Raw genomic sequence first — 144,179 nt, forward strand, 5'->3', positions numbered from 1 at the left:
AATTGATAAATAGGGGCAAATTTCCTACTTTAGCAAATACTCCAATTGTGTAATATAACCCCGTTCATCTAAATATAAAACAGTTGATAGAGAAAAGTAAAACAAACAATATATTCTTAAAATCGAATATTGTCTGACTCTTCAAATAATAGTAATAATATCATATAAAATGAGATGAAAGAGATAAAAAAAAAAAATTCTCTAGAAATGCAGTCGAAGATAGCAGCTACCTGTTTAGTGCATTGATAATTTTAACCTAGGTAAACACGCAAGCAAAATGTGTACTAATATTTCTATGGATTGGAATCTCTCACTCTATTTATTTCACGTCAAGTTTAGGTAAAATCTGCCGCCATTATATGACAAACGAAGAGAGAGGAGGAAAAAAGAGATCAAGAAAAAGTCCAAAGGGAGAGTTAAGAGGTGAAGTTTTTTTTTCTTTTGCAGTGTGCCAAGCATTCAATAGGGAAGAAGGAAATGCAATATCCAAATCACACGCTTTCCTTCTCAGTTTCTTACATGCACGCCTGTATTACACTGACTTCTAGTTACGTCATTCATTAATTTCCCTCCCTATACTCTTTCTGCAATTTTCAGAGAGAAAAGACTATAGATTTGTATCGACTGCGAATGGTTCTATGAAATGATTGAAATCTCTTTTTTCTTCTTTCTTAACTAAAGATTTCAGAAATTAAAAGTAGAGAACTTTTCAATAGCGAACACTGCCGTTTGACAGGATTCTTGCGATAAAATTATTTTCTGAAATCTATAGAGTTAGTTAACTAAATATCCCACTTTCTGAAATTATGACCTGTAGATTATGAATTCGAACTATAGAGTTAGTTACTAACTAATATTTGCGTTATGGTAGATCCTGTATCAAATTCCTTGGGTGCAGCTCTTCTATGATAATACAGAATATTTAATGCACTTGGTTGTCCCGAGTAGACCGGCCTATTAGATACAAATTCAAAAGAATCGGATCAATAATTACGAATAAGAATAAAAATTAAAATAAAAATAAAATAAACATGCATGATTTATGAAGAAGAGCTATCTATCGATCTATGGAGTAGCAGCTACAGGTATTAATGTGTTATAGGAACTGATAGATTCATTTCAATCTTTCTTCCTATTTGAATGCTATCCAATCTTTATTTCTTTCTTTCTTATTTTCGTTTCACTTAATTCCTACCACAAACTCCAATGTCTGTGCCTTTTCAAACTATCAACTTGCTAACATTGTACTATTGGCCACCATTTATTAACTCTATGACGTTCATCTAGATTTTCTCCGTATCTTTCAGCAGCGTCCATATCATAGACATAGTAAAACCACATTCTCTATATTTCAAATTATTAATTAATATTCCACCTCTTTTCAAAAAGATAAGATATACTTTATTACGATATTATATAAGACAGTCAAAAATCTTTGCCAAGGATTATATTGGTGTGAGTGTGACCCCCCCCTTTTTTTTTTGAAGGTGACTTTAAATAACTGAAATAGAACTACTAACTATTTTTGGACATGAAAAGGTATACGCTATCTGATATTTTCTTCACTGATAAATCCAAAAAGGAGCTTCCCCTCCCCCCCACTGCACGTAATTTCCCATATTTTTCTTTTTGTATAGAGATTAGAGAGTAGCGACTAGGGAGTCACTCTTCAAATGGCTTGGAAACTTTGAAAATGACTTTACATTTACTCTGCCAAATCAATAATATGACTGGTTTCTAAGATCCTTTCGTCCTTTTTTTTTAATTTAATAATAGTAGTCCGAACTAGTTTGAGTGCGATTAATTCAATGAATATTTATTAATCTCATTAGCATAGATATCGAGTAACAACACTGCCCTCCAAGAATTTGGCAGATGCTCACCAAATGTTTTCTAAGATCTTTTCATTCTTTTCCTCTTATTATAACTACGTTGTATTTTTTTCAAATTGCAATATGTACAATATCCTTTTCTTATGATAATTTAAATTTTGCTTGCTCAAAAGGACACTAATTAGTGAAACTTTAAGCGTTTTATTTAATTTTCATACCAGAGGAACTCATGAGTTAAAGAAGTGATTATATAACTAAATATCCCACTTTTTATGCACAATCAAACTACCAGATAAGCATTTTATGGTTGAAACGCTTGGATTAAGTAAAGATAAAAACCTGTTATGGCAAATGAATTGAAATGAGTTTGACTCTGATCATATCATGATAAAGAAGTAAATTTGCTCCTAATTTAACCCGAAAAATTAGGTTATAAGGTGAGAATGTGGAACTCAACGTACTGGTCTACATTTAGGTTTTTCCTTTTTTCTTAATCTCTATATATGGACAAGGTCTATATCTAATATTTAAAAGAAGTAAGTAAAAAAATAGTTGCTAGCAAATATATTATTGTCAACTCAATATAAATTATACTACTAATAATTAATACGTTTCAAGATTTCATTCACACCCAAGTACCCAAAAAGATGTTTGGTTCAACTAAACAAAAACTCAACACTGTCGAAGATTACAAATGACAAATTGAAGTCACATGAAATTAATGTATCTTCGATAAGAGACAAACAAGGTGGGACTAAATTGTTAGTAGGACTGAGATTGCTCTCTCGACCTCAAAAGTAGACTGCAAATAGCATTTGGAATTTCAAGTATAGATTGGCATGACTTTACATGCATGCAAACATTACTGTCAAATACTGTTCATTCAATTCATTGCTGCCATGCAACCAAATCGCGGCATGCACTTCTATACATTCACATGATATATATAAGCACATGAGTGGATTGCTCAACGAGTTTCCCATCGAACTTTTAATCTTAAGAGTTCTAAACAAAATATATTACCGTTTTTAATATATATGCACAGATATATCTAGAATTTCTGCCTAGGTTAACCGGTCCGCCTCTGTATATAAGGGTTCTAGAATTTCTATGTACATAAGTCCGCCTCTGTATATAAGTGTGTGTATGTGTGTGCATATTTTGTTGCACGAGACAAATCAGCATTTCATTTGTTTGTAATTTTCGATACTACGAATGTATATATCAATTGTTTTAGAATAAAATAATTTGTGGTCCTTGGTTTTTAGGAATATTGTTCGTTTTTCCTGGTGGCTAAGAAAATGATAGTTCAATAAATAGAAACGTCCCCAGCTATTAGATAAGCTAGAACACTGCAACGGCCATAACAAAGATTAATAAGGGAGAAATTCTCTTCTATCTTCTTCTCTTCTGTTTTTCTGTGGAATCTTTTTCTGTTCTGAAATTTTAATCAGGGTATTTTTTTTGGATCTCTGATAATTTTGGGACCACTTTAATTTGTTCTTTTGTTTCAGTGGAATGTAGCTTTTGAAGCTGCAATTTTCACTGACTTAACAGTACATGTACATCAGTTCGTGGGAAAGAGAGACACCTTTCTCAATGGCTACCCTCTTCACCAACATTCCATCTATGATAAATATAAATTCTCCACTATGGTATATCACCATTGTGGTTTTCTTTCTTGAAGCTAGAGAGAATATTAGCATATCGGCACGTGTTGTGATTGTGCAATCAGAAGGTTACGAGTTTAAGTCGCACAAATAATTTCTAAATCAAATGTATAGATTGTGTACGCTAGATTGAATGGTCCAATTACCATTTTAGAACCCCGCATTAAAAGTACGACGCACTACCCTTTCGCAAGTAAATTTGACGCTAACATTAAGTTGTTTTGGTATGCTTACGAGTTCGAGCCGTGAAAGCAGCTCTAATACTTGAATTATGGTAAGTTATTTACGTCACATTCATATTGGGGTGCAGTCCTTCTTCGAATCCTGCGTGAATGAGGATACTTTGTCGACCGGGTTGTCCCTTTTTTTTACGCCAACATTAAGTTACTAACACTACTCTTCCATTCCAAAGTGAAAATTTTTGTTCCATGTAAGGAGGGTAATGATTAATTTTTTGTAAGTGCAAATATGTCGTAAGTTGATTTTTGTCTTTTCTTTATTAAAAGAGTGGGATTTGGAAAATAATTTTAATTGAAGATAACAACAATATACTATAGAAAATTTCGTGAACCTAAAGATCGTCTTATTAATTAATGCTTGAAAATACATAATTCAATCGTTTTATGAAGGATTGGACGTAATTAATTTTCTTTCGAAATGATATATGATACAATACTGTGTATTCGGTCGTTTTGAGTATTACAACCTTGTTTCCCTATTTACTGCTCAATTTGTACTTTACAGCTGTTATATGACTTGCCGAGGTAATTGGTTCGGGTCCGGTGAGGTCTTGGAATGAATGGGAACACTTAGTTCCAAAGTTTAAAACTTAAGTTGAAAAGGTTGGCTGGATGTCGACCTATGTGTAAACGACTCCGGAATAGAATTTTGATGATTCCAATAGCTCCGTATGGTAATTTTGGACTTAGGAATGTATCCGAAAAATTATTTGGACGCCCGTAGCTAAATTAGGTTTGAAATGGCTAAAATAGAAATTTGAGTTTGAAAGTTTGACCGGGGAGTTGACCTTTTGATATCAGAGTCAGAATCCAGTTATGAAATTTTTTATAACTCCGTTATGTCATTTATGACTTGTGTGCAAAATTTGAGGTCAATCGGAATTGAATTGATAGGTTTCGGCATCGAATGTAGAAGTTGGAATTCGTTAATTTTCGTTAAGTTTGAATTGGGGTGTGATTTATGATTTTAGCGTTGTTTGATGTGATTTGAGGTTTCGACTAAGTTCGTAAGATGTTTTAGGACCTGTTGGTGTATTTGGTTGAGGTCCTGGGGCCTCGGGTGAGTTTTGGATGGTTAACGGATCGAAATTTGGACTTAAATAGCTGCTGGAATTTTTTTGATTCTTGTATCCGGTTTCCTTCATCACGTTCGCGAGGGGAGTCTCGCGTTCGCGAAGAAAAAATTGGGCCTTGCCCATTTTGTGCTTCGCGTTCGCGACCGAGGGCACACGTTCGCGAAGGGTCGAGGGGCAAAGCTACGCGTTCGCGATCAAGGCCTCGCATTCGCGGAAGGGAAAGCCGGCCTGGGGGAAATTGGTCTTCGCGTTCGCGAAGGAGGAATCCGGGCAGCACAATTTTGTGTTTCGCAAACGCGAGGAAGCTTCCGCGTTCGCGAATAAGAAACGCCTAGACAGAAACTCTAAGTTCTGAAAATGGGATTTTTGACAAATTGGAGCTCGGAAAGAGGCAATTTTCGGGAGATTTTCAAGGAAAACAACGTGGTAAGTGTTCTTAACTCAATATAGGTTAAATTACCCAAATCCATGGTTATTTTTAATATTTAATTGGTGAATTAAGTTGAAAATTTTTGAAAACCCTCTTGGTTTAATTTGAAGATTTCAGGGTCGGGTTGATGTCGGAATTTGATAAAATTCGTATGGTTGGACTCGTATCATATTAGTATTTTTATCGGGTTCCGAGACGTGGGCCACACGGGCGATTTTTGAGTTAAATTTCAGATTTTGTTGGAAAATTAATATTTTCATATGGAATTAATTCCAATAATAATTTGTATTGACTGAATCGAATTAATTGTGACTAGATTCGAGGCGTTCAGAGGCCAATTCACGAGGCAAAGGCATAGCGGAGTAAAAAATTACACGGTTTGTGGTAAGTAACAGTCCTAAACTTTTTTCTAAGGGTATGAATCCCCGAATTTGGTGTTATATATATTGTTTGGAGGTGAGGCACACAATAGGTGACGAGCGTGTGGACGTGCACCATAGAAATTGTGACTTGAATAAAACCTGTGAAGTTGTAAAATTATACTACTAGAAATTCGGCAAAAATCGACCACGGTCGACCGATCAATTTTAGTCGGTCAAAAAATAGACCAACTTTGGTCGATTTTTCAAAATATTTTATTTTTTAATTTTTTTTACGACCCGACCAACTTTGATCGATTTTCTTTGGCGCAAAAATGCGGGAAACTATTTTTGAGTCCCGCGAAAATTATTTTTCAAGAAACTGACCAACTTTGATCGATTTTTCATTTAAAATAAATTAAAATTAATATTAAAAAAATCGATTGTAATCGGTTGGTTAATTCGGCTGGTCATTTTAAAAAACTTACCGAATTCGGTCGGTAATTTTATTTTTTAATAAAACCGACCAACTTTGGTCAGTTATTTTCGTGCGAAAATATAATTAAAGAGTATAAATGAAATAAAAAACAGTCTTAAAATAAAATGCAACAATGGTCTAGTAGTATAATAGTATCCTGCCACAGTACAGACCCCGGTTCGATTCCCAGATGGTACATTCTTTAATTACATAATTAAAATATCGATCAACTTTGGTCGATTTTTCTGGAAATTATTTTTTAATTTAATTGACCGACCAAAGTTTGTGGTTAATTTCCGACCAACTTTGGTCGGTATGCCCTTCCGACCTTCAAAATATCGTCCGCACGTAAATGGTCACGTTTTGGACGGTTATTGGCCATTACCGACCCACTTTGGTCGATTTGTTTTGACGGTTTTGCCCGAATTTTTAGTCGTGTTAAAGAATCATGTTATTATTCTCATATTTTTCACGTGTTAGGAAATTAAGTTGAGAGTCGTAATATAGAGCATATTTTGGGACCGACATGGTCGTGTTGCTGTTAAATTTAATTGTTTTAAAAATGTATATTTCATACTCAGTCATGTTCATCCATTGTGAGGATATTTATGGGATCGGGGCTGCCCGCGTACAGCAAGCCATATATATATATATATATGTAACGGGGCTGCCCGCCTGCAGCAGGCTATATCGGCTTTATATCACGCTTGGGCTGAAGGAACTCTTCTGGAGTCTGCACCCTCCACAGTGAGCGTAGATAATTTATATACGGGATGGACTTCCCAAGGCATGGACTTGCCTTACTGATTTATATTTGTGATGAATTTTCCTGGATATGGATCTTGTCCGAACCATTTACATTTGGGGATAAATTACCCCAGGGCTGGATTGGCCTTATACGGTACTGAGTGACTGTTTGTCAGTCAATGTATATAAATACGTGATGGAATATCCCTGGGCTGGCTTGGCCATAAACAGTACCGAGTGACCGAATGATTTGTGATCGTGAGTACACGAGGTTTCCCACTGAGATGTTATATTCCTCATATCATGCAGTATTGATCTATCTTATTTGTATTGAACTTAACTGTTGAACTTGAAAGCATGCCTATATTTCTGTACCGTTATTTCTATATTGGACTGTACCAGCAGAGCTCGTCACTACTTTCAGCCCAGAGGTTAGTCTTGTTACTTATTGTGTTGGTTGTACTGATACTACACTGTGCACCTCGTGTACAGATCCAGGTGCTTTCGGACACATCGACTGTTAGATTTCAGAGTGTTATCAATCGGAGATTATTAAGGTAGCTATCTGTCGTCCTCTGACCTTGACTCTCTTTCTTTCAGTTATTGTATTGTTCTATATTTTCAGACAGTGTTTTCATCAGTCAGACTTTGTATTCATTTAGATGCTCATGTACTTAGTGACATCGGGTTTTGGGAGTGTTTTGTATCTGTAATTGTGAGGTTTTCTATTGAATTCAACTATTATTTTTTTTTTCAAACTTAAAAGATATTGTGTTTTATTGAGGTTGTCGGCTTGCCTACTATTGTGATAGGCGCCATCACGACACGTGAGATTTTGGGTCGTGACAAGTTTCAACAGTCAACACATATGAACAAGTGGACAAGATATTAATTTTGGGTGAGATAAAAACATTCTATTCAATTTCAGTTGGATCTATAAAGCATACTACTACGAGTAGTATTTTATTCATTTTGTAATAAGTCGTGAAACTAAATCCTCATAGGACCACCAAATCTTTAGTAACAAAATAAGAGAAGAAACAACTAACTAGGTTTCAGGTGGAAATTAAGACTGAGAGGGACTTGAGCTAACCAGCCGAAAGAGACCCTAAATATAGATTGAAACATTGTGCCATCTAAGTGAAAATAAGTAGAGAGCTAATGGCGTTGTTCTTTGCCTAAATTTTTATCTAAAAAGACGTAATGAAACTTCGAATAAGGTGGGTTATAAATAAATAAATACATACATAAGAGAAAAAGGACATTCGTTAGTGCTAAAAATCCGTCCCACGGTCATTCTACTGATCGGAACATCGGAACACTTATAGGAGCTCAGGTGTTAATTAGTTATATTCCCCCCGAAATATGAGTATGCAGAATTGTTTGGGAGAAATTGTCCTAGTTTCTCATCAAGGATAAATTCCCAATCAACTCATATTGTTTAATTTTGTCAGATTATTTTTCCAAATGAAATCACGAACGAATATATACAAAAGTCACTACTCTTTTCTCTAGGTAATTAAAATATAAAAGTGTCCGGGTAATACATATTTTAACTCTAAAAATCTTATGCGACTCTCGTAATAATTTAATAGGCTTAATAAAATGGATTAAATGTAATAAACCTTCTTAATACCTACAATAAACAGTTCGTGACCCCTTTTGTTTTGCTATAAAATAAAATCCCATATATTGGTAGCATAACAAATGCCTATAACTTGTATATTAGTATTAGTACCGGCGTGATACGCGGATAATTAAAAAGTACGATCTACACCGTAAAGTTTAATTTATTTGTGCTAATTACATCTTATAAACCAAACATTAAAAATATTTTGAGACTCCAGTAAAACTTTTATTCTATCGCACTAATAAATTGTCACGACCCAAAATTTCACCACAGGCGTCGTGATGGCACCTAGTCTCTAAGACTAGGTAAACCGATTTCTATTATATTTTGAAGCTATTTTTTTTTTTGAATTAAAATTTAACAGCGGAAATAATTACAATACACAACCTCCTAAGACTGGTAGTATTGAGTCACGAACTCTAACTGAATACATAGAATGATCACGAGGACCGAATATACAATACTGTTTGATTACAAATTAACAGTACAATGAAATGAAAAGACTCCAAGGGACTGCGACGGCCAAACAGCTCTACCTTGAATCCTTATGATCGCGCTTTAACTCTGCTCAAGTCCGATATCTTCAATGTGGCTCTGCACAAAAATGTGCAGAAGTGTAGAGTGAGCACACCATAGCAGTGCCCAGTAAGTATCAAGATTAACCTCAATAGAGTAGAGACGAGGTACAGTCAAGACACTCACTAGTCTAATAACCCGTGCAATATGATATACAAAATAATAGGAAACAAATAATAATAAAGGCAGGATAAAACAACCAGTGATATGCACAACAGACAACAAGAATACCATTAATATCACTCAACAATTAAAAACACAATTACACCCAATTAAATCAAGCCCTTCAAATAAATGTCTTTCACATAGTTCTTCCAGATAACTTTCTTTCAAATATAATTAACTCAAATAATTATTTTTCAAATATAATTCTTTCAATAAATCTTTTCAAATACAATTTCCTCAAATAAATATCTTTCAAATACAATTCTTTTATATAATACTTTCTAAGTAAAAATCCTTCCAAATAAATATTTTGAATATAATTCTTTCAATTAAAAAGTCACCATGTGACACCTCATTTCAAAATCATCAAAATACGGGTCTCAACCCATTTTCATATTTTCATAGCACCTCGTGCCCATAATTAAATTATCATATTTGTCCGGCACCTTGTGCCCTCATTTCATATCACAACTGAACGGACAATTCACGTGCCTAATATCATTATCATTTCATCACAGCACCTCGTGACCACATTTTATATCACAACTGCACGGACAATTCACGTGCCAATATCCCCATTTCATATCACAATTTACGGCACCTTGTACCCACATTTTATTTTATAAACCGCCTCCACAGGCTCCCAATTTCAACATATATCAGATTATTATCAATTTACTAACAACAAGACAAGTTGCACAAGGTATAAAAAAATAAACATAAGAAAAATCACAACATCACATGAAAATTGTCAACACCACAACCTCACATCATCACATATCGTCCCTGACAATAGCCACCCTTATCGCTCCTATTGCCACCCTTATCGCTCCTATAGCCACCCTTATCGCTCCGCCCAGACAATATCAATAGCCACCCTTATCGCTCCTATTGCCACCCTTATCGCTCCTTTAGCCACCCTTATCACTCCGCCCAGACAATATCAATAGCCAACAAACACAACAGTGAAATGCCACCCTTATAACCACATAATATCAATGGTGAAATGCCACCCTTATCTCCCCAAAATAATAACTCACACAACACAACATTTTACATGGAAAATTATCACAACAACATAACAAAAATCAATTCATATCATAATTTACCAAATGGCGACAACCAAATTTCAAAGCTACAACCAAGTCAATTAATTTCACAACAAATAGTCAAATACTCCACACAATGTGTACAACACCCATAAACAATCAATAGAGATAGAAATTACTCAACATAAAGCAAAGTCTTCATAAAAGATCAAATTTTCAATAATTATATAAACACCTCTTTTTAAGCTTATTTAATTAATTATTTACGGAGGAAAAAATCCAAAATGAAATTAAATTCCAATAATTATCAAACTAGCAAATTCACGAAATTTCATAAATAATCAAATAACAATCACATCACTTTGTCATATAACAACAGAGTCAACAATAAGGGTTTAGGCACGGTAAGTAGATGATTAAATACATGCCAATAATTATCCAATTTACTCCACAATATGCTCAAGACTTTTAATTCAATAAAATTTGTACATATAAATCAAGTACGTACTCGTCACCTCGCGTACATGATTTTAAATTACCCAAGTTGCACATAAGACTCAATGCCTAAGGGGAATTTCCCCCACTCGAGGTTAAGCAAGACACTTACCTCTTTGAAGTCATGCCGATGTTTCAAAATCGCCTTCTTGCTTGAATTGACCTCCTGACAGCTCAAATCTATCCAAATTAATTGTATAACTTCATTAAAACTCATCGGAAATAATTCCGGATAATAATATGCCGACTTAAAAATTTATTCCAAAAAGTCAACAAAAGTCAACGCGGGACCCGTCTCTCGGAACCCGACATAATTTTTATGAAATTCGAATACCCATTCTGATACGAGTTCAACCATACCAATTTTATCGAATTCCAATAACAACTCGACTTCCAAATCTTAAATTTTTATTTTTGGAAGATTTTACAAAAATCTTGATTTTTCCTCCATTTAATCCGAATTAAACGATGGATTCAAAGACATAATCATGAAAATTAATCAAAACTGGATAAGAATCACTTACCCCAAATACCCATGCAAGAATCTCTCCAAAAATCGCCTTCTAGCGAGCTCCAACTTTGATTTTGAGTTATGAACTCAAACCCCCATTTTTGGGACTTTTAATTCTTCCCATATAGGCCTTCTTCACGTTCGCGACCATTGCCTCGCGTTCGCGAAGGCCAAAACCCAACTGCCTCAAATCCTTCATCGCGTTCGCGACCTCCTCGTCGCGTTCGCGAAGGCCAATTGTTTCTGCCCCATCATTTCCTCTTTGCATTCATGAACCTCTCGTCGCGTTCGCGATTACCAGCTGACCAACTCCTTCGCGTTCGCGTTCGCGAAGGCCAAACGACCCAGGCCCCTATCTTTCTTTCTTCTTCGCGTTCGCGTTGCCTGGGCCGTGTTCGCGAAGGCTTGCCCTGCTCCTTCTTCGCGTTCGCGTTCATAGCTTTGCGTTCGCGAAGGACTAATCATCAGCCCCTCAAATTCCTCTTCGTGTTCGCGGGACTCCCTTCGCGTTCGCGAAGAAGGAAACCAGAATTCAGCAACAACAGTCCAAACAACTCTAATTTGGTTTGAAATCACCCCGAAACACACCCGAGCCCCTCGGGACCCCGTCCAATCATACCAACCAATCCCATAACATATCACGAACTCGCTCGAGGTTTCAAATCACATCAAATTACACCGAAAATATAAATCGCACCACAAATCGAACTTATGAACTTCAAAAACTTCCAACTTCTAAAACTCGTGCCAAAACCTATCAAACCAACCTGGAATGACGTCAAATTTTACAGACAAGTCCCAAATAACATAACGGAGCTGTTCCAACTCTCGGAATCGTATTCTGACCCCGATATCAAAAAGTCCACTTCCGGTCCAATTTTCCAAAAATTTGACTTTCGCCATTTCAAGCCTAAATTGGCTACAGATATCAGATTCACAGTCCGGACATGCTCCTAAGTCCAAAATCACCCAACGGAACTAACTGAACCGTCGGAACTCCATTTCAGAGTCGTTTTCACACAGTTCCGACTACGGTCAAAATCCTAAGACTTAAGCTTCCGTCTTAGTGACTAAGTATCCCAAATCACTCTGAATCATCCGTAAATCAAACTCGACCACACACGTGGGTCATAATACATATTGCGAGGCTGCTCGAAACCTTAAGTCACTAAACGGGACGTAAATTCTTAAAACGACAAGTCAGGTCGTTACATAAATGTTCCATGAAAAATAATGATACTATACAATTTGGTTGATATGAATATTTCACAAAAAATAATGATACTGTACAATTTGCTTGATATGAAGCTTGTGCTTAAGGGAACATTATCCTTTAATTTCCTTATGTAAAGTCAGTTTAAAAACATGAGAAATCTCTTTGATTATCCACCACCTTCTACGTGGCCTTGATTACTTTTCTTAACTATGCTAGAATATTCTTTAGCACATCTGGACCTAATGATGTTGGAGCATGTATGGTTCATAGAGAAATAGAACGTACGTCAAAAAATATTAATGTTAAGGAACATACCAATCTTTAACTCACACCAATGACAACAGCTTGTGACGATATATAGAATAATCGTTATTTACCCTGCAAATTGCAGAGATATCCAATCTTGAAAACTTGACATATTTTTTCATATTTTTTCTTCACTGTATGAGAATTTTACCTGGGTAAAAAGGCCAAATTCATCCAATACAAAGATAATACTTTAATGTACCAACCCGCACTCCCTAATGAGATACAATAGAATGAGCCCATTCACCGGGAGAAGAACAAATGAGTACATATTGTTTTTGAAGATTATCTAATTTGAACATTCATTTTCAAAAGGAAAAGAATCTAATTTCAACATTCTAAGGCACTTTAAAATTAAAAACCAGAGCAATGGTTTTTCCTTTGAATTTGGCAGTTTTAGTTAGAATATACATTTCACAACTCCGTTGCCACCCCAAAATGTATTATTTGCACCCAAGGGAGAAGAAGTAGTGATGTGAATTCCCTTTGCCTTGCAAAATTTCCTTAGTTCCTTTTGCTGCCACATTGGGTTCATCTCCACCTTTCCGAAAAGCAAGAAAACAAAGGCATCTATGAAACAATTTTTGCAGTATTATATTTCTAACAATTGAAAAAAAAAACTGATACATAATAGTTAAATTATACATAAGCCCAAGGAATAGAAGACAATAATAATTAAATAAAAATCCATTTAATAACGTATTAAATCAAATTACGAAAAACTTATTTGTACTCTAAATTTCTCGCTTCATTTGTTATTTGTCCGTCATCATCATAAACTAAAATCTTTAACCATTTTCTACTTGTCACTCGTGAAAGTGCGACATATAATTGTCCATGTGCAAACACTGTTTTCTTCAAAAATAACACCACATGAGACACTGACTGGCCTTGACTTTTATTAATTGTCATGGTAAAAGACACCACAATTGGAAATTGTTGTCGCTAGAACTTAAAAGGTATTATCGCATCAGATGGAGTCAACATCATTCTTGGAAAAAATACGTCAATAACCCTATTTTCAAGTCTTGTGGTGATCAACCTTGTACCATTGCATGATCCCGATGACTGATCAATATTTTCTAGTAACATCACAGGAACACCAACATTTAGAGTAATAGAGTGATTTGGAACTCCAGAACATAGTTGCATGAATTTGATCTCTCCCTAAAACAAAAATTTAAAAAGAAATTTAAGTTAGTAAGAGTTCATGGTTATACAAAGATTATGTATTGTTTTGTTGGTAAACAAAACCACAACATAGTAATGTATCAACAAATATGAGTAGACTATACCAATAATTCCAGTTTCTTAGTTCATTTCGTATAAGAGATGAGAAAATAAAAGATATACACCAAAAGTTTAAGCAAGCCAACTACACCTGCTACGTAGCAAAAATTTAGAAGCTGAAAATATTGTGTATTCTCTGTTGAAGCACTTTTCTATATACAATCAAATATGCATGTCATATAATCATAATGAAAACAGATTTATCATGAAAAATATGTGTCAACATGAAAAAATTTAAAAATTAAAATCATTACAAAAAGCTAAAATTAATTTCGAATTAATTAGGCGCATAACTTGAAGAAAATACATCACAGCTCGAAAGACCGGAAAAAATAATAGTAGGTAAAAGAGTATGCACCTTTTTATCTTGAATAATTAATTCAATTGAGTTACGATTTTATGATTTCTCGTGGTGTCACGACCCGAAATTCTCACCTTCGGGCCGTGATGGCGTCTAACATTTCACTTGTTAGGCAAGCCAACGTTAGAATAATATTAACTATTTCTAAATAATTTTTAAATTTATTAATAACAAAGAAATAAATGCAGAAGTAAGGTCTGAAATATAGTGAATAATCCATAAAAATAACGGTGTCTAAATACTATCCCAAAATTGGTGTCACAAGTACACGAGCTTCTAGAGTAATACAAATAAAGGTCTGAATAAAATAAAGTTGTCTGAAAACAAACACACAGCTAAAGTAAAGTAGACAGGGGACTTTAGAACTGCGAACGCCGTGCAGTTATACTTCAAGTCTCTTATGAGTAGCTGAAATCCGAGCAAGTCTATGGTGCGCCGCTGGGACCAACTCCGAAATCTGCACAAGAAGTGCAGAGTGTAGTATCAGTACAACCGACACCATGTACTGGTAAGTGCTGAGCCTAACCTCGACGAAGTAGTGACAAGGCTAAGGCGGGTCACTTACATTAACCTGTACGCAATATTGGTAACAACAACAAATAATAGAAATAAATCGGGTAACTCATTTATAATAATTGAAACCAACTCAGCAGTCATAACCAATTATCATTTCTATCAATTCTGTTGCAGCGTGCAACCCGCTCTCACAATATATTCACATTCAATTCTGTTGCAGCGTGTAACCTGCTCTCACAATATATTCACATTCAGTTCTGTTACGGCGTGCAATCAAGTATATATAGTAAATCGAATATAGCTTATATATCTTAAGATGTATATATAGTAAATCGAATTATATTATATATATAAGCTGTAACGACCCGGCCGGTCGTTTCGAGAGTTGTAACCCTGTTTTCCCCATTCCTACTTCTTTTGGTGTTATTCAACAATATTATATTATATCGGGTTAGTTGGTTCGAGTCCGGAAGGAACTCGGAGTGAAACGAGACACTTAGTCTCATAATTAAAAATTTTAAGTTAGAAAAGTGGACCGGATATGGACCTATATGTAAATTACCTCAGATTTGAATTTTTATGATTTTAATAGTTCCATATAGTGATTTTGGGCTTAGGAGCGTATCCGCAAAATTATTTGGGAGTCCGTAGAGGAATTAGGCTTGAATTGGGATGAAATTCATGGTTTTAGCGTTGTTTGAGGTGATTTGAGGATGCAACTAAGTTTGTATGATATTTTAGGACTTGTTGGTATATTTGGTTAAGGTCCCGAGGGGCTCGGGACGATTTCGGATGGTTAATGAGAAGTTTGGAAGTTAAAAATTTCATAAGACTAAAGTTTCAAGTGAGTTCGCATAAGACCTAAATTCCATTGAGCATAACTCTCATTATACGAAGTGTTATATGGTTTATTACCTATAAAATGAAATATCTTTGAGTCTAGTTTCTAACGCTTCAAACCGTTCATCATTTGGACATTCCTATAAGAAGTTATGACCATATTACCAAAGGCTGGCGGAGGAGCCTGCGGATGCGAAGCATCCGAGGCCGCGTCCGAAAGAGAGGCTGGCAGTGAAGTGCTGCCATAGCGTCCAGGTCCGCATCCGAACTTCAAAGAGGAGTGAAGTGGGGATGCGAAGCATCCAGGGCCGCATCCGAAACCCAGAAATCTGGGCCTATAAATACAAGGTCGGGGAAGGGGGATATTTTGAGTATTTAAGGGTTAGGGTTCTTGAGGTGAAGGGATGATTTTGAGCTCAAATCAAGTCCAATCAACCAAGGTAAGCTGTTAATAATGTTTTGGGTTGATTATTACTCAATATACATGATTTCTAACATCATTCTTACATCCAAATACAAGATTTCATCATCAAATCCTCAAGAACACAAAAATCACCAAAGTTGTGATTTTTCAAGATTGATCTACTAGAGGTAATTCCAATGCTTCAAACTCGTTTATTATGAGTAGTTAGAAGTATTTGAAGCATTTGTTACAAGTTTTAATGGCTGAAAGATTGGATTATAAAACTCTAGTTCATGGCATGAATAGTACTTTTGAGAAAATAAGAGAGAAGGTGAATGGTAATCTTGGCGATGAAATTTATGAAACTATGGAATGGGTTACTAATGTTGGTCACAATGGATGTTGATATTGTAGATTGAAGTTGCTTAGTATAGTAGATCGTTGTATTATCATTAAGGGATGAATTTCAGTTTCGGATCATTGGCATTGAATTGAGGAGACAAGAAAGCATTCAAAGGTGGATACGCACGGAGTGGAAATTTCCTGAGTATTGATTAGCTTGCTCGACGTTGGGTTCATCTTGTTGAGGTAAGTAACGATTGTAAATCTAGTACTGAGGGTATGAAACCCCGAATTTTGTATCATTCTATTATTTTGAAGTGACGCACATGCTAGGTGACGGGCGTGTGGGCGTGCACTATTGGGGATTTGTGACTTGGTCCGTCCCGTGGCAACTGTAAAGTTGCATACTTTATTGAAACCATTTGATACTTATATGTTTTAGAAAGAATTTCTGTAAATTGGGCTGAATGCCATGTTTGGGCCTTGCACCAATACTGTATGGACCCTTAGGGGTTGTTTCTTACCATCCTCTCATTATTTTCGATTGAAAATTTATACTCAGTCATGTTTATACTTGTTTACCGCATAACTCAGTTTTATGATTCTATTTTGATGCATATAAATATTTTGGGCCGAATGCCCTGTTTTACTGAAATGCCCGAGTGGCTTGAGATATTTATGACTGAGTGAGGCCGGGGGCCTGATTTGTGAGGATGAGTGTGGATCGGGGCTGCCCGCCTGCAGCATACTTATGACTGAGTGAGGCCGTGGGCCTGATTTGTGAGGATGAGTGTGGATCGGGGCTGCCCGCCTGCAGCATACTTTATTATTATCGCACGTGAGTTGTCCGTGCAGCTTATAGTGCTTGGGCTGAAGGAGTCCCTCCGGAGTCTGTACACACCCCTAGTGAGCGCAGGTACCTACTGAGTGCGAGTGCCGAGTGCTGAGTGACTGGGAGGCAAGAGTAATTGTGAGGTATGCCCGAGTGGCAAGAGTGATTGTGAGGTATGCCCGAGTGGCACGAGTGACTGTGAGGTCTGCCCGAGCGGCTGTTTATGATTTCATCATTTTTACTCACATTTGCTGAGCCTTTGTTTGAAAAACTGTTGGAAAAATATCTTTAAATGATTTTTACTAGAACCCGGTTTAAACGAGACGATTTGATTCAAACACTGATTTTCAAAGCATGTTGTACTTTAATGAGATTTCATGATATGAACGTTATATGTTTTATTGCTCGTCACTACTGCTTAGTATTTATTTATCGTTGTTACTTACTGAGTTGGCGTGCTCACGTTACTCCCTGCACCTTGTGTGTAGATTCAGGTATAGCTGGATACGGTAGCGGTTATTGAGTGTTCTGGTTACAGGTTTTCTTGGAGATAGTAAGGTAGCTGTTTGGCGATCGCAGCCCCTGCTCTTCTCCCTCTTATCTTCCTCTAGTTGTATTTAGCTATTTTCCAAGCTAAGTTAGCCTTGATATTGTTAGACAGATTATAGTAGATGCTCATGACTAGTGACACCCCGATGTCGGGCTTTTCTTTTCCGCACTTCTATTTTTATTTGATTTGAACTCTTTAAATGGAGGTTTTTACCTTGAAATTATCTTTGAAATGAAAATATCATTTTGTTTTGGAAATGAGTCGGCTTGCCTAGTTCCACGATAGGCGCCATCACGACAGGGTTAGTTTTGGGTCGTGATAAGTTGGTATCAAGGCTTTAGGTTACATAGGTCTCACGAGTCATGAGCGGGTTTAGTAGAGTCTTACGGATCGGTACGGAGACGTCTGTACTTATCTTCGAGAGGCTGCAGAACCTTTTAGAAAATCTTCACATTCTTGAATTCTTTTCGTGCGTTATTGATTCAGCTTGAAGTGTAACTATTTGAATTCCTTCCACGCATTTGTATGCGAATATGAGCGCTCGGTATCAGTTGTGCATCGCCGGCTTGTGATTCTATGAACGAGGTTCGAGGTGTGTATTATATGTTTTGGTGATGGGCTAGTCTGGAGGACTTGAGGCCAGGTTTAAACCGTAGTTTTGGCTCGGTAGCTTCAGTTGTAACCTATACATTTGGACTCATATGTCCGATAATGTCCCTACGAGTGTAATTCGTGGCTCAATGAGCGGTGGAATGGCTTTGTGTTGAGTATGATGTAACTGCGGGATATGTTAAGGCGATTTGAATGTGACGAGAAGTGTTTCCTTGAAATGTAAAGGAAGGCCATTGGGTGCTTGATTTTCGTTTTGATGTGACGTACGGTCTCGTGTGTGAATGTTTGAAGGATCTTTCACGTTGTTAAATGTTGGGGCAAATTAAATTCTCACATCTTGTCAATGAGTTTGGACTCAAGAAGAGTAAGTGATTGTGTATTGTGGTTGCGAATGGGTATTTTTGATGTTGATGGCTCGAGAAAGATGATCTTCGAAGAGACTTAGAGTCGATAACATTTTATTGGTTAAGGTGTGACAGAGATACATTTCGATTTGATGTAGCAGTTGGGTAGAAAATTATGAGGGAAGACATGACGGGAAGTATTTCACGGTGGTTGAAGTACTAACAGGTCAAGTAGGAGAAGTAGAGGTTGAGAAGTTTCTTAAAAGAGATGATTTAACCAAAGTAAGAGTGGCAAATTAGCATATGAATTCACTAGTAGGGTAGTCGTGCGCCTTGAGGAAGTGTAGGATGGCTTGGAATCGTGTTAGTATGTGAATAGGCATGCAGACTCTATTTGGAGTGATGGTTAGTGTACAAAGGTAAATTGAATATGGCAGAAAGGAGTGTGTTTGAAATGAATAGAGGCGTGGAGATCTGATTATCGTGTCATGTGCAATATGACTTGAGTTCGGAAGGTATTGTTGATGTACAGTTGATGTCAATAGGGAAAGTACAGACTTATACAGATGGTGGGCGAGCATGAACTCAGGAGAATTTACGGATTTAGTGGTCGTTGCACTCAGTGCAGTGTCATTAGAAGATGTCGGTAAGGAATTCCACATATGGGTTATCTCCTGTGTGCAGCTAGCGGTGGTTTGATGTTGATGAAACTTTTGTGAGGAATATTACTTGCTACCCGGTAGGAGGTCGCGTGTGTGATTTTGGCTGGAGATTCAGAATATTCATGATAGGCTTAATAAAAGACTTCGAGAAGTCTGGCAGGTTAATGGTGCGAGACCTTGGTAATTGAGAAGGAGAAATCCTTATGGATTCTAATTTTATATAATTGCAGCTTAAGGCTAAGTGGGGGAGTCTGCTACCGAGGAGTTGATTGCACGGTTATGGGTCATATTAGTTTCGGTTCGGGGTATGATCGGTTATTTGTGTACTTATGACGTGGCTAGAATTTATAGGTGCTTCGTGGCAATGCTCCCGGATTTTGCAACTTGTGTGGCTTGGTGAAGTTAGAGGAATTCGGTTCAGAGAGCTTGATTATGTGCAAATGGATTTTAAAGTGTTCATGATGGGTTCTACCGTGGTTTAAACCGGATAATTTCTACCGATGTACGGAGCGGGCTATGTGTTATGATTTTCTCCTAGAAAGAAGCAAGAAAAAGGTTTCTGACTAATAAGGTATGTAATTGCTAGTGACTCAGAGTTGATAATGGAATTCTTATGCTTGTCACATGATGGCATAATAGATGTGGTGTGTTGTGCGGGAATAGGATTTACATGTACCAGGTCACAGTTCAATTTTGAAGGAAAGGACATAAATTCTTAGGCAGCATGAACGGTTTCCGATGACTAGGTAAATGATATTACAATCTGGTATAGCTTGATGAGAGTGTACATTTCAGAAGGAGCAGATTGTTTCAGGGTTGTGGATTGTGAAGTTGTGGACGGAGCTAGCTAGATGATAGAAGGTATTATGATTCCGTCATTGTGGACTTTCGGAGGTTGTTTATCTATTGGTGGCTGACCATAGTTGATTTGGGGCCTATTGGTAGGCCCAATTAGGATGTGTATTCTACACCGAACCGGATTTATTGGCTCCATACTGCTATTATTGAAGGATGTGCCATTCGGTTGATGTGAGGCTTATTCGTGCTCTGAAATGATCGGTGAGTTACTCTTCTAGGCTACGAGGAGTTGGGATTCGTGGTTATATGCACATATGGTGCGGTTCTATTGTGGCCTTATAGCGGAATTTGAGCGAGAATAGCATTGGATATTGCTTAGTTGATAACGTATTGGTCGTGTTCTTTCGGGTTTTATGTGGCATGGTGTCGTTTGCTTATCTGTGGTTATGGTAATGCACTTTGGGTACTTGATGTCGAATTGCGCATGGTTATTGATTTTTAACAAGGTGACTTGAGGTGTTTCATATGGACTAGTATTTGGATAGGGTCGCGTATTGCAGTAGAGTTATGTGAAAATATGATCCCTCGTGTAAGATTCGTGTGTTATGGTTCTGCGGTGTGTGATGGGTTCTTAGCATTGCGTCGGGGTGGTACTCGTCGAGCTTGTAGAATGGTTCTCCTGTTTGGGTCATTGTTATGATTGGGTACATTTAGAATGTTGCTATCTGGTGCACGGATTGCACGAGTTGTGGCTTTAGATTGTATTGATGTGTCATGTCATTAGAGTGGTCGTGTTGGATGAGACGAGGTCATTGGGCCTAGAATGGATGCTATCAGATTTGATTGTGGTATAATTGGGAGGAGGTGTAGATCTCCGGTTGGATGGTTTGAGCCAGGTGAGGCTAGGCTCTTAGGTACAGACTTGGTCCAGGACGCATTAGATAAGGTGAAATTAATTCAGGAGCGGCTTCGCACGGCGCAATCTAGGCAGAAGAGCTACATGGATAGGAAGGTCCGTGATGTGTCTTTTATGGTTGGGGAGAAGGTTTTGCTGAAGGTATCACACATGAAGGGTGTTACGAGGTTTGGGAAGAGGGCCAAGTTGAGCCCCCGGTTCATTGGGCCTTTTGAGGTGCTTCAGAGGATAGGAGAGGTGGCTTATAAGCTTGCCTTGCCACCCAGCTTGTCGAGTGTGCATCCAGTGTTTCATGTTTCCATGCTCCGGAAGTATATTGGAGATCCGTCCCATGTTTTGGATTTCAGCACGGTTCAGTTAGAGGGTGATATGACTTATGATGTGGAGCCGATGGCTATTTTGGATCGGCAGGTTCGAAGGTTGAGGTTAAAGGATATAGCTTCAGTGAAGGTACAATGGAGAGGTCAGCTTGTGGAGGAGGCCACTTGGGAGACCGAGCGGGAGATGCGGAGCAGATATCTACGCCTATTCGAGACTCCAGGTATGTTTCTAGACCCGTTCGAGGACGAACAGATGTTTAAGAGTGGGAGGATGTAACGACCCAGCCGGTCGTTTCGAGAGTTGTAACCCTGTTTTCCCCATTCCTACTTCTTTTTGTGTTATTCAACTATATTATGTTATATCGGGTTAGTTGTTTCGAGTCCGGAAGGAACTCGGAGTGAAACGAGACACTTAGTCTCATAATTAAAAATTTTAAGTTAGAAAAGTGGACCGGATATGGACCTATATGTAAATTACCTCAGATTTGAATTTTTATGATTTTAATAGTTCCATATAGTGATTTTGGGCTTACGAGCGTATCCGCAAAATTATTTGGGAGTCCGTAGAGGAATTAGGCTTGAATTGGGATGAAATTCATGGTTTTAGCGTTGTTTGAGGTGATTTGAGGATGCAACTAAGTTTGTATGATATTTTAGGACTTGTTGGTATATTTGGTTAAGGTCCCGAGGGGCTCGGGACGATTTCGGATGGTTAATGAGAAGTTTGGAAGTTGAAAATTTCATAAGACTAAAGTTTCAAGTGAGTTCGCATAAGACCTAAATTCCATTGAGCATAACTCTCATTATACGAAGTGTTATATGGTTTATTACCTATAAAATGAAAGATCTTTGAGTCTAGTTTCTAACGCTTCAAACCGTTCGTTATTTGGACATTCCTATAAGAAGTTATGACCAAATTACCAAAGGCTGGCGGAGGAGCCTGCGGATGCGAAGCATCCGAGGCCGCGTCCGAAAGAGAGGCTGGCAATGAAGTGCTGCCACAGCATCCAGGTCCGCATCCGAACTTCAAAGAGGAGTGAAGTGGGGATGCGAAGCATCTAGGGCCGCATCCGAAACCCAGAAATCTGGGCCTATAAATACAAGGTCAGGGAAGGGGGATATTTTGAGTATTTGGGGGTTAGGGTTCTTGAGGTGAAGGGACGATTTTGAGCTCAAATCAAGTCCAATCAACCAAGGTAAGCTGTTAATGATGTTTTGGGTTGATTATTACTCAATATACATGATTTCTAACATCATTCTTACATCCAAATACAAGATTTCATCATCAAATCCTCAAGAACACAAAAATCACCAAAGTTGTGATTTTTCAAGATTGATCTACTAGAGGTAATTCCAATGCTTCAAACTCGTTTATTATGAGTAGTTAGAAGTATTTATTACAAGTTTTAATGGTTGAAAGATTGGATTATAAAACTCTAGTTCATGGCATGAATAGTACTTTTGAGAAAATAAGAGAGAAGGTGAATGGTAATCTTGGCGATGAAATTTATGAAACTATGGAATGGGTTACTAATGTTGGTCCCAATGGATGTTGATATTGTAGATTGAAGTTGCTTAGTATAGTAGATCGTTGTATTATCATTAAGGGATGAATTTCATTTTCGGATCGTTGGCATTGAATTGAGGAGACAAGAAAGCATTCAGAGGTGGATACGCACGGAGTGGAAATTTCCTGAGTATTGATTAGCTTGCTCGACGTTGGTTTCATCTTGTTGAGGTAAGTAACGATTGTAAATCTAGTCCTGAGGGTATGAAACCCCAGATTTTGTATCATTCCATTATTTTGAAGTGACACACATGCTATGTGACGGGCGTGTGGGCGTGCACTGTTGGGGATTTGTGACTTGGTCCGTCCCGTAGCAACTGTAAAGTTGCATACTTTGTTGAAACCATTTGATACTTATATGTTTTAGAAAGAATTTCTGTAAATTGGGTTGAATGCCATGTTTGGGCCTTGCGCCAATGCTGTATGGACCCTTAGGGGCCATTTCTTACCATCCTCTCATTGTTTTCGATTGAAAATCTATACTCAGTCATGTTTATACTTGTTTACCGCATAACTCAGTTTTATGACTCTTTTTTGATGCATATAAATGTTTTGGGCTGAATGCCCTGTTTTACTGAAATGCCCGAGTGGCTTGAGATATTTATGGCTGAGTGAGGCCGAGGGCCTGATTTGTGAGGATGAGTGTGGATCGGGGCTGCCCGCCTGCAACATACTTATGACTGAGTGTGGCCGAGGGCCTGATTTATGAGGATGAGTGTGGATCGGGGCTGCCCGCCTGGAGCATACTTTATTATTATCGCACGTAAGTTGTCCGTGTAGATTATAGAGCTTTGGCTAAAGGAGCCCCTCCGGAGTCTGTACACACCCCTAGTGAGCGCAGGTACCTACTGAGTGCGAGTGCCGAGTGCTGAGTGACTGGGAGGCAAGAGTGATTGTGAGGTATGCCCGAGTGGCAAGAGTGATTGTGAGGTATGCCCAAGTGGCAGGAGTGATTGTGAGGTATGCCCAAGTGGCACGAGTGACTGTGAGGTCTGCCCGAGCGGCTGTTTATGATTTCATCATTTTTACTCACATTTGCTGAGCCTTTATTTGAAAAAACTGTTGGAAAAATATCTTTAAATGATTTTTACTGGAACCTGGTTTAAACGTGACAATTTGATTCAAACACTGATTTTTAAAGCATGTTGTACTTTACTGATATTTCATGATATGAACGTTATATGCTTTATTGCTCGTCACTACTGCTCAGTATTTATTTATCATTGTTACTTACTGAGTTGGCGTACTCACGTTACTCCCTGCACCTTGTGTGTAGATTCAGATGTAGCTGGACACGGTAGCGGTTATTGAGTGTTCTGGTTACAGGTTTTCTTGGAGATAGTAAGGTAGCTGTTTGGCGATCGCAGCCCTTGCTCTTCTCCCTCTTATCTTATTCTAGTTGTATTTAGCTATTTTTCAGGCTAAGTTAGCCTTGATATTGTTAGACAGATTATAGTAGATGCTTATGACTAGTGACACCCCGATGTCGGGCTTTTCTTTTCCGCACTTCTATTTTTATTTGATTTGAACTCTTTAAATGGAGGTTTTTACCTTGAAATTATCTTTGAAATGAAACTATCGTTTTGTTTTGGAAATGAGTCGGCTTGCCTAGTTCCACGATAGGCGCCATCACGACAGGGTTAGTTTTGGGTCGTGACAATTGCGGCGTGCAATCCGATCCCCCAAATATTGACTTTTAATAAGTCTGTTGCGGCGTGTAACCCGATCCTCCAATATGTCTTTTTAATAATTCTTATAAAAGAAATTTCCCCAATAAATGCAATAATTAATATAAAATTATAAGACAACAAGTATACAATAATTATGAAACAAACAATGATAAATAGCAAATTATTATGAAAATCAGGAAGAAAATAAGCAGTTTAATATTTAATATGCTAAATGTCAAATAACAATTAAGACACATAATTCAAATAGCATGTAACAATTAATGCAGGAATTCAAGAATTAATATTTAACAAAGAATATGAGAGAAATAATTATTATAATAATTAATTCATGATTTAAAACGATTTATGATTTTTCAAGTAATTATGCAAACAATTAATTTGACGACGTATAGACACTCGTCACCTCGCCTATACGTCCACATGCATTTCACATAACAAATAGTTTAAAGGTTCTATTCCCTTAAGTCAAGGTTAACCACGATACTTAACTCGCTTTGTAAATTCCAATCAATTACTTGACCACAGCTTTTTCTTTTAAATTTATCTCCAAAAGCCTCAAATCTATTCATAAACAATTCATTATACTCAATACGAATCATAGGAATTAATTCCATATGAATTTACTAATTTTCCGGATAAAATTCAAAATTTATTAAAATATTCGACAGTGGGACTCACGCCTCAAGTCCCGAAAAAACTTGCGAAATCCAAACACCTATTCCGCTACGAGTCCAACTATACAAAAATTACCAAATTCCGATGTCAAATGGACCTTCAAATCTTAATTTTTCTTTTTTGGAAAGTTTTACAAAAATTCAATTTCTTCCATCTAAATCCGAAATAAATGATGAATATAGATATAGATTTATGAAATATAATCACTCTTGGCTATAGAAAACTTACCCAATTCAAAGTCGTGAAAAATCCCTTTGAAATCGCCTAAATCCGAGACTCAAAACTCAAAAATGAGTAAAAATGGCTAACTCCCGATTTTTAAGCACTCTGTCCAGTATTTTTGCACATGCGGACATATTTTCGTACTTGCGGCCTCGCATTTGCGAGACAAAGCTCGCATTTGCGGAACAGGGCAGCTTGTCCAGTGGCCGCATATGCACCCAAAAATGTCGCACCTGCGATATCGCAGAAGCGCACTAGTGATCGCAGAAGCGGCTCGTCCATCGCGGATGCGGTTTCGCACCTGCGCTCATTTCTCCGCAGAAGCGGAGCTTGGCAGGGCTGTCCAATGTCGCAAAAGCGATTGGAATTCTGCAGGAGCAACCACGCACCTACGCACAAAATGTCGAAGGTGCAACACACCAGAACCAGCACCAGGCAGCAGGTTTCAATTGCTCTGTGGCTCGTCCAAAACTCATCCGAGCAACTCGGATCCTCATACGAATATTCCAACAAGTCTAGAAACATAATACAGACTTACTCGGGGTTTCAATTCACTTCAAACAATATCAAAATTACAATTCACACCTCGATTCGAACTTTTAAGTTTGAAACTTTTTAATTTGCAAATCTTATGCCAAAACATATTAAATGAATCCGGAATGAATTCAAATTTGGCACATAAGTCATAAATGACATAACGGAGCTATTCAAATTTCCAGAATCAGATTCCGGCTCCGATATCAAAAAGTCAACCCAGTGGTCCAACTTGAAAATCTTTAGCCTTTGAATTACTAGTTTCCGTTAAATGGCTATAATTTGAGCTAGGGACCTCCAAATTAAATTTCGGGTATACTCCCAAATCTCAAATCACAATACGGACCTACCGGAACTTTCAAAATACTGATCCGAATCCGTTTGCTCAAAATGTTGACCAAAGTCAACTTAGTTGAGTTTTAAGGCTCTATTTCACATTTTATTCTATTTTTCACATAAAAATTTTTCAAAAAATTTTACGAACTGCGCACGCTAGTCGAGAAATACTAATTAGTACTTTTCGAGGTCTTAGAACACATAATTACTTATTAAATTTAAAGATAACATTTTGGGTTATCACATTCTCCATCTCTAAATCCATAGTGATACGCTCCCACTTCCACTCAGGAATTTCTAACTTCTGAAGCAAACCACCAGTTCTCTGATGCTCGTACTTAACTTGCTGACAATTTAGACACCGAGTTACATATGTAACTATATCCTTTTTCATTCTCCTCCACCAATTGCCGCAAATCTTAATATATTTTGGCGGTACTTGGATGAATAGAGTACCTGGAACTGTGTGCCTCTTCAAGAATTAATTCACGAAACCCATCCACATTAGGCACACAAATACGACCTTGCATTCGCAGAACTCCATCTTCCCCCATAACAATTTGTTTAGCATCACCGTGCCGCACCGTGTCCTTAAGGACAAGTAAATGAGGATCATCATACTGCCTCTCTCTGATACGCTTATATAAAGAAGACCGAGCGACTGTGCAAGCCAGAACCCGACTAGGTTCTAAAATATCTAACCTCACGAACTGATTAGCCAAAGTCAGATCATCTGCAGCTAATGGCCTCTCACCAACGGGAATATACGCAAGACTGCCCATACTCACAACCTTTCTTCTCAAAGCATCGGCCACCATATTGCCCTTTCCGGGGTGATACAAAATGGTGATATCATAGTCTTTCAATAACTCCAACCATCTTCTCTGCGTCAAATTAAGATCCTTTTGTTTGAACAGATACTGAAGGCTACGATGATTAGTAAATACCTCACACGAGATAACGTAGAGGTAATGCCTCCAAATCTTCAGTGCATGAACAATGGCTGCCAATTCTAAGTCATGAACAGGATAATTCTTCTCGTGAACTTTCAACTGTCGTGATGCATATGCAATTACCTTGCCATCTTGCATTAATATTGCACCAAGCCCAATGTGAGATGCGTTACAATATACCGTATACGATCCTGAACCTGTGTGTAATACCCATACTGGCGCCGTAGTCAAAGCGGTCTTGAGCTTCTGAAAGCTCAACTCACACTCGTCTGACCATCTGAATGGGACACCTTTCTGGGTCAGTCTCGTCAGTGGGCTTGCTATTCTATGAAAACCCTTTCACAAACCGACGATAATAACCTACCAAACCAAGGAAACTCCGGATCTCTGTAACTGAAGTAGGTCTAGGTCAATTCTGAACAGCCTCTATCTTGTTAGGATCCACATTTATGCCTTCTGCCGATACAACATGCCCCAAAAAGGCAACTGAGTCTAACCAAAACTCACATTTTAAAAACTTGGCATATAACTGATTATTCTTCAAAGTATGAAGCACACTCCGAAGATGTTGCTCATGCTCCTCTCGACTGGTGGAGTAAATTAAGATATCATCAATGAATACAACAACAAAAGAATCCAAATAGGACTTGAACACCCGATTCATCAAATCCATAAATGCTCCTGGGGCATTTGTCAACCCAAATGACATCACTAGAAATTCGTAATGCCCATACCGAGTTCGAAAAGCTGTTTTAGGGACATCAGATGCCCTAATCTTTAACTGATGGTAACCAGACCTCAAATCGATCTTCGAAAATACCTTGGCACCCTGAAACTGATCAAATAGGTCATCAATTCTTGGCAACAGATATTTAACCATGACACTTAAATGAATCCGAAATGACTTCAAATTTGGCACTCAAGTCATAAATGACATAACAAAGCTATTCAAATTTTCAGAATCGGATTCCGGCTTCGATATCAAAAAGTCAACCCCGTGGTCAAACTTGGAAATCTTTAGCCTTTGAATTACTGGTTTCCGTTAAATGGTCATAACGTGAGTTAGGGACCTCCAAATTAAATTTTGGGTATACGCCCAAATTCCAAATTACGATATGGACCTACAAAAACTGTCAAAACACTGATTCGGGTCCATTTGATTAAATTGTTGACCAAAGTCAACTCAGTTGAGTTTTAAGGCTCTATTTCACATTTTAATCTATTTTTCACATAAAAACTTTCCGAAAAATTTTACGGACTGCGCATGCAAGTCGAGGAATGTTAATTAGTGCTTTTCAAGGTTTTAGAACATATAATCACTTATTAAATTTAAAGATGATATTGTGGGTCATCACACGGGGTATGGAACGTGCCATAATCTAACAACACGAACCTTCAAATTCCAACTCATTTTGGACATTTATATTTCGCTGATATAGTTATAGTTTGGAGCCATATTTTGTAGTGGGTCAAATTGAATAAATCACAATTTGTTTATGCGGAAGCTAAACCCTAAGCAATGTAGAGAAGCCAAACCTAAGCAAAAGTTACTGAAATAAATATTTCTAAGGAAAGACTATAAAGGATTTGGAACCTTAGTTTTCTAAAAACCTAATTTTTATAAAAGGTATGTGTAAGTGTCGAAACGTGTATTTGATTGTTTCATTATAAAAAAAGATACATACGATTATCTATATTGTACACAAATAAGGTTAGATACAACAAAGCTTGTACTGCTTTTTATTATTTAATTTTCAAATAAATAATTATTATTTCAACATAAAAGGAATGTGTAAGATACAAAACGAAAATTTAATTGATTCTTTCTCAAAAAAAGGATACCTACCATAACTGAATTATACACAAAAATTTAATTAAAGATACCTACAGTAATGTATATTGTACACAAATAAGGTCAGATACAAAGCTCGTACAAAATAAAGAATATTATTTCAACTTAAAAGGAATGTGTAAGATACAAAACGAAAATTTAATTAATTCTTTCTCAAAAGAGGATACCTACTATAACTGAATTATACATAAAAATTTAATTAAGGATACCTACAATAATGTATATTGTACATAAATAAGGTCAGATACAAAGCTTGTACTAAATAAAGAATTATTATTTCAACTGAAAAGGAATGTGTAAGATATAAAATTTAATTGATTCTTTCTCAAAAAAAGATATCTACCATAACTGAATTATACACAAAAGTTTAATTAATGATACCTATAGTAATGTATATTGTACACAAATATGGTCAGATACAAAGTTTGTACTAAATAAATAATACTTCATCAATCTTTAATTAATTAGTTACAAAAGTCCCTACCATAACTGAATTATACAAAAAAAGTTAACTAAATTGTACTACTCTATGTTATTTATTTTCCAAATTAAAATCTATATTTAATAATATAATATAGATTCTGGTTAGTCAAAAACGTGAAATATATTTCCTATCATAATTAAAAAATAATTCTCATTCAACTATTACTTCCATTAGTTATGTTTTCATTTATAATTCAAATTATTAATATTATCCTAAAATTATCAAGTGGCTTCATTTTAGCTTGCCACTTGGCTTAACCACATGCTTCACTACCCGACTTTTAATATAATATAGATTCAAATTATTTAATTTTTATTCAAATTTTCTTATCTTTGAATTTAATATATTTATTACATTTATTTTACAGTGTAAAACTTGATTTGAACTACTTAAGAAAAGTAGTGAATTTAGATTGAAGATTACTTGCATTGACTATCTTTCCTCCTTCTGTCCGTTAATTATTAAAGGAAAGAATGTGTGAGAATGTAAATCAAAATTTGAATTAATTTGTTTCCATTTTGATTTCATTAATTAATCATCTCTTTGTTCTTAGTTTACCAAGTGACTTCTTAATAACTAGCCACTTGGCTTAACTATAATGCAAACTTTATGCTTTAGGTTGATATATAGTAGAAATCATGCTCTTAGTTTATATATATATATATATATTTGCAGTAAAAATCCTGCTTTGAGTTTATATTATGATAGAAATCATGCTTTAAGTCAAGTTTACTCAGTTTCATAAGTTAAAATCCCTTTATATACTCAATGAAATGACACATAAACAAAAATATATCTCCATAGGTGGAATGATCATGCTAAAGAAAATGCACGAAACCTTGGGTCAATGCACTACCCTCTCTATAGCCATCAAATCTTTCATAAGATTTTTTATGCCTACATTTACTCAAACAGATTACTTTTTCACCGTCTGTTTCTTTAAAGACACCGGAAGGGACGGTGGTCCTCTTACACGTTATCTCCACTCCTGATCATTCGGGAGAGGAATGGTAGGTTTAGGATAACTGCATTGTACCAAACAAAGCGATAACAATCCTTTACTACAACAAATCTCACTCCCAAAATTGAAGAAGGGGCCTAAGGATTTTCTCATTAAGTTAAAAAAAAACATAACTTTCGGTCCTAAACTTTAGGGGCACTATGCCTTTATCCACTGATTCACTATTGTTTATCTCAACCTCATTCCCATGACCAGCGAAATAAAGAACGAGGGAATACTCACTAGGCTGCATGTAATCATGTACCAGCCATTGTAAAGCTTCTTTTACAGGCATGTGTTTTGTGTCCGTTTTCTACTCTATGAGCACAAGCAAAGAAGGTGGAGGAAAATGATATATTTAATTTGATCAAAAGATGTATCGTCGTCTTTAACTTCAATATGACACTAAATGGATCCCAGTTAGTATGTTTGTATTGAGCGCCAATAAGAACTACTATTTTCCTAGCAGAAACAAATCCTCTGCCGTGGGACAACAATTGGTAAGCATCTTTTGGGTCCTGGTAGGATGAAAACAAGACTTTTTTCTTGTGCTTTAATTTTTGGTTGTATATTTTGAAAATCTTACAAATATAAGCAATAGAGTATTCTCAAATAAGCTAGAATAGAAGTAAATGACACAAATAAATATGAATAATCACAAAGATAAAATTATTATAACTTCATACAACCAAAAAAAATTGATTATTAAACTTATTATGCATGAAAAAGATATGTCAACTAAATATCATGGTAGAGATGCAAGAAGAAATGGAGCCAAGGGCTGCTCGATAAAGTTAGCTGAATTTTAATAAGAGTTTGAATTTATACAACAAAGTTTGACATATGTTCTTGTTTTAGTTTTATTATAACGGTAGCATTCGAGCCATCTTGTATACATATCTACCATTTACAAAGACTTACACAATGTTTTAAGAAACATTCAAGGTACGTAATGTTTTTAAAAATTCTCATCTCAATTTATGCAGAGTTTTAATTTCTGCACAAATTATATTTCTACACAGTTTTAATTCGGCACATATTTATTTAAAATCAGTATCGATCGAGATAGGTTATTAAATTTAGTCTATTTTATTAAGCGTATTACATGATTAGGAGAGCCCCATAACATTTTTCAGTCAAAATATGTATTTTTCGGCCGGGTTTATATTTTAGTTGCCTAGATTTTAGTTAGATGTCTGACCAAAAAAATAGTGACTTTTGTATTATAATCTTTCTTGGATGACCATAGTAAAAAATTTCCCTTCAAAAACTTACTTATACCTTATGGTTACACCAATCCATAAGCACATATATATTGTGACAAGAGAACCCCTAACTAGTTTCTTTTTGCTACTTTTATATTTGCTTCAGCATTTGAGTTAATTTCTAATTTATCCGGCAGCTGATCAAATGACGAAATTAGCTTTTTATTTGTTTCATGATACTGATGATTAGTTTGGCAGTGTACTTCTTGAGAAAGGCCAATTTCATGGTATATTTGTAACATCTAGCAATCTATAAATCTTCTTTAATTAGTTCAGTGTATCAGACTCCTTTTTGCAAAAGATGGAAGAAAAAGCTGTTTTCAAATCTTTGTTATTGTAGTGCTGAAAATGAGAAAAAGAAGATAGGATTAAATGCTAGAGGATGTAAATGAACTTTTCTTCAACTCTCAATAAAGTAATGGAATTTCTTTTGTTTCGTGCAATACCAAAAAATTACTGTTGCTTTTTGTCGCCATGGGTTTTTTTCTGAAAGCCCTTTTCGTTTCTTCTTCATATCCGTCCATATATTTCGAATATGCACTAACATTGAGTTAATTAACTCAATAGTAAAATTCATATACTTGGAAGAAATTACAGATAACTTTTTGTTTTATAGCAAATGCTAATTGATAGTTTGACACCTTACAAAACTTCGTAAATAACCTATTTCAGTAAGTAAACCACAGTAACACTGTAAAAATCATTTTACAGTTCTGATGTATGTAAATCAAAATCCTTCACAAATGTTAATGCAATTAATTGAGTTCAAGCGAAGGTAACCAATATTTTTGTTAAAAGCAAGTGTCAATCAAAAGGGTCGTCTGGCTTATAGAGACATAAGTATATATTATGCAGGATTTAGTAAGAAGTGTAAACCCAAATAGCCGTCTACTTAATCGCAGTGGAGTTATAATATATGCGTAATTTACTTATTATATATGTATAATTATATATAATAAATATATAATCTATATATATGATTAGAAAAAATAAATAATGAATATAATATAGCCGGCTATTTGTGTAAGCAAAGATTATATCTTGTAAAACTCAAAACAAACCACCCCTAAAGTATATAAACCGTGCTCCTCCACACACTCAATGTCTTTCAATATCCCATAAAGGGAAAGGAAGAAGTAAAACGAGAAAATCCCAGAAGAGGGTTGGTGAGGGAAACTAACGTCATGACTGAGGAGCTTCTGCAGTTTAAAAGCTTACTGTTTATTATACTGCAGAAGAATCCCTCTTTCACTCTCACGCTATAGCTGATTATATATACATATATTATTGAGACAATGATGGGACTCTGACAATTTCTTATTGTACGACCCCTCCCTCCCTCCCTCGTCACAACTTACTAATAGCTTGTTCGAATGGTTGTTATTTGTTGTATCATATCGTATTACTACTTTAAATACAATGTTTGTTTTGATTGTTAGTTAAATTTTATTGTATCGTATTGTTTAAAAACAAAAAATATTACTTTATTGAACGACCGATTTGATGGGGCCGCGTCGTTTTGTTATTTCTCTCATCTTGCCCCTTTTTATTAATTAAATAATCTTATTTTATCATTTACCCTATCTTTTTATATAATAATATTACCTCGTCCCTTACTTTTTCTTTATAATATTGTAAGTTTATTATTTATATTATTGGTGCATGACATAATGAAACGACGATAAACAATACAATCTAATCAAATATTATATATATCAAAACGATACAGTACAATACAATAATATACGATAAACTATACATAACAACCCTCCAAACAAACCGAAGTATAATATTGACGATTGCTTAAGTACTCCTTTCAACCCCTACGTACTCCTCCATAATATCTTACTCATGTAGCAAATATTCGGATTGTTTTTGTAGGACTTTTCTCTAAATAGCACCATAAAAATAGCCACCTAACCAAGAACCTTTTTACTTCAATTTAGGTATTATCGACTTTTATATACATATATATATTAAAGTCATATCGCTTTACTCGTTCACTCCTATTTATTATTGTATACTAAATAATATGATCGTAGAAACTTATTAATTTCAAATCCTAAATCGTATCGGAGCACAACATGCGAAAAAAGAATTTGATTGTCAATGCACGTATCTTATAAATTTCTATTTTATGCGAAGGAGGATCTATAGTAGATTATTTGATTTGGGTTCACGTGACTCGTGAGTCAAGTAATTTTTTACTCGAATTCTGCATTTATAGTATTAAGTTGAATTATCATAGAAATTCATAAAATTCAATGTATGTACTTGTCGCCATCAGATAAGACAAACTTGAAGGGAAAGAGAGAGAAACGAGAAGTCCAAAAGGCGAGTTATAGGTCGAAGATGAAGTGAAAAATACAAATAACACGCTTTCCTTCTCAGTTTCTCTCATGCACGTCTGTGTATATATACTTACTTCTTACGTCATTATTCTTTTCTCTTCATCTTTTTACTTACTACTGTTCTTCTCTGCAATGTTTTCAGACAGAAAGGCAGAGACAGAAAAATAGTACTTAGCCTTATATTTGCAATATGGTTCATGAACTAGAGCTATCTACTATCTGCTATGCATATTATTGTGTCATAAACAGAAGCTGATTGACTCATTTCAATCTTCCTTCCTATTTCCATGCAATTCTAACGTTCTTTTCTTTCAAGTATTTCATGATCACTTCCAAACGCAAACTCCAATATCTGTTCCTTAATTTTCTAACTACTTCTATCAACTTGCTGACATTGTATCGCAGGACTACCCAGGTACAATATCATAAACAATACTTATCAAGCGAATTAACCCAAATAGTTGTTAGTCCAACCGCTTAAACTAAAAATAACAAAACCAACAAGGGTTTATGGTGGAGTGGTAAGACTACTTCATCTTTAACCAGAGATATCGGGTTCGAGTCCATAGGTATGGAGTCGCCTTTGTTAGGGAGCACTTTACCCCCAATGTGGGACTTTTCGGTGCGAATCCGGATTTAGTATGACACCCCAAAGTGGGTACCGAACACCGGGTGAAAAACCAAAAAAGAAAAACTAAAAATAACCTATAGATATATATAATTCATGTATAATATATGTATGATTTGTATACCAGCTAGAAATCAAGTAAATAGTGAATTTGGTCCACTATTTGTGTAAAAATCTCAAATTATGTATTAGTCATAAAATTATGTTTTTGACCCATTAATTAACCAAAGACTGGCTCGGCTCAACCAAGTAACATGTAATTCGACCTGCCATATTATGTGCAATTTTTATTTTCCTATACTATATATGAAATTTTATTACCCTCCCTAATCATGTTTTAACTTAATTACATGAGCATATACAATTTATCAATTATATACAAATTAGTATTAATGAGTATCCATTTATATTAGGAATTGAATAGGGAATCAGTTATTTCTCATCCCTGCTCTCTCTCTCTCTCTCCGTCTCTCTTTCTCTCTCTCTCTCTCTCTCTCTCTCTCTCTCTCTCTCTCTCTCTCTCTCTCTCTCTCTCTCTCTGTTCTTTCCTCAATTTTTCTTCCTCCCTTTTTCTCTCCTTTTAATCCTCTCTTTTTAGGGAATTTATCAATGAATTTTAATTATTTTAATATAGAGCTTTAACTTAACAATTTTCTTTCATTTTGCATAATTGTTGTTCGAATTGAAATTATCAATCAATAAATTTTGAAGCTGTATGACTCTCCACCATTGACACCCATTAAAGAGTTTCGAAACTTTGACTTCGAATTTGGGTTTTCAAAAACTATTATTTGTTTGGATTGAGTGTTGTTGCAAATAATTGAGAATATTCTTTAGAGTTTATATCTCAATTTTGAGGGTGTTTGGGGAAGATTAGACTTGATTTTGGCTTAATTTCATATTGAAACTCGAAAAAGAAGAAGAAGAGCACATGACATACAATAGTTACGAAATTGTATTATAGTTGTATGTAAATTATATTTAAATTGTATTCTGTTTGTTATTATATATTTTTTTATTTGAATGTTATATGAAAGTTCAAAAATAGTTGTATAATGTATGGACATTTCGACTTTGACCTGGAATTAAAGACACTTCAAAGAACAAATGTAAAATAGGACGTGTTACGGGAATCTGTATCAAATCGCCACTATTATACTTAGCCCCACGGTGGGAGCCAAACTATTTATCCTCAAAATCGGATAACAATTAAATTTGTAAGCGGTTTTAAGGATACGCGGATTAACTTGATACAAAGCGATAGATTAAGTTATTATTGAATAAACAAAGATAGAATAAATTCATACCACACGAGTTGGATAGTTTCAGCCTTAGTGAAATAGACACTCTCGAGTCGAGCTCACCACGACCGATACAGATGAAAAAGAACCAGAGCTAAAGACAGAAAAAATAATAATATATTACTTTTGAGTGCGTGTTTCCATATTCTTCATGAATTATCAGACCCCCTTTATAGAGTAAGGGAGTCCTATTTTAGGTACAACTCTATAAAAGATAAAAAATCTTCCAATTCACTGATTACGGGTTCCTTATCGATATGTGCCGAGATCCCCGCCGTGATATCCGGCTGGTCACGGATATTTCGACTTTCTGTTGGCTATGCTGGATTATCTGACAATGTTCTTCGGAGTCGTTCGAGGCTAGGATCGATTCCGGGACCATGGCCTCGATATTCTCGAGGGCGGGCATCATTCCCCCGGGATTTGGTCCGGTGGGACATTTGCTCGATTTCAGTCCCTTGTCGCCATGTCTCGAGCCTGGCTTATTTTGTCGGAGGCCGGGATATACCATGAGCTCAATTTCACCCGCATATAGATAGTCCCCTCGTTTTTCAGAGAGTAAACGACGAGAAAAGACATGAGCTTATGATTCTTACGTCGACACATTGTGACAGAAACAACAAAACATCTGAAACGTCTCCTTAGTCAAGTCATAATGGCATTAAATGCATGTCAGTCGTCGGTCGGTCGTCCCTAGACGCGACACGCCATCGAACTACTATAAATACCCCCTCAATTGTTCATTTTTACTTTACATCAAACCTTCTACTCTCGTACCTTCAAGATTTCAATACTCTTTAGCACTTTTACCCCGATTATTCGATGTCTTTTGCAAGAATTTTTACCCATCTTCTACTCAAGCCAACAAGTCTAATCCTTCAACTTCCTTTCTTTCTTCATCTTTCTTAGATTTTCCTCCATCTTCATTTTCTAAAAGAATGGCAAATACTTCCAAACCCGTTCAGAAAGAAAATTCTTCCACTTCGCGGCCGGCTACTGAGACCAAGGATACTGCTCCGCGAGTGGCCATCGATGAACTAGTACCCGAACCCCTTTTGAAAATGTTCATCCCCGGGGATGCTCAGTCAACGTTGATTTCAAGGTTGAAAAGCCTTCTTCCGTACAAGGTCGGTGTGAGGAGGTCTCGAGATACATCTGCTCGATTACCGAAAAGGTTCTCCTTATGGTCCGAAAAGACTGCAGCTGGGCTGATAAAGATATAGTGGTCCCCGAGCCCGAAGAGGCCATCACCACATATGTCGAGGGATATCTAAGTGTTTACACTCATTCCTTTACATTGGGCCCGGTATACCCGGTCAATTTAGATTTCTGCAAGAGGTACAACATGTGCCTAGGCCAGATTCATCCATCACTCTAGAAGATCGTGATCCTCCTCCGGTTTTTTGTGAACAAAATCGATGGGTGCTCGTTTACCATTGATCATCTACTCCAATTATATTGTCCCTGAATCTTCTGGGGGGGGGGATTGATAAAGCTTGTGCGTCGGGCTAGTAAAGCCCCGTTCTCAAGTATTTATGAGGACCGGGATCGAGGCTGGCAAGGCCATTTTGTCCGAGTGAGGACTTCAGACTTGATCCCGATTATGTGCAGGCCATTTCCCGAGAAGTGGAATACGTCACGCAAGTAGAACTTACTTTCCAATATTGATTTAATACTTACTTCTTTTTTCCTTATCAGTGCTTTGTGGTGGTGTAGCTGTCGCTCGAGTCTCGAATGTTGTTCCTCGACTCAAGGAGTGGTTTGAGGGTATCGTTTCACAAATGCCCTAATCCTAACACTCGTGGAACAAACTCTCGAAGGGCCGTTAGGAGGTCCATTCCCATTGTGAGACTTTTTTCCCGAGTAGGTTGTATTAGGATTCTCCTTTTAACATTAAGAGCTTACTCTCTTTACTTTTGTTTGCAGGCTTATCTAAGGATGTCGAGCTTAGGCCTCCAGTCGGTGGCGAGGACTTACCTGCCAAGTCCCACGCTCCGAAACAGGATGAAGAGAGGAAAAGGAAGAGGGCTCCGAGCTCCCCGATCACGGAGAAAAAGAAAACAAGGAGCTGGTGCGCAAGTCAAAAGAAAACACCAGCTCTCGAGCACCAGCTTCGGATTTGCTCTATCGGCTAAGGGATGAATCCGAGGGAGAAGAACCTTTTGTTCTGGTGGCCCGCGAGTCGTTGTAGCACGAAAAGTAGAGGGCCTCCGAACTAGAGATCTGTGAGGACGATCTGCCTCAAGCTAGGGAGGCCGATGAGGAGACCGGGGTCGAGGCTTCCCGAGAAACGTGCAGTGCCTCGAAGAAGGCACTAGGCATGATAGACATCACCAAGTCACCCTCGTGTACCGAGTCCATGTACAACGAGGCCCAAACAGTGAAAGAGTGCCCTAACGAGGCGGCCTATGGAGCGGACGACCCCCTCCCCTGCTTTTTTGATGGCGTGGATTCCACCGCCGCGGAAGACGTCACCGTATTAGGTGACTTATAAGCACCGAAGAAAAGTCCATCCTGGGGGGAAGGTGGGCCTAACTCGAGCCCGAAACTAATCAACCGGTTCCTTGCCCCGAGTGTGGATCCTGATCGAAAGCGCTCCATTATCATCACCATTACGGAGGATGCACAGGTTCTTTCCTCTCCCGCAGGGGTGGCCAGTTACCTTCGGTGCCAGGTGACCGAAGACGACCATGCCAAAATGAATGAGGTAGACATGCCCTGCCTGTTCAACGAAGCACAACAGGCATTGAACCGGGTAGATCTAGACAACTACTGATGATTTCAATTTCTCCTTTGATACTTGAACTAATTCATTGATAATCTTATCGTTTTTCTTCGTATTTGTAGGCCTTGGTGCTTTACCACGAAACCTTCCTCCGATATCGGGATGAGCTGAACCAACTCGAAGTCAAAGCCAAAGAGCTTGCTGAGAAGAGAGATACATACAAACTTCTCAGCGAGCAACGTGAAGGAGAGCCTAAGAGCCTTCGAGCTGAGTTGGAAGCGGCTCGGAAAGAACATGCCAACCTGGTTAAACAGGTAAAAATCTTTGAAGTTAGTAATGATAAGCTAGACACGGTGACTAATGGTCTGAACCCGCAGGTCCAACAGAAGATTGATCAGATCGACCAACTCCGAGTCGAGATGGATGTAATCAAGATCGAGCTCGAAGAGTGGAGAGGCGGGATGAACCACCTGGCCTCGAAAAAGGTGACTGCGGAGGCCCAAATTTAAGCGACGAGGGAGAAGGCTGAGGTACGTTACCAAAAAATTGAGGAGCTCCAGTCTCAGCTAAGCCCGGTTGTTGTCGATCGAGAGGCCCCTGCCAAGAAGCTTAAAGCAGCTAAGTCAGTGGTTGAAGTAACCAAAGCCAATGCCGATGAGATGGTGGCCCAGTATTAAGCTGATGCCGAGGAAGCCTAGGACCGCCTGAAAGATATTGTCAAAAATGTGAAGTGGCAGTCCCGAATGGAGGCCTTCGAGGAAGTCCATGCTCGGGGTTTTGATTTGTAGGCCGAGGCCAAAAGTGCTAAGGGGTTCGAGGCCGAGGCCAAGAAGCTGGTGTATCCTGAAGAAGACTACGAGGATTCGGGCGGATACGGGGGTGGAGAAGACTCCGATGGTCCCGACGATGAGGCGGGCTCCGGTGGAGACCAAGCCGTTTAAGTGCCTTGTAGAGTTTTCCTTGTTTTTGTACCTTTGTACTTTTTTGTTGAGGCCATTTGGACTTTTTAAAGATCTTTATATATCTATTTAAGGCTCTTTTTCCCTTCTACAGTTTTTAAGCTTGTTTTCGTTCGCTCTTTTCTTTGTGACTGTAGAGATATTGAATGCCTTAGCACGTAATAATTAGGTCTTGTTCGTAGGTTCTAACATGCATTACACTCGATATTATTTTTCTTAAGACTTGTGGGGGGATTGGTATGACCGGAATATTTTCCCAAAGTACTTAGAATATTTTAGATTACAATTTGCCGAGGGTAGCCTTTTGAACCAGTTTAGAAATTTTGAAGACCTTATGTTTTAGTTATAGGTCTCGGACGTCTCCGAGCCATTCTAGGGCGGTCATAGCCTTTCTAGTTCAGGTGTTTCCCAGTGGGCTTGTTACCCGGAGTCGTCTGGTCTTAACAGATACATTCGTCCCCGAATGGGAATGGTCGTAGCTTTAAATGTTCGGGCACTGCCTAATAAGCTTTGTGCCCCCGGGCTTTATTATCGCGGGTCGTCCAAACCTACCTAGGCGGTAGTCCCTGGCCCTTGGGCTCGATGTATTTAGAGGATCAAATGTGAGAAAGAAAAATTTTCAAGGGACAAAATATTTTTCCGCAAGGTAGAAACTTCCTTTCATTTTTGTACGTAATATACAAAGTCACACATGTATTCAAGCTTTGTGTTCGGGCTCGGGCGGTCTCTATGGGCACGGTTTATTTGACCGTTTGGACCTTACTATAAATCCTATTGATCGAGCCTAGACTATTTAAGGACAAAGTTTCTTTCCTTGCCAAAATCATTATCCGAGGATGATGTCCCCCAGTGTTCGAGGCCGATCATAGAGAAGCATTGGATACTGTTGATGTGATCCTTGACATTGGTTCACAACCGCTCTTCGATTCTATGTTAGCACGATCCAGTGTTGCCTCATTAAAAACCTTGCCAAAAAACCCATTTAGGACAACAGCGGTTCAAAGGAAAAAGAGTGTAACGCATGCTTTCAGGCCTAAAACATTGTATCATTCTTTGACGGTCACCTGCAAGTGTTAGTCCAAAATGTAAATAAACAAAAGAAGTAAACGAGGTCGTACCTTAGTAGTAATATCGTTTCAAGTGAGTTATATTCCAGTTGTTTGGTAGTCGCTCATCATTCATTGCTCTGAGTTTGTATGACCCTTTTCTGGTGATCTCAATAATTTGATATGGACCTTCCCAGTTCGGCCCCAGCTTCTCTTCGTTCGGGTTTTGGGTGTTTAATTTGACCTTCCTTAACACTAACTATCCGACATTGAAGTGTCAAAAGTTGGCTCTTCGATCGTAATACCTCTCGATCTGTTATTTTTGGGAGGCTAGCCGGATGAGGGCGGCTTCGCACCTTTTATCTAACAGTTCCAGGGAACCGAGTCAATCTTTGCAATTCATTAAATCCCTTTTCTTTAAATCATTACTCAATCAAAGGCATAAATGTCATCCTCTTATCTATCACAATTGCACCTTTATTCTACTACTAGGGCAATATGTTATCTTTTCTAATTGCTCCTAGTCTTAGACTCCTCTGATTTCATTCAGGCTATACTGAGCTTTTTATAACTTAAGGAAACCATCAGCTCTCTTATTTTGATGGGCTTAATCCCAAGGCCGTACTTATTCTTGTCACTTTCTCACTCATCTTTTCTAATCCTTCCTCCTATCTAGCTAAAACCTTGTTGCTCTACCATACTTTAGCTTGCGACCTACACATATCTATTCATACTACTAGCAACATTCCTTTAACTTGCTAGCACCATATACTTCCTTTGGTGCCTTCTTAGTTGTCTTTAAATATAAGCAACTACTTTTCCTGGCCGTTCTGCCACTTGCTGCATGTATACTTAGCTTATCTTAGTGCCCGCGAATACTGGAATTCCCTGTAACTCATATGATTTCAAATATCACTTTTGACTTCGGTTGCATATCGAAATCTAAGACTCGGTTCTCTGACTTCGACCGGTATTAGAGCTTCGACGCTGTAAACCAATGAGATCGGGGTGGCCCCGGTACTGGACTTCGATGTTGTACGGTATGCCCATAAGACTTCGGGCAAGATTTATTTCGATTTTCCTTTGGCGTCGGTCAATCTCTTTCTAAGGTTTTGGAGTATGGTTTTGTTCGTGGACTCCACTTGATCGTTCCCACTAGGGTGATAGGGTGTTGACATGATTCTTTTGATCTTATGATCTTCGAGAAACTTGCTTACTTTGTTGCCGATGAACTGCTTCCCATTGTCACACACGATCTCGGTCGGCATTCCGAACTGTCACATTATGTGGTCCCAAATGAAACCAATGACTTCCTTCTCCCTGACTTTCTCAAACGCCTAGGCTTCCACCCATTTAGAAATATAGTCAATCATAAACTATATAAATTGAGCCTTATCGGGTGCCCATGAAAGGGGGATGATAATGTCCATCCCCCATTTCATGAATGGTCAGGGTGACAAGACGGAATGTAGCAACTCCCCGGGCTGATAAATCATTGGAGCATGCCTTTGACATCTGTCGCATTTTCGTACAAACTCCTTCGCATCTTTTTCCATGTCGATCCAATAGTAGTCGGCTCTGATTATTTTCTGAACTAATGATTCGGCGCCCGAATGATTTCCGTAGGTGCCTTCGTGGATTTCCCTCAGAACATACTCGGTGTCTCCTGGTCCTAGATATATGGCGAGTGGGCCATCGAACGTTCTCCGGTAGAGTGTATCGTCTTCGGACAGGCTGAACTAGGCCGTCTTCGTACGTAGAGTCCTCGATTCCTTAGGGTCCAAGGGAAGTTTTCCGGTCTTCAGGTATTCTATATATTTATTTATCATGTCCCAAGTTAGGCTTGTTGAGTTTATCTCGACGTGACCTTCTTCCATTATCGATCTCATAAGTTGTACGACCATCCCTGAGTTGAACTTGTCATCATCGACCGACGATCCCAAGTTAGCAAGGGCATCGACCTCGCTTTTTTGATCCCGAGGCATATGTTGTAGAGTCCACTCGTTCAACCGATGTAGGTATCTTTGCATTCGTTCCTCTATGACTTCGAACGTCCTATTAACTTGATTCACCATAAGGAGGGAGTCGCACTTAGCTTCGATCACCTCTGCCCCTAAGCTTTTGGCCAGTTCGAGACCTGTAATCATGGCCGCATACTCAGCCTCATTGTTAGTTAATTTTACAGTCCTAATAGATTGTCTAACTATATTACCTGTGGGTGGCTTCAATACAATTCCAAGTCTGGACCCCTTTGCGTTCGAGGCATCGTCCATAAAGAGGGTCCAAATTCCCGAAGAAGTCTCCGAGTTTAACAACAACTCTCTTTTGACCTCGGGTATTAGGGCCGGCGTAAAGTCGGCTACAAAGTCTGCCAAAATTTGAGATTTAATGGAGGTCCGAGGCCAATATTTGATATCGTATCCACTGATCTTTATGGCTCATTTGGCCAACTACCCGAGAGCTCGGGTTTATGCATTACATTCCTTAATAGAGTGGTTACGACACATATGGGGTGACATTGAAAGTACGGTTTTAGCTTCCTAGAGGAACTTAGCAAAGCGAGCGCCAATTTTTCTAGGTGAGGGTATCTAGTTTTGGCCTCACCTAAAGTCCTGCTAACATAGTAAATTGGAAATTGCGTACCTTTCTCTTCCCGGACTAGGACTCCACTTACCGCTATCTCCGATAATGCCAAGTATAGGTATAGTTGTTCGTATGTCTTCAGCGTGTGAAGCAGCGGTAGGTTCGATAGATATCATTTGAGCTCTTCCAAGGCTCGTTGGCACTCCGGGGTCCATGAGAAGTTACTAATGGTAGGCTATAATGAGAAGAACTGGTGGCTCTTATCGGAAGACCTCGAAATAAATTATCCCTAGGCGGCTATGCGTCTGGTTAACCTTTGTATGACCTTCACTTTGTCCACAATAGTGATATCTTCGATGGCCTTGATCTTATCGGGGTTGATCTGAATTCCCTGGTTGGATACCATGAATCCGAGGAATTTACCGGACCTGACTCCGAATGCACATTTCTCCGGGTTCAGCTTCATATTTTATTTCTTCAATATGTCGAAGGTTTCCTGTAAATGTTTCAAATGGTCCTCTGCTCGCAGGGACTTAACCAACATATCGTCAATGTAAACCTCCAATGATTTTCCTATTTGTTCTTCGAACATCCGATCTACTAAGCATTGGTAAGTGGCGCCGCCGTTTTTAATCCGAATGGCATCACTTTATAGCAGTAGGTGTCATACTTGGTGATGAAGGAAGTTTTTTCCTTATCACCCGGGTCCATCCGAATTTGGTTGTATCCGGAATAAGTGTCTAGAAATCTAAAGTTCTCGTGGCCGGCCGTTGCGTCGATCATGCGATTGATGTTAGGCAAAGAGAAAGAGACCTTGGGACACGCTTTATTCAAGTCTTTATAGTTCACACACATTCTTAATTTGTTTCCTTTTTGGGGACTACCACTACGTTTGCTAACCAGTCCGAGTATTTAACCTCCCGGATAGACCCTAATTTAAGGAGTTTAGATACCTCGTCCTTGATAAAAGCATGTTTAACCTAGGACTGGGGTCTCCTCTTCTGCTTGACCGCGTGGAACTTTGGGTCCAGGCTTAGCTTGTAAGTGGATATTTCCGGCGGGATCCTTGTCAAATCAAGGTGGGACCAAGCAAAATAATCTTCGTTAGCTATAAAAAAAATTGATAAGAATTTTTTTCTGAGCTCGGGATTCAACCTCGTGCCCAGGTATACCTTTCGATCGGGCAAGTGTTCGATCAGTACGACTTGCTCTAGTTTCTCGTGATCTCGTCCAATTTCAGACCTCAATTCAAGGTTATGAAACGGTCGAATGCAATGATAGTAGCCAACAAGAGTCTGGGTAGTTTTTCATAGGGAGCTATATATGGGGGTTAGGAGTATATATTATAGTATGTGAATTTGACTATCTCAATCTACACTTCCACAAATTGGAGTTGTTTTTAAGTCTAATTTAAAACTAAGAGTGCAAGTTGAGAAATAAAGCTAAGAAATTGGTTTTGTTGTTTTTCAAGTTTTGTAAAAAGTCTAGGGCTATGACAATTTCCTAGGTGTTTGTCTAATAGGATATAAACCTTAATGCTTGTTTTATTGATGGGGGTGTATTATAGCTATCAACACTCAATTACCACTCAATACCTCTCGGTCAGAGAGTGATTTTGCCCAATTTGGCTTTCTCAAGTCCAAATGGGTATTGCACAAAACAGTTGATAAAAGTTCAAGTCACGTTATTACTATCTCTAGGTTGAACCCTTTAATTGGGATTATCAATCTTTCGATTGACTTAATTTCTTGTTAGCCAAGTTTTTCCAGACTAAGTCTCTCTTTCTCACGTAGATACCATGTCAAATAGGCATGAACTAATATTTGCAATCATTAATTCCACAAATTTAAATATGAACAAAGCTAAATAATAAATATCCAACCATAAACAAGTATTAAATTAAACACCCATAAGATTTATACACTAGGGTTGGGTCACAACCCTAGTGAAAATCTAGTTACTCATGCTTGAAATTGAAGAAAAAGAAGAAGAAATGATAATTAAACTCATATTGCAAGATTAAAATGATAGAATATATATTAAAATAGCTCAAAATATGAAAAACTAGTAAAAGAAGTAAAGAGAAACGGCAAGTGTTAGCTGCTGATGTCAAAAATTAACCAGAAATTTTGAAACTCATCAATTTATATTAGGCTAGAAATTTCTGACGAAAATGCCCTTCGGGAGGTTCTGCGGCCGCAAAATTCCATGTGCGGTCCTCAGATTTCTTTAACTTGTTAGGACTGGGAATCTGCGGGCGAACAATTCTGATCTATGGCTGCAAGGCACTCTTTCTGCGGTTCACACTTTTGTAATATCGGCCGTATCTCGCTTTTCTACGGTCCGCACTTTTACATCTGCGGCCGCACAATTCCTGTGCAGTCCGCACTTTTGATGGACTTGGAATGCATATTCTCTGAACTTTGCTCAGGCCCAGCTTTTGCGGCCGCACTTTTCATGTGCGGACCGCACTTTGCACCAAACTCTGTTGGCTTTTCCTTCATCATCTGCGACCGCAGATGATATTTTGCGGTTCACACTTTTGAGCTTCTGTGACTTTTATGTCCTTGAGTTCAGATTACTCCTTTTTGAGTTGTATTTTATCTCGGGAGTCCATCTTCCAATATTCCTGTAATTTAGCACATTTTATCAGTTTTCGGAAACACAATTAAACGCTCTTGGACTAAAATAAAAGCTAAAATGCACTAATAAGTTGTCAAAATCCCCACTTATCAACTCCCCCAAACTTAAGCTTTTGCTTGTCCTCAAGCAAATAAATTAGTTCCCACCTCCACAAGTTAAGGGTCATTTCAGCTAATCAAAAGTGAGTCAATCACACATCAATTGGGACCAACAAATACCCATACCACTTATGAATTATCAACAAGGCAACAAGTTAAACATTTATGCACAAATAGTTCTAATGTGACACTTGAGCATCAAGAGTTGACTTTACTCATCGAGGAAGCTCGCTCTTTCATGTAGGTCATTGTGCATCTCAAACTCCTCCTCCTATACTCCCCGTTTACCTATCTTGCTTAAGAATTTTAGCACTCAATCCATAGATTTGCAAAAGGTTCACTCATCTCTCTCAAAATATTATCGCAAGTACGGCTTTAAGTACCATAGGCTTGCCCCTCATGTAGATCGCCACTAGTGAAAGCTCACTCAGCTCATAATCACGTAGGGCTTTTTCGGAATGCAATGAAGGCTTTTGGACTAAGGTTGGATATGTTATGATAGAGCAGATTCAACTTTCCTTAAGCACTCCATTTTCTATTCTCGGCTCATGCTTTGCCAATTCTTTGAAGTATTTTCTTTTCCTTGGGGGGACTAGAGAGACTTAACATCACTCTTTTTTGATCATGATATTCATCTTCTCCCTCTTTGATTTCTCTATGCTTTGCATCATTACTTTTCTTTGAATCCCGTCAACTCTTCCATTTATTCACTTTCTTTTTGCATTTTTCTTTTTGTTCTTTCCTTTTCTTTCATTTCCTTCTCTTCATTTCTTTTCTCTTTTTGTGCCTTGATACCTATTTCAAGTTCCTCGTCTCTTCCCCAAACTTAAGTTTTTAGCCAATTATTTCACAAGAGTGTTAAGGAAAGCTCGGGTGCCAAGAGAGGGTCACGACAAAACGGATAAAGGCTTGTAACATGGTTATCAAATGAGAAAGTTTTGAGGCCTAAATGGGTTGACTAGGGATAACAACATTGGTGGGCAATAAAAAACTATAAACTGGTCAAGGAGATCCTACAATCACTTCTCAAGCCAAGCAAAACTTAAGATTTCGCCTTGAAACACATTCGGGGCAAGTTCTAGACCATTCGCACGGGTACTTGAACTTTCAACAAAAACATCTCACCTCTCACGCAGCTGGATTATTAAAGAGGATAGAATCGAGGGCCCACAATGACCATAGTCAAGATTGAAAATCACTATGGTTCGATTAAACTACCCGATGATTTCCTAAGTCAACACAAGAGTCATAAGGTCACTAACTAGAGCTATTTCTTTCCAAAAACCTTATTTTTAACCATAAGCACGTAGTTAAGTGTGTTGGTACCAAGTGAAGCATGTTTGACTCTTAGAGCATGACTCAATTAGGTCTTTTTATTCATTTCTACTACTATTGGTACCTAAACACCAAAACTGGACTCAATCCCTTAAGGAGGTTGGCACGCCATCCATCGTTGGGAAGAGTCACCCGGGTCACCCAAAAACTACCTTTGGAAAGAACTGTGACATTAAGAAAACCAAAGGCTTATTAACTACTAAAACATGAAAAGGAGCTATTAAATCAAAAAGAAGCTACTTACTTAAATACTAACTAATAAGAAAACAAACATAAAAGAAGCTACAAAACAAAAACTATTGAAAGCGTAACGAATATACATAATGAGAGAGTAGAGAGAATATATACATAATAAGAAAGAAGAAGAAAATAGTATTAAGTTAATTATAGGCCAAATATCTCAGAATCATCAAAATATATCAAATAAACTCCACCCCACCCCCCACCCCCCGAATAAAAATAAGCATTGTCCCAAAGGCTTAACAAAATAAAAGTAAAGGAAGGGCCAGAGTGAAGAAAACTCCCTATGGCTCTGTGGCCATCTCTATGTCCCCAGCAGTGGCACTAACCTCGACCTCATCTAATTGGATCTCATCATCCTCAACTCCGGAGAGGCTGGGTTGGTGAACATCTAACGTACTACCTCGGCAGTGTCAGCAGCAATGTCTGGCTCCTCGGACTGGCCAGCTGGTATTGTAGGTGTTGTAGGATCTAGGCATGGGTGGTGCGGGTCAACCAACATATCAAATGGAATGTCTTCGGCTGCTGCAAGCTTGGTAACCTGTCTCTGGAACTTTTCCACTGACTTCTTGGAGTCCTAGAACTTCCGCATCTTCTTCACTTCCTTTCCCAGCTCTTCTATTACTGACCTATGTTGCACTAGAGTGGCCATAATTGTATTCTAATTCTCCAAGAGCTTCTTCAAGGTTTCTTCAACTGTGAGGGGAAACTGGGATGCCGGAATGGATAACTTGTACTACAACATGACTAGATATGTCAGACAACTTTGCAGTAGCTATCTGCATCTAGTTGTTGAGGATTGCCAGTGTCTGGGAGACTCACAGCACAATCAGTGGAGCATTGGGCATCGGTACTGGCTTCAAAGCCGAGGTGGAAGGCACTGAGGCTGACGGTGGGGGCATGGCTTCTGCACTGGCTTAAGGCTCTGCTGAAGTAGAGGGCATGTCGGCTATCTCTGCAGCTACCACCGATGGCTTATCAGACTGGCCTATGGTGGTAGTCAGCTGACCCTTTCTCTTAGAGTTGTGTGCATCCATCAAAGAATACCATGAGAAGGGCTTCTTAGCCCGAACCTTCGTATCAAAATCTCTCGGCTCCACCTGTGCATCCGTAAGATACTCCGTAATGGTGTTGGGATACGGGTAGGAGGTATCAGCTTGCCTGGCGACCATAGACATGTTGGCCGATATCACGACACCCATATTAATCGGGTACCCGACCATGATGGAGGCGACTAGAACTGCCCGCGGGATAGGAAGGTTTGTTTCATTCTGGCACAGGTCTAGTCTTCTACAGACAAAGGTTTGCCATCCCTTCGCCTCGAAGTTCAGGGTATTCCGCTGAATAGGAATCCCTGCTGTGATCTATGGTGGTGGTGGCTCCGAAGCTTCCAGAATCTCAGCTAGCCATAGGCCAGCTGCACCTCTCATTACCAGCTTTTCCAAGTACTGTACAGGATCAACATCATTAAACCCCAAGTAGGTGTTCAATGTGTGTTGGTCAAACTGCACCTTCAGATTCCTTACTTTGGTCACTTTTGTCCCTTTCTTTATGTGCGCCACATTGGCGTAGAACTCCCGGACAAGATACTCCTTTGCGTCCACTATGCTCTGGGTGAACCGTATCTACCCCTTCCGCTCTCGGAACTGCCTCAAAACTGCTGGATTGTATTTTTCAAGGTCTTTCAGTTAGAACGGCCGCTCAAGAGTGAGCGATCCCACTGGCCACCACTCACAAAAACTAGTGAAGGCAGCCAAACTGATGAACCCGACCTCCCAAACCTATTTCTTCTTCGACCGCTCAAGACCGTCAACTGTAGTGTCTCCCCCTTGGCCGTCTTCTGGAATGTCATCCACTATAGTCACTGGTGCCTCAGGGACAAGTGTAGAGGAGGACTCGGAAGCCTGACTGCACTTGTCGAACCCTCGGAGGTGCTATGTGATGTGGAAGGCTCGTCTCGGAGTTGATAACTCTCCGGTGGCTTTGATTGGACAACCGACTGCTCTTAAATGAGTTGCCCTCAGATGCTTCCCTAGATGGGGCATAAAAACTCGATTCGGAGGGCTCCGCATTTCTTCCTCGACCGACTGTAGCCTTCTTTGTGATTATCTTTTGGAGGGCGAGGGATAGAGTACTTTTGCTTCGACCTCTGGAAGGTTCACCCCTCCCCTTTGAAGTATCTCCTCGGTCTCGAGATCTAACACTTTTTTGTAACATGCAACAAGAGGTGTCAGTTGTAATTCAAGTGTAACATACAAGAACACCAGAGAGACAGTGAACACACAGTGTAAAACATGCTTGCAGGGTAGGGGAGTGTGGTCCGCACAATTATAAGTGTGGTCGCAGGCAGGGCATTGCGGACCTCATAGTTTGATCTTGTGGTCGTAGAACTGAATCTGCGGTCCGCACAATTATTAATGCGACCGCTGACTTGGAGTGCAATCCACACTTTTTCTATCGCGGCCGCATATCAGATTCACCAAAATGCAAACTCTCTAAAGACAGAGAATGGGCTGTTTTGTGGCCGCACTCACTTTTTTGCGGCCGCGATGGGATTTCTGCGGTCCGCACAATATTCAGTGCGGCCGCAGAATCATGCTCGACCCAAGACCCTAATCTCAACTTTTGCGGACTGCACAATTTCTTGTGCGGGCGCAGGTTTTAAAACATTTACGAGCAGAGTTTCTAGGGTTAACATTTTTTGCACAAATTTGACATGATATTAACATTTTAGCATTAAAATCAATTCACCTATTCCCCATAGAGCAATTATCAGTTGACCCTCTACAGTTTAAACCCCACATTGTTGTAAAATTGAATTCTATTGACAAATAGCCTAAAACTACCTAACAAATTATAAATTAAACTAAAAATTGAAACATTCTACAAGTAATTGAAGCATACCAGATATGAAGTGGTGCAAATGAGTGATCACAGATGTTGATTGCGTGTGGCAGATGATTTAACAGACGATTTTAATATTGTAGATTTGTGAGTGCTCAGAGAGGGAAAAAAATGAATAGTAGCCCTAAGTCTACTATTTATACTGGACGATCTGACTAAGGGATAATAGGATGAGTGCGGCCGTAGAATTCCTACTGCGGTCTGCACTCTGTTACCTAGGGCTCAAAAACCCTTGCTGATCTGCGGTTCGTAGAATTTGAAGTGCGACCGCAGATTTTTGTTGCGGACCGCAGATTTTGATGTGCGACCGCACTTTGGCCAATTCTCTAACAAACCAACTTCAGAGAGTTTGCATTTTTTCCTTTCAATTTGTGTGGTCCACACTGTAATTGTGCGGCCGCAGCTCCCTTTTGATGTAGCAATCACAATTGTGCGGTTCGCACAATGTACATGTGGTCCGCACTTCTTTCCATACTTAGCCAATTTTCTGGGCGCTGTTCCTATAAAGTACATTCATCCCTGCAACACACTTCAAATCCAGTTAACGCGAAAATAACACCTATCTACAAGAGAAGAAAAGAAAAGAAAGAAAAAGAAACATGGGTTGCCTCCCAAGAAGCGCTTGATTTAACATCGTGGAACGACGATGTTGACCCCATCATTTTGAATTGAATAACTTCCAACACGTGGCCATCATCAACCTTTCCCAAATAATGCTTCACTCGGTGACCATTGACTCAGAATACCTCATCATTTTTGTTTTTCAAGTCCAAAGCACCAAAAGGTGTCACATCCACAATTTCAAAGGGACCACTCCACTTAGATTTCAGCTTTCCGGGAAACATCTTTAACCGTGAGTTGAACAATAAAACAAGATAGCCCACCTTGAACTCCTTGTTCCGAATGTATTTGTCATGAAAGTACTTCAACTTCTCTTTGTACAAGGACGAACTTGCATATGCATGGTACCGGAACTCATCCAATTCATTCAAATGTGCAACCCGCAAGTTAGCGACTGCATCTCAATCAAGATTCAACTTCTTTAAAGCCCACATGGTTTTGTGCTCAAGTTCTACTGGAAGATGACAAGCTTTGACAAATACCAACCGGTATGGAGACATCCCGATAGGAGTTTTGAAAGCAGGCTGATAAGCCCATAGTGCATCACCAAGCTTCTTTGACCAATCTGTCTGGTTAGCATTCACTATTTTGGACAAGATACTCTTTATCTCTCGGTTGGACACTTCCACTTAATCGCGAGCTTGTGGATGATAGGGAGTCGTAACTTTATGACTGACGCCATACTTTCCAAGCAAAGTGTCAAAATCCTTATTGCAAAAGTGCGACCCCCCATCACTTATGATAGCCCGTGGAGTACCAAATCTTGTGAAAATATTCTTCTTCAAGAACGCCACCACACTTCTCGATTCATTGTTGGGTAGAGCAATGGACTCAACCCTTTTATACACATAATAAATCGCGACCAAGATGTAGGTGTTTCCACAAGAACTCACAAAAGGACCCATGAAGTCAATACCCCACACATCAAAGATATCAATCTCCAAAATGGTAGTGAGAGGCATTTCATTCTTCTTCGAGATTCCACTGGCCCGTTGGCATTCATCACATCTTTTCACCATATCACTTGCATCTTTTTAGAGAGTGGGCCAATAGAAACCACAACTTAGCACTTTAGCCTTCATTCTTGCTCCGCCATGGTGACCACCATAAGGTGAAGAATGGCAAGCCTCAAGAATAACATTTTGCTCTTCGTCTGGTACACATCTTCTAATTACCCCATCCATACAAATCCGGAAAAGGTATGGCTCGTCCCAATAATAATCTTGACAATCCCGTTTGAGCTTCTTCCTTTGATTTGAAGAGAAACCATCCGGGATGATTCCACACACAAGGAAGTTTGCTAGATCCGCGAACCATGTCACCTCCTTCATTGAAATAGCAAATAGTTGCTCGTCGGGGAAGGAGTCATTGATTTCAAGGCCATTATGCGGCCTCCCCTCCTCCTCCAAACGAGACAAGTGGTCCGCCACTTGATTTTCACTCCCTTTTTGATCTTGGATGTCAATATCAAATTCTTGCAACAATAGCACCCATCTCATCAACTGAGCTTTTGAATCTTTTTTGCTCATAAGATAGCGAAGTGCCGCATGATCCATATGAACAATAACCTTTGCACCCATCAAGTGTGGGCGAAACTTCTCAATTGCAAACACAATGGCAAGGAGCTCTTTCTCTGTAATGGTGTAATTGACTTGGGCATCATTCATGGTCTTACTAACATAGTAGACCGGATGAAAAACCTTGTTGATTTGTTGCCCCAAAACTTCTCCAACCGCTACATCACTAGCATCGCACATGAGCTCAAAAGGAATACTCCAATTAGGAGTAGTGATAATGGGAGTGGTTGTCAACTTGAACTTTAGAAATTCAAAGGCTCTCACGCAATCATCATTGAAGTAAAACTTAGAATCTTTCTCTAAGATCTTGCATAATGGGTTCACCACTTTAGAAAAATCCTTTATGAAGCGCCAGTAGAACCCCGCGTGACCCAAAAAACTTCGCACGCCTTTCACTAAAGTTGGAGGTGGAAGTTTAGAAATCACCTCTATCTTCGCCTTGTCGATCTCTATGCCATTATTTGAAATCTTGTGGCCAAGTACAATGCTTTCCTCGACCATGAAATGACATTTCTCCCAATTCAACACCAAATTCGTTTCTTCACACCTTGCCAATAGTCTATCCAGATTTGCCAAACAATCATCAAAGGAATTCCCGACTACCGAGAAGTCATCCATGAAGACTTCAAGTTAGTCCTCTAACATATCTGTAAAGATCGCCATCATACACCTTTGAAAGGTCGCCGGTGCATTGCATAAGCCAAATGGCATCCGCTTGAAAGCGAAAGTTCCATAGGGACAGGTGAAAGTTGTTTTCTCTTGATCTTTCGGGGCAATAAGGATTTGGTTGTAGCCTGAATATCCATCTAGAAAGCAATAGAAAGCACGACCGGCCAACCTATCAAGCATTTGATCAAGGAAGGGAAGTGGAAAATGATCCTTCCTCGTGGCTTTGTTAAGCTTGCGATAGTCCATACACACTCTCCACCCGGGCACCGTTCTTGTGGGAATCAACTCGTTCTTGTCATTGGTGACCACTGTCATGCCCCCTTCTTTGGGACACATTGCACCGGAGAAGTCTACGAACTATCGGAAATGGGGTAGACAACCCAACATCCAACCATTTGATAATCTCCTTTTTTACCACGTCTTGTATAGCTTCGTTGAGTCTCCTTTGATGTTCAATAGACGGTTTGGCATCTTCCTCCAAGTTAATATTGTGCATGCAAAATGCGGGGCTTATTTCCCGAATATCCACCAAAGTCCATCCAATAGCCTTCTTCCTCTTGTAGAGCACCGCCAATGTGGAGTCAACCTGCACGTTAGTCAAACAAGAGAAAAGAATAACCAGTAAAGTAGAACAAGGGCCAAGAAATTCATACCTAAGATGTGGAGGCAATGGCTTCAACTCCAAAGTAGGAGGCTCTTCAATTGAAGGCTTTTTAGGAGGAGTTTTCCTATTATCAAGATCCAAGGAAAGTTTCCAGGGTGTATAGTTGTACGACCCCATTCCTTGCAAAGAATCCACACATTCTATGAAGCCATCTATCTCGTCATCATCAAAGTTGAGCAAGACAGCCTCCAACATATCACCCATATTAATCGTTGTACTTATATCATCAACAATCACATCGGTCACCAATTCCACAAAAGAACATACTTCATTGCAATTTGGTTGTCGCATAGATTTGCACACGTGGAACACCACCTTTTCATCACCTACCCGAAAAGTAATTTCTCCGGCTTCCATATCAACCAGAGCCTTCCCCGTGGCAAGGAAAGGTCTTCAAGGAATAATCGGCACCTTATAGTCCACTACACAATCAAGAATAACAAAATCCACCAGAAAAATAAACTTATCAATACGAACCAAATACATCTTCAATCACTCCCAACGGTCTCTTCATTGTACGATCGGCCATTTGTAATCTCATAGATGTGGGTCTTGGTTTCCCAATTCCCAAGGTCTTAAAAATCGAATAGGGCTTCAAATTGATACTTTTCCTAAGATCACAAAGAGTTTTAGCAAACTCGGCACGTCCAATGGTACAAGGGATTGTGAAAGCACCAGGATCTTCCAATTTAGGAGCCATCTAATGCACAATCGCACTCACTTGATGAGTGACCTTGATGGTTTCAAAATTCATCGACCGCTTCATTGTCACCAAGTCCTTCAAAAACTTTGCATAACCGGGCATTTTCTCCAAGGCTTCAAATAATAGCACATTTACCGAGAGACTCTTCATCATGTCAATGAACTTTTTGAATTGATTCTCGCCATTTTTCTTAGCGAGTTTTTGAGGATATGGAGGAGGTGGCTTAGGCAATTGTGCCTTAGCCTTTTTCACTACTGATTCCAGTATGTCAATAACATGATCCCGAGATGGGTTCACTTCCTCTTGAGTCTCTTCCACATTGTCATCAATAGCAATCCGCACTTCATCATTTTTTTGCACCACATTGTTCGGGATCTCCTCTTCTTCTACCACTTGCTCATCATCCATAAGTTGCCTTTGACTAGAGGTGGGTTCATTCCCACCTCCTCCACTTGTTGTAGTAACGGCCATGGCATGCCCCGTATTGTTCCCACCCTTTGGGTTCACCACCGTGTCACTTGGTAGTGCCCCCTTAGGATGAGAATTTAAAGCTTGAGAAATTTGTCCCATTTACACTCCTAAGTTACGGATCAAGGTGTTGTGTGAAGCAAGTTGAGCATCGGAATCAGAATTCTTCTCCATCATTTACTTGAACATGTTCTCAATATGGCCCATTTCATTGTTGGAAGAACTAGGACCATGGGAAGGATAAAGAGGTGGGTTGCTCGGTTGTTGATACATCGGGGGCCTTTGAAAACCCGATCCCTGATTTCCTTGACTGTTATTCCACCCGCCTTGATGGTTGCCTACCCCATTGCCTTGGTTATTGTTGTTATGCCAATTCTCTTGATTATTGCTTCCACTCCAATTGCCTTGACTGTTGTTGTCATTCCAATTGCTTTGATTATTTCCACCACTCCAATTACCTTAGTTGTGAGAATTCCAATTGCCTTGATTATTTTGAGATCTCCATAGTTGTTGGCTAGGGCCTTGGTAGTTGTTTCTTTGCCCTTGAAAGTTGTTCACATATTGGACCTCCTATTCTTGGTCATTGTAAGATTCATCTTGATCAAATCCAATATCATCTTGCACAAAATTGTCCACTCTTTGTTGCACTTGTGGACTTCTTGTTCTTTGCTTGTTCACCATCATACCTACTCTCTCTATTGCATTGACTTGCCTCGAGTTTTGCACTTGTTGAAGTTAAGCATTTGCCAATTGGTTCATGGTGGTAGTCAACTCGGCTATGGCTTGTCCATGATCATGCAACTCTTTGTGAAGGTGAATCACATTGGGGTCACCTTATGGAACATTAGCCCGAGATTGCCACACCGATGAAGTATCCACCATCTCATCCAAGATATCACACACCTCCGCATAAGGCGTAGTCATGAAGTTCCCATCAGCAAGTTGATTCACTACACATTGGTTGGTTATATTAATCCCCCGATAGAAAGTTTGTTGAATCATGTTCTCTGTCATATCATTGTTGGGGCATTCTTTCACCATTGTTCTATACATTTCCCATATCTCGTGTAGTGGTTCATTGGGCTCTTGCTTGAATGCTAGAATTTCATCACGAAGAATAGCCATGTGCCGGGAGAGAAGTACTTAGAAATAAATTTCTCTGCTAATTCATCCCAAGTATGAATGGAATGATTTGGCAAACATTTCAACCAATCTAAAACTTTCCCCCGTAGAGAGAAGGGGAAAAGCCTTAGCCTCAAAGCATCCTCGGAGACATTTGTTTGTTTACTCCCCCAATACGTATCTATGAACCCCTTCAAGTGTTTGTATGCATTTTGACCTGGTGCACCGGTGAAGAACCTTTGTTGCTCGGGCAAAGTGAGCATCACGTTGGTTATTTAAAAGTTTTTCGCCCTAATATGGGGAGGGACTATAGCACTTGCATCCCCTTCATTCGGCAATACACGGTGTGGAGCCGCTCGTGGTGGAGGTGGGGGTGGAACATGCACATTATCATGAGGCGGTTGGCCTCGTCTATTGGCTTGAGGTTCAAGACCTCATCCGTTTGATCATCCTCAACATCTACATCCCTCAAAGGTAAGTTTTCGAGCTCATTGTTTTCCATGATTGCACCTACAATTTCTCAACACGTTAGTAACACGGAAGGAAAAGAAGATATTCCCATAAAAAAACACACCTAAATATATATATCTAACACCGTTTTTAGCTCCCCGACAACTGCGCCAAAATTTGATCTCGTCCAATTTCACACCTCAATTCAAGGTTATGAAACAGTCGAATGCAATGATAGTACCCAACAAGAGTCGGGGTCGATTTTCACAGGGAGCTAAATATGGGAGTTAGGAGTATATATTGTAGTATGTGAATTTAACTATCTCAATTTACACTTCCACAAATTGGAGTTGTTTTTAAGTCTAATTTAAAAGTAAGAGTGCAAGTTGATAAATAAAATTAAGAAATTATTTTTGTTATTTTTCAAGTTTTGTAAAAAGCCTAGGGCTATGACCATCACCTAGGTGTTTGCCTAATGGGATACAAACCTTAATGTTTGTTTTATTGATCAGGGTGTATTATATCTATCAACACTCAATTACCACTCAATACCTCTCGGTCAGAGAGTGATTTTGCCCAATTTGGCTTTCTCAAGTCCAAATGGGTATTGCACAAAACGGTTGATAAAAGCTCAAGTCGTATTATTACTATCTCTAGGTTGAACCCTTTAATTAGGATTATCAATCTCTCGATTGACCCAATTTCTTGTTAGCCAAGTTTCCTAGACTAAGTCTCTCTTTCTCAAGTAGATACCAAGTCAAATAGGCATGAACCAATGTTTGCAATCATTAATTCCACAAATTAAAACATGAACAAGGCTAAATAATAAACACTCAACCATAAACAAGCATTAAATTAAACACCCATAAGGTTTATACACTAGGGTTGGGTCACACCCCTAGTGAAAATCTAGCTACTCATGCTTGAAATTGAAGAAAAAGAAATGATAATTAAACTCATATTGCAAGATTAAAATGATAAAATATATGTTAAAATAGCTCAAAATATGAAAAACTACTAAAAGAAGTAAAGAGGAACGGCTATCGTTAGCTGCTGATTTCAAAAATTAATCTCAAATTATAAAACTCGTCTATTTATACAGGGCTGGAAATTTCGGACGAAAATGCACTTCGGAAGGTTCTGCGGCCACATAATTCCATGTGCGGTCCATAGATTTCTTCAAATTGTCATGGCTGGGAGTCTGCGGCCGCATAATTCTGATATGCGGCTGCCAGGCACTCTTTTTGCGGACCACACTTTTGTCATTGCGGCCGCATCTTGCTCTTCTATGGTCTGCACTTTTACATCTACGGCCGCATAGCATTTCTTCTGCGGCCGCACAATTCCAGTGAGGTCCGCACTTTTGATGGACTTGGAATGCACATTCTCTGAACTTTGCTCTGGCCCAGCTTTTGCGGATCGCACTTTGCACCAAAATCTGCTGGCTTTTCCTTCATCATCTACGGCCGCAGATGATATTTTGCGGTTCGCACTTTTGAGCTTCTGTGCCATTTATGTCCTTGAGTTTAGATTACTAATTTTTGAGTTGGATTTCATCTCAAGAGTCCATCTTCCAATATTCCTGCAATTTAGCATATTTTATCAGTTTTCGGGAACACAATTAAACGCTCTTGGATTAAAACAAAAGCTAAAAGGCACTAATAAGTAGTCAAAATCTCCACTTATAACCTCGACCGTTGATTTGGTAGCATCGGAATCGCCGGGAGCTATGAAAGACCTGGGAACCCCATAGTCATCGTCCTCACCCATCTCATGCTTCTTCGTTTGGGACAGAGTCGGTGTCAATAGTTGCTATTTGGTTTCTCCCTTCGTGACCAGACCCAGCTCATTCAGTGTCAAAAGTGTGGATATCGGGACCACCTCATTGACCGCGAACCTCTTTTTTATGGCCAGAGTTTCTCCGTAAACTGTTTTTATTCCTATCGGCTTCGGGAACTTCAAAACCTGATGCAGAGTTGAGGGTACCTCCTTCATGTTGTGAATCCATGGTCTTCCGAACAAAGCATTGTACCTCATGTCCCCTTCTATCACATAGAACTTTGTTTCCTGAAAGGTCCCGACGGTATTCACTGGTAACGTTATCTCCCCTTTGGTGGTCTCACATGCCATGTTGAACCCATTTAGGACTCGAAGCGCAGGCACGATCTGATCTCGTAGGTCGAGCTGTTCCACGACCCTCGATCTGATGATGTTGGCTAAGCTACCTGGATCAATTAATACACTCTTAACTCGAGATTTATTTATAAGTACTGATATTACCAGTGCATCATTGTGGGGCTGCACGATCCCCTCAGTGTCTTCGTCGTTGAAGAACAAGGTTCCCTCTGGCACATAATCCCGAGTCCGTTTTTCCCTTGTGATAAATACTTTGGTGCGCTTCAGCATCTGCCCCTGGGGAACGTCGACCCTACCGATGATCATGTTAATGACGAGCTGAGGTTCCTCCTACTTGATTTGTTTACTAGAATCTCTGTTCCTGAAGTGGTTCTTGGCTCGATCACTCAGGAACTCTCGGAGGTATCCGTTGTTGAATAGCCGAGCTACTTCCTCTCTTAATTGTCAGTAATCTTCTGTTCTATGGCCGTGAGTGCCATGACATTTGCACATTAGGTTAGGATCCCTTTGGGTTAGATCGGACTATAGAGGTTGAGGCCATTTGCTATCTTTGATGCGTCCAATGGCGGATGGTGGTGGCGACGTTAAAGTTGTACTCTGATAGCCTTGGCGCCTTCTTATGCCCGACGGGCCTGTTAAAACTATTTTTTCTCATAATTCCCCGATTTCTTTGACCCCGATCACTCCTCCTTTCACTTTTCATGGGGTTTCGTCTAGATCCGCTACCTCTTCGGTCTCTATTATATGGATCATATCAATCCCTGTTCGACCTCGGTTCACGATCAACTTCTCTCCTAACTTTGTCGACGGCTCTGACAGGGTAAACGGACCCGGAAGGGGACCCGAGTTGATCGTCTTTGACCCTGATTTTTGATTGATACTGATTATGTACGTCGGCCCAAGTGACAGCCTGGTACTCCACTAGATTTTGTTTCAACTGATGTAAAGCTAACTAGCTTCGAGCATTGAGTCCCTGGGTGAAGGCTTGAACAGCCTAATCGTCTGCGACCGGAGGCAAGTCCATCCGTTCCATTTGAAACCGGGACACGAATTCCCTAAACATCTCATTATCCCTCTGCTTCTCTTTGAAAAGGTCTAACTTCCTAGTCTCGACCTTGATAGCCCCGGCGCGTACTTTTACGAAGGAATCTGTAAGCATAGCAAATGAGTCAATAGAATTAGGAGGTAGGTTGTGATACCATATCATAGCTCCCTTGGACAGAGTTTCCCCGAACCTTTTTACCAGGACAAACTCGATCTTATCATCCTCCAAGTCGTTTCCTTTGATGGCGCATGTGTAGAAAGTCACATGCTCATTTGGGTCGGTCCTTCCATTGTACTTAGGAATCTCGGGTATACGAAACTTCTTTGGGATCGGCTTTGAGGCTGCACTCGGAGAAAAAGGTTTTTGAACAAACTTCTTGAAATCCAGGCCCTTCAATGTCGGAGGTACTCTTGGGATTTGGTCGACCGTGGAATTGTAGGTTTCCACCTTTTTTTCATTGGCTTCAATTTTCTTCTCCCCTGATTCTATCCCTTTTTATCAATTCCTCGAGTATTTTTATGATCGCGGGGTTGGTCCCCGATTCACTTTCATTCGGCCTCTCCGTGATCGGTTCATTTCTGTGGGTGACTTTTCGGGATGGCTCGGGATCAACCCTACTCGGCGCTCGGCTTTGGTTCTGCAACTGGGCTATCGCTACCTGTTGAGCCTATAACATTTCGAAGATCACCCGCAAATTGATCCCATCATTTTCACCATTGTGCGTATTCTGGGAAATCGATTAGACTTCCCTGCGCACGATGTTCTCAGGATTGGTAGGAAAATTTGTGTTGATGGCCACATGTGAACCGGCGTCAATAGGGTCCACAACCGAAACTCCGTCGAGATCGACTGGGGTACCTCGTTACTGGGTGCTACATTGTTGTTCTCGCCATGGTGGTTGGACTCGGCATCTATGTTTAGAGGGGCAGATTGGGCGATGGACATTTCGAATTTGACATGGAATCAAAGAACAAGTGTAAAATAGGATGTGCTGCGGGAATCTGTATCAAATTACCGTTATTATCCTTAACCCCACGGTGGGCGCCAAACTGTTTACTCTCAAAATCGGATAACAATTAAATTTATAAGTGGTTTTACGGATATGCGGATTAACTTGATACAAAGCGATAGATTAAGTTATTATTGAATAAACAAAGATAAAATAAATTCAAACCACACGAGTTGGATAGTTTCAGGCTTAGTGAAATAGCCACTCTCGAGCCAGGCTCACCACGACCGATACAGATGAGAAAGAACCATAGCTAAAGACATAGACAATAATAATATATTATTTTTGAGTGCGTGTTATCATATTCTTCATGAATTATCAGACCCCCTTTATTTTGTCGGTGGCCGAAATGTACCATGAGCTCGATTTCACCCTCATACAAGTTTATATGTTGCTAGAGTTGTTAGAATTTACATACTGTAAGTTATGCCCAAAGCAGAAACATAAGATTCATCTTTTCAGCCCTATACATATTTATGCAAAATGGAAAAGAAAAGAAGATAGAAAGAATCAGTATCTATCTTTTGGGTCCACATTATGTTTTGTTGAAACAAAAACACAGGAAGGCATCGGTAACATTGGTGAAACAGTTTCGTTGAAGCATTAGTTTGTTTGGTTTTTCTCTTTTTAATCCAAACACATGAATTTATTGACTTTGTTCGGAAACTAAGGAAGGCATCAGTAACATTTGTGGATTCAATATTCAAATGCTTTTGGGTGGAGAGAGGTGGCAGAGAAAGAGGAGAGTAGAGAAAAAAGGAAAAGGGTGTAATTGAATCCCCTAATTTAAGGTGTTAATAAGGGATTGTATATAAATTGCAAGCAATCTGTGTTTAGGGCAGGTAATATATAAAATTAGGATAATTTTGGTAAATAAATTCCAAATATTGTATAGGAACGAAATTTTTTTTTTTGTAAGGGTCGAGGCCCAAACAAAATCCTATGGTGTGAAAATCGCATGGACTAGCTAATTTTCGAGTTGGTATTTGAAAAATTGCAAGCATTTGCAAAGTTATTAAAAAATAGCCACCATTTTATTAGAAGAAAAAATCTGAAAAAAATATTCTAGTTAAAATACAGAAAGTTCCAACATAATATGCTAGATTACGGAGCTTTTGCGTATAAACTTTTAACATATTATGTTAGAACTCTAGCACATTATGAAATTCATGCACATTATGTTGTAACCTCACATGTAAAAAGATCGAACTCTAGCATATTATGATGTAATTTTTTCGGAAGGGTAATTTTTGTTTAGATTTTGTTTTTACATTAAAAATGACTAAATTTCAAGTAATTTTAAAATTGTGGCTATTTAAATCAGGTTTCTGATATTTTTTTTCCTCTTGCGGTATGTCGTATGAGGTAAGTTAGTTGACCCGGCCCAATTGCCCGATTTAGACAAAGTGACAAAGACCTGTTATATGGTAAATAGGTTTTTTAATTAAATGTGCACACAAATTGACAAATAATTTTGTTTTTCCTTATGATGATTTGGTTAATTTACTCTAAGCAAAAGATCAGGCACGCATTTACAAAAGGTAATCCACGTTTTATGGTAAGCAAGCCTTGCAATTTTCGGTTTATGTTTATGGAAACACATCTCCTATGTACATGCAATCTGCTCTAAAACTAGTATTCTATTCCCCAAAACTGGCTGTTCGTATCTGTTTATATATATTATTGCAAACACATCATGCATCTGTTTTACAAATAGTATAACATGTTTGATTAGGTACGAAATTTAAGAAAAAATGAATCATATTTTTTGGAACGGATCAAAAATTAAATAGATTCACGTAAACTTGAACGGAAGGAGTATTTTTTTCCCCAAAACTGGCTGTTCGTATCTGTTTATATATATATTATTGCAAATGACAGATTAAACTTACATGAAAATAACATGTCTATTACAAGAGACAATCAAGGTGGGGACTTAATTAGTAGCTCTGAGGAGGACTGAAATTCGCTGGACGTCAAACGGTCAAGTATATATGTAGACTGCAAAAATATAGCATTGGAATTTCAATTATAGTTTGGCATACTTGGCATGCATGCAAACCTTACTGCTAAATCACTGTTCAGTCACGGCTGCTCTCAGGAAGGATTTACAGTAACTTATACTATTTTCTAATAGCTCACAGAATTTTTATATTATTAATGTATTATAACTTCTTGTCGTTGCGTATAAATAATTGCATGGGTGGATATATATCCCCATTTTATTTTATGTATATATTTTATAGATAGTATTTACTATCCCACATGTTCCAATAAGTCTGAATTGCACACTTGGTTGAGTGTTTTATCCAAATAGGGATCGATTCCAATGCTTTTTTTTTTCTCTTTTCTCTAATGGTGTACCCAGAAATCTTAAATTCGTCTCTAGTATAATTGTCATATTTTTCGGATTACTAACCCCACATGAAGTATTACCTATAATTATCATTTGGCTGAAAAGTAAAAATAAATTCTTTAATTTTATGCGGTTAGTCTATAGAAAATTAAACTCACGCTAGCCTGAGAACTCTTTAGTCCGTACATGTTCTTTTGTTTTATTGTTTATCCTTTTTTTCAAGTTGTGGTACCTTACTGTTCATTCACGGCTAGCCATGCAAGCAAATCGGCATGCAATCTTATATATACAGATAATACATTTGTTATATATCGTATATGTATATATTGATGCAGACGACAAATCGATGTTTCATTTATATGTCGCTATCTTCTGCGAATGTATATATCAATTGTTCATGAATTCTTGAAACCGTGGTCTTTTGTTTTAGGGTTTGTCCTTCTTCGTTTTTTGTCGAAATATGGTGGCTGAGAATGATAGTTGATAGTTCATAAAAGGGTCTAGAACTGCTAGCTGACCTAGCTAACCATAAGCTAGATTAATAAGGAGAAATTCATTTCACTTAGAATCTTTCTCTACATTATTTTAATCAGGTTTATTTATTTTTCAATCTTTGATAATTTAGGGACCATTATAGATTGAAAAAGACTTGTTAATCTTCTACGAAAATAACAAAACAAGGGAGAGGAGAATCTTGGTTTCAGGTGGAAAAAAGAGAGAGAGACTTATAGGCTAAGTGGCTAACTGTGACAGACCCTGGAATGAGAAAAAGAATTAACGATAACTGACTGAAAAGTATTAAATTTGTTTATAATATTTGACGTTTAAAAAAATTACTACTCCCGCCATTTTAATTCATGTGATGCATTTTGGTTCTCAAAATTCAAACTATCTGAAATTTGACTAATATTATAAAATACTTGTTTTATCATATTGACATGAGAAAATTTTGCAAATTTAAATATCTAAATTTTAATTTTAAAATACTGAATTAATCTTCAAACTTATCAATCCAATTAACCTTCGAAAATTAGTTAAATTGATTCTCCCGAAATATGTCATATAAATTAAAATACACAAAATAGTACTCCCTCCGGTCCACAATAAGAGACCATTTTACCTTTTTTATTTTAATCCAAAATAAGTGTTCATTTACATAATCAAGAAGGAATTAATTTTATTTTTTCAAAATTTATCCTTATTTACATATTTCAATGTGTCAAGGTAAGAATTAATTAAGGTTAATTTAGTGAATATATTTTTTTCTCTAGAATTTCATATTTTTTTAATGGGTGTGCCAAAAGTAAAATGACAATTTATTGTGGACCGGGGAGTACTTTTAATCAACTGTTACTTTTTCCAAAAAGGGACAATTAGTTTGGCAGTGCGTATTTTTAAAAGAAAGGCTAATTTCGTCATGATATATTCGTAACATTAAGCAACATAATTATTAAGCATTTGTTCAGTTATGAAAAATGCAAAAAGTTCGTAAGAAGGGTAACAAGATCTCTTAATAAAAGAGGAAAGAAAAAGTTGTTTTCAAATCTATTGTAGCGCTGAAAATGAGAAAATATGGTAAAAGTAATTGCTAGAGTATGTATATGAACTTTTATTCGGGTCTTTCTGAGAAGGTTATGCGTTTCTTTTGTAAGTGAACCAAAAACAATATCAAAAGTGAAACATTTGAATCTTTCTAGAACCTTAGGAAGAGGGAAGTATACAAGGTAGATATTTTTCATTATAAAAACCAATCGTTGTATTTATGAGACGATTATTTTTTGGGAAATTTTACCTCCTATAGTAAAGGTATACACTCTATTTATTATAAATCAAAATTATTTTAAAATATTATTTTCTATAGTTACCTTTTATATTTTATAGCAAAATAAGTATTTATCGTATATACTACTATTGAGGCATGAAATATGTTATTTATGTTTTTCCTCTCTCTTAGACAACTGGGCATACCTATTTTTAAGGTGATTGACGTTACTGTATTCATGAATACATGGCGCGAATACATGTGAATAAATGCGCATACAACTGGACTGCCCTGATTTTAGGCGCTTTTTACCGCTGTATTCATGAATACAGCAACGCGAATACATGCGCGTATAGCTGGACTGCCCTGATTTTAGGCATTTTTTGCTGTTGTATTCATGAATACATGGCGCGAATACATGCGCGTACAGCTGGACTGCCATGATTTTAGGCATTTTTTACTGTTGTATTCATGAATATAGCAGCACGAATACATGTGAATACATGCGCGTACAGCTGGACTGCCCTGATCTTAGGTGCTATTTGCTGATGTATTCATGAATACATGGCGCGAATACATGTGAATACATGCGCGTACAACTGGACTACCCTGATTTTTAGGCACTTTTTACTGTTTTATTCATGAATACAGCAACGCGAATACACTACCGTAACAACTGAATAGTAGCTATAAGAAGTGATTATGTATATGGTAGCTATAAAAAGTTAATAGCCACTAAACAGTAGTAGTTTCTGAAAATTCCTCTATTTTTTTTTTCCTATGTAGCCAATTATTACCAATTAACACTGTCTTATTTTATGCGAAATTTTACGTGGAGATTAAGTGCTCCAATATCACAATCAAACGAACACCTACTAATAAGTTAATGGCATATTTTAACTTTAGTCTCGTGATATCCAACTAATTGTATTTAAATTTCAAGTATAACAAAATGTTTTGGAGTTCAAATATAGATTGGCATGCGTCCAAACATCACACCTCACTACTAAACAACTGTTCATTCATGGCTGAGACACAAAGCAAATTGTCACACTTGTTTGCCTTCGTTAACAAAAGAAGGAAAATCACAACAAATTTCAATATAGACTTAATTCATTATTTCATGGATGAATTATTATTTGAGACGAATTTAGTACAGTCTATCTAATCTTATTCAATCTTACATGGAAATCCAGCGAAGCTTGAGAATTGGGGTTAGCCTCTAACTTTTAAACTCGCGTGTGAGACATCAACCAATTGAAATCTGATTTGATATATAACGATATTGCGGTAGACGAAGAACGTCCAATTTGTATTTTATCTCTTTATATATATATATATATATATATTAATCTTTTGATGATTTTCGAAACCGAGTACTTTAATTTAATTTATTTCAAGCTAAGGTTTGTCTTTCTTTTTTAAAAAATAAAATAAAAATTCAAAGTGTACTGGCAGAGAGAATTGTTCACGGGAGGTCCACAGCTACTAGCTAGCTAGTACCTTACTGCTAATCTGTGCTTCCATGGTTAGCCATGCAAGCAAATCTCCATGCAATCTACCTATGCACATCAAGGGGCCGGGAATTATGCTATTAGCTACTTGAGGATCCTAATTGGTTTGTTTTATAGGTATCAAGAAATATATTAAAAATTTATAAATATTTAATTATGAATTCAATTATTATTATATATTATCTTGAGGTCCGCATATAGAGAGTATATTATATGTACATTTTGTTTCAAACGACAAATCGATATTTCATAGATATGTCGGTCGTCTGTGAAAATATATGTCCATTGATTGAGATTCTTGGATCAGTTGTCTTTTTGTCTTACAGTTTGCCATTTTTCTTTAGTTTCCCAAATATTGTTGACTGAGAGAATGATAGTTCATGGAAAGGTCCAAAGCCTACAACCATAGCTAGACTAGTAAGGAGAATGATAGTTCATATGATAGTTCATTCTCCTATTTTTCTCTTCTGTCTCTGACATTTTCATTTTTTTTTTTTTTAAATCTTTTAAAGAATTTGGGACTACTTTGTTCTTTTGCTTCAGTGGTATGTAACTTTTGAAACTGCAACGTAATTAAATGACCTAATTAAGGGTATTTCTTGTTCCCATGATAATATAAGCATTAATCCATAAGAGTTTTCAAAACATAAAAGAAAGGAGGTCTGTGTTTAATATTTGATTAAAATATATAAGAAAGGGGTTAAGTATTACAAAAGGAAATCAAAAAGGATAAAAGAGAAAGATAACATGGAAGCCTGGCCATCTTTGCAAAACATGAAACTATATATATTTGGGCCTTGTATAATAATGGGTCCTCTTCTTCTTCAAAAAGAATTGCAGAAATATGACACTTTTTGGATAACTCTGTAACTTTTGACCCTTACTTGTCCATGGACAGAACTTCATGGACAAAAAATCAAGATCATCCACTTTGAGGGCTATTTGTGTACTTCACCCTTCTTCTTCGACCTACTTCTTCCATTGGGCCTAAATTGCAGTGTTCTCTTCTTTCTGTCTTGCAAATTCTATTGGGCCTGACAACTTTTAGATCACTGCAAATAGCCGTCCACCCAACCAATTAAGCTAAAAATAGCCGGTTGAGGTATAATATATGCATAATTTACTTATAATATGTGTATAATTATATATAATCTATGTATGTGGTTAGAAAAAGTAAACAATGAATACAGTTGGCTACTTGTGTAAAGATCCCAAAAAAGAAAATGATAACTTCCTCCGTTTAATTTTATTTGGTAGTATTTGGCCCGGCACTGAGGAATAACACTTTTGACGCATGTTAAAACGATTTATTTCTTCCTATACAATATTTAAAATTTATTTACCAAAATTGTCCTAATTTATATATTACCCGCCCTAAACAAGGATTACTTACAAATTATATACAATCCATTATTAATGCCTTAAATTAGGGGATTTAGTTACATCATTTTCCTATTTTCTCTCCACACCTCTTTCAATAAGCATTTCCCTTTCTAAATTCAATCAAACAGAAGACCGCGAGAACCATATGAGATAAAATCTACTAATAGATTTTGACCAGCAGTATGTTCCCCTTTCAAGAAAGATAGGAAAAATTGAAAAGAAAGAAATATTACAACAAGTAAAGTCATTGACGAGAATATTTGCCACATCTCCAAATATTTCAAAATATTGTATGTACAAGTGATAAGTGAAAATTGGTATTGAACTCTTTGAATGTGATTGGGTTTTCCATTGAATGACTCTGTTAAAGCATTGTACTATTGTCCAAAGTTGGATGAAATGAGTTGGATGAAAATCCTCCTCGACGATGAGCAGTAAAGAGTTTTTAGTATTCAGGTATTTGACTCTCCACCATTGACAGTCATTAAAAAGCTTTGAAGCTTTAAATTCAAATTTGGGTTTTCAAAAATTATTATTTATTTAGATTGGGGTATTGTTGCAAACAATTGGGAATATTATTTGGAGTTTATAGCTCAATTTAATTTGAGGGTGTTTGGTGAAGATTAAACTTGATTTTGGCTAAATTTCATATTGAAACTCGAAGAAGAAGAACACATGACAGACCATATACTTACGAAATTGTAGTAAAGTTGTAGTATAATTGTATGTAAATTATATTCTGTTGTAGTTATATATTTTTTTATTTGAATGTTATATGAAAGTTAAAAAAATAGTTGTATAATGTATATATACACACATACACTTACACATAGTTAGTGTATAATTTATTTAAGTCTGCAAAAATAAATTATTAGTATATCTTTGTCACGTCCCAAACTACCCCTAGACGTGATTGATACCCAACTAAGATCACTCGTCAGGCGAACCAATTCATGTACTCTCAACCTTTTATATAAGCCTTGAGAGAAATACGTACAAATCCAAACACTTTAAAAATTACTAAACGCGAAATAATTATCCAACTAAAATTATAATTTATTAATAAAATCTAATGAGTACTCAAATGATAAATCTCTAAACCAAATTTCATACTAAAATCGTGGAGCATCTAATAGAGTAATAGAAGTTTAACTGACGGGCATGCAAACCCCAAAAGAAACAATAGACATAAGATAGGAAGAGCTGAAACAACGGCCTCTACGGAGATTGGGACGGCTCACTTCAGCAATGGAATCCACTCAACAAACTCGTTAGCCACTAACCTCGTCCTCAGCTACAGTATCTGCATGGACATGCAGGTAAGGATACGTACATATAATCCAGTAAGATCCTCGACCTGCCACTTTGAACACCTCTAGAACAAGTGTTAGAAATTACAAACACACAACGAGCACATAAATAATATGCACAGAAATTCTTTCACCATATAATTACTCTATAAGATCCAAACAATTATTCAACCACAATATTATATATCTTAGCACAATCTATACTAAGGACCTGTCATAAAAGGTAGTGCAGGAAATTAACCAAACATCCCAAGGAGTCCACGATAACATACATAATGCCCCAAATCTATCACGGTGGCATACACAATACCCCAAATATATTACAGCAACGAAGAAATAATTTTTAATTCCCCAATGCCATAGTACGAGGCTACACTAGACCACACCAAAAATCACTTATTAAATAATTTTAACTTTTTACAAAATAATATATATTTGCGACTAGTCAAAGACCACCGATTATGCCTGTCACGACCCAAAATTTAACTAGTCGTGATGGTACCTAGCCCAACCCACTAGGTAAGCCAATTATCAACTATCCAATTCCAATGAAATTAATAAGGTAATTAATTAAAAAAAAATATGAAATTAATACATTTTCCCAAGAACTGGTAGTACAAATCATGAGTTTCTAAGAATAGAGTTTACAAAGCTAGTATGAAGTAAATACATCATCTGTTTGAAAAGTACATAAACATAGTTTTATGAATCTAAGGCTACCATAAATAAGAGGCAGCTACAACCGGAACTCAAGTACATCTTCAGATCCAGCTCCCAAAGAACACATCAACATCAGCAGCCAATATCTGCACGCAAGGTATAGAAGTGTAGTATGAGTACAACCGACCCCATGTACTCAATAAGTAACAAACCTAACCTTAGGTTGAAAGTAGTGACGAGCTTGTACCAAGGTCAGAGTCCAGCTCCAATAACCAACAACAGTTCATAATAACATAAGGCAAGTAATGAAAGAGGTATCTCAGAAATAAAAATGCTCAGTTCGGTCACAGTTCCAAAAAAATAGGCATTTCTTTTCAAGTATCTCAGTGAAAACCAAATCTTTTACCGAAAATACCAAAATACGAGTAAGTTTGAAAACTGTAATTTTTCCTAAAACTCCTTTCAACAAATAGTAAGATGTTTCATTTTCAGATAGCATGAGTAAAGTACTTCTCTATGCCTACATGTCAAGATACAGGTAAAATCATAAATGTCCCCAAAACTGGGTAGCAGAAGGAAATGCATCTCTATGCATGTATCTCAAGTACGCATGACAAATGCAATGCATCTCAATGATGAGCTCATGTACTCACACTCCCAGAGTACTCAATCTCACTGTCTCGCATTCTCTCTCACTATGCTCAATGCTCAGCACACTCAATCACTCAGCGATGTACAGTACCTGTTGCGGCATGCAACCTGATCCACATATGACCATAAGGCCCGTTGCGGCGTGCAACCTGATCCACATATATATAGTGGACTACGCTCACTGGGGGTGTGCAGACTCCGAATGGCATCCTTCAGCCCCCTATATCGCTATGGCGTGCACCTTGATCCCATAAAATGTAATCAGTATAACATGTTACGGCGTGCAGCCCGATCCCAAAATATCACTCTCACTCAGGCCCTCGGCCTCACTCAGTCATCAATCTCTCCGGTCTCACTCACGGGCTCACAATGTCATGAAACTAGCCCGACAATAATGACATGATGTATTAATAAATAATAACTGAGTCTGAGATATGGTACGAATGCATGGATATGACCGAGTATGAAGGGTCAATGAAATCAGTGAGATGACAGTAAGAAACGACCACTATAGGTCCAAACAGTATCGCCATAATGCCTAAACATGATATCTAGCATGATTGACATCTTAACTACTTTATCACATGGTGGAAACACGGATATCAACAAAGTAGGACCACTATACAGTGCCATTGAAGCAACAGAATCCCATTTCACATGGATCACGCCCACACGCCCGTCGCCTAGCATGTGCGTCACCTCAATACCGATCACATAACACGTATTACGGGGTTTCATACCCTCAGCACTAAGTTTAGAAGAGTTACTTACCTCGAACAAGCCAATACCAATGCCGAGCAAGCCAAGCGATGCTCCAAAGATGCCATCATGCGCATAGCCACCTCCGAAAGGCTCAAAACTAGCCAAAAGCAACTCAAATTCATCAAATAAAGCCTAGGGAAACAATTCCAAATGATATAGATCGAATCCTTAATCAAAACCTAAAACTGGCCAAAAAACACACCCGGACCCGCGCCTCAGAACCCGACAAAACTCACAAAATCTGACAATCCATTCAATTATGAGTCCAACCATACTAGTTTCACTCAAATCCGACTTCGAATCGATGTTCAAAACTCAAAAATTCACATTATGAAACATTAAGCCAAAACCCCCCATTTCCTCTTTAAAATTCACAACCCAATTACCAAAAACGATGATAGATTCATGTAATATAACCAAAACCAAGTAGAGAACACTTACCCCAATTCATATGGTGAAAATTGCTTCAAGAATAGCTTCAATCCAAGCTTCATAGCTCCCAAAATGTAAAAATGGTTGAAACCCTCGAGATAGAGTACTTTATAATATGCCCAGGTCCCCTCTTTCGCGAACGCGAGAAATTCATCGTGTTCGCGATGAATAAAACTCATACTGCCACAAAACACTCTACGCGTTCGCGATAAACCCCACACGAACGTGATGACCACTGCTGCCAAGGCTTCGCAAACGCGACTCACTTTCCGCGATCGCATAGAAGAATGCTCCAACTCCCAGCTGCCAACCGCATCACTACGCGAAAGCGATCCTCCAAACGCGAACGCAAAGAAGACTTACCCCAACTCTACGCGAATGCGGGACAATTTGCTGCTGCCATCGAAATACACTACGCGTTCGCGACAATTGCCACGGGAACGCGATGAAAGACTGAGACACCAGAAACCAGCAGAACACAGCAGTGAAAACATGAAGGAAAAATGATCTGAAATCAATCCGAAACACGGCCGAGCCTCTTGGGACCCCGTCCTAACATACTAACAAATCCCATAACATAACACGGACCTACTCGAGGCCTCAAAACACAAATAACAACATCAAAATGATGAATCACACCTCAACTCGAAATCAATGAACTTTGAAACTTCAAACTTCCACAACCGATGCCGAAACCTATCAAATCACGTCTAATTGACCTCAAATTTTGCACACAAAGTCACATTTGACAAAACAAAGCTATCCAATTCCTTGAGTCACAATCCGAATCCGATATCAAAAAGTTCACTCCCGATCAAACTTTCCAAAATTTTAACTTTCGCCATTTCAAGCCAAATTCCACTACGGACCTCCAAATCACAATCCGGATGCGCTCCTAAGTCCAAAATCACCCAACGGACCTACCGGAACCATCAAAACTCCGTTCCGGGTTCAAATTCACAAAAAGTCAAACTTGATAAATTCTCCCAATTTAAAGCTTCAACATTGAAATCCATTCTTCCAATTCGATTCCGAATAACCTAAAAATCAAAACCGACGATTCACATAAGTCATAATACATCATACGAAGCTACTCATGCCCGCAAACTACTGAGTGAACTGCAAATGCTCAAAACGACCGGTTGGGTCGTTACATTCTCCCCCACTTAAACATACATTCGTCCTCGAATGTGTCCAGAGTTGTTCTCAAAGTCATCAAACCGCCGTGTAACCTTACCATACACATACCCGGGGGTGATCTCACGTCACCCTATCCCATATAGGTATGATAACATAACATAACTTAGATTCCCTTAATTCAACCTAGCCCATAAGCCTTAGAATCCAATTTCCAGCATCGAAAACTTTCTATAAGATCATAATCTCGAATCAACACTCTGTATAAGTCTGAACAAGCTGTATCAAGCCATATCCATAACCCAAGATGTAATCACATGAATACCGCATAACTCAAATACTCATAGCAATAATTTCTAATCATAGTTGCTGCTCAAAAAAACCCAATGCCGATAATAAACCTCATATCAAACAAGACTCCATTCTAAAACCTTCGTACACTACCAATGATGAAAGAAACACGCAGAAACTCATAACCATTCATAAGATCCACCAGTCATGGAGCTCCCTCTCCTTCGACAAGAACTATAGCAATTTTCTAAGCCGAGTTTCGATATCATCCTTCCAACCATGCTGTAATTTATTCCGATAGCACCCATTCTAGGTCCAATGACCTCATCTCATCAAACACGGCCACTCTAGTTACATGACACACCTATATAATCTAAAGTCGTAAGCCGTGCAATCCGTGCACCAATAAGCAACATTCCAAATGTACTCAATCATGGAAAAATGACTCAGGCGAGAGAACTGTCCTGCAAGCTCAAAAAGTACCACCACAACGCAATGCTAAGAACCTATCACACACCGTATAACCAAAACACACGAATCTAACACAAGGGATCATATCTCAACATAACTCCGTTGCAATGCGCGACCCCATCCAAACACTGATCCATATGAAATACCTCAGCCATCATGCTCAAAATCAATAACCACGCGCAATCCGACATCAAGTACTCAAAGTGCATTACCATAACCATGGAGAAGCAAATGACACAATGCCACACAAAACCCGAAAAAACATAACCCGCACGCCATCAACCATGCAATACCCAATTACTCATCTCGCTCAAATTCCGCTATAAAGCCCAAATAGAACCGCACCAGGTGTGCTTATAGCCAACGAATCACAACTCCTCGTAGCATAGAAGAGTAACTCACAGATCCTTTCAGAACACGAATAAGCTCAACAACAACCGAATGGCATGTCCCTCAACATTAGCAGTATGGAGCCAACCAATCCAGCTCGGTGTAGAATACACATCCTAATTGGGCCTACCAATGGACCCCCAAATCAACTCCGGACACCCACAAATAGATAAATAACCCTCCAAAGGTCCACAATGACTGAATCATGACACTTACTATCATCTGGCTAGCTCTGGCCACAACTTCACAACCCACAACCGCGAAACAATCTGCTCCTAAAAACTCCCGATTTCCAAATCCATAGAACACATGAATCACCATTCTGATTCCATCTCCACCGCCTGAATGTCTAACACATCTCTCATACACGATCATCCCACGGGAAATACTTCTAAAATTCTTCCGTGCCACCTAGCAAAATTTGAACATCAGGAGTGGATAAACTAGGAGAGTGCCGCAGTACCAGTGAAGTATCCATAATCAGAACACATTCCCCATTCTGAAATGTATACTCTCATCAAGCCATACCAAATAGTAATATCATTTACCTAGTCATCTGAAACTGTCCATGCTGCCTAAGAATTTTATGACCTTCCCTTCAAAACTGAACTGTGATCTCGCTCATGTAAATCTCAGTCCCACACAACACACCGCATATACCATGCCGAGTCATAAGCAACTACATACTCAATTAGCCAAGGACCTTCTATTTGATTTCATCCAGGAGAAAATCACTACACACCACATGCTCCTCACGCCAGTATGAAATATACTCCTCGAACTGTGGTAGAAATCATTGAGACCCCTTCGAAGTCTATTTGCACAGAATCAAGCCATCAGAACTAAATTTCTCTAACTCAACCAAGCCGCACAAGTCGCTAAAACCCAAGAGCATTGCCATGAAACACCTGTAGAGACTAGCCACATCATAAGTACCCAAAGAACCGATTATATTCATTACTGTGCTGATCCAACCTACCGCCAAGTTGTCCAAACTCTCAGAGTTCTTTCTGAATTACCTTCAAATTGATAGTTCTCCTCTCCATAATACCATGATCCTCAACCAAAACTCACCACACAAGAGACCCTAGTATAAAACCACAATGCCCTAAGGTCCATAAGCCATTGAATTCTCTCTACAGCACCCCAAAAGTACCACAAACAAGATACCCACTCTGAAGAGATCTTCTGCAAATCTAAAGTCGTTTCCTTTACCTTCCTGAATGCTGAAATGTAGAATCCACAATGATATAGAAATGCCACAAGTCTCGACACTATCCAATGTAAATCTTAGTTTCTAGCCATATACAAATCCTGAAAATTCTCAGTTGCTACATATAAATCTTGAATACATTAGAACTATTCTCGAGAGTCATCTACTCTATTCCAATCTCAATTGCACTGCCCCAAACGGGCCAAATGACTGGTGCCCTATTGGCACGACGACACCTAAAGGAGTAACTCCCACATTAACGCGACCAAGAAAATTCCTACCCCATGCACACTACATCCTTCATGAATAACCACTCTATCATTCTATGATTCCCATATACCCATAAAGTGTATTACAACCCGTATCCAAAAATCCCCTTACTCGAGTCATCCTCAAGCTCAACCCTTGCAGTCATAACTGATTCACCAATATACCTCAAACTGAAACCAATACAACATATAATCATGCAATCAACTCGTCGATAGCAGACTCCCCCACTTGGCTCAAAGCTATAGATCAAAACACACAATAACTCACAATGCCCATACTCTATTACTGCCATAATACCGTTATGAGATTCAACTAAATCCTTCATCAGCTCATGCAACACAAACCATCTAGTACCTCAAATCATCTGCAATCTCGCATTCATCCTCGTGATGGTTAAGCCAACTTCCACAAGCTATCCAAACTCAAATTGCAATATATATCATTCACTGATAAAGGAGAACTCTCTACAAAACATCAAAGGGATCACACAACCTCAGGACACCTCGCAGGAGACAACCCACCTGCTTTGCCTCAAACTGACATCTCCTTATACCCTTCCACAGTCACGACTACTACGCAATCACTTAATCTTCTCGATTATGAACTCATCAACAAGACATGAGAATCTACTTTACTCCACAACTAAACAGCATGAGAGATCACTCAATACACCCATAACTCGAAACCATACTCCAAATTAAGACAGAAATCAAACACCCAATAGTCCTTGCTACATCTCAAGTAAACTCTTCTCGTCATATTCGAACAATCTGAACACATCTCACAGTCACATCATACTCACCACATAGTCATCCAATCACAAATTCCACTAATGGGGACACCAATGGACCTATAAGTCCCAAAAGCACGTGCTCACACAATCGAAATCTCCATGCTCAAGCTACAGTCAAAACCCGGTCTCAAGTCCTCCAGACTGGCCCATCATCAGCACGCCAAAATCACATATCGCACCTCAACCATGGAATCACAAGCTCTCGATGCACAACTGATACCGAGTGCTAATGTGTGCATACGAATGCCTGGAAGGAATTCAAAGAGTTACGCTTCAGGCTGAATCAATGTCGCACGATAAGGAAAGAATGATGAGAAGTATATCCTAAAAATCCTGTAGCCTCTCAAAGATAGGTATGGACGTCATCATACCAATCCGCAAGACTCTACTAGACACTTGCTCATGACTTGTAGAACCTATGAACTTAGAGCTCTGATACCAACTTGTCACGACCCAAAATTCAACTAGTTGTGATGGCACCTAACCCAACCCGCTAGGTAAGCCAATTATCAACTACCCAATTCCAATGAAATTAATAAGGCAATTAATTAAAAGAAAATATATGAAACTAATACATTTTCCCAAGAACTGGTAGTACAAATCATGAGCTTCTAAGAATAGAGTTTACAAAACTGGTATGAAGTAAATACATCATCTGTTTGAAAAGTACATAAACATAGTTTTATGAATCTAAGGCTACCATGAACAAGAGGCAGCTACAACCGGAACGTAGGTACATCTTCAGATCCAGCTCCCGACGAACGTATCAATATCAGCAACAAACATCTACATGCAAGGTGCAGAAGTGTCGTATGAGTACAACCGACCCCATGTACTCAATAAGCAACAAACCTAACCTTAGGTTGAAAGTAGTGACGAGCTTGTACCAAGGTCAGAGTCCAGCTCCAATAACTAACAACAGTTCATAATAACATAAAGCAAGTAATGAAAGAGGTATCTCAGAAATAAAAATGCTCAGTTTGGTCACAATTCCAGAAAAATGGGCATTTCTTTTCAAGTATCTGAGTGAAAACCCAAATCTTTTACCGAAAATGCCAAAATACGAGTAAGTTTGAAATTTGTGATTTTTCCCAAAACTCCTTTCAATGATAAGTAAAATGTTTTATTTTTATATAACATAAGGAAAGTACATCTCTATGCCTACATGTCAAGATACAGGTAAAATCATAAATGTCCTCAAAACTAGGTAGCAGAAGGAAATGCATCTCTATGCTAGTATCTAAAGTACGCATGACAAATGCAATGGATCTCGATGATGAGATCATGTGCTCACACTCCCAGAGTACTCAATCTCACTGTCTCGCATTCTCTCTCACTATGCTCAATGCTCATCACACTCAATCACTTAGCGATGTACAGTACCTGCTTCGGCGTGCAGCCCGATCCACATATGACCATAAGGACCGTTACGACGTGTAACCCAATCCACATATATATAGTGGACTGCGCTCACTGGGGGTGTGCAGACTCCGGAGAGGCTCTTTCAGCCCAAGCGCTATATCGTTGCAGCGTGTAGCTCGATCCCATAAAATGTAATCAATATAACATGCTGCAGCGTGCAGCTCGATCCCAAAATATCACTCTCACTCAGTCCATCGGCCTCACTTAGTCATCAATCTCTCCAGTCTCACCACGGGCTCACAATGTCATGAAACTAGCCCGACAATAATGATATGATGTATCAATAAATAATAACTGAGACTGAGATATGGTATGAATGCATGGATATGACCGAGTACGATATATCAATGAAATCAGTGAGATGACAGTAAGAAACGACCACTATGGCTCCAAACAGTATCACCATAATGCCTAAACATGATATCTAACATGATTAACATCTTAACTACTTTATCACATGGTGGAAACACGGATATCAACAAAGTAGGACCACTATACAGTGCCATAGAAGTAACAGAGTCCCAATTCACATAGTGCATGCCCACACGCCCGTCACCTAGCATGTGCGTCACCTCATTACCGATCACATAACACATATTACTGGGTTTCATACCCCCAGCACTAAGTTTAGAAGAGTTACTTACCTCGAACAAGCCAATACCAATGCCGAGCAAGTCAAGAGATGCTCCAAAGATGCCATCACACGTGTAGCGATTTCCGAACGGTTCAAAACTAGCCAAAAGCAACACAAATACATCAAATAAAGCCCAAGGAAACAATTCCAAATGATAAAGATCGAATCCTTAATCAAAACCCAAAACCGGCCAAAAATCATACCCGGGCCCATGCCTCGTAACCGACAAAACTTACAAAATCCGACAACCTATTCAATTACGAGTCCAACCAAACTAGTTTCACTCAAATCCGATTTTGAATCGATGTTCAAAACTCAAAAATTTACATTATGAAACTTTAGGCCAAAACCCCAAATTTCCTCATTAAACTTCACAATCCAATTACCAAAACCGAAGATAGATTCATGTAATATAACCAAAATCGAGTAGAGAACACTTACCCTAGTCCATATGGTAAAAATTGCTTCAAGAATCGCTTCAATCCGAGCTCCATAGCTCCTAAAATGTAAAAATGGTCGAAACCCTCGAGATAGAGTACTTTATAATCTGCCTAGGCCCCCTCTTTCGCGAACGCAGGAAATTCATCGTGTTCGCGATGAATAAAACTCACACTGCCACAAAAGACTCTACGCGTTCGCTATACACCCCACGCGAACGCGATGACCACTGCTGCCAAGGCTTCGCAAATGCGACTCACCTTCCGCGATCGCATAGAAAAATGCTCTAACTCCCAGCTGCCAACCTCATCACTACGTGAACGCGATCCTCCATACGCGAACGCGAAGAAGACTTGCCCCAACTCTACGCGAACACGGGACATACTTCGCGATCACGAAGAACAATTTGGTTCTGCCATCGGGATACACTATGCGTTCGTGACTATTGCCACGCGAACGCGATGAAGGACTGAGACACAAGAAACCAGCAGAACACATCAGTGAAACATGAAGGAAAAATGATCCGAAATCAATCTGAAACATGCCCGAGCCCCTCGGGACCCCGTTCTAACATACCAACAAGTCCCATAACATAATACGGACCTACTCGAGGCCTCAAAATATACATAACAATATCAAAACGACGAATCACACCTCAATTCGAAATCAATAAACTTTGAAACTTCAAACTTCTATAACCGATGCCGAAACCTATCAAATCACGACCGATTGACCTCAAATATTGCACACAAGTCACATTTGACAAAACGAAGCTATTCCAATTCCCGGAATCACTTACCTCGTAAATGGAAAGTTTCCCAACCTTCCAATATCTAGAACACCAACCAAACGGCCGCCATTTCAAGCCAAATTCCACTACGGACCTCCAAATCACAATCCGGATGCGCTCCTAAGTCCAAAATCTCCCAACGGACCTATCGGAACCATCAAAACTCTGTTCCGGGTTCAAATTCACAAAAAGTCAAACTTGATCAACTCTCCCAATTTAAAGCTTCAACAATGAAATCCATTCTTTCAATTCGATTCCGAATAACCTGAAAATCAAAACCGACGATTCACATAAGTCATAATACATCATACGGAGCTTCTCATGCCTGCAAACTACCGAGCAAAGTGCAGATGCTCAAAACAACCAGTTGGATCGTTATAATGCCAAGCGCACGCTCGTCCCAACATATGGAGTAGACAGACAAAACATACTTTCAAAATTAATTTTGAAAAAGCAAGCATTAAATCTTAAAGTCTCACTTACCTCGTAAATGGGAAGTTCCCCAACCTTCCAATGTCTAGAACACCAACCAAACGGCCTCCAATGGCCTCAATCTATTCAAAATATTGAATATCACATCCTAATTAGTTTAGTTTAATAATTTTCATAAATTTAGGACAAGTCAAAATCAAAGTCAATCATCAGTCCAGTTAATAAATATTAATACAAAATTAAATGCCAAACTAAATAGCGGAAAGAGTGGCTTCGTTACACCACTGTGCCTTATACTAAAATATTCTCTAACATATAAATCTAATCATTAACATATGATTTATTTTAATCATGGCATCGTGATTCCTATATTCCATCCTTAAATATAATAATACGAATTCCAAATAGTAGCTTTATAGTATTATTTTGCAAATAAATTTCGGAAGGCAGTGACGAAGTTTTCTTTCAAATTCAAATCTCATATCTCATCCCTACAAATTATCAATCTTTATATAATACTTGAGACCAAATAATCACATAATTGTTACGCCCATATTACTACTCAAGTCATGGGGAAATCATTTTTACTTTCAAATTGAAGATAACAGGAACTGAAGTGCACCAATTTAAGTATTCAACCTCTAATATTTTATATTCAATTCAACTTGTTTACCCGAAAAATCGGATAACGTTGAATTTAGATATGGTTCTAAGGGTATGCAAATTCCTTTGATACAAAATGACAATACAGGTATTTTTGCTATAAAATGAGAATGATGGACGGGAATACTGAAAATGAAATAGGAAAACAAGCACAATGAAATCTTAGTATATCCCGGAAGACCTGTGTCTATTGCAGTCTATCTCCCTTTTTATAGTAGAGGGTCACTGCTTTATCTATAACAACATAATAAAATAATACATATAGTGGAGGACCCATGATGGTTTGTCTCTTCCTTGATTCTCGCCAAGATTCTCTCCCTCGGTGCGGTTGTAACGACTCTTGTCTGCGAGCTTGGCATTGGCTCGAACTCGGTGTTAGATCGAACCCCCAGTCTTGGTTCGAGCTCGGTTCTGCCTTGGGGTATTGATATTCGGGGCCTGTGTCGATCGGTGTTGCCCCGTAGTCCGATTCGGACACGGGCTCGATAATGATATCGAGTTTTGCCGTTGATTGGTCTTATAGCTCGAAGCTCGACGTCTCTACTTCGGAATTCGTCCGAGCTTGTCATGTGCATACCCTTCGATTGAAACGTCATTGTCTCAACCGGTCTTTATGACTGAGAATTGGTTTTGACCGTACACAGATAGTCCCCTCGTTTCTCAGAAAGGATGTGGCGAGGAACGATATGATTTCCCTGCGGCTCGATCAAATTTATGCTGACGTTTCTATCGAACCCGATCTCGACGTATGTGATAGCTGTACCATCGGCTCGGTTTTACTGAGGCATTTAATGTGTGTCAGACGGTGGTCGGCCACCGCTGATACCGAACCGTCATGCCTTAATCTATAAATAATATTTCCATACAACCTTTACCACTTTTGCGCCTTCTCTTCTTCCAAACTTTCTTATTTATCCTCTCTACTTCGCTGCTACGGGGCCTCCCATACCATAATTTTGGTGTTTTCTATTTCTTCACCTTCCTTTGCACTCTTTCCTTTCATATCAATGGCGAAAACTTCTAAAACCGTACCTCAGAAGGAGAAAGCTTCTTCCTCACGGCCGTCTGATGATATGGCACCGGCAGAGCCGTCAGTTCATGACTATGTTCCTGGCCCATGCATTTTGAAGACCGATTTTAAGGTGGAGAACCCTTCCTCCGTTCCAGGTCGATGTGAACATGTATCGATGTATACGTGCTCTATAACGGAGGATCACCTCGAGGCCATCCGAAAAGACTGCAACTGGGGTTCCGAGGTCGTGTTGCAAATTCCATCTTCCGATGAGAGTGTTACCACTTACGTGGAGGGTTTTTTAAGTGTTTATACTTATCCCTTCACACTGGGACCCGTCGACCCGGTGATTATTGATTTCTGCAAAAGGTTATGAAGTCACCCTTGGCCAAATTCATCCCTCTCTATGGCGTATAGTGATCTTATTGTGCTTCTTCTCTATCAAAACCAGGGGGTTGGATTTTTCTCTAAACCACCTCATACGACTGTATCAGCCTCAGATCTTTCGAGGACTAATCAGACTTCATCGTCGGGCATCAAAGGCTTTGATGTCGAGCATCGATAAAGACAAGGATCGGGGTTGGATGGGTTGTTATATTCTAGTGAGGACCCGTGATCTCATTCCGAAGGAGAAGATGCCGTTCCCTGAAGAATGGAATTTTGACCGTAAGTGATTTTTGTTCACTTTTCATGTCCTTTTCCAATTTTTTCTGATGTCTTTCCCTAATGTTCAGCTGCCCCTTGGATGCCACAAGCGGTGCCTGACCTCGAGGACTGGGTTCGGAAGTTAGCCTCGACCTCCTCTTACGCCGAGCGCACTTGGCGTGATTGGGCAAAAGGCAGATGGGAGGCCAAGAACCATGGTGAGGTTTGCTTCTTGTTTCCTTCTAAGTATTCTTTGCGTTCTATTCGTTACCGATTTCCTTTTGTGAAGGCGTAACCAGGGATGCCGCTTTGAGGCCTTCGAGCGGTGAAGAAGGAAACAAGTCCCTGGCCCCTAAACAGGGGGAAGATAAGAAGCGAAGAGCTTCCTCTCGGTTAGAGGACCCCAAGCCCAAAACTCAAAGGGTGAGGAGAAAAGCAATTGCCCTTTCGATTGACTCGGTCCAACGACTGAGAGAAGAAGAAGAAAATAGCTCCTCGGCTTTGGTAGTCCGATCTACGGAGGCCATCGAGGTTGCCAGAGCTCCCGAGTCAATGGCGGCTGTGTTTGTCGGGGTTGTTTCCGAAGACCTGAGTCTCGACCGGAGTACTCCGAGCGATTTGCTCGGGGCTATGACAATGGGTTATTCGCCTTCTCTTCCATCTTTTTCTGAGGAGGTGCTGAAAGAAGCTCGAGGGTTGAAGACTCCCGATATCGGCGCAGGCTCTGTTGCAAGGGATCCTTTTAGGGATTGTTTTACTGGAGTCGATAATGGTTCCGATATCGGTGATGCTTCTCTTTTATTAGAGGAGGCTCAGCGTTTCATTACTCGGGTAATGATTCTTCCATACTTGGTTTCTTTGTTCTTTTCCATACTTGACTCGTGTTTCTTACTGTGCAGGCCATTAGTAGGTTTCGAGTCGATCTTAGCTAGTGTGAGGCCGAGCTCCGGAAGGTCTCAGGTGAGAGAGATGCCCTGCGGCTTCTTTGCAGCCAAAAGGACGAGGCTATAAAGGACCTCAAAGCGGATTTGGCTAAGGTCCGTGAAGAAGGGGTCGAGCTCGATAAGAAGGTGAGCCTCATTCTGTTAAAGTATGGGTCTGACTCAACTGTGGAAGTTAACCCTTCGTTGTCTCAGCTGCAGCAAAAGATCGAAAAGATCCGGTTACTTCGAGAAGAAGTCGATCAAATCCGAGATGAATGCAATCGGTGGAAGGAGACCCTCGATCGCCTGGCAGCAGAAAAAGAAACCATCTTAAAACAATTATTATCAGCCGACGTTCAACTTCAAAGTGTCAAGCAAAAGGGGTCGGTTCAAGCTAAGAATATCGAGGAGCTTGAAACATGACTTGCTGAGGCTAAGGCGGAGGTTGAGTCGTCAAAAGTCTTGGCAGATAAGTCCATTGCTGTATATCGGTCTGATGCTGAGGCTTCTCAGATGGAGGCCCGGGAAGCGGCAAAGACCACTGATACTCGAGCTCATTGGGTTGTCAAACTTGCTAAGTGTAGGTCTCGGAGGGAGACCCTCGAGGAGATACACGCTCGAGGTTTCGACCTTACCGAAGAGGTAAAAAGGGCAAAAGAGCTCAAAGCAGAAGCTGAAGCCTTGGCTTCTGATGATAATGATGATGATGGTAGTGAAAGCGGATCCGAGGACAGGGAAGAGCTCGACCAAGAAGCTTAGTTTCTAATTCTTCATGTTTGTAAACAAATCACGTAGGCAATTTTTGTATATATATATATGTATAACGAGGTCGACTTGATTTTGTTTTGTGAAGACTTTTAATCGAATATTGACCTTGTAGTCTCTCTGATCGAGCAGATTTGTCTCCCCTGGGTTTGCTTGTTGAGTCGATGGTTCAAACTTTGAAGGAACATAATCCGTAGGTGTAATGTAATGGTTGAGTTAATGTAAATTCAGAGTAAAAGTAGCTCATTAGTCGTTGAGTGAATGTTTTGAACTTGAAATATTGTAGCCCGTAGGTGTTGTGGTCGAGTGAGTATTTGCTCGAACTCGGAATAACAGTAGCCCATAGGCTTAATAGTCGAGTGAATGTTTCGAACTCGAGATAATGTGGCCCGTAGGCATAATGGTCGAGTGAGTGCTTGCTCGAACTCGGAATAATAGTAGCCCGTAAGCTTAATAGTCGAGTGAATGTTTCGAACTCGAGATAATGTGGCCCGTAGGCTTAATGGTTGAGTGAGTGCGTGCTCGAACTCGGGATAACGGTAGCCCGTAGGCTTAATAGTCCAGTGAATGTTTCGAACTCGAGATAATGTGGCCCGTAGGCTTAATAGTCGAGTGAATGTTTCGAACTCGAGATAATGTGGCCCGTAGGCTTAATAGTCGAGTGAGTGTTTGCTCGAACTCGAAAATAAAAATAGCTCGTAGGCTTAGTCGAGTGAATGATTCGAACTCGAAGTAGTGTAGCCTGTAGGCTTAATGGTCGAGTGAGTGTTTCGAACTCAAGATAAAGGTAGCCAGTAGGCTTAATAGTTGAATGATTGTTCCAAACTTGAAATATCGTAGCCCGTTGGCGTAATGGTCGAGTGAGTGCTTGCTCGAACTCGGAATAACAGTAGCCCATAAGCTTAATATTTGAGTGAATGTTTTGAAATCGAGATAAAGGTAGCCAGTAGGCTTAGTCGAGTGAATGATTTGAACTCAAAGTAGTGTAGCCTGTAGGCGTAATGGTTGAGTGAGTGCTTGCTCGGACTCGGTATAACAGTAGCCCGTAGGCTTAATATTCGAGTGATCATTTCGAACTCGGAATGAAAGTAGCCCGCAGGCTTAATAGTTGAGTGAATCTTAATTCTGGTTGCATAATAAATCTCAAGTCATTGCACATGTGTTTATGTTTGGGCCAATCTATATGAGCATGGTTCATTTTGACCATTTGGCTCTTACAATTTTCCCTGTTGGAACCCTATTGTTGTGAGATGACTTTCTTGCATCTGAACTCGATGTATTTGAGGGCCCTGATGCCCCCCGGTATTCGAGGTCGGTTGGAAAGAGGCCTCGGATATTGTTAAAAGTGCAGCACGATCGATGGTTGCCTCATTAAAAACCTTACCGAAAAACCCATTCGGGAGAAAATCGGTCTAAGGGAAAAAGAGTGCAACGCGTGCTTTTAAGCGAAAGATCTTCTTCAGCTCTTGTTCGGACTTCTGCATGGGTCAGTTAGATGAATATGGAAAGGTCGTACCTTAGCAGTAGTACCGTTTTAGATGTGATACATTCCAACTGCTTGATAGCTGTTTGCCGTTTATGATGCCAAGCCTGTATGATCCTTTTCCAACGTTCTCGAGCACCTAGTATGGTCCTTCCCAATTTGGTCCTAATTTTCCTTCGTTTGGATTCCGGGTATTGACGGTGACTTTTCTTAACACTAAGTCCCCGGGTTTGAAATGGCGAAGTTTAGTTCTTCGATTATAATACCTTTCGATTCGTTTCTTTTGGGCGGCCAATCGGATGAGGGCAGATTCTCGTCCTTCGTCTGATAATTCAAGACTGGTGTTCATAGCCTCGTTATTTGATTCTTCCGTCATGAATCGAAATCTGGGACTAGGTTCACCGACTTCGACTTGTATCAATGCTTCAGAACCATATACTAAGGAGAATGGGGTCGCCCCCGTACTGGATTTTGACGTTGTTCGGTATGCCCAAAGGACTTCGGGCAGGATTTCTCTCCATTTTCCCTTCGCGTCGTTCAATATCTTCTTCAGGTTTTGAAGAATAGTCTTGTTCGTTGATTCGGCCTGACCGTTCCCACTGGGGTGGTATGGTGTTGATAATATCCTTCTTATTTTGTGATCTTCGAAGAATTTTGTGATTTTGCTGCCAACAAATTGCTTCCCATTGTCGCATACTATTTCGGCGGGTATCCCGAATCGGCATATGATATGATCCCAAATAAAGTCTATAACTTCTTTCTCTCTTATTTTCTCGAACGCCTGCACTTCAACCCATTTAGAAAAATAGTCAGTCATAAATAAAATAAATTTGGCTTTAGGGGGTCGATGCCAGAGGGCCGACGATGTCCATTCCCCATTTCATGAATGGCCATGGGGATAGGACCGAGTGAAGTTGCTCTCCGGGTTGATGGATCATTGGCGCAAACCTTTGACATTTATCACATTTATGAACAAATTATTTCGCATATTTGCCCATATCGATCCAATAATACCCCGCTCTGATCACTTTATGAACTAATATGTCGGCACCGGAGTGATTTCCACAAGTGCCCTCGTGTACTTCCCGGAGGATGTAATTGGTATCTCCCGGATCCATGCATACCACCATTGGTCCATCGAATGTTCTTCGATATAGTGTTCCGTCCGCAGCCAACATAAATCGAGCAGCTTTAGTCCGTAGGGCCCTGGAATCTTTAGGGTCTGAAGGGAGCTTTCCGTTTTTTAAGTATTCAATATACTTGTTTCTCCAATCCCAAGTCAAGCTAGTAGAATTTATTTTGGCGTGCCCATCTTCGATTACCGATCTTGAAAGTTGAACGACAGTCCCCGAGCTCAAATCATCTACCTCGACCGATGATCCCAAATTTGCAAGAGCATCGGCCTCATTATTCTGTTCTCGTGGAACATGCCGCAGGGTCCATTGTTTGAAATGGTGTAAAGTGATAAGCAGTTTGCCCAAATACCTTTGCATCCTACCTTCTCGGACTTCGAAGGTTTTGTTTACTTGACTCACCACCAGCAAAGAGTCACAATGCGCCTCAATGACTTATGTTCCCAAGTTTCTAGCTAGTTCGAAACCTGCAATCATGGCTTTATACTCGGTCTCGTTGTTAGTTAACCTGATAGTTTTAATATCTTGCCTAATAATGTTACCCATGGGGGGTTTCAAAACTATGCCTAATCCGAACCCTTTTATATTCGAAGTACCGTCCGTAAAAAGGATCCATACCCCGGACGATATACCTGATTTCAAAAGGAGTTCCTTTTCGACTTCGGGTAAGAGGGTTGGCGTGAAGTCGGCCATGAAGTCTGCTAAAATTTGAGACTTGATGGCCGTACGGGGTTGATATTCGATATCGTACCCACTGAGTTCGATGGCCCATTTGGCCAATCGGCCTGACAGTTCGGGCCTATGTAAAATATTACGGAGTGGGAAGGTGGTTAATACCCTTATGGGGTAACATTGAAAGTACGGCCTTAACTTTCTAGATGCGCTTACCAGTGCAAGTGCCAATTTTTCTAAGTGCGGATATCTAGTTTCCGCTTCTCCTAATGTCCGACTTGCATAATAAATAGGAAATTGCGTACCTTGATCTTCTCGAACTAGGAAACTACTTACGGCGACTTCCGATACCACCAAGTACAAGTATAGGTTTTCGTCGGTTTTTCGAGTGTGAAGCAGTGGTGGGCTCGATAGATATCGTTTCAATTCCTATAACGCTTGTTGGCATTCTGGTGTCCAGGCGAAGTCGTTCTTTTTTTTGAGTAGGGAGAAAAATTTGTGACTTCGATCTGATGATCTTGAAATGAACCGACCTAAGGCTGCAATTCTTCCCGTTAACCTTTGTACAGCTTTCACGCTGTCCACGATGGTGATGTCTTCTATGGCCTTGATTTTGTCGGGGTCGATCTCAATTCCCCGATTTGACACCATGAAGCCAAGGAACTTGTCCGAACCGACCCCGAAAGCACATTTTTCGGGGTTGAGCTTCATGTTGTATTTCTTCAGAATCTCGAACATTTCCTACAAATGGGCCAAATGGTCCTCTGCGCGCAGGGACTTAACTAGCATGTCATCAATATAGACTTCCATTGTTTTACCTATTTGTTCTTCAAACATTCTGTTTACTAGGCGTTGATAAGTAGCTCCTGCATTTTTTAGCCCGAAGGGCATTACGTTATAACAATATGTTCCATATCGGGTCACAAATGAAGTCTTTTCCCGGTCGTCTGGGCTCATCTGAATTTGATTACACCTGGAATAGGCGTCGAGAAAGGTGAGGTTCTCGTGGCCGGCCGTGGCATCGATCATGCGATCGATGTTGGGCAGTGGAAAGGAATCTTTGGGGCATGCTTTGTTCAAATCCTTATAGTCCACACACATTCTAAGTTTATTCCCTTTTTTAAGTACTACAACCACATTGGCTAACCATTCGGGGGTATTTTACCTCCCGAATGGACCCTATCTTGAGAAGTTTGATTACCTCGTCTTTTATGAATGCGTGCTTTTCCTCGGACTGGGGCCTTCTTTTTTGCTTCACCGGTCTGAACTTGGGGTTCAAGCTTAGCTGGTGTGCTGTTATGTCCGGCGGGATCCCTGTTATATCTATATAGGACAGGAAAAACAGTCGATGTTATTGATAAGAAATTGAATGAGTTTCTTCCTGAGTTCGGGGTTCAAACCCGTTCCCAGGTATACCTTTCGTTTGGGCCAGTGTTCGATCAGTATGATTTGCTCCAGTTCCTCAATTGTTGATTTTGTGGCATCGAAATCATCGGGGGTTACGAAGGATCGAGGGATCCATTGATCATCATCATCTTCTTCGATGTTCTGCTTACCTGGCTGGGTCGAGGCTGATGTCTGTGATTGCTATTCGGCGCTCTGCTCTCCGATTGTGTCTCCTTCTGAACCTGATCCTTTTATCGGCGAAGACGGGGATGTTGATTTTGCTTCTTCGACGGAGAACATTTCCTTTGCGGCCGGTTGTTCTCCGTACACTATTTTGACACCTCCCGATGTTGGGAATTTGAGGACCTGATGTAGGGTCGAGGGTACAACTCTCATGCTGTGGATCCACGGCCTTCCGAAAAGGGCGTTATATCTCATATCACCTTTGATCACGTGAAACTTTGTTTCCTGGATGGTTCCGGCCACGTTTATCGGTAAGGTAATCTCGCCTTTGGTGGTTTCACATGCCATATTGAATTCGTTTAGAACCAAAGTTGCGGGTACGACCTGATCTTGCAGGCCGAGGTGTTCTACGACCCTCGATCTGATGATATTGGCCGAGCTACCTGGATCAATTAACACACGCTTAATCTTAGTTTTATTCATGAGTACGGATATTACTAGTGCATCTTTATAGGGTTGGATGATTCCCTCTGTATCTTCATCACTGAAAGACAAAGTCCCTATGGGTGTATTATCTCGAGTTCGAGATCGCTTTTCCCTCATAATCGATGTTTTAGTGCATTTAAGCATCGGTCCCTGAGGGGCATCGATGCTGCCGATGATCATGTGAATGACGTGTTGCGGTTTTTCTGGCTCGTTTTGCTTGCCGAATTCCTTGTCCCTAAAATAGTTCTTCGCCCTATCACTCAAAAATTCCCGAAGGTGTCCTTTGTTAAATAAGCGGGCAACTTCCTCTCTTAGTTGCTTGTAATCTTCCGTTCTGTGGCCATGGGTGCCATGATATTCGCACATTTGATTGGGATTCCTTTGGGCAGGATCGGTCTGCATGGGCCGAGGCCATCTGGTGTCTTTGATACGTCCGATGGCCGGTACGATGGCGGATGTACCAATGTTGAAGTTATATTCCGATAACCGAGGGACTTCTATAGGATCAGCATATTTATCAAAGCCGCTCTTGCTCATAAGTCTCCGAGAAATTTTCCCCCGATCAGTCCTTCGGTTGTTCCGAACCGTATCACGTGCTGAACCGTTGTTCATCCGATCTGTGTCATACGGTTAGTGCCAGTCTCTGTTCGACCTTTGTTCTCTGTTGATTTCCCTCTGATTTTTAGTGGTTGTGTGGTTCTAACGTATGGGCCCATACGGAGCTCCCAATTGATCATCTTCGACCCTAATTTTTGATTGGTACCGATTGTGCACATCTGCCCAAGTTATCACTGGGTATTCGATCAAATTTTGTTTCAGCAGACGTGATGCTGTCGAACTTAGCCCGTTCAGTCCTTGGGTGAAAGCTTGTATGGCCCAATCGTCTGTGATCGGTGGCAAGTCCATACGTTCCATTTGAACTCGGGATACGAATTCCCTCAGCTTTTCATTACCCCTTTGTTTTACTTTGTAGAGGTCTGATTTCCTTGTTGCAACCTTTATGGCACCAGCATGTGCTTTTATGAACGAATCTGCTAACATGGCAAAAGAATCAATGGAATTTGGTGGTAAGTTGTGATACCAGATCATTGCTCCCTTTGCGAGGGTCTCTCCGAACTTTTTCAACAACACGGATTCGATCTCATCATCCTCCAAATCGTTGCCTTTGATGGCATATGTGTAGGAGGTGACGTGTTCGTTAGGATCGGTCGTACCGTTAAATTTGGGAATTTTGGGCATGCGGAATTTTTTGGGGATTGGTTTTGGGGCCGCGCTCGAGGGAAAAAGGCTTTTGTATGAATTTTTTCGTATCGAGCCCTTTTATCATTGGCGGAGCCCCCGGAATTTGATCGACCCTAGCGTTATACGTTTCCACTTTTTTGTCGTTGGCTTTGACTCGTTTTGTGAGTTCCTCGAGCAATTTAGTAATTTCCGAAGTGGTCCCCGATTCTTGCTCGTTTGATTTCACTACGGCGGGCTCCGTTCTGGGGGTGACTTCTCGAAGAAGCGGAATGGAGTTCGGCCCGCTTTGCATATGAGTTCGGCTCTGCAACTGAGCTATCGCTGCTTGTTGGGCTTGTAACATTTCGAAAATTATACGCAAGCTGACCCCGATTTCCCCCGTGCTGTAGGTGTCTCGGGCTATGGGTCTTGCACTGCCTTGAACGCTTCTTTTTGGTTCAGAACGCTGATTCACTTCTAGAGCTATTTGTGAATTGATATCCAATGGTACTTCGGCTTGAATTTCGGGTTCTTCGATTCGAGCCTCGTTGCCATCGTCAGGTAGCCTTCCGGCCCCTGGCACCAAGTTGTTGGTTTCATATTGAAGGCCGGCTTCGAGGTCGATAGGTAGAGCCATTGCTGATCTGAAGTTGTAAGCTGGAGTGTACTGTAGATTTGTATCAAACAATCACTGTTACCCTTAGCTCCACGGTGGGTGCCAAATTGTTTACCCAAAAAATTGGATAACGTTGAATTTAGACATGGTTCTAAGGGTATGCAAATTCCTTTGATACAAAATGACAATACAGGTATTTTTGCTATAAAATGGGAATGATGGACGGGAATACTGAAAATAAAATAGGAAAACAAGCACAATGAAATCTTAATATATCCCGAAAGACCTGTGTCTATTGCAGTCTATCTCCCTTTTTATAGTAGAGGGTCACTGCTTTATCTATAACAACATAATAAAATAATACATATAGTGGAGGACCCATGATGGTTTGTCTCTTCCTTGATTCTCGCTAAGATTCTCTCCCTCGGTGCGGTTGTAACGACTCTTGTCTGCGAGCTTGGCATTGGCTCGAGCTCGGTGTTAGATCGAACCCCCGGTCTTGGTTCGAGCTCGGTTCTGCCTTGGGGCATCGATATTCGGGGCCTCTGTCGATCGGTGTTACCCCGTAGTCTGATTCGGACACGGGCTCGATAATGATATCGAGTTTTGCCGTTGATTGGTCTTATAGCTCGAAGCTCGATGTCTCTACTTCAGAATTCGTCCGAGCTTGTCATGTGCATACCCTTCGATTGAAACGTCATTGTCTCGACCGGTCTTTATGACTGAGAATTGGTTTTGACCGTACACACAACTAACTAACCAATCAATATCATATAATTACTGTGTATCATTACATAACTACTAATTCATATATTTCATGTTGACATTATTATCATTAATAGACTGCCCTGCGTTTGTAACGGGCTGAACAACATGCCGAGGGGCCATATGAGGAGCTGCAACATTCAGCTAAACTTGTGCTTGCGCCTACGAATGTAATGACCCAATCGGTCATTTTAACTTTTACAAATATGTTCCTTAAAATAAAACTCCCTGAACATGCTTTTATTAATTTATGACTCGCGGGGATGGTTGGTTCCGGATTTGGAAGTGTGTGAGTTGAAATCGGAACACTTGGTTCCTTAAGTTAGCTTTAAATGGACAAGTTTGACTTCGGTCAACATTTTGAGAAAACGACCCCGGAATCGGGATGACACCAAATTTTGCGTGCAAGTCTTAAATGACCTTACGGAACTATTCCCGGTCTCAGAATTTCATTCGGACCTTGGTATAACCAAAACCTACTCCAAACCAAACTTAAAGAATTTCAAAAACCTTCAAGAACCAACTTTCACTATTAGGGCGATATGCTCCCGAGTCCCCCAAAACCCGATCCGAACAAACGCCCAAGTCCAAAATCATCATGCGAACCTATTGGAACCGTCAAATCCCGATTCCGGGGTCGTTTTCTCAAAATGTTGACCGAAGTCAAACTTGTCCATTTAAAGCTAACTTAAGGAACCAAGTGTTCCGATTTCAACCCGAACACTTCCAAATCCCGAACCAACCATCCCCGCAAGTCATAAATCATTAAAAATACATACGGGAAGTTTTATTTAGGGGAACGGGGTTCTAACAGTCAAAACGACCGGTTGGGTCGTTACAATTTGAACAGATCAAGGCTCGCCAGTATGATGACCCACACTTAATGGTTCTTCGAGAAACGATACTACGAGGTGGTGCCAAGGAAGTTACTATTGGTGCGGATGGTGTTCTGCGACTCCAGGATCGTCTGTGTGTTCCTAATATGGATGAACTGAGGAAAAAGATCCTGGAGGAGGCACACAGTTCTCAGTATTCTATTCATCCAGGTGCTATAATAATGTATCATGACTTGAGGCAGCATTATTGGTGGCGACGAATGAAAAAGGACATAGTTGAGTATGTAGCTAGGTGTCTAAATTGCCAGCAAGTTAAATATGAGCACCAGAGGCCAGGTGGCCTACTTCAGCAGATGACCATACCAGATTGGAAATGGGAACGAATTACTATGGACTTTGTAGTTGGGTTGCCGCGGATCTTGAGGAAGTTTGATGCAGTTTGGGTGATTGTTGAAAGGTTGACTAAGTCGACATATTTTATTCCTGTTGTGACTACGTATACTTTAGAGAGGTTGGCCCAGATTTATATTCATGATATAGTTCGGTTGCACGGTGTGCCAATTTCCACAAACCCAACTATATCCTTCTTCATCCGCCTCCACCAATAGTGCTGCCTCAAATCCTGGTACATATTCGCGACACCCAGATGGATGGAATACCGCGAGTTGTGGGCCTCCTCAAGAATCAACTCTCGAAGCCTATCTATATTAGGCACACATATCCGGCCATGCATTCTCATCACGATGTCATCACCAATAATCACATCCCTAGCATCACCTCTCCGAACCCTATCCTGAAGAACGAGCAAGTGAGGGTCATCATACTGACGCTCCCTGATATGGTCATAAAGAGAAGACCTAGAGACCACACAAGCCAATACCCGACTAGGCTCCGAAATATCCAATCTGACAAGCAGGCCCGCTAAGGCCTGAACATCTAATGCCAAAGGTCTCTCTGTTGCTGGAAGATATGCTAAACTCCCCAAACTCTCTGTCCGGCGACTCAAAGCATCGGCCACCACATTGGCCTTCCCCGGATGGTACAAAATAGTGATATTATAGTCCTTAAGAAGCTCCAACCATCTCTGCTGACGCAAATTAAGATCCTTCTGCTTTAACAGATACTGCAGACTTCGGTGATCAGTATAGATCTCATAATGAACCCCATACAAATAATGACGCCAAATCTTCAAGGCGTGAACAATGGCTGCTAACTCAAGATCATGGACAGGATTGTTCTTCTCATGGGTCTTCAACTGGCGCGAGGCATAGGCGATCACCCTACCCTCCTGCAACAAAACACAATCAATGCCTATCCTCGAGGCATCACAATAAACGGTGTAAGAACCTGAAGCTGATGGCAGAACTAACACTGGAGCTGTGGTCAAAGCAGTCTTGAGCTTATGAAAGATCTCCTCACACTCATCCGACCACCTGAATGGAGCACCCTTTTGGGTCAACTTGGTCAAGGGCGATGAAATAGATGAAAATCCCTCCACAAAGCGATGGTAGTAACCCGCCAAACCAAGAAAGCTCCTAATCTCCGTAGCTGAGGATGGTCTAGGCCAACTCTGCACCGCCTATATCTTCTTCGGATCTAACTGAATACCCTCGCTGGACACCATGTGCCCCAAGAATGCTACTGAACTAAGCCAAAACTCATATTTGGAGAACTTTGCATAAAGTTTCTCGTCCCTCAATCTCTGCAATACAAACCCTCAAATGCTGAGCGTGCTCCTCCTGGCTACGAGAGTACACCGGGATGTCGTCAATGAATACAACGACGAATGAGTCCAAATAGGGCTGGAATACACTGTTCATCAAATGCATGAACGCTGTTGGGGCATTGGTCAGCCCAAAAGACATCACTAAGAACTCATAATGGCCATATCGGGTCCTAAAAGCTGTCTTGAGAATATCTGAATCCCGAATCTTCAGCTGGTGATAACCGGACCTCAAATCAATCTTGGAGAACACCCTCGCTCCCTGAAGCTGGTTGAATAAATCATCAATACGAGGCAAAGGATACTTGTTCTTGACTGTGACCTTGTTCAACTGCCTGTAATCAATACACATTCTCATGGAACCATCCTTCTTCTTCACAAACAGAACTGGTGCACCCCAAGGTGACACACTAGGCCGAATAAACCCCTTATCAAGGAGTTCTTGAAGCTGTTCTTTCAATTCCTTCAACTCCGCCGGTGCCATACGATACGGTGGAATAGAAATGGGCTGAGTGCCCGGCACCAGATCAATACCAAAGTCAATATCGCTGTCAGGCGGCATGCCAGGCAGGTCTGCAGGAAACACATCTGGAAAATTACGTACCACCGGAACAGAATCAATGACAGGAGTCTCTGCACTAACATCCCTCACAAAAGCCAAATAAGATAGGCAACCCTTCTCAACCATGCGCTGAGCCTTCAAATATGAAATCACCCTACTTGGTACATACTCTACAGAACCGCTCCACTCAACCCTCGGAATTCCCGGCATAGCCAACGTCACCGTCTTAGCGTGACAATCTAGAACAATAATAGTATTGCCCACAAGAGTAGATACATGTACATATGAAACTAAGAACTAATGGGGCATATCCAGAAAATGGGCGAAATACGAGGAAACATATGAATACGTGGAACCAGGGTCAAATAATACTGAGGCATCTCGGTGACAAACTGAGACAATACCTGTAATCACAGCATCTGAAGCAATAGCGTCTGGTCTGGCAGGGAGAGCATAGAAACGGGCCTGACCAGCCCCTGATCTGCCTCCCCTTCTAGGGCGACCCCTAGCTGACTGACCTCCACCCTGAGCTGATTGGGCGGGTGGTGAGGTAACTGGTGCTGTAGTCGGAGGCTGACTCCTCTACTGAGATAGACCTCCATGACGACGAGGACACTGCCTCCACATATGCCCAAGCTCCCCACACTCAAAACAACTCCCTGGTGCTGGCGGCGAAAATTGAAGGGAACCCCTAGCACCGAGATGACTGGTAGAAGAACCTGGCATGGAAGATCCTTGAACAGGTGGAGCACGAGACTAACTCTGAACTGGAAGGGCATTAAGTGATGAGTGGCCCTGATGAGAACTGTGAGAACCATGGCCAGATGATGCACCCTGATGAAATGGCCGAGCTGACTGAGCCTGTCTGAAATGACGACCTCTACCGTGCTGAAACTGACCCACAAAAGGAGCACCGCTGAATCCACCTTGACCACGAGGCCTCTTGGCCTCCCGCTCAACCCTCTCCTGACCGCGAACTATCTCAATCTTCCGAGCAATGTCGACAACTTCATCAAAGGTAGCACCCGAAACCCGCTCCCTGGTCATGAGCAACTGTAGCTGATAAGTGAGGCCATCAATAAACCCCACGATCCTCTCTCTGTCCGTGGGAATCAACCAGATAGCATGACGGGCCAACTCAGAGAATCGCATCTCATGCTGTTTCACAGACATATCGCCCTGGTGAAGCCGCTCAAACTATCTACGTAGCTCCTCTCTGCGGGATCGAGGCACGAACTTCTCCAAAAAGACCACGGAGAACTGCTGCCAAGTAAGGGGTGCTGCGCCAACAGGCCTACGCCTCTCATAAGTCTCCCACCATATGAGTGCAGCCCTAGAAAACTGAATGGTAGTGAATGAGACCCCACAAGTCTCCATAATACCAGCAGTACGGAGTATCCTCTGACACCTGTCCAAAAAGTCCTAAGCATCCTCTCTCTCTGTGCCACTGAAAGGTGGTGGCTGAAGTCTCCCAAATCTCTCCAACCTATGTTGATCATCCTCAGGCATAGTAGGAACCACATAATCCTGAGCAACAACAACCGGCTGGGCTAGTGGTGCCTCAGGTGTCTGAAGTCCTTGAATAACCTGCTCGGGTGTGCGAGCGATGGGAGTCTGAGTGCCTCCCCTGGCATGAGAAGTGGCTGCGGCCGTCGAAATAGAGACCGCCTGAGCAAGGCCAGTACACGCTGTCAGAATCTGAGCTAGGGCCTCCTGATGGCCTGGAATCACAATAGGCACGGGTGGTGCCTGAGCTGGTGCATCAACAACTGGAACTTGGTCCTGATCTGGGACAACCGGTGGATCTGCAGGTACTGCCCCAGCTGTTGTATGGGCTGCACCTCTGCCCCTACCATGGCCTCTACCGCGGCCTCGACCTCTCGCAGCCTTGGCTGGTGGTTTTGGTAGCTGGCCCTCCTGACCGGTAGCACGAGTCCTCACCATCTGTGAGAGAATGAAACAACAGATGTTTAGTTACTAGAATCAACAGATTCGCACGACAAGAATTCAAGAATGTGGAGTTTCCTAAAGGTTCTGCAGCCTCCTGAAGATAAGTACAGACGTCTCCGTACCGATCCGCAAGACTCTACTAAACCCGCTCATGACTCGTGAGACCTATGTAACCTAGGCTCTGATACCAATCTGTCACGACCCAAAACTAACCCCCTGTCATGATGGCGCCTATTGTGGAACTAGGCAAGCCGACTCATTTCCAAAACAAAATCATATTTTCATTTCAAAGATAATTTAAAGGTTATTTAATATAAAAACCTCCATTTAAAGATTTCAAATTAAAGAAAAACAGAAGTACGAAAAAGAAACGCCCGACACCGGGGTGTCACTAGTCATGAGCATCTACTATAATCTGTCTAACAATATCAAGGCTAACTCACCTGGAAAAATAGCTAAATACTACTAGAGGAAGATAAGAGGGAGAAGAGCAGGGGCTGTGATCGCCAAACATCTATCTTACTATCTCCAAGAAAAATCTGCAACCATAACACTCAATAACTGCTGCCGTGTCCAGCTACACCTGAATCTGCACATAAGGTGCAGGGAGTAACGTGAGTATGCCAAGTCAGTAAGTAACAACAATAAATAAAGACTGAGCAGTAGTGACAAGCAATAAAGCATATAACGTTCATATCATGAAATCTCAGTAAAGTACAACATGCTTTAAAAATCAATGTTTGAATCGAATCATCTCGTTTAAACCCGGTTCCAGTAAAAATCATTTAAAGATATTTTTCCAATAGTTTTTCAAACCAAGGCTCAATGCAAAGGTGAGCAAAAAAAATGATGAAATCATAAACAGCCCCTCGGGCAAAACATCACTCATAAATAGCCCCTCGGGCAAATCTCACACTCACTCGTGCCACTCGGGCATACCTCACAATCACTCATGCCTCCCAGTCACCCAGCACTCGGCACTCACACTCAATAGGTACTTGCGCTTACTGGGGTGTGTACAGACTCCGGAGGGGCTCCTTCATCCCAAGCGCTATAATCTGCACGGACAACTCACGTGCTGCATGGACAACTCACGTGCTAAAATAATAAAGTATGCTACAGGCGAGAAGCCCCGATCCACACTCATCCTCACAAATCAGGCCCTCGGCCTCACTCAGTCATAAACCTCTCAAGCCACTCGGGCATCTCAGTAAAACAGGGCATTCGGCCCAAAACATTTATATTCATCAAAATAGAGACATAAAACTGAGTTATGCGGTAAACAAGTATAAACATGACTGAGTATAGATTTTCAATCGAAAACAATGAGAGGATGGTAAGAAATATCCCATAAGGGTCCAAACAGCATTGGCGCAAGGCCCAACCATGGCATTCAGCCCAATTTACAGAAATTATTTTTAAAACATATAAGTATCAGATGGTTTCAACAAAGTATGCAACTTTACAGTTGCTACGGGAGGGACCAAGTCACAAATCCCCAACAGTGCATGCCCATACGCCCGTCACCTAGCATGTGCATCACTTCAAAATAGTAGAATGATACGAAATCCGGGGTTTCATACCCTCAGGACTAGATTTACAATCGTTACTTACCTCAAACCACGAATTCTGCAATGTCCTTTCCTGGTGAATTGGTCTCCAAACGCCTCGAATCTGGTCATAAATAATTCTTTTCAGTCAATAAAATTTATTGGAATTAATTCCACAAGATAATAATGATTTTCCATAAATATCCGAAAATTAGCTCAAAAATCGCTCGTGGGGCTCACGTCTCGGAACTCGACAAAAGTTACAAAATTCGGAAGCCCATTCAACCACGAGTCTAACCATACCAATTTTACCAAAATCCGACCCTAACTCGACCCTCAAATCTTCAATTTAAACCAAGAGGGTTTTCAAATTTTCCCAACTCAATTCACCAATTAAATAATAAAAATAACCATGGATTCAGGTAATTTAACCAATATTGAGTTAAGAACACTTACCCCGTTGTTTCCTCTGAAAATCACCCAAAATCGCCTCACTTCCGAGCTCCAAATCGCCAAAAGCTGAATCCCATTTTTAGAACTTAAACTCACTGCCCTGACTTTTCTTCTTCGCGAATGCGGTCAGTGCCTCGTGTTCGCGAAGCACAAAATAGCTCCCGTCCAAATTTCTCCTTCACGAATGCGACATCACCCTCGCGTTCGCGAAGCACAAAAATGCCTCTGCCTCAATGCCTTCTACGCGAACGCGTTCAACCCATCGTGAACGCGATGCTTCGTTCCCTCTCACTACGCGAATATGACACCCCCCTACGCGAACGCGCAGACCAATTGCCCGGGGTCTTCGGCTGCTTCCTCTCTTCTTCACGAACACGTAACACCTCTCGCGTTCGCGATGCACACCCAGTCCACCCTTCGCGAACGCGTGCTTCTCTTGCGAACGCGAAGAGCAAATATGCCAGCCTCTCAGTTCCTCTTTGTGAATGCGAGGCTCCACTCGTGAACGCGATGAAGGAAACCAGATGGTGCATCAGAAAAACTCCAGCAGAGTTCCAAGTCCAAAATCCAACCCGTTAACCATCCGAAACTCACCCGAGCCCCTCGGGACCTCAAAAAAAATACCAACAAGTCCTAAAACATCATACGGACTTAGTCAAACCCTCAAATAACCTCAAACAACACTAAAATCATGAATTACACCCCTAATTCAAGCCTAATGTACTTTGAAATTTCTAATTTCTACAAACAACTCCGGAACCTATCAAATTACGTCCGATTGACCTCAAATTTTGCACATAAGTCATAAATGACTTAATAGAGGTATTCCAATTTTCAGAATCGGATTCCGACCCCGATATCAAAAAGTCAGCTCCCTGGTCAAACTTCTCAAAAATAAAACTTTCGGCATTTCAAGCCTAATTCCTCTACGGACTTCCAAGTAATATTCCGAACACGCTCCTAAGCCCAAAATCACAATACGAAGCTATTGGAATTATCAGAATTCAAATCTGAGATCATTTACACATAGGTCCATATCCGGTCCACTTTCTAACTCAATTTTTCAATTATGAGACTAAGTGTCTCATTTCACTCCGAGTTCCTCCCGAACCCGAACCAACTAACCCGATATAACATAATATAGCTGAATAACACAAAAGAAGTAGAAATGGGGAAAACCGGACTATAACTCCCGAAACGACCGGCCGAGTCGTTACAACCATCTTGGAACCAAGCCAAGAAACTATATTAAAATTCTTTTATATTTTGATAGAGGCCAGATCTTTCATGGTTAATATGTAAGAGAAGTTAGATATTTAACATAGATATGAAATCTCTTAGTCGGACATAGTCACAGCCAGAGAGTAGAGACTAGAGAAGAGACTTGAAATTAAAGTAAAATAAATACCTCTTGAGGCCGGGATGCAAGGCCTGAATGCGAAAAATTGATAATTTTATTTACTTGAACTCCGTTTACAAAATAATAACTATAATAGAGAGAGAGAGAGAGAGAGAGAGAGAGAGAGAGAGAGAGAGAGAGAGAGAGAGAGGATTTACAAGAGAGAGAAAGTTTTGGTTGATGCCTTCTCTCAAATGAATGCGTCTATAAATAAGAAAGAAAAAGAATCTTAAAACAGTAAAAGAGGGTCCCATATTCGGGGTCCCTGTATAGTGTTTCTACTGTATAAACAATATTTCTACTATTGAAATAGTGTATCTACTGTACAGTGGGGTCCCTGGTGGCTTCACTGTGCTGTAGGTCCCGAGCGGCTATTACTGTAGTTGACCACAAATATCACTGTCTAGGTTGTTTTTCTAATTCCTTCATCCTTTGGAGGAATTCTTCCGCATTTTGTATAACATCATCAGATAATATCTTTTCTGATTCAATAGGCTGAGAATCATCTGCAATATCATCGTTGCTAGTCTCACTCCGCATCGAAGTGTCAGATTTTTCATATTGGTTGATGGAGCGAAGCAAATTTCTTTTTACTTCTTCTAGATAATCATTAATCATTTCTTCTTTATCTCCTTCTTGAAAGGAGATCTTTCTGGAAATGTGCCGAACTGAGCTATCATCAATGTTTTCCTTTTGGGGGTTGCTGGAATATTCTTGGATTTTTGATTTAATGGAATCCAAGAGTTCTTGACCGTATAACATCTTTGTTTTGGGATCCTTTTTCATTAATTTATCCCAGAAATTATTATAAAAAGTTCTGTATAAACAAGGAATTTGTTCTTCGGTGAATCCTAACTCCGGAGTCCACTTATGAATCCATGGAATAGAGAATTCTAGAAAGAAATATATTTGGTCAATTTTTTCTAAGTAACAGATATAATCTGTGTGGTATAACTCACTTATTAATCATCTCATCTTTATCTCCTTCTTGAAAAGAGATTCTTCTAGCAATATGCTTGACTGTTGGATCGTGGTATGACCACCAATTTAAGAACCAATTAGGAATGGGCTCTGCAAATATCTTTGCACATACCTTTATGAACCAAGTATGTTTATGTCTATCATTATTATAATAAAGCACTTTATCAAAGGCTTGGATATAATCCTAATATGTGAAATTCATACGAGTCTTGTTAAGGCTTATCTGCCTTTCTTTTATCGTGGAAATTCCCCAATCTTCAACAGATATAATCTGTTTAATAATAATTTTTGAGAAGTTATGAACATTCTCATCCGTGCTATAACCGAAAAAGTGCTGAAATTCTGCACTACCTGTACTGGTAAGAATGGTCTCATAATAAGAACAGGTTTTGTATGACTCACCCGGATAATATAATCCATTAATTAGATACCTTTGGAATATCTTCCATGGCTCATCTTTTCTCTATATCTCAAAATTTTATAAAAAAAATATCATTTCTTTTTTAAGTATTTTTTCATAGGACTTGATATCATCAGTGTCCTCTTTGGCAATTGAAGCAAACGTATCACCTTGCTTTTGAGCAGCTAAGTATGCATGCAAATAACCGTATAACGGGCTGTCCTCTGGAATATCTTCCAGATGAATAGAAGGAACTGACGAAGATTCACCTTTGAGAGATATATTCTCATTAGTTAAGCTCTTTTTTCCCATTTGTATCACTGGGGAGTTAGATGAGGATCCGTATGACGATCCTTGAGAGTATGACGGAGATGATCTCCCTTTGGAATGTAGGGACGATCTTCCCCTTCCTCTACCTCTACCTCTGACCCATGGAGGATCCATCCTGCAAATATTCACGAGATAAGAAATCTGGCAGAGAGTTATCAATTCTATTTTTATACTGAATTTCAAAATCAAAAGGGGCTAATTGAGCCTGCCATCTTGCAAATATTAATTTTGAGGCATCATATTTAAAATCTTTGTTAAACATATATTTAACAGATTGAGCGTCAGTTTTTATCAAAAACTTTTGATTATATAAATCATCTTGGAATTTTAAAACACATTTAACAATAGTTAACATTTCATAAGGCACATCAACATATTTTTTTCTGGGCTTCAGTCCACTTTTCAGAATGAAATCTTATCAGATATTCACAATTATCGTTGGGATTAACTTGTTTTAAAATCCCACCATAGCCAATATTAGATGTATCTGTCTCAATAATTTTTTGCCATGCTGGATTAGCAAGAGTTAAACAAGGTAAAGACTTAACACGTTGTTTAATATTTTTAACCAAAGTAGTATGACTATCAGTCCAAGGTTTTTTATGATCCTTTTTTAGCCTATCATATAACGGGGCTAAATCACGAGATAAATTTTTATAAAATGGGGATATATAATTTAAACTTCCCAAAAATCTCTTTAATTGAGTTCTGTTAGTAATAACATCAGGAAATTTTGATGCAAAATCAATCGATCTTTGAATATGAGTAATTTTTCCTTGACAAATATTATGTCCTAAAAATCTAACATCTGTTTGAAATAAACTCATTTTTGGTTTTGAAATAACTAAACCATTTTGTATAACAATTCTTTTAAAGATATCTAGATGCTTAATATGCATTTCAAATATTTTAGAGAATATCAAAATGTCATCAATATAAACAATGATGAAATCTAGATATGGGTTAAAGATATCATTCATGATTTTTTGAAATTCAGAAGGGGCATTCTTTAAACCAAAAGGCATAACATTCTATTCATATTGCCCGAATGGAACATTAAAAGCAGTTCTATAAGTATGTTCTTTAAATATTTGAATCTGCCAATAACCAAATTTTAAATCAAATTTCGATAATATATTGGCATCATATAATCTTGCTAATAAATCATTTTTATTGGGGATGGGATACCTTATCCAATTTAAATATTTATTTAAAGGTTTATAATTAATAACCAATCTAAGAACACCACGTTCCTTTTCAGCAGCATTATTAATATAAAAAGCTGTGCAAGACCAAGGAGATTTTGAGGGTTTTATCAAACCCTTTTGTAATAAATTATCAATCTCTTTTTTTGCAGAATTCTACCAATTCAGCGTTCATATGACAAGGTCGAGATTTAGTAGGAATATCAACCTCAGAGAAATTTTCTTCATATGGAAGAGTGACAATATGCTTTTTTTGATTCCAAAAAGCACTAGGATGCTCAGCACAAATATGAATAGCAATTTGTTCGGAAATCAATTTAATCCTTTCCTGTACTTTAGTGGATTTTAAAGCATTAAGGATATTCATACTAAATAATTCTAATTGTAACGAATAAATATGTCTTTGCTTCATATCAACTAAAGCATTTATATCTCTAGTTACGAGATCTGTAACAAAAGTATAAGTTATCCTTTTATCCTTATAAGTAGCTGTAAAACCTTTCGAGTCTATGCTAGTAAAAGGATAAATAGCGTTAATAAAAGGTGTTCCAAGTATAATTGGAGGGTATAACTGATTTTTAACCAAGAAAAAGAAGTGAGGAATGCAGAGTTTATTCTAACAAATACCCGTATTAGGTAATTTATACTTTATATCTAAAGCATGTCCTGATGCAGATTTAACCATATGAGTAATTTTAAAAAAATATTTAGTAGGTAATAAACCTTCTTGAATGCAGCTAACATCAGCTCCACTATCAATCATATCAATATTTGTAATAGAAAAACTATTATCAATTAGAATAGTAAATTTAATATACCATTTATGGGCAGTAACAATTTGTATCATTCCTAAAAACATATCATGTTTAGAATCAAGTCTAATAGGTTCTTCCTCGATATCATTTTCAAAAATACCTTTGTTTTTATCATTAGATTTCTCAGCTGGAGAATTGATTTTCTCGATCTGAGTAATCCTATGATCACAAATCATTTGATTTTGTTTAAAAGATTTGATCTCCCTTTTTAAACTTTCAATTTCAACTTTTAAATCATCGAAAGAAGAATTTCTTGCTGGGGTTGTATTTTTATTTATAAGATGGTTATTAACTTCTAATAAAGAATAAAGCGCAGAATATTCAAATTCGTTCTTTTGTTTTTCAAAAGATTTTAAAGAACTAGAACTTGAACTTGCAGCCAAATTTATAATTTTTTCACGAAGTTTATCATCAGTCACTTCTTTTAAAAGTTCTATTACATTATCAGATGTAATAGTTTTCATGTTCAAATCTTGAAATTGAGATTGTAATTTATAAAATTCACCATCATCACAAGTACATGTATTACCTTTGCAAGTTGTACAAGAATTATCAATATTTTTATCACTATCAGATAAATCAAGTAAATCGACCTCAGCTTCAGATTCTGACTCAGAATTATAATCAGATTTGATCCAGAAGAGTATAACAAGCTATAAACCTTATCACATAACTCATCGTCTAGTTCTAAGGTTTTCAACTTTTGAAGCTTATAATTTGGGGCTATATGGCCAAATTTTCCACATTTATAACACTTAATATCAGTAAGATCTCGCTTAGACCTATTTTTCGTAAATCTAGTAGACTTGCAATGGGCTTTCCTAGCTTCACGCTCTTCTTTGGATCTATATCTCGATCTCTTTTTCTTATAAGGGCTGTCAGGGTTAGGATATCTATGATACCTATTTTTCTTTTTCTTGCTATGAGCAGAAGTCTCGGGTAAACCGAACTGGGTGCAAAAGTCTCCTAATTGAGATTTCTCCTTAAGCTTATCTATATTAAGCTATCTAGACAATTTTAACTCATTACACAAGTTTAATCCTTCTTCTGTGCAAACTCCTATCAGTTTTCCATAGGTATAATCCTTATACGGAATTTCACCGTAGCTACCCCTTAGAGTTTTTCTTACTCTTTCAGCAAATAAAGAGGGAAGGCAATCTATAAACTTAGCTTTCCAATGTTCATACTTATTTTCGGGTAATTCCATAACTATACTCATAAAGGTATCTTTATACCATCTGAATTCACTAAGGGTTCTACATCTAAGACCATTCAAAAGGGTACGAATAGTCTCATACTGATTGGTAAATCTACCATTGAAGTGTTCTAGTATGGTAAGAATAAGGGTATAAACAACATCTTCTCTATTTTTTACTAGAGCCATGCCTAAGTTATCAACTCCTTCGTCAGTGGCTATTGCATTAATAACCGAAGCCTTTTCCTCAAGAGTTAAATAATTATCCACCAGCTACGAAGTTGGCCAGTAAAACCTGCAATAATCATTTTGCAAATAGTTCTATCTGTATTTTTTACACTTTTACATATAGTTGCATACATAAGCATTCTATGCACAAGAATAGTCAATTGTCTATCAGTCAAACCATCAAGATTCCATTCATAAATTTCGGAACCACTATAAGACGTATTAGTCTGATTCCAATCACGTTCCTCTATTAAGACATCTTGAGGAGTAGGATGTCACGACCCAAAATCCAACTAGTCGTGATGGTACCTAACCCAACCCGCTAGGTAAGCCAACTTTTAATTATCCAATTCCAATAATAATTATTAAAGTAATTTAAGTGAATAAACATTTTAATGTTATATATTCCCCAAGAACTGGTAGTACAAATCATGAGCTTCTAAGAATAGAGTATGAAAAGCGAAAATGCAATAAATACATAGTCTGTTTGAATAATACATAAACAACGCTTTTATAAATCTAAGGCTACCCTGAACAAGAGGCAGCTACAATAGGAACGCAGGTACATCTTCAAGTCCCGCAACCATCGAGCACAACAACAACATCAGCCAACATCTGCACGCAATGTGCAGAAGTGTAGTATCAATACAACCGACCCCATGTACTGAGTAAGTAACAAACCTAGCCGTAGGTTGAAAGTAGTGACGAGCTTTTACCAAGATCGGGTCCACAACCAATAGTACACAACAACATAAAGCAAATAATACCAGAAGTAACTCGGAGATAAAATGCTCAGCCAAATCATGATTTCAAAAATAATAGTTCATCCTTTCAAATACATCAGTGAAAACCCTAATCGTTTGCCGAATTTGCCAAAAATATGAATAGTTTGAAAACAATAATTTCTACCAAAAATCTTTTCAATAATAATAAATAAGATATTTCATTTTCCTTTCGGATAACCCATTTAAAACAAATGCATCATTATGCCCATCTGTAAAAAAATGTGTGAGAAATCATGAATGATGTGATGTGGTATAGCATGAGGAAATACATCTCTATGCCTGTATGTCATGTGTGCATGCCAATGTGATTCAACTCAATGATAAAATCATAAACAACCCCTCGGGCAAACCTCACAGTCACTCGTGCCACTCGGGCATACCTCACAATCATTCTTGCCACTCGGGCATACCTCACGATCACTCATGCCTCCCAGTTACTCAGCACTCGGCACTCGCACTCAGTAGGTACCTGCGCTCACTGGGGGTGTGTACAGACTCCGGAGGGGCTCCTTCAGCCCAAGCATTATATCAAGCAAAATCATGGCATATTCACTCAGGCCCTCGACCTATATCAAACATGTTGCGGCGTGCAGCCCGATCCCATAAATATGCAACATGCTGCGGCGTGCAGCCCGATCCTATAAATATGCAACATGCTGCGGCGTGCAGCCGGATCCCATAAATATCCTCACAAATCAGGCCCTCCGCCTCACTCAGTCATCAATCTCTCCAGTCTCTCGGGCTCACAATGTCATAAAAAGTAGCCCAAAATGATGATATGATGTATCAATAAATAACAACAGAGACTGATTTATGATATGTAATGAAATGAATATGACTGAGTATGAATTTTTAATTTAACACCTTAATTCATAGCAATATGACCTCTGTGGGTCCCAATAATATTGGCACATAGCCTCAACATGATTTTTAATATGCTTTTCAACTCAATTTCTTTAACACATAAAACAACATGGAAAATGCCAAGATTATTTAACTATAAAATTCCACATAAATAATTATGTCACAATTTCTATAGTGCACGCCCACACGCCCGTCACCTAGCATGTGCGTCACCTCCCAACAATTCACAAAATACATATATTCAGGGTTCATACCCTCAACTCCAAGATTAGAAGAGTTACTTACCTCAATCCAAGCAAATTCTTTATTCCAATAAACCTTTTCCTCGTGATTCGGCCTCCGAACGCCTCGAATCTTAGTCAAAATAATTTGACACAATCAGCACGCGGTATAGGAATCAATTCCATATGAAAATGCTAATTTTCCATAAAAATCTGAAATTTAGCTCAAAAATCGCCCGTGGGGCCCACGTATCAGAACCCAAAAAAATTACAAAATCTGAACACCCGTTCTGATACGAGTCCAACCATATAAAAATTATCAAATTCTGACATCGGATTGACCTTCAAATCTTCATTTTACATTTTTGGAAGATTTTATAAAAATCTGATTTTTCTTCCATAAATTCACGGATTCATGATGTAAATGAATATGGAATCATGAAATATAATCAATATAGGATAAAGAATACTTACCCCAATGTTTTTCCGTGAAAATCGCCCAAAAATCGCCTACATCGAGCTCCGTAAACTCAAAAATGAGTAAAAATGGCAAGAACCCCGTTTTATAGACCCTCAGCTGTTTCGGGCGTCACAGGTAGCGTGGGGCGCTGCCTGTGGCGCAGTTTCTAGCATCCCAAAATTCCCAGTGCCAGGGCTAGCGCCCCACGCTACCCTGGGCGCTCGCGGTGATGGAAAATCATTCCCGACACGGAAATAGGCATAAATCTCTCATACAATGTCCGAATTCAACGATTCTTTTTGCTATGGTTCCGTAATTTCAATACGGATCTAATGCTTCAATCAAAACTGAATTTGGGGCTCATTTACTTAATGTGATACCACATATTCTTGAAGAATCGACATCGAACATTCTAGGTTTGATGCCGAAACATAGCAAATCAATCCGGAATGAACTCAAATTTTGCGTACAAGTCATAAATGGAATAACAAAGCTATTCCAATTTCCAAAATATGATTCTGACCTCGATATCAAAAAGTCAAACCCCCGGTCAAACTTTCCAAAAATTCAACTTTCGGCAATTCAAGCCAAATTCCACTACGAACCTCCAAAAAACTTTCCGGACACGCTCCTAAGTCCAAAATCACCATACGGAGCTATTGGAATCATCAAAACTCCATTACGGGGTCGTTTACACATAAGTCGACATCCGGTCACTATTTTAACTTAAGCTTTAAACCTTGGAACTAGGTGTTCCAATTCATTCCAAAATCTCACTGGACCCGAACCAATTACCCCGGCAATTCACACAATAACTGTAAAGTACAATTTGTGAAGTAAATGGGTAAACGGGGTTGTAATACTCGAAACGACCGGCCGGGTCGTTACATTTTTCCCCACTTAAACATACGTTCATCCTCGAACATGGTAAGAGTTGTTTCCAAGCCATCAAATCACTGTTCCATCTTACCACACACGTACCCAGGGGTGAACCCACATTACCCTATTCCATATAGGCTTGACAACACAATCCAACTGAATTCATTAATTTAACTCTAGCCCATAAACCTTGGAATTTAATTTCCAACCTTTAGAATTTCTTTCAAGACATGAATCTTACATTTACACACTTTATGAGTTTGAACAAGCTGTATCAAGCCATAACTATCACCACGGATATAATCAACCAACATATTACACAACTCGCTTGCTCGTAGCACCATTCCCGATCGCAGTGACTACTCCAAAACCAACCGCATACTAGTATTAAACCCATATCGAATCAAACCTCATCCCAAAACCTTTGTACACTGTTGATAATAAAAGAAACACGCGAAATAAATAAGTCACGGAGCTCTCTCGCCCCAACCAGAACCATAATCACTTTTTGAGCTGACTTTCAATATTATCCTCCCTAACATACGGTAATCAAACATGATAATACCCATTCGAGGTCCAATGACCTTATATTACTAAACACAACTATTTCCACAGATATGCCGCACCAATATAACTCAGAGCCACAACCTGTGCCATCTGTGCACCAATACGCAACAATTCAAATGTACTCAGTCGTGAAAAAAGACTCAAATGAGAGAACTGCCCCGCAATATTAATAAGTACCGCCACAACGAAATGCTGAAAATTCATCATACACCGTAGAACCATCACCCGATTCTAACACAAGGTTCATACCTTAACATAGCTCCGCTGCAATGTGTGTCCCCATCTAAACGCTGGTCCATATAATATACCCCGAGCCACCCTGCTCAAAATCAATAACGTCGAAGAGGCAAATGACAAAAATACCACACAAAACCTGAAAGGACATAACCATTACGCTATCGATCATGCAATACACCAAATACTCATCACACTCAAATTCCGCTATAAAGCTCAAATAGAACCACACCATCTGTGCACATAACCAATGAATCACAACTCCTCGTAGCATAAAGGAGTAACTCACAGATCATTTGAGAACACGAATAAGTTCAACATCAACCAAATGACACATCCCTCAATAATAGCAGTATGGAGCCAACCATTCCGGCTCGGTGTAGAATACACATCTTAATTGGGCCTACCTATGGACCCCCAAATCAACTCGGGTTACCCACAAATAGATAAAAATCCCTCTGAAAATCCATAATGACTGAATCATAACACATTTTATCATCTGGCTAGCTCCGGCCACAACTTCACAGTCCACAACCATGAAACAATCTTCTCTTGGGAACTCCCAATCTCCAAATCCATAGAACACGCGAATCACCATATTTGATTCCATCTCCACCACTCGAATGTCTAACACATCGCTCGTACACGATAATTCTACGAGGAATATTTCTCTTATTCTTTCGTGCCACATAGCAACGTCTTAAAATCAGTATTCGATCAACCAGGAAAGTGCCGCAATACCTATAAAATATCCATAATTCAAAACATAGTGCGCCCTTTTTTTTAATGTACCCTATACTCTCGTAATACCAAATAGTTATAGCATTCATCTAAACATCGAAAATTGTTCATGCCCTCTAAGAATTTATGACCTCTCTTTCAAAGCTAAACTGTGACCTTGCACAAACCAACCTTAATCCCACACAACACACCGCATCTATCATGCCATCATGTGAAAAGCACAAAAATCTTATTATCAACTTTGAGTCACCAATAATTTACATACCATTTTAGTTAGAAACCTTTCTCTTGCTTCTTTCTAGGAGGAAATCACAATACACAGCACGTCCTCCACACCGGTAGAAACCATCAAGAATACTTTGGAATCCATTTGCACATAATCAAGCCCTTAAAACTAAATTCTTCTAACTCGACCAGGCCACGCAGGTCTCCAAGTCCAGGTGTATTGCCACAAAGCACCTGTAGAAAACCCCCACATCATAAGCACCCAAAGAACCGATCATATCCATTACCATACTGATCCAACCTACTACCCAATTGTCCTATTTTCTGTATTCCGAATTTGTCTTCAGATTGATACTTCTTCTTGCTAAAATACCATGATCTTTAACCACAACTCACCCTACAAACCTTAGCAAAGAACCACAACGACCTACGGCCCATAAGCAACTGTATTCTTCTTAAGCGCCTTCAAAAATACCACAGCTATAACACTCACTCTTAGAATACATTATGTGAATTTGAAATTGTTCTTCTTACCTTTCTTACACAAAAATGTAGAATCCATAGTCATATAGAATTTCCGCAAGTCCAGGCACCATCAAACGCAAATCTCGGATTTATCCATACACAAGTCCAAAAACATTCTCAATTGCTATATATAATTCTCAAACCCACTGCAATTTTCTCGGGAGTCACCCACTTTGCTCAAATCTAATTGCACCGCCCAAATGGGCCAAAAGACACGTTACCTATTAGCACCACAACACTCAAAGAAGTAACTCTACTTTAACACCACGTATCAAATTCATACTCCGTGCACACTACATCATTCACCAATAACAACTCACTCATCCCGCGAATTTCATTTACTCATACGTGCAAGATAATCCTTAACCAGGAATTTCCTTATTCGAGTCATCCTCGATCTCAACTTCTGCAAGTCATAGCTAACCCACAAGTATGCCTCAGACCAAAATTAAAATTTAACACCTAACCATGAAATCAAATTGTCAATAGCAGACTCCCCCACTCCATAAATCACAATATCAATACTCTCTTACTGCCATAATGCCACAGTCAGTCCAATGAAACTTCTTCCCAAGTTCATATAACGCCAACCATAAAAATACCTCAATCATCCGCTAAGCTCGTATTCATCCTCTTAACACACAAGTCAACTTTCTCAACTGGATTCATATTCAAATCTCCACCCATACACCCCGTCGTTAGAAAAGAAACTCTCTAGTCACATCATAAGGAATACTCCTACGTAGATTACTCCGCAGGGGATAATCCACCTGCTTAGCCTCAATCTGGTATCTTGTTATACCCTATCGCATTCACAATTACTATGCAATCACTTAGTCTATCTGAGTCCAAACTCATTAACTAGACGTGAGAATTTAGTTTTACCCCAAAATTTAACAATGTGAAAGATCCTTCAAAACATTCATACTGGAGACTGTACGCCACATCAGTTCGAAAATCAAGCACCAATGGACTTTCCTTTACATTTCAAGGAAACACTTCTCGTCATATTCAAATCGTCTTAGCACATCCCGCATTTATATCATACTCATCACAAAGCCATTACGCCGCTTATCGAGCCACAACTTCCACTCATAGGGATATTACCGAGCTCAAGCTGTGGTCTAACCATGGCCTCAAGTACTCCAGACTGGCCCATCACCAAAACACAGAATACACACCTCGAACCTCATTCAAAGAATCACAAGACGGTGATGCACAGTTGATACCAAGCGCTCATGTGAGCATACGAATACGTGGAAGGAGTTCAAAGAGTTATATTTAAAGCTGAATCAATTCCACACGATATGGAAAGAAAGATGGGAAATTATCCTAAATGCCTTGTAGCCTCTCGAAGATAAATATGGGCGTCATCATACCGATCCGCAAGACTCTACTAGACACTTGCTCATGACTTGTAGAACCTATGAACCTAGAGCTCTGATACCAACTTGTCACGACCCAAAATCCAACTAGTCGTGATGGCACCTAACCCAACCCGCAAGGTAAGCCAACTTTCAATTATCCAATTCCAATAACAATTATTAAAGTAATTTAAGTGAATAAACATCTTAATCTTATATATCCCCCAAGAACTAGTAGTACAAATCATGAGCTTATAAGAATAGTATATACAAAGCGAAAATGCAATAAATACATAGTCTGTTTGAATAATACATAAACAACGCTTTTATAAATATAAGGCTAACCTGAACAAGAGGCAGCTACAGCAGGAACGCAGGTACATCTTCAAGTCCTGCAACCATCGAGCACAGCAACAACATCAGCCAACATCTGCACGTAATGTACAGAAGTGTAGTATCAGTACAACCGACCACATGTACTGAGTAAGTAACAAACCTAGTCGTAGGTTGAAAGTAGTGGCGAGCTTTTACCAAGGCCGGGTCCACAACTAATAGTACACAACAACATAAAGCAAATAATACCAGAAGTAACTCAGAGATAAAATGCTCAGCCAAATCATGATTTCAAAAATAATAGTTCATCCTTTCAAATACATCAGTGAAAACCCTAATCGTTTGCCGAATTTGCCAAAAATATGAATAGTTTGAAAACAATAACTTCTACCAAAAATCTTTTCAATAATAATAAATAAGATATTTCATTTTCCTTCCGGATAACCCATGTAAAACAAATGCATCACTATGTCCATCTATAAAAAATGTGTGAGAAATCATGAATGATGTGATGCAGTACAACCCGAGGAAATACATCTCTATGCTTGTATGTCATCTGTGCATGCCAATGCGATGCAACTCAATGATAAAATCCTAAACAACCCCTCGGGGAAACCTCACAGTCACTCGTGCCACTCGGGCATATCTCATAATTACTCTTGCCACTCGGGCATACCTCACAATCACTCATGCCTCCCAGTCACTCAGTACTCGACACTCGCACTCAGTAGGTACCTGCGCTCACTGGGGTGTGTAGAGACTCCGGAGGGGCTCCTTCAGCCTAAGCGCTATATCAAGCCAAATCATGGCATAATCACTCAGGCCCCTCGGCCTATATCAAACATGCTGCGGCGTGCAGCCTGATCCCATAAATATGCAACATGCTGTGGCGTGCAGCCCGATCCCATAAATATGCAACATACTGCGGCGTGCAGCCCGATCCCATAAATATCCTCACAAATCAGGCCCTCGGCCTCACTCAGTCATCAATCTCTCCAGTCTCTCGAGCTCACAATGTCATGAAAAATAGCCCAAAATGATGATATGAGGTATCAATAAATAACAACAGAGACTGAGATATGATATGTAATGAAATGAATATGACTGAGTATGAATTTTCAATTTAACACCATAATTCATAGCAATATGACCTCTTTAGGTTCAAATAATACTAGCACATAGCCTCAACATGATTTTTAATATGCTTTTCAGCTCAATTTCTTTAACACATAAAACCGTATGGAAAATGCCAAGATTATTTAACTATAAAATTCCACATAAAATATTATGTCACAATTTCTATAGTGCACGCCCACACGCCCCGTCACCTAGCATATTTTTATCTATAGTGCACGCCCACACGCCCGTCACCTAGTATGTGCGTCACCTCCCAACAATTCACAAAATACATATATTCAGGGTTCATACCCTCAACTCTAAGATTAGAAGAGTTACTTACCTCAATCCAAGCAAATTCTTTATTCCAATAAACCTTTTCCTCGTGATTCGGCCTCCGAACGCCTCGAATCTTAGTCAAAATAATTCGATACAATCAACACGAGGTATAGGAATCAATTCCATATGAAAATGCTAATTTTCCATAAAAATCTGAAATTTAGCTCAAAAATCGCCCGTGGGGCCCATGTATCAGAACCCAAAAAAATTATAAAATCCGAACACCCGTTCCGATACGAGTCCAACCATACAAAAATTATCAAATTCCGACATCGGATTGACCTTCAAATCTTCATTTTACATTTTTGGAAGATTTTATAAAAATTTGAATTTTCTTCCATAAATTCACGAATTCATAATGTAAATGAATATGGAGTCATGAAATATAATCAATATAGGATAAATAACACTTACCCCAATGTTTTCCCGTAAAAATCGCCCAAAAATCGCCTACACCGAGATCCATAAACTCAAAAATGAGTAAAAATAGCAAGAACCCCGTTTTATAGACCCTCAGCTGTTTCGGGCGTCACAGGTAGCGTGGGGCGCTGCCTGTGGCGCAATTTCCAGTGCCAGGGCTAGCTCCCCATGCTACCCTGGGCGCTCGCGGCGATGGAAAATCGTTCCCGACACGGAAATAGGCATAACTCTCTCATACGATGTCTGAATTCAACGATTCTTTTTGCTATTATTCCGTAATTTCAATACGGATCTAATGCTTCAATCAAAATTGAATTTGGGGCTCATTTAGTTAATGCAATACCACATATTCTTGAAGAATCGACATCGAACATTCTAGGTTCGATGCCGAAACATAGCAAATCAATCCGGAATGAACTTAAATTTTGCGTACAAGCCAGAAATGGCATAACAAAGCTATTCCAATTTCCAAAATATGATTCCGACCTCAATATCAAAAAGTCAAACCCCCGGTCAAACTTCCCAAAAATTCAACTTTCGACAATTCAAGTCAAATTCTACTACGAACCTCCAAAAAACTTTCCGGACATGCTCCTAAGTCCAAAATCACCATACGGAGCTATAGGAATCATCGAAACTCCATTTCGGGGTCGTTTACACATAAGTCGACATCCGGTCACTATTTTAACTTAAGCTTTAAACCTTGGAACTAGGTGTTTCAATTCATTCCAAAATCTCAATGGACCCGAACCAATTATCCCGGCAATTCACACAAGAATTATAAAGTACAATTTGAGAAGTAAATGGGTAAACGGGGTTATAATACTCGAAATGACCGGCCGGGTCGTTACATAGGACGAGAATAATAATAAGTTTGCATTTTGGGTTTATCAGCATACTTACTATTTGGTTTAATAAAACCTTTGAGTTTATTAAACTCTGACCAAGTTTCATTTTTATAATCAGAAATAGTTTATATTTTATCAGCAATTTTTTTGATAAATCAACTGGCTTAATATTTAAACCAGAAAGCTTTTTATCAAAAAGTTCTTCCAAATCATTAAATTATTTAAATTTGAAATCCTGAATCTCAGGAGGTCTTTGAACATGAGTAAGAACAATTTGAGCATCTGATTTGCTTCCTGAAGTGGAGGCAATATCAGTTATCTTCTTGCTAGTACTCATTTCTTTTATCAAAACTGTTAATTCATCAAGTTTTTTATCAAGAGAACTGATATGTTCACCCAAAACTTTAACATACAAACTTAAATAATTATTTTGAGAAATTAAATTATTAATTTCTACGATGCTGACTGCAGCAACATTTTCATCAATAAATTTTTGGAATGAAGTAAACGTAATACATGTATTATTAGGTAAAATAAAAGGTGCTTGAGGTGGGTATATAGCTTTAGTAATATTACCACTCCCATCTTTATAAGATCTTTCTAAAACCTTTATTGTCATGACCCAATTTTCCCTCCGTTGGGTATCGTGATGACACCTAGTCTTAGGGACTAGGTAAGCCTAACAATAATTAAAACAACATTATTTAAATAGAATCTCTTAAAATTCCCAAAACCGGTAGTACAAGTCATAAGCTCTACAAAGTGTTTGCTAGAAAACTTCTAAATACAACTTTCCAGAAATAAGAATAAACAGTGCAAAACGAAAATTGGAAGGTGACTCCGAAGCCTGCGAATGCAGCAGCAGGTTTACCTTGAGTCTCCACAACAATAGTCCACACAGCTAGCTAACGAACAAGCACCTGGATCTGCACAAAACATGTGCAGAAGAGTAGCATGAGCACACCACATCGGTGCCCAGTAAGTATCAAGACTAACCTCGGTGGAGTAGTGACGAGGAACAGTGAAGACACCCACTGGTCTAATAAACTGAATAGATATAAGTACATGAATAACAGAAGTATGATGTCTACATAAAGACTATGTAATATGGCACACAATACAGTAATGGCATTAAAGCAAGAAACAACAAGTATCAGCGGAATATCATGAAAATGACACAGACAAAGTGAATGGAACACAACCTAAATCCGGAATCACGAATACAGCAAGGACAAGTAATAACTCAGTAATTACAACCGCTTTTACATTAGGTTTTAGTCAACAACTCCACGAGGTACCGAACCTCGGACAATTCGCAACTCACGGGTCTCAATACCTAAACCCTAACACTTAGCATCCTGTGCCCTCATAACACCTCATAACCACACTGATGACTCACGTGCCAATAGAGCCATTCTCACATAGAAGGCAAGTAAACAAGGGTGAGCATCTATGCTCAACAATATCAAGAACACCTCTTATCCGATAAGAGTGCTTAACTACGTGTATGCTTGTGCAAGTGTCCTAACATAGTCCATACCAACAAATAAGCATAAGGAAGAAGAAGAACGGACAACACGTAGAATATTTTCTCACAACTTTCACAAGATAAAGCTCACACAAGTACGTATACCACTACAAAACTATCAACAACAAGAATTCCACCAGGCCATAAATCATCACAAATCAATCCCTGACATAGCCCACCTTGTCTCTCCACGTGTGCAATAGTAACATAAATGCCCGCCTTATCTCGCCACACGTGCATAATAATGTTCCCACCTTGTCTCGCCACATGCGCAACCCACACATATATATATCTCACCTTGACCTTATCTCGCCACATGCGTAACCCACATATATATATCCCGCCTTGTCACGCCGCATGTGCAAATATCAATAGTAACAATAGTACGGCAGAAACCTCGTGCAACCCCATAATAACAACCGCACGGCAGAAACCTCATGCATAACAATAATAACAATCGCACGGCAGAAAGCTCGTGCATCACCACAACGAATACAACAACAACAATATAAATATTACAAAGTACGACAAGTAAATCAACTCAAGAACCTTTAAATCACAAGAAAATGTGGAACCAATTCACAAGGAATAACCACAGTCTGAAATGCTAGGCGTAAAGAGAGCAGCTCAACAAGGGAAAACTAATATGTAGCAACAATCCCACAATATACACCTCAACAACAGGGAAGCTAACACGAGTCAAATAATTCCAAATAAAACAAGTCGACTGAAATATAGGATATCTAAACTTCTTTTAAGGTTAAGGAAATTACGAAGGATATTCAACAATTCAATTAAGGATAAGCAACGAAAAAATAATCATAACCTCAATTAAGACTGAACAATTATAGGATGAAATAATATAAATTCCAAATAAAGATAAGCAGTTATGAAAAGATAGCATGGCTATAAAAGAGATAACAGTTTCAGTTAAGGCACTTATGAATCAAGTAACAATAATAGTGGATCATGAAGCAATTGATTCTAATTAAGCAGGTATATGTGAATCTAGTAGTTAAGATATATAATCATAACAAGAACAACTGCATATTCAATGAATACAAGGACCTAAGAACCCTAAAAGGCCAATTTTTCACAAATAAGTTCGTGCACACACTCGTCACCTCGTGTACACGGACTACAATCAACATAGAAGACTCAAATCCTAAGGGGAAGTCCCCCACACAAGGTTAGGCAAGATACTTACCTCAAACCAAGCTCAAACAGTCCGTAAGAATGCCCTTTCCTCAATTATCCAACTCTGAATGGTCCAAATCTAACCAAACACAATTGCATATCATGAATACAACGATAATAGACTCATCTAATTAATGAAATCAATATTTTAACAAACAATTCCGAAATTTGCCCTAAAAAGTCCACCCGGGCCCACATCTCAAAATCAGGTAAAAATCACAAAATATGAACACCCATACACTCACGAGTCCAACCATATAAGAATTACTCAAATCCAACCACAAATCCCATTTCAAAACTCGAAATCTTTATTGGAGAAGTTCTTCCAATTTTTTTCCAATTTCAACCCCAAAAATCCGAAACTAAATGGAGAAAACAACTATAGATTAATGCAATAAAACCAAATTTGAGTAAGAAATCGTTACCCACAAGATTCCTCTGAAAATCCCACAAAGAATCGCCTTCTCCCGAGCTCAAAATCAAAAATGGAGTGAAAAATGAAATAACGCTCGATTTCAACCCCTTTCTGCCCAACGATCCTCGCACCTGCGATCATTTCTCGCACCTGCGCCTACCGTACCTACGGTCTAACCAGTCACACCTGCGGAAGTCACTAACTCCCACAGCCTCCGCACCTGTGAGTCTTCTGTGCATATGCGGGCATCACAGATGCGGAACTTTCTCGCACCTGCGACCCCATGCCAACTCTCAAATTCTCGCATCTGCGCTTCCATCTCCGCACATGCGAGTCCGCTGATGCGCACAAATTCTCCGCACCTGCGGAGACTGCCAAGTCCAGCTCTTCCCTCACCTGCGCCTCATTTTTTGCACCTGCGACCATCGCACCTGCGCCCAAGGTCTGCAGGTGCGATTACACCAGAAGTCAGACCTCCCCAAAACCATAGAAATCATCCGCAACTCATCCGAAAAACACTCGGGGCCCTCGGGACCCCGTCCATACATACCAACAAGTTCTATACCCTAACATGGACCCACTCGTGGTCCCAAATCACATCAAACAACATCGAAACTACGAATCGCACCATGAATCGAACTTATAAATTTCAAATCTTTCAACTTCTAAAACCCGTGCCGAAACCTATCAAATCAACCTGGAATGACGTCAAAATTTGCAGGAAAGTCCCAAATAACATAACGGAGTTGTTCCAACTCTCGAAATCGTATTCTGATCCCGATATCAAAAAGTCCACTTCTGGTCCAAATCTCCAAAAATTCGACTTTTACCATTTTAAGCCTAAATCAGCTACAGACCCCGGATTCACAGTCCGGACACGCTCCTAAGTCCAAAATCACCCAACAGAGCTAATGGAACCAACGGAACTCCATTCCGGAGTCGTCTTCTCATAGTTCCAACTACGGTCAAAATCCTAAGACTTAAACTTCCGTTTTAGGGATTAAGTGTCCTAAATCACTCCGAAACAACCGGTAACCGAATTCAACCATGCACGCAAGTCAATACACATAATATGAAGCTGCTCAGGGCCTTATGCCGCGGAACGAGACTTAAATTCTCAAAACGACCGGCCGAGTCGTTACATCCTTCCCCTATTAAACAAACGTTCGTCCTCGAACGTGCTAAGCATCGCCTCGAAGTCTTGAAATCACTTAAAGTACATACCCAACACACACCCGTGGTTGACCCCACGTCACCCCAAATCCGCATAAGCCTGAAGACACCATCTCAACTGTAATTATCCTTTCTGCCAACACTGATAAGCTTTAGAGTTAAAAATTCTCACCTTCCATTTATCTTCAAAAGATCCGATTCTAAATCCATAACCGATATCAGTCTCAACCAGCGGTAACAACTCATGCCTACACCCACAAGGAACGACCACACAACAAGACACACCACATAAAGGCCCATAATAACATTTCTGATCACAATAGCTGCCCGAAATCAAAACCAGCACCGGTAATTAGACCCATATCCGTTAGCAACCCATTTCAATCCTCCATAATGCTGACAATGATGCAAGAAACACGAATACCTCATAACTATACTCCCGAATCAGCAAGTCACAACTAACACCATCGGGCACACACCCGCAAGCCAAAATTTAAGAAGCGCATAACGACAATGACTGAATATGTAAAGAGAAACACATAAGAGAAATATCAAAAAAGCCCGACAGGCACAACTTTCTAACAATACCCTACTACAAATCAATTCAAAAGGAAAAATCAAAGTACATGAACAAATCATAAGGATCTCATCCTGGTATCACCCTCCACCGCGGCACGCAGCCCGGCTCAAACATATCAAATCACATGGAGTCGCGAGGGTCTCGACCTCAACTCTGAATCAGAAGTCGAATACATATCATACCAATGGAAATCCTCCACTAACTCAATTCTGCCAATAAAATCTCAACACTTGTTAAATTCTCACCCCGGTAGAGTATCAAATCACAAATTATAACCAATTTACTCAGGAATCACATCAAACCTGCCATAATGGACAACATGAATTCACTTATAGTCTCATAACTTTCAATAATGGATAGAAACAAACGATAGACACAGCTATCACTCATAGAATCTCCCAACAAGGTAAACATCTAAACATAATACTAAGTCATAAACTCACCCATAGGTGGGACCACAAGTAGGGGAACTCGCCCCGATAAACAGGACCGAATCAAAACACGAATGGTGCCCCTTTGTAACAAATCAAAAGCATACCTGTATGACATTATCTGGCACAGTGGCCTCAAGCCTACTATATGAAACACATCAACGAGTCGGGCCTTCCCCTCTTGGGCACCCTCTACTTGCCTGAATACTCCGCTGTGACACACCTGTCCGGAGTCTAGGACAATCTCTCACCCTGTGGCTGGTATCTCCACACTCGAGGCAACCTCTCTACTGACGTGGCTGTGGGAACTGTGCAATACGGGTACTCTGAGACCCATGAGCACCTGAAACACTGTGCGAAGCTTGAAGTGCAAACTGAACTGGTTGACCCATAAAACCTCTACCATGTCGTACCCTGCCTCCAAAATAAGGACCAGTAGATCTCTCCAGTCTACGAGGCCTCCTCACCTCCTTGTCCTCTCTCTCCTGATATTGCCTGTACTCTCTCTTATGGACCCACATGTCCTCTCTCTCCTGATCCCACATGCCCTCTACACGGTGAACGATCCCTACCACCTGCTGAAACGAAACATCTGACTCTAACTCCCGAGCCATGCTGAACCGAACATCATGTCTGAGTACCTCAATGAATCTACAGACACGCTCTCTAACTATGGCGACCAAAGTAGGTGCATGCCTGGCCAAATCACTGAATCTCACGGTATACTCTGACACTGACATAGTGCCCTGGCGCAGCTGCTCAAACTCTGCGCGCCATGCATCTCGAAGGGACTGAGGTATAAACTCTCTCAGGAACATCTCTGAAAACTGAACCCATGTAAGTGAAGCTAACTCGGCTGGGCTACCCAACTCATATGCCCGCCACCACTGATAAGTCGTTCCCCTGAGCTGGAACATAGTAAAAGCAACCCAGCTCGTCTCCACAATACCTATAGTACGGAGAATGCGGTGACACTCCTCCAAAAAACCATGTGCACTCTCTGAATCCAAACCACTAAATGTAGGATGGTCATATTTCTTGAACCTTGCAAGTCTAAGCTGCTCTTCCTCAGATGCTACTGCCCTGACCACGGGCTGAACTTGGACCACAGGCTATGTTGCCATGACACCTGGAACCTGACCAACATGAACTCGCTACTCTGGGGTGTGGGCGACGAGAGTCTGGGCTCCTCCCCCAGTCTGTGAAATAGCTGGTGCAACCGAAATTAACTCCGCCTGAGCCAATGTACCAAACATGCTCAAGAACTGTGCTAAGGTCTCCTGAAGTCCAGGGGTAACAGCAGGCGCCTCCGGTACCTGCTCCCCAACTGGAATTACTGGCGGCTCCTCAACTACTGCCCTGGTTGGTGCTCTGGCTGTGGCACTTACTCCTCGTTGTCCTCTGCCTCTGCCTCTAGCGATACCTGCTCCGGGAGCAGCGTCGTCGATAACTGCAGCTCGTGTCCTCACCATCTGTGAGAGAATGGAATGATAAAAGTTCAAACTCCGAGATCAATAAGCTCGCACGATAGGAATGAAAGAAGTGAAATCGTCCTAATAGTTCCGTAGCCTCTCGAAGATACGTACAGACGTCTCTGTACCGATCCGCAAAACTCTACTAAACTCGCTTATGACTTGTAGCACCTATGAACCTAGAGATCTGATACCAACTTGTCACGACCCAATTTTCCCTCCGTTGGGTATCGTGAGGGCACCTAGTCTTAGGGACTAGGTAAGCCTAACAATAATTAAAACAACATTATTTAAATAGAATCTCTTAAAATTCCCAAAATCAGTAGTACAAGTCATAAGCTCTACAGAGTGTTTGCTAGAAAACTTCAAAATACAACAGTCCAGAAATAAGAATAAACAGTGCAAAATAAAAACTGGAAGGTGACTCCGAAGCCTGCGAACGCAGCAACAGGTTTACCTTGAGTCTCCACAGCAACAGTCCACACAGCTAGCTAACGAACAAGTACCTGGATCTGCACAAAAATGTGCAGAAGAGTAGCATGAGCACACCACAGCGGTGCCCAGTAAGTATCAAGACTAACCTCGGTGGAGTAGTGACGAGGAACAGTCAAGACACCCACTGATCTAACAAACTGAACAGATATAAGTACATGAATAACAGAAGTATGATGTCTACATAAAGACTATGCAATATGGCTCACAATACAGTAATGGCATTAAAGCAAGAAACAACAAGTATCAGCGGAATATCATGAAAATGACGCAGACAAAGTGAATGGAACACAACCTAAATCCGGAATCACGAATACAGCAAGGACAAGTAATAACTCAGTAATTACAACCGCTTTTACATCAGGTTTTAGTCAAAAACTCCAAGAGGTACCGAACCTCGGACAATTCACAACTCAAGGGTCTCAATACTTGAACCCAAACACTTGGCATTCTGTGCCTTCATAACACCTCATAACCACACTGATGAATCACGTGCCAATAGAGACATTCTCACATAGAAGGCAAGTAAACAAGGGTGAGCATCTATGCTCAACAATATCAAGAACACCTCTTATCCGATAAGAGTGCTTAACTACGTGTATGCTTGTGCAAGTGTACTAACATAGTCCATACCAGCAAATAAGCATAAGGAAGAAGAAGAACGGACAACACGTAGAATATTTTCTCACAACTTTCACAAGATAAAGCTCACACAGCTACGTATACCACTACACAAATATCAACAACAAGAATGCCCCCAGGCCATAAATCATCACAAATCAATCCCTGACACAGCCCACCTTGTCTCGCCACATGCGCAACCCACACACACACATATATATATATATATATATATATATATATATATATATATATATATATATATATATATATATATATATACATATCCCGCCTTGTCACGCCGCATGTGCAAATATCAATAGTAACAATAGTACGGCAGAAACCTCGTGCAACCCCATAATAACAACCGCACGACAAAAACCTCGTGCATCACAATAATAACAATCACACGATAGAAACCTCGTGCATCACCACAACTAATACAACAAAAACAATGGCAATAATACAAAGTACGACAAGTAAATCAACTCAAGAACCTTTAAATCACAAGAAAATATGGAACCAATTCACAAGGAATAACAACAGTCTGAAATGCTAGGCGTAAAGAGAGCAGCTCAACAAGGGAAAACTAATGTATAGCAATGATCCCACAATATACACCTCAACAACAGGGAAGCTAACACAAGTCAAATAATTCCAAATAAAACAAGTCGACTGAAATATAGGATATCTAAACTTCTTTTAAGGTTGAGGAAATTACGAAGGATATTCAACAATTCATTTAAGGATAAGCAGCTGAAAAATAATCATAACCTCAATTAAGACTGAACAATTATAGGATGAAATAATATAAATTCCAAATAAAGATAAGCAGTTATGAAAAGATAGCATGGCTATAAAAGAGATAACAGTTTTAGTTAAGGCACTTATGAATCAAGTAACAATAATAGTGGATCATGAAGCAATTGATTCTAATTAAGCAGGCATATGTGAATCTAGTAATTAAGATATATAATCATAACAAGAACAACTACATATTCAATGAATACAAGGACCTAAGAACCCTAAAAGGCCAATTTTCCACAAATAAGTCTGTGCACGCACTCGTCACCTCGTGTACACGGACTACAATCAACATAGAAGACTCAAATCCTAAGGGGAAGTCCCCCACACAAGGTTAGGCAAGATACTTACCTCGAGCCAAGCTCAAACAGTCCGTAAGAATGCCCTTTCCTCAATTATCCGACTCCGAATGGTCCAAATCTAACCAAACACAACTGCATATCATGAATACAACGATAATAGACTCATCTCATTAATGAAATCAATATTTTAACAAAAGATTCTGATATTTGCCCTAAAAAGTCCACCCGTGCCCACATCTCGGAATCGGGTAAAAATCACAAAATATGAACACCCATTCACTCACGAGTCCAACCATATAAGAATTACTCAAATCCGACCACAAATCCCCTTTCAAAACTCGAAATCTTTATTGAAGAAGTTCTTCCAATTATTTTCCAATTTCAACGCCAAAAATCTGAAACTAAATGGAGAAAACAACTATAGATTAATGCAATAAAACCAAATTCGAGTAAAAAATCGTTACCCACAAGATTCCTCTGAAAATCCCTCAAAGAATCGCCTTCTCCCGAGCTCAAAATAAAAAATGGAGTGAAAAATGAAATAACCCTCGATTTCAACCCCTTTCTGCCCAGCGATCCTCGCACCTGCGATCATTTCTCGCACCTGCGCCTGCCGCACCTACGGTCTAACCAGTCGTACCTGCGGAAGTCACTAACTCCCACAGCCTCCGCAGTGCGAGTCTTCTGTGCATATACGGGCATCGCAGATGCGGAACTTCCTCGCACCTGCGACCCCAGGCCAACTCTCAAATTCTCGCATTTGCGCTTCTATCTCCGCACGTGCGAGTCCGCTGATGCGCACAAATTCTCCGCACCTGCGGAGACTGCCAAGTCCAGCTCTTCCCGCACCTGCGCCTCATTCTTCGCACCTGCGACCATGCACCTGTGCCCAAGTTTCGCAGGTGCGATTACACCAAAACTCAGACCTCCCCAAAACCATGGAAATCATCCGCAACTCGTCCGAAAAACACCCGGGGCCGTCGGGACCCCATCCAAACATACCAACAAGTTCTATACCCTAACACGGACCCGCTCGAGGTCTCAAATCACATCAAACAATATCAAAACTACGAATCGCACCATGAATCGAACTTATAAATTTCAAATATTTCAACTTCTAAAACTCGTGCCGAAACCTATCAAATCAACCTGGAATGACGTCAAATTTTGCAGGAAAGTCCCAAATAACATAACGGAGCTGTTCCAACTCTCGGAATTGCATTCCGACCCCGATATCAAAAAGTCCACTTCTGGTCCAAATCTCCAAAAATTTGACTTTCGTCATTTCAAGCCTAAATCAACTACAGACCCCGGATTCACAGTCCGGACACGTTCCTAAGTCCAAAATCACTCAACGGAGCTAATGGAACCGACAGAACTCCATTCCGGAGTCGTCTTCACATAGTTCTGACTACGGTAAAAATCCTAAGACTTAAGCTTCCGTTTTAGGGACTAAGTGTCCCAAATCACTCCGAAATAACTGGTAACCGAATTCAACCATGCACGCAAGTCAATACACATAATATGATGCTGCTCCGGGCCTTATGCCGCCGAACGAGACTTATATTCTCAAAACAACCGGCCGGGTCATTACATTTATGTATAGCGGTAAATAAGCCAAGGAACAAAATACATAATTTGATTATGTAAAGCACAAGTTTCATAAAGCTCTTGAGAAATATTATTTAAATCTTCTTTACTATAAGTATCAAAAAACCAAGTTTTAAACCGGTTCCATTTATTACTAAAGAAATCTTTATGGATATAATTTCTTGCCAGTGACCATGGACTAAAATCGATTTGGTGTGGAATAATTAAATATCATTGGGGTTGAAATACATTTCAGATGCAGAAGGAATATCCTTATCAGAAATATTATCATTATCCTGAACAATGTTTGTTTGAGGGTTAATTTTAACCTTTTCAACAGGCTTATCACTAATTTTAGTAGAAATAGTGTGCAAAGATGCAGCACGATTTCGAGCTGGTCCATAGACTGGTTCAACAGGAGAAATATGTTGAATAGCAAGTAAAAGTCTATGATTAGAAAATGAATGTCTGTTATAAATAGTAGATTTATCATCAAATTGAATACAAATCCTACCATCAAGATTTTGAGTAATATGAGAATATTCAGTATTAGTGACAACATTTGTTATCTGACTTGGGGATATAACCGAATCCAAAATCCAAGTAGTCGGGAAATTAATTTATTTCCACTTAATAAGTCTCCTCGTACTGACCTTAGACTTTGCAAAATTGGTTTCCACCAATATAGTCTGATTTGATGTATTATACAGTTTACATCTAGGGTTTAATGTAGATAGTAATTTGAAATAAATTCTATAAGATAAACATATAAGTTCAAATCCAGGTGCATAATTATAACCATGCGTTTTCACATTTAATGTTAAAGCATCAAGTATATAAACATCAGAAAGAGATAATTGAAGATTGGGTTGAGTAATAAAATATACTGGACCGTAGGCCATAGTAGATTCAATAGAACCCATCAGAGACTGTCTAAAATTCAAATTTCTAGCATCTCTAAGAGCAGCCAAAAATGTCTCTGGTAACCCTTTAAGGGTTATTGGCTTAAAAGCAATTTGAACCATACCAACATGTAGATAATTATACTGATTTTTATATAATTCAACATCTTGTTTATTTAACAATCGACTAGTCTGTTCAGACGAGTTTAAAGCTAAAGATTTCTTAGTAGTTTTAACCAATTATTTTGAAGAAAGTTTATCAAATCAGCCATAATCATAGATTGTTTTAATAGAGACTTTAGGAATTGTCCATTTGTTTAACAAATCAAGGTTTTGAGGTATATCAGCCTCTTCAAGTCTAGTACTTTTAGTACTTGTTTATCCCAAATCCATTTCAAAAACATATCTATGTCGAATACTTCAGATCTATACCAAATCCATTCCACACCAAATCGCTTTTAGTCCAGGGTCACAAGCAAGAAAGATCTCCTTCTTGAAAGGAGATCTTTCTGGCAATGTGCTGAACTGAGCTATCATCAGTTTTTTCCTTTTGGGGGTTGCTGGAATATTCTTGGATTTTTGCTTTAATGGAATCCAAGAGTTCTTGACTGTATAACATCTTTGTTTTGGGATCCTTTTTCATCAATTTATCCCAGAAATTATTATAAAGATTCCTGTATAAAAAAAGAATTTGTTCTTCGGTGAATCCCAACTCCGGAGTCCACTTATGAATCCATGGAATAGAGAATTCTAGAAAGAAATATATTTGGTCAATTGTTTTCTAAGTAACAGATATGATCTGTGTGGTATAACTCATTTAAAACTGGTGAAACTTTTGTCCATTCTTTGTATAACATAAGAAATAATATCAGAGCCTAGGAACTTTCATGGTATATATGAGATAGATCTGAAGTATTCGGCATAGATATGTTATTCTTATTATGAATTTAGGAGAAACTAGTATGAAAAATACTAGACTTGAAGAGGTAGATATACCTCAAAACCTTGATTTGTTAAAAAACATGGACAATTCCTAAAGTCCCTATTAAAATAATTTATGATTATGGATGGTTTGATAAACTTTCTTCAAAATAATTGGTTAAAACTACTGTGCAATCTTTAGCTTTAAACTCGTCTGAACAGACTATTCGATTGTTAAATAAACAAGATGTTGAAAGGGTTAAGATTAACCCTCAAACAAATATTGTTTAGGATAATGATAATATTTCTGATAAGGATATTCCTTATTCATCCGAAATGGATTTCAACCCCAATGATGTTTAATGATTCCACACCAAATCGAGTTTAGTCCAGGGTCACAAGCAAGAAGATATGTTCAAAAGGATTTTTTTTGTGATAAATGGAACTGGTTTAAAACTTGGTTTTTTAATACTTATAGTAAAGAAGATTTAAATAATATTTCTCAAGAGTTTTATGAAACTTGTGCTTTACATAATCAAAATATGTATTTTGTTCCTTTGTTTATAACCACTTATTTACCGCTTTACATAAAGATTTTAGAAAGATCTTATAAAGATGGGAGTGGCAATATTACTAAAGCCATATACCCACCTCAAGCACCTTTTGTTTTACCTAATAGTACAGGTATTACGTTTACTACATTTCAAAAATTTATTGATGAAGATGTTGCTGCAGTCAGCATCGCAGAAATTAATAATTTGACATCTCAAAATAATTATTTAAGTTTATATGTTAAAGTTTTGGATGAACATATCAGCTCTCTTGATAAAAAACTTGAAGAATTAACAATTTTGATAAAAGAAATGAGTACTAACAAGAAGATATCTGATATTGCTTCTACTTCAGGAAGCAAATCAGAAGCTCAAATTGTTCTTACTCATGTTCAAAGACCCCCTGAGATTCAGGATATTAAATTCAAATCGTTTAATGATTTAGAAGAACTTCTTGATAAAACATTATCTGGTTTAAATATCAAACTGTGATGACCCAAAATGTCATCTTTAAATTTAATAAGTAATTCTGTGTTCTAAGACCTCGAAAAGCACCATTTATCATTCCTCGACTTGCGTGCGCAGTCCGTACAATTTTCCAAAAAGGTTTTTATGTGAAAATGGATTAAAATGGGAAATAGAGCTACTTAGTTGAGTTTTAAAGCTCTATTTCCCATTTTAATCCATTTTTCACATAAAAACTTTTCTGGAAAATTGTACGGACTGTGCATGCAAGTCGAGGAATGATAAATGGTGCTTTTCGTGGTCTTAGAACACAGAATTATTTATTAAGTTTAAAGATGACATTTTGGGTCATCACATTCTCCACCTCTAAAACAAACGTTCGTCCTCGAACGGAGTTAGAAAGAAGTACCTGAGCTTTTGAATAAGTGTGGATATTTACCCCGCATGTCCGACTCGGACTCCCAGGTAGATGCCTCTACCGGCTGACCTCTCCATTGCACCCAAACTGAAGGAAAACTCTTTGAGCTCAACTGTCGGACCTGCCGGGCTAGAATTGCCACCAGATCCTCCTCGTAAGTCAAATCTTTGTCCAATTGGACTGAGCTGAAATCTAACACATGGGACGGATCACCATGATATTTCCGAAGCATAGACACATGGAACACCGGATGAACCGCTGATAAACTAGGTGGTAATGCAAGCATGTAGGCTACTTCACCCACCCTTTCAAGAATTTCAAAGGGTCCGATATACCTAGGGCTCAACCTGCCCTTCTTACCGAACCTCATTACACCTTTCATAGGTGAAACCCGAAGCAATATTCGTTCTCCAACCATGAATGCAATATCACAAACTTTACGGTCGGCATAACTCTTTTGCCTAGACTGAGCTGTGCGAAGTCGATCCTGAATAATCTTGACATTATCCAAGGCATCCTGTACCAAATCGGTACCCAACAACCGAACCTCTCCCGGTTCAAACCAACCAACTGGCGATCAGTATCGCCTTCCATATAATGCCTCATATGGAGCCATCTGAATGCTCGACTGGTAGCTATTATTATAAGCAAACTCCGAAGGTAGTAAGAAATGATCCCAAGAACCTCCAAAGCCTATAACTGAATAGTGCGCTCTGACTGTCCGTCTGTCTGTGGATGAAATGTTGTACTCAACTCTACCCGTGTGCCTAATCTCATGTTGTACAGCCCTCCAGAAATGTGAGGTAAACTGCGTACCTCGATCTGAAATAATAGACACGGGCACACCGTGAAGGCGGACAATCTCACGAATGTAAATTTCAGCTAACCTCTCTGAAGAATAGGTAACTGCCACTGGAATGAAATGGGCTGACTTGGTCAACCTGTCCACAATGACCCAAACTGCGTCAAATTTTCTCTGAGTCCGTGGGAGCCCAACAACAAAATCCATAGTGATACGCTCCCACTCCCACTCGGGAATTTCTAACTTCTGAAGCAACCACCAGGTCTCTGATGCTCGTACTTAACTTGCTGACAATTCAGACACCGAGCTACATGTGCAACTATATCTTTTTTCATTCTCCTCCACCAATAATGTTGCCTCAAATCTTGATACATTTTAGCGGTACCTCGATGAATAGAATACCTGGAACTATGTGCCTCTTCAAGAATTAACTCACGAAGCCCATCCACATTAGGCACACAAATACGGCCCTAAAAACGACTAGGGATTGGTATACCCCACAGCAACCTATTTGGCATCATCGTGCTGCACCGTGTCCTTAAGGACAAGTAAATGAGGATCATCATACTGCCTCTCTCTGATGCGCTCATATAAAGAAGACTGAGGGCTGTGCAAGCTAGAACCCGACTGGATTCTGAAACATCTAACCTCACGAACTGATTAGCCAAAGTCTGAACATCTGCAGCTAATGGCCTCTCACCAATCAGAATATATGCAAGACAGCCCATACTCACAGCCTTTCCACTTGTCACGACCCAAAATCCAACTAGTCGTGATGGCACCTAACCTAACCCGCTAGGTAAGCCTAACTTTCAACTATCCAATTCCAATAACAATTATTAAAGAAAGTTAAGTAAATAATTATCTTAACCTTATACATTCCCCAAGAAGTGGTAGTACAAATCATGAACTTCTAAGAATAGATTATACAAAGCGGAAATGAAATAATACATAGTCTATTTGAATAATACATAAACAAAACTATTATAAATCTAAGGCTACCCTAAACAAAAGGCAGCTACAACAGGAACACGGGTACATCTTCGAGTCCCGCAACCATTGAGCACAGCAACAACAGCAGCCAACATCTGCACGCAATGTGCAGAAGTGTAGTATCAGTACAACCGACCCCATGTACTGAGTAAGTAACAAACCTAGCCGTAAGTTGAAAGTAGTGACGACCTTCCACCAAGGTCGGGTCCAAAACCAATAGTCCACAACAATCCATTACAACATAAAGCAAATAATGCCAGAAGTAACTTAGGGATAAAATACCCAGCCAAATCATGATTTCAAAAATAGTAGTTCTTTCTTTCAAATACATCAGTGAAAAAAAAACAAATCATTTGCTGGAGTTGCCAAAAATATGAATAGTTTGAAAACAATAAATTTCTCCCAAAATCTTATCAATAATAAATAAGATGTTTCATTTTCCTTCCGGATAACCCGTGTAAAAACAAATGCATCACTATGCCCATCTGTCAACAATGTGTGAAAAATCATAAATGATGTGATGCAGTACATCACGAGGAAATACATCTCTATGCATGTATGTCATGTGTGCATGCCAATGCAATGCAACTCAATGATAAGATCATAAACAGCCCCTCGGGTAGAACATCACTAATATACAGCCCCTCGGGCAAAACCTCACAGTTACTCGTGCTACTCGGGCATACCTCACAATCACTCTTGCCACTCGGGCATACCTCCCAATCACTCTGGCCACTCGAGCATACCTCACAATCACTCATGCCTCCCAGTCACTCAGCACTCGACACTCAGTAGGTATCTGCACTCACTGGGGGTATGTACAGACTCCGGAGGTTCTCCTACAGCCCAAGCGCTATAATCTGCACGGACAACTCACGTGCAGCACGTGAGTTGACAACTCACGTGCTATAATAATAAAGTATGCTGCAGGCGGGCAGCCGCGATCCACACTCATCCTCATGAATCAGGCCCTCGGCTTCACTTAGTCATAAATATCCTGCAGGCGGGCAGCCCCGATCCACACTCATCCTCACAAATCAAGCCCTTAGCCGATATCAAACATGCTGCGGCGTGCAGCCCGATCCCATAAATATGCAACAAAAATCAAGCCCTCGGCCTCACTCAGTCATAAACCTCTCAAGCCACTAGGGCATCTCAGTAAAACAGGGCATTCGGCCCAAAACATTTATATGCATCAAAATAGAGTCATAAAACTGAGCTATGATATGCAAAGAAATGAATATGACTGAGTATGAATTTTTAATTTAACACAATAATTCACAGCAGTATGACCTCTGAGGGTCCCAATAATACTGGTACATGGCCTCAACATGATTTCTTATAAGCTTTTCAGCTCAATTTCTTTAACACATAAAACCGCATGGAAAATGTCAAGATTATTTAACTATAAAATTCCACATAAACAATTACGTCACAATTTCTATAGTGCACGCCCACACGCCTGTCACCTAGCATGTGCGTCACCTGCCAACAATTCACAAAATACATATATTCAGGGTTTATACCCTCAACTCCAAGACTAGAAGAGTTACTTACCTCGAACAAGCCAAATCCAATATCGAGCAAGTTAAGCAATGCTCCAGCAATTCCACTCTGCATTTAGCAACTTCCAAATGGCTCGAATCAAGTCACAATTAATTTGATTCAGCCCACAAATTTTATAGGAATTAATTCCATATCAAAATACTAATATTTCCACAAAATCCAAAATTACGCCCCAAAAATCATCTGTAGGGCCCACGTCTCGGAATTCGATGAAAGTTACAAAATAGTAACACCCATTCAACCATGAATTCAACCATATAAATTTTAATCAAATCCGACGTCAACTCAACCTCAAATCTCCAAATTAAACCAAGAGGGTTTTCACAAATTTTTCCAACTTAATTCACCAATTAAATGCTAAAAACAACCATGGATTCAGGTAATTTAATCAATATTGAGTTAAGAATACTTACCCCATTGTTTCCTCTGAAAATCTCCCAAACATCGCCTCAATCCGAGCTCCAAATCGTTAAAAATGGAAAATGGGACGAATTCCCATTTTCTGAACTTAAACTTTCTGTCCAGACCTCTCTTCTTCGCGAACGCGACAGGTCCCTCGCGTTCGCGAAGCACAAAATGTGCTTCCCAACATTTGCTCTTCGCGAACGCGAGACACTGCCCGCGAACACGATGCTCAACGGAGCCCTTCTTCGCGAACGCGAGCTCCCCCTTGGCGAACGCGAAGGCAAAAGTCCATGCCCACTATGTTTCCCTTCGCGAACGTGATACCCCATACGCGGACACGATGCACAACCCAGCTTCTCTTCGCGAAAACGAGACCTCCTCGCGAACGCAAAGAGTAAATCCTTCCTGCCACTAATTCCTCTTCGCGAACGCGAGGGCCCACTCACGAACACGAAAGAGAAAATCCGAAAAATGCAGCAACAGATATCAGCAATCTCACCAAGGCCAAAAATGATCCGTTAATCATCCAAAACTCACCCGAGCCCCTCGGGACCTCAACCAAATATACCAATAAGTCCTAAAACATCATACGGACTTAATCGAACCCTCAAATCATCTCAAACAATGCTAAAACCATGAATTACACCCCAATTCAAGCCTAATGAACTTTGAAATTTCTAGTTTCTACAACTTGCACCGAAACACATCAAATCACGTCTGATTGACCTCAAATTTTGCACACAAGTCATAAACGACATAACGGAGCTATTCCAATTTCCAGAATCGGATTCCGACCTCGATATCAAAAAGTCAACTCCCCGGTCAAACTTCCAAAAATTCAACTCTCGGCATTTTAAGCCTAATTCCACTACGGACCTCCAAATAATTTTTCGGACACGCTCCTAAGTCCAAAATCACCATACGGAGATATTGGAATCATCAGAATTAAATTCTGAGGTCGTTTACAAATAAGTCGACATCTGGTCACTATTTTAACTTAAGCTTTAAACCTTGGAACTAAGTGTTCCAATTCATTCCAAAACCTCACCGGACCCGAACCAATTACCCCAGCAATTCACACAACAACTGTAAAGTACAATTTGAGCAGTAAAGGGGGAAGCAGGGTTGTAATACTCAAAACGACCGGCCGGGTCGTTACATTCTCCCTAACTTAAACATACGTTCGTCCTCGAACGTGCCAAGAGTTGTTCCCAAGCCATCAAATCACTGTTCTATCTTACCACACACGTACCCGAGGGTGAACCCACGCCACCCTATCCCACATATGCTTGACTACACAATGCAACTGAAAATCATTAATTTAACCTTAGCCCATAAACCTTGGAGTTTAATTTCCAACCTTTAAAATTTATTTCAAGACATGAATATTACATTTACACACTGTATAAGTCCGAATAAGATGCATCGAGCTATAACTATAACCACGGATATAATCACCCAGCATATTACACAACTTGCATGCTCGTAGCACCATTCCTGATCACAGTGACTACTCCAAAACCAACCGCATACTGGTATTAAACCCATATCGAACCAAACCTCATCCCAAAACCTTCGTACACTGTTGATAATAAAAGAAACATGTAGAATCTCGTAACCCTTTATCAGACCAACAAGTCATGGAGGTCTCTTGCCCCAACCAGAACCATAATCACTTTCTGAGCCGACTTTCAATATTATACTCTTGAATATACCGAAATTAAACCTGATAGTACCCATTCCAGGTCCAATGACCTTATATTACTAAACATAACTACTCCACAGACATACTGCACAATATAACTCGGAGCCACAACTCATGCCATCTGTACACTAATACGCAACAATTCAAATGTACCCAGTCATGGAAAATGACTCAAATGAGAGAACTGCCCCGCCAGATTAACAAGTACTTCCATAACGAAACATTGAAAATTCATCATACACCGTAGAACCATCACCCGATTCTAACACGAGGTTCATATTATATACTCCGAGCCACCCTGCTCCAATTTAATAACGACGGAGAGGCAAATGACAAAAATACCACACAAAAACCTAAAAGGACATAACCATTACGCTATCGATCATGTAATACCCAATTACTCATCACACTCAAATTTTGCTATAAAGCTCAAATAGAATCGCACCATCTGTGCACATAACCAATGAATCACAACTCCTCGTAGCATAAAGGAATAACTCCCAGATCATTTGAGAACACGAATAATTTCAACATCAACCAAATGACATATCCCTCAATAATAGCAGTATGGAGCCAACCATTCCGGCTCGGTGTAGAATACACATCTTAATTGGGCCTACTTATGGACCCCCAAATCAACTCAGGTTACCCACAAATAGATAAAAATTCTTCCGAAAATCCATAATGACGGAATCATAACACATTCTATCATATGGCTAGCTCCGGCCACAACTTCACAGTCCACAACCATGAAACAATCTGCTCCTGAGAACTCCCAATCTCCAAATCCATAGAACACGCGAATCACCATATTTGATTCCATCTCCACCGTCCGAATGCCTAATAACTCTCTTATACACGATCATCCCACGAGAAATACTTTAAAATTTCTTCCGTGCCAATTGATAAAATTTGAATATTAGCGGTCTATCAACCATGTGAGTATCGCAATATTAATTTATACCTCCGTAAGTAAAAAATACAATGCGCCTTCTGAAGTCCGCCCCTTTCTCATACAACACCAAGTAGTAATAGTATTTATCTAGTTATTTGAAACCGTCCATATTGTCCAACATTCGTTACCTTCTCTTCAAGACTATACTGCCACCTTGTACATGAAAATCTAGCTTTCGTACAACACGTAACATCTATATTGCCATCATGTGAAAAGCACAAGAATCTTATTATCAACTTTGAGTCACCAATAATTTACATACCATTTTAGTTCGAAACCTTTCTCTTGCTTCTTTCCAAGAGGAAATCACAATATATAACACGTTCTCCACATCGGAAGAAACCATCAAGAATACTTTGGAATCCATTTGCACATAATCAAGCCCTTAAAACTAAATTCCTCTAACTCGACCAAGCCACGCAGGTCACCAAGTCCAGGTGTATTGCCACAAAGCACCTGTAGAAAACCCCCACATCATAAGCACTCAAAGAACCGATCATATCCATTACTATATTGATCCAACCTACTACCAAGCTGTCCTATTTCTCCAAGTCCTTTCCGAATTTGTCTTCAGATTAATACTTCTTCTTGCTAAAATACCATGATCTTTAACCACAACTTACCCCACAAACATTAGCATAGAACCACAACGCCCTACGGCCCATAAGCAAATGTATTCTTCTTAAGCACCTTCAAAAATACCACAACTACAACACTCACTCTGAGAATACATTATGTGAATTTAAAATTGTTCTTCTTACCTTCCTTACACAAAAATGTAGAATCCATACACAAGTCTGGAAACATTCTTAATTGCTATATATAATTCTCAAACCCACTGGAATCTTCTCGAGAGTCACCCACTTTGCTCAAATCTAATTGCACCGCCCAAATGGGCCAAAAGACACGTGCCCCATTAGCACCACAACACTCAAAGAAGTAACTCTACTTTAACGCCACATATCAAATTCATACTCCGTGCGCACTATATCATTCACCAATAACAACTCACTCATCCCGCGAATTTCATTTACTCATACGTGAAATATAATCCTTAACCAGAAATTTCCTTATTCGAGTCATCCTCGATCTCAACTTCTGCAAGTCATAGCTAACCCGCAAGTATGCCTTAGACCAAAATTAAAATTTAACACCTAACCATGAAATCAAATTGTCAATAGCAGACTCCCCCACTTGGCTCAAAGCCATAAATTTAAACACTAGATAACTCGCAATATCCATACTCTATTACTGTCATAATACCGCAGTCGGTTCAACGAAAAATCATTCTTAAGCTCATACAACGCCAACCATAAAATACCTCAATCATCCACTAAGCTCGCATTTATTCTCTTGACACTCGAGTCAACTTTATCAGCCAGATTCAAATTCAAATCTCCACCCATACACTCCGTCGGCAGAAAAGAAACTCTCAACTCACATCATAAGAAATACTCCTACATAAATTACTCTGCAGGGGATAATCCACCTTCTTAGCCTCAATCTGGAATCTTGTTATATCTTTTCGCAGTTACAATTACTATACAATCACTTAGTCAATCTGCATCCAAACTCATTACCCAGACATGAGAATTTAATTTACCCCAAAATTTAACAAAATAAAAGATCCTTCAAAACATTCATACTCGAGACTGTGCGTCATATTGAAACGAAAATCAAGCATCCCATGGCCATTTCTTTACATTTCAAGGAGAACACTTCCCGCCATCTTCAAATCGTCTTAACACATCCCGCGGTCACATCATACCCATCATACCGCCATTCCACCGCTCATCGAGCCACAAATTCCACTGTAGGGTCATTATCGGACATATGAATCCAAATGTACAGGTTACAACTGAAGCTACCGAACCTAAGCTGCAGTCTAAACCTGGCCTTATGTCCTCCAGACTGGCCCATCACCAAAACACAGAATACTCACCTCGAACCTCGTTCATAGAATCACAATCCGGTGATGCACGGCTGATACTGAGCGCTCATGTGCGCATACGAATACGTGGAAGGAATTCAAAGAGTTTATATCTCAAGCTGAATCAATCTCGCACGATAAGGAAAGAAAAATGGGAAGTATATATCCTAAATGCCCTGTAGCCTCTCGAAGATAAGTATGGACGTCATCATACCGATCTGCAAGACTCTACTGGATACTTGCTCATGACTTGTAGAACCTATGAACCTAGAGCTCTGATACCACCTTGTCACGACCAAAAATTCAACTAGTCGTGATGACACCTAACCCAACCCGCTAGGTAAGCCAACTTTCAACTATCCAATTCCAATAATAATTATTAAAGAAATTTAAGTAAATAATTATCTTAACCTTATACATTCCCCAAGAACTAGTAGTACAAATCATGAGCTTCTAAGAATAGAATATACAAAGCGGAAATGAAATAATACATAGTTTGTTTGAATAATACATAAACAGAGCTTTTATAAATCTAAGGCTACCCTAAATAAGAGGCAGCTACAACAGGAACGCAGGTACATCTTCAAGTTCCGCAACCATCAAGCACAACAACAACATCAGCCAACATCTGCACGCAATGTGCAGAAGTGTAGTATCAATACAACTGACCCCATGTACTGAGTAAGTAACAAACCTAGGCGTAGGTTGAAAGTAGTGACGAGCTTTTACCAAGGTCGGGTCCACAACCAATAGTACACAACAACATAAAGCAAATAATACCAGAAGTAACTCAGAGATAAAATGCTCAGGCAAATCATGATTTCAATAAATTTCTCCCAAAATCTTGTCAATAATAAATAAGATATTTCATTTTCCTTCCGGATAACCCATGTAAAATCAAATGCATCACTATGCCCATCTGTCAACAATGTGTGAAAAATCATGAATGATGTGATGCAGTACAGCACGAGGAAATACATCTCTATGCATGTATGTCATGTGTGCATGCCAATGCAATGCAACTCAATGATAAGATCATAAACAGTCCCTCGGGCAGAACATCACTCATATACAGCCCCTCGGGCAAAACCTCATAGTCACTCGTGCCACTCGGGCATACCTCACAATCACTGTTGCCACTCGGGCATACCTCCCAATCACTCTTGCCACTCGGGCATACCTCACAATCACTCATGCCTCCTAGTCACTCGGCACTCGGCACTCGGCACTCGACACTCGCACTTAGTAGGTACCTGCGCTCACTGGGTGTGTGTACAGACTCCGGAGGGAACCCTTCAGCCTAAGCACTATAATCTGCATGGACAACTCACGTGCTGCACGGACAACTCACGTGCTATAATAATAAAGTATGTTGCAGGCGGGCAGCCCCGATCCACACTCATCCTCACAAATCAGGCCCTCGGCCTCACTCAGTCATAAATATGCTGCAGGCGGGAAGCCCCGATCCACACTCATCCTCACAAATCAGGCCCTCAGCCGATATCAAACATGCTACGGCGTGCAGCCCGATCCCATAAATATGCAACATGCTGCGGTGTGCAGCCCGATCCCATAAATATGCAACATAAATCAGGCCCTCGGCCTCACTCAGTCATAAACCTCTCAAGTCACTCGGGCATCTCAGTAAAATAGGGCATTCGGCCCAAAACATTTATATGCATCAAAATAGAGTCATAAAACTAAGTTATGATATGCAATGAAATGAATATGACTAAGTATGAATTTTTAATTTAACACAATAATTCACAGCAATATGACCTCTGAGGGTCCCAATAATACTGGCACATGGCCTCAACATGATTTCTAATATGCTTTTCAGCTCAATTTCTTTAACACATAAAACCTCATGGAAAATATCAAGATTATTTAACTATAAAATTCCACATAAACAATTACATCACAATTTCTATAGTGCACGCTCACATGCCCGTCACCTAGCATGTGCGTCACCTACCAACAATTCACAAAATACATATATTCAGGGTTCATACCCTCAACTCCAAGATTAGAAGAGTTACTTACCTCGAACAAGCCAAATCCAATGTCGAGCAAGTTAAGCAATGCTCCAGCAATTCCACTCTACGTGTATCAACTTCCAAATGGCTCGAATGTAGTCACAATTAATTTGATTTAGCCTACAAATTTTATAGGAATTAATTCCATAAAAATTACTAATATTTCCACAAAATCCGAAATTATGCCCCAAAAATCACCCGTAGGGCCCACATCTCGAAATCTGACAAAAGTTACAAAATATTAACACCCGTTCAACCACGAGTCCAACCATATAAATTTTAATCAAATCCGACATCAACTCGACCCTCAAATCTCCAAATTAAACCAAGAGGGTTTTCACAAATATTTTCAACTTAATTCACCAATTTAATTCTAAAAACAACCATGGATTCAGGTAATTTAATCAATATTGAGTTAAGAACACTTACCCCATTGTTTCCTCTGAAAATCTCCCAAACATCGCCTCAATCCGAGCTCCAAATCGTTAAAAATGGAAAATGGGACGAAGTCCCATTTTCTGAACTTAAACTTTCTGTCCAGACCTCTCTTCTTCGCGAACGCGACAGGTCCCTCGCGTTCGCGAAGCACAAAATGTGCTTCCCAACATTTGCTCTTCGCGAACGCGAGACACTGCCCGTGAACACGATGCTCAATGGAGCCCTTCTTCGCGAACGCGAGCTCCCCCTTGGCGAACGCGAAGGCAAAAGTCCATGCCCACTATGTTTCCCTTCGCGAACGTGATACCCCATACGCGGACACGATGCACAACCCAGCTTCTCTTTGCGAAAACGAGACCTCCTCGCAAACGTAAAGAGTAAATCCTGCCTGCCACTAATTCCTCTTCGCGAACGCGAGGGCCCACTCACGAACACGAAAGAGAAAATCCGAAAAATGCAGCAACAGATATCAGCAATCTCACCAAGGCCAAAAATGATCCGTTAACCATCCAAAACTCACCCGAGCCCCTCGGGACCTCAACCAAATATACCAATAAGTCCTAAAACATCATACGGACTTAATCGAACCCTCAAATCATCTCAAACAACGCTAAAACCATGAATTACACCCCAATTCAAGCCTAATGAACTTTGAAATTTCTAGTTTCTACAACTTGCACTGAAACACATCAAATCACGTCTGATTGACCTCAAATTTTGCACACAAGTCATAAACGACATAACGGAGCTATTCCAATTTCCAGAATCGGATTCCGACCTCGATATCAAAAAGTCAACTCCCCAGTCAAACTTTCCAAAAATTCAACTCTCGGCATTTTAAGTCTAATTCCACTACGGACCTCCAAATAATTTTTCGGACACGCTCCTAAGTCCAAAATCACCATACGAAGCTATTGGAATCATCAGAATTAAATTCCAAGGTCGTTTACACATAATTCGACTTCCGGTCACTATTTTAACTTAAGCTTTAAACCTTGGAACTAAGTGTTCCAATTCATTCCAAAGCCTCACCGGACCCGAACTAATTACCCCAGCAATTCACACAACAATTGTAAAGTACAATTTTAGCAGTAAAGGGGGAAGCGGGGTGGTAATAGTCAAAACGACCGGCCGGGTCGTTATAATTATAGAGATTTTTGGGAAGTTTAAATTATATATCCCCATTTTATAAAAATTTGTCTTGTGATTTAGCCCCATTATATGATAGGCTAAAAAAGGATCATAAAAAACCTTGGACTGATAGTCATACTACTTTGGTTAAAAATATTAAACAACGTGTTAAGTCTTTACCTTATTTAACTCTTGCTAATCCAGCATGGCAAAAAATTATTGAGACAGATGCATCTCATATTGGCTATGGTGGGATTTTAAAACAAGTTAATCCCAACGATAATTTTGAATATCTGATAAGATTTCATTCTGGAAAGTGGACTGAAGCCCAGAAAAAATATGATATTGTGGCTCATGAAATGTTAACTATTGTTAAATGTGTTTTAAAATTTCAAGATGATTTATAAAATCAAAAAATTTTAATAAAAACTGATGCTCAATCTGTTAAATATATGTTTAACAAAGATTTTAAACATGATGCTTTGAAATTAATATTTGCATGGTGGAAGGCTAAATTAGCCCCTTTTAATTTTGAAATTCAGTATAAAAAGGGAATTGATAATTCTCTTCCTGATTTCTTATCCCGTGAATACTTAAATTAATCATGAATTTCTATAAAACCTTTCTAAATGAGAAAACGTTAATCACTATTTTGAAAGTGGTTAAGTTATATATAGACTTACAAAGTCTTATAATTGATAAAGTTATTCATGACATTGTCGAAGAAGAATTTTCTATTCATGATTATTCTGAAGAAATTAGACATGATATGGAAGATTATTTATCTGAATAAAATGAATTGTTATGTTTGCAGCATGGACCAGAATGTTCCAGAGGTAGAGGCAGAGGCAGAGGGGGAAGATCATCCCCAGAAAAATCATATTCTCAAGGATCATCATACGGATCCTCATCTAACTCCCCAGTAATACAAATGGGAAAAAAGAGCTTAACTAATGAGAAGATATCTATCAAAGGCGAATCTTCGTCAGTTCCTTCTATTCATCTGGAAGATATTCCAGAGGACAGTCCGTTATACAGTCATTTGCAGGCATACTTAACTGCTCAAAAGCAAGGTGATACGTTTGCTTCAATTGCCAAAGAGGACACTGATAATATCAAGTCCTATAAAAAATACTTAAAAAAGAAATGATATTTCTTTTAGAAAATTCTGAGATACAGAGAAAAGATGAGCAATGGAAGATATTCTAAAGGTATCTAATTAATGGATTATATTATCCGGGTGAGTCATACAAAACCCGTTCTTATTATGAGACTATTCTTACCAGTACAGGTAGTGCAGAATTTCAGCACTTTTCCGGTTATAGCACGGATGAGAATGTTTATAACTTCTCAAAAATTATTATTAAACAGATTATATCTGTTGAAGATTGGAGAATTTCCACGATGAAATAAAGGCAGATAAGCCTTAACAAGACTCGTATGAATTTCACATATTAGGATTATATCCAAGCCTTTGATAAAGTGCTTTATTATAATAATGATAGACATAAACATACTTGGTTCATAAAGGTATGTGCAAAGATATTTGCAGAGCACATTCCTAATTGGTTCTTAAATTGGTGGTCATACCGCGGTCCAACAGTCAAGATATTACCTGACCCATTTCTTATGTTATACAAAGAATGGACAAAAGTTTTACCAGTTTTAAATGAGTTATACCACACAGATCATATCTGTTACTTAAAAAAAATTGACCAAATATATTTCTTCCTAGAATTCTCTATTTCTACGTACACACTACCCTTCTCAGACCCCATTAGTGGGATTTTACTGGGTTGTTGTTGTTGTTGTTGTTGTTGTTGTTGTTGTTGTTCTCTTCTCTAGTCTCTCCTCTCTGGCCGTGACTATGTCCGGCTAAGAGATTTCATATCTATGTTGAATATCTAACTTCTCTCCTATATACACCATGAAAGATCTGGCATCTATCAAAATACAAAGGAATTCTTTATATAGTTTCTTAGCTTGGTTCCGAGATGGTGGTACAGTCAAATCTAGCACTACTCTTATTGGCTTTGTCTTAGTGGCTCCGTTTAGCAAGCCGTGAACCTTAGCCCGTTAAATGTGTTAAAAAAGGGCATCTTCTTTTCACGGTTAGAACCGCTAGACACATGGGCTCAATAAGAGTATGTATTAGATTAAGACAGGCCCCTTGCTTGGGTAAAAGGTTAAACCTTCCATACAGTCAGCAAGCTATATGAAAATTCTTGTATATTTCGGTTCGTATATCCTTACTGGCCGTGCGGACTACCGCCAGCCTTTAAACTTAAGGATACTAAATTAGCTAGATTGGGATGGCCGTGCG

Source organism: Nicotiana tabacum, chromosome 22 (assembly GCF_000715075.1).
Source record: "Nicotiana tabacum cultivar K326 chromosome 22, ASM71507v2, whole genome shotgun sequence".
Classification (NCBI taxonomy): domain Eukaryota; kingdom Viridiplantae; phylum Streptophyta; class Magnoliopsida; order Solanales; family Solanaceae; genus Nicotiana; species Nicotiana tabacum.